General features: G+C 34.9%; 15 protein-coding genes across 23 annotated transcripts; 5 read left to right on the top strand and 10 right to left on the bottom strand.

Moving 5' to 3' along the window:
• The first annotated feature begins 10,683 nt into the window (after positions 1-10,683).
• On the top strand, positions 10,684-12,915 carry LOC110600767 (acetolactate synthase 2, chloroplastic). The gene has a single exon (XM_021737632.2). The coding sequence runs from the start codon at positions 10,760-10,762 to the stop codon at positions 12,782-12,784; it is 2,025 nt and encodes a 674-aa protein (XP_021593324.1). The 5' UTR covers positions 10,684-10,759; the 3' UTR covers positions 12,785-12,915.
• A 2,487-nt stretch (positions 12,916-15,402) lies between these two features.
• On the top strand, positions 15,403-16,749 carry LOC110602528 (probable methyltransferase At1g27930). Its single transcript, XM_021740064.2, has one exon. It carries the CDS (start codon positions 15,618-15,620, stop codon positions 16,518-16,520), a length of 903 nt encoding a protein of 300 aa, XP_021595756.1. The 5' UTR covers positions 15,403-15,617; the 3' UTR covers positions 16,521-16,749.
• Positions 16,750-17,743: 994 nt separating this feature from the next.
• On the bottom strand, positions 17,744-21,512 carry LOC110602336. Of its 2 annotated transcripts, none has more exons than XM_021739827.2 (7): positions 21,293-21,512; positions 21,161-21,201; positions 20,863-20,920; positions 20,040-20,133; positions 18,285-18,375; positions 18,138-18,203; positions 17,744-17,991 (listed from the first exon to the last, which is right to left on the bottom strand). In XM_021739827.2, exons 1-7 carry the CDS (start codon positions 21,387-21,389, stop codon positions 17,899-17,901), a joined length of 540 nt encoding a protein of 179 aa, XP_021595519.1. In that variant the 5' UTR covers positions 21,390-21,512; the 3' UTR covers positions 17,744-17,898. The 2 variants fall into 2 exon arrangements, with proteins under 2 accessions (XP_021595519.1, XP_021595520.1); XM_021739828.2 differs by having other exon boundaries at positions 18,285-18,369; positions 21,293-21,510.
• A 470-nt stretch (positions 21,513-21,982) lies between these two features.
• LOC110602604 (agamous-like MADS-box protein AGL82) lies at positions 21,983-23,855 on the bottom strand. Its single transcript, XM_021740164.2, has 2 exons — positions 23,609-23,855; positions 21,983-23,234 (listed from the first exon to the last, which is right to left on the bottom strand). The coding sequence occupies exon 2, from the start codon at positions 23,228-23,230 to the stop codon at positions 22,091-22,093; it is 1,140 nt and encodes a 379-aa protein (XP_021595856.1). The 5' UTR covers positions 23,231-23,234; positions 23,609-23,855; the 3' UTR covers positions 21,983-22,090.
• A 2,181-nt stretch (positions 23,856-26,036) lies between these two features.
• LOC110601859 (uncharacterized protein YciO) lies at positions 26,037-32,065 on the bottom strand. 2 transcript variants are annotated; one of them, XM_021739221.2, is made up of 9 exons: positions 31,784-32,065; positions 30,703-30,818; positions 29,934-29,987; positions 29,801-29,825; positions 29,505-29,627; positions 28,840-29,006; positions 28,593-28,662; positions 26,750-26,848; positions 26,037-26,645 (listed from the first exon to the last, which is right to left on the bottom strand). In XM_021739221.2, exons 1-9 carry the CDS (start codon positions 31,985-31,987, stop codon positions 26,562-26,564), a joined length of 942 nt encoding a protein of 313 aa, XP_021594913.1. In that variant the 5' UTR covers positions 31,988-32,065; the 3' UTR covers positions 26,037-26,561. The 2 variants fall into 2 exon arrangements, with proteins under 2 accessions (XP_021594913.1, XP_021594914.1); XM_021739222.2 differs by lacking the exon at positions 26,037-26,645 and having other exon boundaries at positions 26,800-27,079; positions 31,784-32,048.
• Positions 32,066-38,849: 6,784 nt separating this feature from the next.
• On the bottom strand, positions 38,850-43,916 carry LOC110600829 (mitochondrial import receptor subunit TOM20). Its single transcript, XM_021737720.2, has 6 exons — positions 43,618-43,916; positions 43,287-43,365; positions 42,501-42,670; positions 42,343-42,390; positions 39,643-39,741; positions 38,850-39,230 (listed from the first exon to the last, which is right to left on the bottom strand). Exons 1-6 carry the CDS (start codon positions 43,711-43,713, stop codon positions 39,093-39,095), a joined length of 630 nt encoding a protein of 209 aa, XP_021593412.1. The 5' UTR covers positions 43,714-43,916; the 3' UTR covers positions 38,850-39,092.
• Positions 43,917-49,633: 5,717 nt separating this feature from the next.
• Positions 49,634-53,625, top strand: LOC110601878 (B2 protein). 2 transcript variants are annotated; one of them, XM_021739258.2, is made up of 6 exons: positions 49,634-49,704; positions 51,119-51,696; positions 52,364-52,464; positions 52,763-52,846; positions 52,943-53,053; positions 53,163-53,625. In XM_021739258.2, the coding sequence occupies exons 2-6, from the start codon at positions 51,129-51,131 to the stop codon at positions 53,208-53,210; spliced, it is 912 nt and encodes a 303-aa protein (XP_021594950.1). In that variant the 5' UTR covers positions 49,634-49,704; positions 51,119-51,128; the 3' UTR covers positions 53,211-53,625. The 2 variants fall into 2 exon arrangements, with proteins under 2 accessions (XP_021594950.1, XP_021594951.1); XM_021739259.2 differs by having other exon boundaries at positions 49,671-49,771.
• Positions 53,626-56,643: 3,018 nt separating this feature from the next.
• On the bottom strand, positions 56,644-59,440 carry LOC110601540 (transcription and mRNA export factor ENY2). Its single transcript, XM_021738709.2, has 5 exons — positions 59,310-59,440; positions 59,116-59,203; positions 58,900-58,994; positions 57,453-57,529; positions 56,644-57,121 (listed from the first exon to the last, which is right to left on the bottom strand). Coding segments are annotated over exons 1-5 (336 nt in total). The 5' UTR covers positions 59,312-59,440; the 3' UTR covers positions 56,644-57,047.
• Positions 59,441-59,546: 106 nt separating this feature from the next.
• Positions 59,547-62,718, top strand: LOC110601539 (protease HtpX homolog). Its single transcript, XM_021738708.2, has 8 exons — positions 59,547-59,901; positions 60,277-60,334; positions 60,551-60,618; positions 60,709-60,888; positions 61,140-61,236; positions 61,834-61,943; positions 62,042-62,175; positions 62,256-62,718. The coding sequence occupies exons 1-8, from the start codon at positions 59,680-59,682 to the stop codon at positions 62,389-62,391; spliced, it is 1,005 nt and encodes a 334-aa protein (XP_021594400.1). The 5' UTR covers positions 59,547-59,679; the 3' UTR covers positions 62,392-62,718.
• A 213-nt stretch (positions 62,719-62,931) lies between these two features.
• Positions 62,932-64,490, bottom strand: LOC110601538. The gene is made up of 3 exons (XM_021738707.2): positions 64,329-64,490; positions 63,701-64,219; positions 62,932-63,540 (listed from the first exon to the last, which is right to left on the bottom strand). Exons 1-3 carry the CDS (start codon positions 64,465-64,467, stop codon positions 62,969-62,971), a joined length of 1,230 nt encoding a protein of 409 aa, XP_021594399.1. The 5' UTR covers positions 64,468-64,490; the 3' UTR covers positions 62,932-62,968.
• Positions 64,491-65,503: 1,013 nt separating this feature from the next.
• Positions 65,504-67,813, bottom strand: LOC110601428 (pentatricopeptide repeat-containing protein At5g06540). Of its 2 annotated transcripts, none has more exons than XM_021738553.1 (2): positions 66,036-67,813; positions 65,504-65,935 (listed from the first exon to the last, which is right to left on the bottom strand). In XM_021738553.1, the coding sequence occupies exon 1, from the start codon at positions 67,689-67,691 to the stop codon at positions 66,255-66,257; it is 1,437 nt and encodes a 478-aa protein (XP_021594245.1). In that variant the 5' UTR covers positions 67,692-67,813; the 3' UTR covers positions 65,504-65,935; positions 66,036-66,254. The 2 variants fall into 2 exon arrangements, with proteins under 2 accessions (XP_021594245.1, XP_021594246.1); XM_021738554.1 differs by having other exon boundaries at positions 66,106-67,813.
• A 9,367-nt stretch (positions 67,814-77,180) lies between these two features.
• On the top strand, positions 77,181-85,759 carry LOC110602129 (sulfite oxidase). 2 transcript variants are annotated; one of them, XM_021739559.2, is made up of 12 exons: positions 77,181-77,495; positions 77,911-78,026; positions 78,119-78,181; positions 78,281-78,317; positions 78,461-78,542; positions 79,645-79,763; positions 79,886-80,002; positions 80,456-80,566; positions 80,792-80,893; positions 82,344-82,391; positions 83,393-83,611; positions 85,377-85,759. In XM_021739559.2, the coding sequence occupies exons 1-12, from the start codon at positions 77,421-77,423 to the stop codon at positions 85,491-85,493; spliced, it is 1,206 nt and encodes a 401-aa protein (XP_021595251.1). In that variant the 5' UTR covers positions 77,181-77,420; the 3' UTR covers positions 85,494-85,759. The 2 variants fall into 2 exon arrangements, with proteins under 2 accessions (XP_021595251.1, XP_021595252.1); XM_021739560.2 differs by having other exon boundaries at positions 77,183-77,495; positions 79,886-79,981.
• A 375-nt stretch (positions 85,760-86,134) lies between these two features.
• Positions 86,135-93,231, bottom strand: LOC110601275 (ATPase family AAA domain-containing protein FIGL1). 4 transcript variants are annotated; one of them, XM_021738349.2, is made up of 13 exons: positions 92,888-93,231; positions 91,993-92,131; positions 91,340-91,729; positions 90,343-90,575; positions 89,727-89,854; positions 89,503-89,621; positions 89,331-89,423; positions 88,365-88,466; positions 87,699-87,801; positions 86,972-87,055; positions 86,794-86,889; positions 86,552-86,679; positions 86,135-86,454 (listed from the first exon to the last, which is right to left on the bottom strand). In XM_021738349.2, the coding sequence occupies exons 1-13, from the start codon at positions 93,205-93,207 to the stop codon at positions 86,353-86,355; spliced, it is 2,037 nt and encodes a 678-aa protein (XP_021594041.1). In that variant the 5' UTR covers positions 93,208-93,231; the 3' UTR covers positions 86,135-86,352. The 4 variants fall into 4 exon arrangements, with proteins under 4 accessions (XP_021594041.1, XP_021594042.1, XP_021594043.1 ...); XM_021738350.2 differs by having other exon boundaries at positions 89,331-89,416; positions 89,526-89,621; XM_021738351.2 differs by lacking the exon at positions 88,365-88,466.
• A 763-nt stretch (positions 93,232-93,994) lies between these two features.
• On the bottom strand, positions 93,995-96,599 carry LOC110601429 (F-box/kelch-repeat protein At3g27150). Its single transcript, XM_021738555.2, has 2 exons — positions 96,316-96,599; positions 93,995-95,715 (listed from the first exon to the last, which is right to left on the bottom strand). The coding sequence occupies exon 2, from the start codon at positions 95,684-95,686 to the stop codon at positions 94,406-94,408; it is 1,281 nt and encodes a 426-aa protein (XP_021594247.1). The 5' UTR covers positions 95,687-95,715; positions 96,316-96,599; the 3' UTR covers positions 93,995-94,405.
• Positions 96,600-98,716: 2,117 nt separating this feature from the next.
• LOC122721996 lies at positions 98,717-101,864 on the bottom strand. Its single transcript, XM_043951509.1, has 4 exons — positions 101,535-101,864; positions 101,169-101,324; positions 100,762-100,911; positions 98,717-99,414 (listed from the first exon to the last, which is right to left on the bottom strand). The coding sequence occupies exons 1-4, from the start codon at positions 101,535-101,537 to the stop codon at positions 99,001-99,003; spliced, it is 723 nt and encodes a 240-aa protein (XP_043807444.1). The 5' UTR covers positions 101,538-101,864; the 3' UTR covers positions 98,717-99,000.
• Between the last annotated feature and the right edge of the window lie 1,394 nt (positions 101,865-103,258).

The raw sequence follows: 103,258 nt of genomic DNA, 5'->3' as shown, positions 1-103,258 counted from the left end.
GCTGAGCTAGGTCTAGGAGGTTGAGTAACTAGGGCTGCTGGTTCTGTAGTTGGTGGAGGTGGAGGTGCAGCATTCCCCGAGGTGGGGTTTGCCGGGTTTGGATAGAAAAGTGAGGGTGGATAAGCTGGATACTGTGTGTAAGGTGGATAGAAAGGTGGATAAGGCATGTAGGTAGGGTAGGGGTTAAAGCTGGAATAGTCCGATGTGCCTCCCATCGCTTCATCAGCCGGTTTATCGCCGGGGTGCCCGCAGATAGAAAGACAAGCTACCTGGAGATGATTAGGCAGAGGAGAGACTAATCGCTCAGGGAGTATGTCGCCCATTTCAATACGGAGGCCCTACAGATTCCCGATGTAACGACCCGAAAATCGAACCGCTACCGGCGCTAGGATCCAGATCGGCTTAAGGCCGCCGGGACCCGTAGAAAGCCTGACATCTAACCTGTAAACCTATATAATCCCATACATGATCAACATAATACGTAAGAATTAAAACTTTTCTTTCCATATACATCAACCCTACTCAACCTGTGCATGCACTGTATATAACATAAAACACATTAAAACATTTCATAAAAACATGGTTTTACCCTACTAGAGGCTTCCGACATCCGAGATTCCACCGGACGGTAGGAATTACGATACCGGAGTCTAGCCGGGTATTACATTCTCCCCCCCTTAAGAACATTCGTCCCCGAATGTTCCCCAACTAGCACATGCCAGGCATACAACATATTATACACATAAAACACATGAAACATATAAGAAACCAACCTTAGAAAAGATAGGGGTACTGCTGGAGCATGGACTCCCGTGTCTCCCAGGTGCATTCTTCCATATTGTGGTGGTTCCAAAGGACTTTCACCATCGGGATTTTCTTGTTTCTCAACTTCCTGATTTGAGTGTCCAGAATCCGTACCGGCTGCTCAACATAGGTGAGATCCTCTTGGATCTCCACATCAGGCTCACTAAGAACCTTGCCCGGATCTGACACGAACTTTCTCAACATAGAAACATGGAAAACCGGATGGATTCTCTCCATTGAAGCAGGTAAATCCAGCTTCAAAGGGTCCGATGTACCGCGGAGCCAGCTTACCTTTCTTCCCGAACCGAACCACTCCTTTCATTGGAGACACCTTGAGCAATACCAGATCCCCCTCCTGAAACTCTACTTGCCTTCTGCGGATGTCTGCATAACTCTTCTGTCTGCTTGCAGCAGTCTTGATTCTTTCTCTGATTAAGGGTACCACCCTGCTGGTGATCTCTACTAGCTCAGGCCCTGCCAAGGCCTTTTCTCCAACTTCCTCCCAGCAAACAGGTGACCTGCACTTCCTCCCATATAAAACTTCATATGGAGCCATCCCGATGCTAGCATGATGGCTGTTATTGTAGGCAAACTCCACCAAAGGTAGATGCTGCCTCCAAGAACCGCCAAAGTCCAGCACACACATTCTTAGCATATCTTCTATGGTCTGGATGGTCCTCTCTGACTGTCCATCTGTCTGTGGATGGAAGGCAGTACTGAAATCCAACCTGGTACCCATGGCATCCTGCAGACTCCGCCAAAACCTGGAGGTGAACTGGGGTTCCTCAACGCATGCATGTTCGGCGACCGAACTTGAGGTTCGGCGGCCGAACCTGAGTTTTCCTCCAATGCTATTTTCATGCAAAAACTCATTTTCTTTCATGCTTAAAACATAAAACACATTAAAACATTTCATAAAAACATGGTTTTACCCTACTAGAGGCTTCCGACATCCGAGATTCCACCGGACGGTAGGAATTCCGATACCGGAGTCTAGCCGGGTATTACACCCGAGCTCGATGAGGGAAGGGCGGTGGAAGCCATGCAGAAGGGGACGACCTTTGCCGAGTTCTTTGGCTCATTGAGCAGGAAGCCTCCGACCTCACTGGCCGAGCTGATGAAGCGGGCTGAAAAATACATAAGGCGGGATGATGCCTTGGTGACAAGCAGGTTCGCCAGGGGAGCGACAGATAAGGGGAAAGCACCGGAAGAAGGAAGGCCGGAGAGGCACGAGAAAAAGCATGGCAAGAGGCCTGAGCCTTACAGACAACCCTGGGAGCGAAGGGACCAAAGATCTCTCCCTCCTCGGGTCTCAAAATAGAGGCCACTCCCTACGTGGGTTCCAGAGAAGCCGACCCCACTCAATGCCTCTAGAGCCGAAGTGCTCATGGCCGTCCAGGACAAGGAGTTCCTCCAATGGCCCAGGCCCATGAAAACGGAAGCAAACCAGCGAGATCCTGACAAATATTGTCAGTACCATCGCACGCACGGCCACGACACCAATAACTGCTTCCAGTTGATTATTGAGATCGAGAGGCTGATAAAGAGGGGAGACCTCAAGAACTTTATAAAAAAATCGGAAGGACAAAGGCCTCAGCCGAACCCAGCAGCGCAGACACTCAGGAGAATGGGAGCAGGGCCAGTGAATGATGGGTCCAGTGGAACCATCAACATGATCGTTGAAGGAACAAAAGGTTGAATGAGCTGGTGAAGCAGAAGAGGTACTTTCCTTAGAATATTTGTGAAAAGAAATTCTTGTACTATGAAAACATGAGTAAATGGAATAACACCATCTTATAACAATACAATGATTATCTCTATTATTGTGAATATTAACTCTTTCAGAAAAAGAAAAGAATAGATATCAGAAGACCTCCTTGAGACATAGAGACCTCCTGGAGGTAGAAGACCGGGATCCCCAAGATCTCTCGGATTCAAGACCAGGATCCCGTAAGATCTCCTGGAGCAAAAACGGCCGGCGGGATCACCAAGATCTCCCTGGAGCAAAAACAGCCAGGATCCCGTAAGATCTCCTGGAGCAAAAACGGCCGGCGGGATCACCAAGATCTTCCCAGAGCAAAAACGGCCAGGATCCCGTAAGATCTCCTGGAGCAAAAATGGCCGGCGGGATCACCAAGATCTCCCCAGAGCAAAAACGGCCAGGATCCCGTAAGATCTCCTGGAGCAAAAACGGCCGGTGGGATCTCCAAGATCTCCCCGGAGCAAAAACGGCCAGGATCCCATAAGATCTCCTGGAGCAAAAATGGCCAGGATCCCGTAAGATCTCCTGGAGCAAAAACGGCCAGTGGGATCTCCAAGATCTCCCCGGAGCAAAAACGGCCAGGATCCCTGAAACACAGCCCGTATAAGGCTCGTCAAGAAAGCAAGAAATTAAGTATTGACTTCACAGTGAGGAAGAAGAAATTCCGAACTACAGAGCCCGTCACACTGGTAGCGCAAAAGCGTATGCAAAGAACAAAAATCCGAGCTTCTTAATCCGCTGAATGGACGGACTCATGACAAAAGTAAGAGACCCTGCCCACAGCTCGGATTAACTCACAGTAAACAAACACTTAGCAAAAATGACCCTGGGAGAGGAAAACGACAAAAAAGCTGAACTCTCCATCCCAGTGGAGCATACAGCCCAGACCGCACCTACTGACAAAGGGTCACTTCCAGAGGGACCAGATATCCGAGCTCATAACCAGAAAGAGAGGTAAAATGGTCTAAAATGGAGCCACGCAGTTACAAATAAAGTGTAATACCCGGCTAGACCCCGGTATCGGAATTCCTACGTTCCGGCGGTTTTTCCGTTGGAAGTCGGGATTCGAGGATGTCGGAGCTTGCCCTAAGGGTATAAGAAAGGGTTTTAAGATGTTTTTAAGTGTTTTTATCATGTTTGCATGTTTTGAGTTAAGAACATTGAGTTTTGAAATGAAAAGGCCAAGGGGACAAAAGCCAGGTTCGGCCGCCGAAGGTGAAGTTCGGCCGCCGAAAGTTGCATGGTTTCGCATGCACGTTAGGCCGCCGAAGGAAGAGTCGGTTGGCCACTACAAAAGCCCTTTTTCCCGAGACTTGAGTGTGAAACACTCTGTTTTTGGGTCAAAGGTAGGTTCAAGCTCTCCTTGGTGTGATTTCTCATGTTTTTCTCAAATCTTGCATGTTTTAACTTGATTTGAGCTATGTTTTAGAGTTTTGAGCAAAAGGAAGCAAAGTTGAGTCATGCAACCTCACAACTTCCTCAAGATACACCTGCGCTAGCTTGTCCACAGAGTAGCCACTCCTGACAGGAATGAAGTGAGCAGATTTAGTCAGTCTATCCACAATCACCCATATGGAGTCTAGTCTGTTGGACGTCGCCGGTAACCCCACTACAAAATCCATCGCTATGTTCTCCCATTTCCATTCTGGAATCGGCAGTGGGTTAAGCATTCCAGCCGGCTTCTGGTGCTCTAGCTTCACCCTTTGACATATCTCGCAGGCTGACACAAACTGTGCCACTTCTCTCTTCATTGCTGGCCACCAATAAACTTTCTTCAGATCTTGATACATCTTGGTGGCTCCAGGGTGAATGCTATATCTCGCATTATGAGCTTCTCTCATAATGTCTCCTTTCAACTAATGTTGTTATGATGCGCTAGGCTTGGTGCATGGTAGTCTTTCTATCTCTGTAGTTACTGTATGGTACCATAGCAGGTATCACTCTTCGAGTGCATACAGACAGAGCATGCATAGTCCAGGCTTAGTTGATGAGAAAAGTTTCAAGAAAAGAAAGGATAGTCAAGCAAAGAAAGAAAGAAAACAAAAAAAAAAAAGAGAGAGAAGAGTAAGTAACAGTTTTAAGTTTAAGTGTGATCATGTATGGGATTTATCAGGTACACAGAGTTGACAGTAGGCTTACTACGGGTCCCGGCGGCCTTAAGCCGATCTGGATCCTAGTGCCGGTGATGGTCCGGTAAGCGGGCTGTTACATAAAGTCTAGGGATTTACCTCCTCACCACTCATGTAATAAATGCTGAGGAGGTAAAGGGGCAACCCGAGGAGAAATCCAATAGGTGTAAGCAGATGAGACCCCAGCTTCAGTTCTTGTCCGAATGGAACTAAAAACAAGGAGGCCAATCCTGCTCACCATTTTAAATGGTACGTGATACATTTCGCTTTGGTTATAAAAGGCTACACGCCCAAGCTCGTACATGTGAAATAATAGAAAGAAAAGTTGAAGACATTAAGTCAGCTGTTAAAAACCGAGCTCATAGTGAAGACCTAATGAGGTCAAGATCTATAAAAGTACAGCTTGATGATCTTGGCCTTAAGGCAAATCTAGCTCGAAGAAAATTTATAGATAAGAACGCCCTTGTGAAATTAGAAAAGATTATAAGTCAGAGACTAAGTCTCTTGCTAAGATTTCAGCCCTGATTGACTGAGGGGCAAGAAATGAAAGACGATCTAGTCGATTCCTTACCAAGTTTATTAGGCACAGTTTAAGTGTCTCATTCTCAAATCTTTAAAATTAAACAAGTCAGACTGTCTAAACATAGTAAGTAGCCCGATAAGGAGGGAAGAACAAGCAGAGGTAGGAACAGTTCAAGTACGAATAAAGCCAGAGAAATAAACAACCATCAAAATAACTCAAAATACCAACATAATTTGAAAATTAAATTAAAAAGAAAAAGTAATTACAAACTACATTACAACCTATTCTGGTTATCCGCACGGGCTGGAGGAAAAACAGTCCTTAAAGGACTAATACTCCTAGGTACGTTATCATCTACACTATCTTTATCTACACTGGCACTATTTACATTATCATCTGGGAGAGGTCTGGCACCCTCCTGCACAGACCCCTCAGCCCCTGTGAAGGGCACAATCTCTTGCCCTGGAGGCCCAGCGTCTTCAACCCCTGACTCGGAGCCCGCCTCAGAAGGTCCGGTGGCAGTACGAGGAGCCCCTTTGGGCAAAGGCCTATCGTCCTCCCCGTAAAGCACCTCCTCGCCATCAGAGTCTTCCTCGCCATCAAAGTCTTCCTCTGTAGCTCGGAGTTCAGCCAACGGGGTAGAGGGAGCGTATCTGGCTATCCTTAGGCCCCGGTTGTATCCAGAGACGAACATGCGAAAGCCCTAGTTCCATACGGCCGTCTTCATCTCATCAGAAGCTTTAAACTCCGCAAGTCGCCTCTCGCAGGCCTCAGCAACTTCGGCTTTATAATCAGAATAACTCTCGAAATTCTAGAGGCGAGCTTCACAGGCCTGCTCGATCTCTTTCTTCAACTCAGGAGACTCTTTATACTCCATCAGACGCCTCTCACACTCCAGCTGGACCCTATCTTCAGCGAGTCTGGCATCCTCGAGCAGGGCTGAGCATTTATGCTCCAAAGTCCTGACCTCATGGCAGAGCTTTTGATTATGAAGTTTAGACTCCTCTGCCGCTGAAGCCAGGTCTCTGATACGATCTGAACTCTTACTTAACTCCTGCTCGAGAACCTCAACCCAAGCTAGTGCCTCCTCCTTCTGGACCTCCACCTTGTTAAGATGAGCCCGGACTCCCTCGAAATCAGCCTTCAAGGCCTCATACTGACGCTGGGCCTCGTCCCTCTGGTTTATAGCCTCGTCTTTTTCACGAAGGGCATCTACCGTGGAGGACAACTGCTTCAGGACTTCTTCACAGCGGACTTCAGCAGCCGCTGCCCTCTCGTCAGACTCTTTAAGAACCCTCCGAGTGTGAGACAACTCCGCCGCTAGGGACCTAGAATGCTCTCGAGCTGCCGCAAGGTTGCTCCTGGCATCACTGGTCGCAGACAAGTTCTCCTCCAGATGCGCCTCCTCGATCCAGCGATCAACAGATTCTCGGAGAGAGAGGTCACGAGCGTCCACCTCCATGAAGAGGCCCATCACCTAGTACAAAAAGAGAAAACTGTCAGAACAAAGAAACAAAGAAAATTGGAATACGAGAAGAAATTGGAACGAACAACTTACCATCAGGAGCATCTCCCTAATCCTATCTCCGAGCTCCCCTCGAGGTAGAGACCGGAAGGCTGCCTGCTCCCGTGTGAAGCCAGCCAAATGGCCGGTCAAAGCAAGCAGACGAGAGTCAGAAGCCTCCGTGATTCCCCCAAACATCCGCTCCCGCAAGATCTCCGCTACAACGCTCGCCGGAGTTTGATGAGTGATGTCCTCAGCGTTCAAAATGTCATTGTCAGGAGCAGACAATAGAGATATCACAGGAACATCCTTCTTCTTTTCAAAAGGGGGGAGAGCTGGAGCTAATCCGTTGGAAGCTTTCTTTTTCTTTCCAATAGGAGGGAGAGCTGGAGCTGATCCCTTGAAAGCCCTGGATTTCTTCCGAGCAGGAGCTGGGGCAGACATTTCGGGGGAGGTAGGACGCTTATCCCCAGCCTTCTCCGTGACTCCTCCGTCATTAGCAGGGCTGGATCCAACATCTCCGGTAGGGGCCTCCTGGACACCTTCGTCTATAAGAATAACCTCCCTACTTTTCCCGGGAACTTCCTCTTCAGTAATGGGGGCCTCGAGCCCCACCTTGGGAACCTCCTTCTCAGCAACAGCGGGGACTTCAAGCCCCACGTCAGAAGCGTCCACAGGAGGAAGGGCGGGATTCGTCCTCGCCAGCCCAGCGTCCTCAGCCACTTCAGAAATAATTCTTAGAGTCTCTTCCGCCCTCTCAGTAGAAGAGCGTTAAGGCCGAGGGGCTTGAGAGGACTGGTGAGCCGAACTCGATCTGCTGAGACTAGAAGGCCGAGACGACTTACTACGTCGGGAGCCTGGCCTAAGAGCTTGTGAGGAGACCAAAGAAGGAGGAGGTCGGGTAACCGATCTGGAAGAAATAACCTCGGCCACCCTTTGTGTAGCCTCCCTTACGGATTGTCCAGCCAGGAAGGCATCCAGAGCAATGTCCATGCTCTCCCGGGACAGTATGAGATTCTTGGGAGGCTTAATCTGATCCATCTTCACCTTGAAGGCTACAAAATTAAAAATCAAAGCAAATCAGAACAGTTCTCAACAAAGATTGCGTAAGCAAAAACTAACACAGGCAGATAGAATAAGATACCCGCGTCCTTAATATTCCTAAGGTTGGACACGTGCAAGCACTTTTCGATGTCATACTTTCTATCTACAGAAGTCAGTCGAAGAAATCTGACCTGCTCGGTAAGGCCCAACTGGGGCAGGTCATTGCAACCCAGAGAGACATCCTTCCAGGCAAGATCGAGCTCCCAAGCCAACCCCATATTCTTCTTCAACTCCACCACTAGAAACCCCTCTACCCAGCCCTTGATGGAGTCTTTATAACCCGTGAAAATGGACAACCCTCCGCGAGGGGCAAAGTAATAAAATTTCTGGCTCGCTTTGACTAGCCTGAAGAAGCTGACGAATAGGTGAACCGTGGGTGTAAACCCCCAGCTCAGACACACAGATTCAAAGCAAGACATGAAAAGAACGGAGTTAGGGGTTAGCATTCGAGGGGTGATCTCGAAATACTGGAAGACCTCTTTGAAGAAAGGAGAAAAGGGGAAGGACAGACCGTACTCCCTCTGTTTGATGAAGAAGACTAAACTAACGTCCCTTTGAGGGTCGATTAGGCCAGGGGGAGAAGGATCAGAAAGAACGATCCTCTCATTCCGGTAAGGAGTCCGGATGTGGTAAAGAGGGGTATCCAGGTATTCCCTAGAGATGACACTCCTAATGTTAGACGGGGTGATGCTAGACTCCTGGTTGACGACATCGGGGAGACTAGAACTATCCATGGTAAAAGAAGAGGCGTACCTGAAAAGTGATTAGGGCAAATGAGCAGAGGAAAGCAAAGAGAGCAGTAGAACAGAGAAGAGCCAACGTTCTGGGGAGATTGACGGGGAGTGAAATTTGAAACAATAAAGAGCCGAAAAGATGTTCTGAACAGTTTTGTCCTTGGGCGGCGCGGTCATGATGACTCTCGGTATTTACCCCCTCATCAGTTGGGCAATAACTGACGAGAAGGTAAAGGGGCAATTGATGACCGCTGGATTTCTTCACCCCGGATTAAGGCCAGGCCCATTAGGACAACCCATAATCTGAAGGCTTCTAAGTCTCCTCCAAGAGCCAGGTCCAGCCCGCTCAGCTTAAAGATCGGGCTCCAGTTAGGTTCTTCAATCAGGCCGGCCTAGCTCTTTCGCCCGATGAACAGATCCCCTCTGGACCTAATCTTAACCTTATCTTTCGGCCCAACTCGAAACCAGGAAGGAGTTCAGCCCCTTCGCCTTGTGGGACCATCCGCATGCGTGCCCGGGGAGAATCAGGGGCCGTTACGCATGGGTCAGAGATCTGATTTCCTCGTACGTCAGTATCAACATGGCAGGGACAGGTGGACCAATGACATATATTCTGTTACACGTCACTAGCGGACAAAGGAAAACAGATAAAAGGAGAATACTCTCCTCTAAGTTTTCTCTAAGCTTTTTCAGTTTTACAAAACCCATTGTAAAATCCTATTTTCTGGATCTCAGATCATCAAGTGGTAAATTATTTGAAGTTTGATTAAATAAATATTTAATTTGTGTTATAACCAGAAATCTCATTTATTTTATAAGTATATAAATATATTTATTTAATTAAAATTATTTTATTTAAATATATATAATTATAAATTAATTAAACGCGAAATTTAATTGAATACAAATATAGTTTATTTTGATTTATTTATATTATGAATTACATTTAAATTTATTAATATTTAATTTAAATTCATAAAAATTTTAATATATCAAATTTTAAGTTGGACTTGATTCATCTATACTCCAATTTCTTTGCAGTCTCATATAAATATAAATATAAAAAAATAGAAATAATTTTCGGCAGTTTTTATTTACACTTATTATATACATTCGAAAAATTAATGTTATTTTAACTAAAATAATAGATTTTATATGTAAATTCAAAGTAATAATTATTAATAAGAATTTAAGGTAATTTTTGAATTTTAACTCACATGTAATTAAATTTAGACACGTGGAGAGACGGGGCCAAAAGAAGCAGATGGCATCTGCTTCGTCAACTGCCAAATTTCATCAACTCGAATATTTTTCACGTTTTCTAATAAATTATTCAAACGGGTTTGTCGTCTTCCCATCTACCTTCACCAGGCCTCGATTTTCTTCAGCTTTTAGAGATTTAATGGAAGAAATGCTTCCCATGAAATAGGGAAATTTTTTTTCTTCCTCTATTTTCTATTTTTTATTAAATCAATCACTTCAATATATAATCCACCAAATAACAATTCAGTATATAACGAATGATCGACTTGAACCTTACACCGTGTTTGGATAAGAAAAACTGGCCTAAATCAGAAAAAAGAAATAAAATTTTTCTAGTATCATGTAAAATATATAAATATTTAATATTTAATAAAAATTGCTGTATGATTTAATATTTTAAAGGAAATTATATATGTATATTAATTAATACTACACAATCGTAAAATAAATAACCAAACGTGGAAACTGCTTTGGAAAAAAAAAACGTGGCCAAACAGTGTGTCCGTCCTACTCCATTCAGACGTACACGTTTCTCCGTTTTAGAATTTGACGATGTGATCCTTTCAAGAAGATAAATTACAATCCGTCCAATTTTAACCGGTATTTAAAATTTTTATATGGTAATAGAGGATGAGGAAAAAATAATTTAAAAATATTATTTGATAAAATTAATTTAATAAAAAGTTCAGTTATTTTAAAGATTCTATAATTACAGTAATTTAAATTAATTTTAATATGTTTTAGTCGATATATATTTTTTTTGAGCATGTGGCCGTGGGCTCGCCATACATAGTTGTAAGCTGACGGGACCCGCCTTACATCATCCCCACGCCACTTGGACCACTCTTGATCAGTCCTTTACATATATAGCACACTCACTCACCATGTCTCTGCGTCAAGATTCAGAACTTCAAGCATCTGATTTTCAGCTTGACAATGGCGTCCACTGCTTCCTCTCCTAATTTCTCCATCCCCAAAACCTTCATCACCACGCTGCAAGCTCCCACTTTCAGGACTTACTTTCCCACCTTCACCAATAACCAAACGTCGAGCAGTCGCCCCTCTCTCTGCATCACTACTGCCTCTCTTTCTGACCATAAACCCAAGGCTAACACCACTGCAACCGCCGCTGCCGCTACCGCTACCGCAACCACCACTCCTATAACAACACCACCACCACCAAAAACAGCAACCCGCCTAGAAACCATCATTCCCACTATTGCCCCTCAGTTGCCCAGAAAGGGCTCTGATGTCCTTGTTGAAGCCTTGGAACGTGAGGGAGTCACTCACGTATTTGGATACCCAGGAGGGGCTTCCATGGAGATTCATCAAGCCCTCACCCGATCCAGTGTAATCCGTAATATTCTTCCAAGGCATGAACAAGGTGGAATCTTTGCTGCTGAGGGCTACGCCAAAGCTTCTGGTCGCGTTGGCGTTTGCATTGCCACCTCTGGCCCTGGTGCCACCAACTTCGTTAGTGGACTTGCCGATGCACTGCTGGATAGTGTACCCATTGTTGCCATCACCGGACAAGTTCCTCGTCGCATGATAGGCACTGATGCATTTCAAGAAACACCGATAATTGAAGTAACAAGATCCATAACTAAGCACAATTTTATGGTTCTTGATGCTGAGGACATTGCTCGTACTGTTAAAGAAGCCTTTTATCTTGCTTCTTCCGGCAGGCCGGGACCGGTTCTTATAGATATACCAAAGGATATCCAGCAACAACTTATCATTCCAAACTGGGACGTGCCCATGAGGCTACCTGGGTACGTATCAAGGCTGCCAAAAAGCCCTGAAATTGGAAAATTGGAGCAGATTGTGAGGCTGATCTTTCAATCCAAGAAACCAGTACTGTATGTTGGTGGTGGGTCTCTGAACTGTAGTGAGGAGCTAAGGCGATTTGTTGAGCTTACCAAGATACCAGTGGCGAGTACTCTAATGGGCCTTGGAAGTTTCCCTTTAGGCGACGAGCTGTCACTTCACATGCTGGGAATGCATGGGACAATGTATGCAAATTATGCAATAGATCAATCAGATTTGCTGCTGGCTTTTGGAGTTAGATTTGATGATCGTGTGACGGGTAAAGTCGAGGCTTTTGCCAACAGAGCAAGTATAGTTCACATTGACATTGATCCAGCTGAACTGGGGAAGAACAAGCAGCCACACGTTGCACTCTGTGCTGATCTGAAGATTGCTCTGAAAGGTTTGAACAGGTTGCTGGAGAAGAAGGGAGCTAAGTCCCTGCTCGATTTCTCTGCTTGGAGAGACGAAATCAATGAACAGAAAGCAAAATATCCATTAAGTTATAAAAATTTAGGAGAAGCAATTCCTCCACAATATGCAATTCAAGTTCTGGACGAATTAACTGATGGTAATGCTGTTATAAGTACAGGTGTTGGGCAACACCAAATGTGGTCTGCACAATTTTACAAGTACAAAAAGCCTCGTCAGTGGCTAACATCTGGTGGTCTAGGAGCTATGGGTTTTGGCTTGCCTGCTGCTATGGGGGCTGCAATTGCAAGACCAAATGCTCTAGTGGTAGACATCGACGGCGATGGAAGCTTCATCATGAATGTCCAAGAATTGGCGACGGTAAGAACAGAGAACCTGCCTGTGAAGATCTTGTTACTGAACAATCAACATCTGGGTATGGTTGTTCAATGGGAGGACAGATTCTATCATTCCAACAGAGCACATACATATTTAGGGAACCCATCAAAAGAAGAAGAGATTTTCCCAGACATGTTGAAGTTTGCTGAGGCATGCGATATTCCAGCTGCGAGAGTGACAAAGAGAAGTGAGCTTAGAGAGGCTATGAAGAAAATGTTGGAGACTCCAGGACCTTATTTGCTTGATGTGATTGTCCCACATCAGGAACATGTCCTGCCAATGATCCCAAGTGGTCTTTCTTTTAAGGATGCTATTACCGAAGGTGATGGGAGAGCCAAGAATTGATGAATTTTGTGCTTGTAAAATTATGGAGTTAAAAGAATGTATAGGTTGAATAATTTGCTCTGTTACAAAATAAGTAAACCATATTAAGATGAAATGGGTTTCTGATATTCATCTATTCATCTCTTTCTCTCTTTCTTTCCATATTTCTCTAGAAAAATGAGATATAGATAAAATTAATAGATGAATTATAAAAATTGGCAAAATTAAAGGATGAAACTATAAATAATTATAATATTTGAAGACTGTATAATAAACCTAAGTTTTCAAGAATTTGTTTTAAGTTTATTCTTCATAATAATATAATACTATTATAAATAATTTAATTTACAATTAAAATGAAATTTATGTTAATGAATACCTACACTTTATATAACTTAATCATATAAATTTTAAATAGTAATTATTAATATATTATTTTGTGATACAATTAAAATAAAAATAATAAAATTATGATAAAATAATTATAAATTTATAAACGAAGTTTATTTAAGGAGCTAATTTACGAGCTGTAATATGTTGAATTATTGAATTTGAGCATAATTTATTTATTAAATAAATCTAAAAATGTGGATTGAGTTTAATTTATTTATTGAACGAGTTAAATAGAATATAATTTTTATCAAGCTGAATTTTAAAAATCTTGGTTTGATTACCTTTATAATTAGCTAAATATTTTATATTAATTATAATATGATATATATAATAACGTTTAAGGGGCTAATAATTAAAATAAAATATATTTTTTTTATTCTCTAGCTTCATAAAAACGTGAACATGGCCAGTTCTGGTTCAGAATCGGTGGTTTGATATATTTTTTGAATCGATATGATTTAAAACACTTTTTGGATAATTTTAATTTTTTAACAGTTTCAATTTAATTTCAATTCAATTTTAAACGGTTACGGTTTTGATTTTAATTTTGAATTAAGTTGAAATTATAAATGAAAATTTTGATTTCAATTTAAAAAATTTAAAAATAAAAAAATATAAAATCTAAAAAAATAAATAAAAGTCTTAAATATTATTAAATAAGTAAAATATTTAAAATATATCTATTTACATGATAAAAATAAAATAATTATATATATAATTTAAAAAATAAAAAAAAATATTACATTTAAATGTAAAAGTTATTTTTTATAAATTAAAAATAAATTTTAATTCAATTATTTAATAATTTAATTTGCTTGTATATTAATTTTAAATGATATAATTTTATAAAATAATTTATTTAAAAAAAATTGAAATCGAATCAGATGATTGATTTGAACGGATTGATTTCAATTTTAATTTATAAAAAAAAACCGTAATCAATCCCATCAATATAAAATTTTAGTCTAATTTAAAAATTAAAATTAATTAATCGATCCGATTCTAAATTTAACCGATTCGGTTTCAATCGGACCGTATGCTTATTAAATTTGGTAACATAAAAATAGTGAATAATTTGGGCCATATACCTAGCAGCTAAGCTATCGTAGGTTCCTTGTGTTTTGTGATGGACTCTTAAAGAAGAAGAAGGGGCCCATTACATCAGAAACTACTGTCACCTTAGTCCTCCCGTGTTAGTATTCAAATTAGTTAGAGAAATTAATCTAAATCCAATCAATTTGATTGGCTCAATTTAATTAGTTTAATTTTTTAATAAAATATTTTAATTTTATTTAAAATTTAATATTTTATATTATTAAAATAATATAATATTATTTTTAAAAAATTAAAATCAAATTAACGAAAATGAATATAAAATTAAACTGGACTTCTGAATTAGTTTGGCGGATGCTGCTGACCCCTAGATTCCTCCACACCCTGGTAATATACAAAGTATGAGGAGAGGACGCTGCATAACATCAGTAATTTGAAGAATCTCTCTCACTAAGTAGCTCTTCCTTCACTTCCAAGTTGGCAAGTTTACATTACAAATTGGTGGAGGGTTGGATTCTTGTATGTTTATTATATATTCTTGGCAAATTACATAATTTACTTCTTTACTTTTTTTTACTTTATCAATTTTAATTTTATTTTGTTTACTCTTTTAATTTTCAAATAATAAAATAACTTAATTTTTACAGCAATGAAAATATCAATTGATGTAATGAAATTGAATTTATGGTTAATATGATTTTTTTTATTAAAAAATACAAATAGATGTCAGATTAATTTTGAAGTTGTAGAAAAAATTCACTATAAAAAATACAGGATTTTTCCTCCAAGAAATTAGGATGTTAGTTAAAGACCGAATTCATTCATTATATGATAAGATTTTATTTACAATTCTATTAAAAATAGTGAAATCTTGTTACATATAAAACAAAATTAGTAGCTTTTATTATTATTTTGCCATTTTCGTGTTTTAATTAGTATTTAGAAGACGAAGGGTTAATTATAAATTTTTATTATTTTTTTAATTATTAGCTAACCAATGCATGGGAGATTTCAATATTTTAAAAAATAATAATAATTAGATACGATTTATTTATTTATTTATTTTTAAGTTTAATGATTGCAAACTTCATAGTTAATTAGTTGGCAAATCATCCTCCAAAATAAGTGGGAAAAATAAGTTATATCCTAAAAAAATGCATGTCGCCATTTTTTAAAGTAAGTATTACTTTGTGATTGACTCCACTTTCCTCTCCATCATTCACACCTCTAATTTCTTTACAATTCTTCTCCATCACTCCTCCATTTCTTCTCCATATAAGGCAGATGAGCTCTTTGCAAACTTAGAAACACAAAATTTTTTTTTAAAAAAAAAAAACATTGCCCACTTTTTTTTATTCTTCTTCTTCTTCACATCTCCAAGCAAAAATCCCTCCAAGAAAAAAAAACGATGAAGAAGAGACAACAAAACAGCTATTCAGAGATGAAGAACCATCGCCACTTGTTCTCAGAGAAGCCCTGGTTCATTGTTTTTCTCGTCGTTGCCTCTTTCACCGCCGGTCTACTCGTCGCCGGCAGCATTGCAGGATCGTCGACGTCGTCCCAGCCCTTCTTGTGCTCCTTAAGCGGCACAGATAAATCACCGGAGACGGACAAGTGTGCTACCACCCGGACACAGCTTGAAGCCGTTCTTCATTACGCGACGTCACGTGTGGTCCCACAGCAATCACGTGCCGAAATCAGTCTTTCTTTCGATGTCCTAAAAGCTCTGGCTCCCTGCAATTTACTCGTCTTCGGAATGGGCCACGATTCCCTAATGTGGACCGCACTAAATCCACGTGGCACCACTATATTCCTAGAAGAAGATCCAAAGTGGGTCCATAAAGTTCTCCAACGCGCTCCAAATCTACGCGCCTACGTAGTCAAGTACCAAACGCAACTACAAGAAGCAGACAAGCTTCTCACTTTTTACAAGCGAGAGAAGGATTGCATGCCGCCGGACGTTCGCCTGAAGGGCAACACACGGTGCAAGTTAGCACTGAGCATGTTACCGAACGAGGTATTGGATAAAGAATGGGATGTGATTATGCTAGACGCGCCACGAGGGTATTTTGCACAAGCACCAGGGAGGATGGGAGCGATATTCTCAGCGGCAGTGATGGCGCGTGCCAGGACTCGTCCAGGTGTGACTCATGTCTACCTGCATGACGTGGATAGGAGGGTGGAGAAGGTTTATGCAAAGGAGTTTCTGTGCAAGAAGTATTTGGTGAAGGGCGTGGGGAGGCTTTGGCATTTTGAGATACCATCTCTTGCTAATAGGAACAGCAGCGATGATTATTCTAGTTTTTGCTAAATTTAGAGAAATTTTTGTTTATTTTAGTAATCAATTTGCATTTTTTTTTATTAAGGGGAAATTCCTACCAATAGGATATTAGATAGACTTATGATTGTTTAATTTAGTTAAAAAACATACGTTGGCTTCGATGATTAGGGCTGAAATTCGAGGATTCTATAGTATCAAGAGATTGAACTACATTGGTAATATACATATATGTTGTGAAAATTTCACAAGCTAATGATTTTAATTTATTAAAATTATAATTTTCTTCGATTATACAATTTATCCTAGTATTTGTTTTAGTCGATAAATTGAGTTTTTGTTTTTATCATTATGGTAAGGGTGAGTGGCACGCAAAATCAAAGCTAATTTTGAGGGTGAAAAGCAGGTTGCCCATTGATTTAGTTGCATCATTCCAATTGAATGTGGCCGGCATGCAATCATCCCTTTAGCCCCCCAAAATTATCATTCTTCATTTCCCTCGGATGAAAAAATAATAAAATACTTAATGAAACTGTAGTATCTTAGTGGATTTCCTCGTTATTTCTCTTGGTGCTGAAACTTCATCTTCATTTTCATCTAAATCAAGGAGTAAAAGGTTACTTTATATAAAGGCAAGGATTCAGAAAATGTACATGAACAGATTTAGATGAACAATTAAAAATTTGATGAAATATATAAATAATTGAGAGCTTGAGAGAATCATTAAAATTGGAAACCGATTCTACAATGAAGCATGAGCACACATTTCAAGTTCTATCGGCAGAGGATCATATGAGATTACTCAGCATATAAACGACGTGTCTTCGTGCTGATCATCAAGTCATTTGCTTTACTTAAACGACAGTCTAAATTAGAAATTTTGAAACTCTGTTGTTTATTAAATGAATTAGAGCAAATGATTTAATGGTCGGCCTAAGACTGGTCATCTACAGGCTCTTCTGGCTAATGCTCAATCATGTAGACAAGAGTTCATAAAACTACCTAGGAACCCTCTGGTTACAACTAAACTGTGCTACTTGCTTTAGCTTTTCTTGTTCCCTGCAGAGCTATCAAGGTGGCTTTTGGGGTTAAAGATGGTGAGGCTTAAGGTTAAAAAAGTTACGAGAAGTTAATAGTCCAAATGGGAATAGCAAAGCTGAGCACAGAGCAATATGATAACCAAATAGGATGGGTAGAGGCAGAAGCTGATAATTGAATGCGCTTTTGCTTGATGTAGAGAATGCCAGAGGGTAAAATTAGATAAACACAGAGAAAAGAAGTTCTATTGTATATAGAAGCATTTGCTACAACAAAAAACGGCTCGCATAAAGTAAAAACTGAAAGAACTCTGCTAAACTGGAACTAGGCCAACTGATGAATGAATTCTGATCTACCTTGGTATAAATAAAGGTCACACCCTCCTTCGAACAACATCCTGAATTTGTTCTGATGATAAAACTGATGCCGCACCAATAAAATCGGCATCTTGCATCTGCTGGTGCAACTGAATAACAAAAGATCCGAGGGAGAGGTAGGAAGAGGTCTTTTGTAAGGCAAAATTATCCAATAGGTTTCTAAAGCAAACTTTAAATAATATGTGTGAATATATAGCAAGCAAAATCACAAATGTTATCACATACAGGCATATACCTTTTCAAGGATTGCAGATTGGTCTTCCAGGTGAAATTTGCGCATGTACTTTAGCATCTCCAGTTGCTGAAATAAAAATAAGAACAGCATGCACCTTTTAGCAGCATCCTTCATCAAAACTCACACCAAAATGTAGCTAGACAGTACCTGTTCGTGTAATTTTTGTTGATTGAGCATTTTTTCAGTAAACTCTTCTGGTCCAAGCTCAGCCTCATCACATGCCATCTCTTCACTGTCACTTGGCAGAAAATCAACAATGCACCACACAGAATTACATAACCCAATTTGTAAATACGGCATTTTCCATTATAAATGTGTGGACAATTACAAATTAGATGACACTTTTGCTGCCTTAAGTAAAGTAGCAAACTACCCCAGAGACAATGAAACACGTTGGGAAATTAAACCCAAGGACCATAATCCATATGCATGCAAAAACCCATTGCCTCAAGACATGTATCACTAGCCTAACATATAATCACATTGATATAACAGACCACATGCATTAATAATTGCTTATATGTACCAGGCATTGCGGAAATGATTTATTTGTAGTCCAAGGATGCAAAACGTGAGAGAGAGAGAGAGAGAGAGAGAGAGGAAGACCTTGTTTAGATAATGTACACCCAAGAGCAGACACAACATACCCTTGCTGCAGAAAATACTCAATTTTTCTGCCTGGGGAAACTATGTTAACTGCTGCTTAAAATCGTGGCTCAATTTCTATGACTCTATTGCCAAAGAATCCTCACCATGCAAGTTGTAGCTCTTAGCCAGACTATGCCAAAAATGGATACTCCACTCAAAATTATTTTGAATTGTCTAAAACCATTTTGAGGCTCACTATGCAGCATAACTTCCCTAAGGAAGTTATCTGCAACCCACATGCATGTGAAATGGCCTTTGTGCCATTGCTTAATGTCAGGGCAAAATTTCCATTTTGTTAAACCATTAGGAAGTTGTTCCACCGCTTTTCTGCAAGTGCACATGCATGGGAAGATTCTCTCTCTCTCTAAATTTCATCATAACAAAAAAAGGAGTCGTCTGGTTTGAACCACCGTGGGTGGCCCAAAACTGAACCCATTTAACTTCAAATAAAAGCAACTGAATGCATGTCAATGAGATGGTGACAAGCTACATGGGAAAATGGACAAGCACACACTGAAGTTGATACACCAAGTTAAACCAGGAACAAAAAGGAAGTGGGGAGGGTGGGGGGTTGGGAGCAGGATAATTATCCATCAAAAGATTTCCAAGCATGTATTTCACTTCAATAAAAAGGGACATGCACTTCAACAAATTAGCATCAGTAATGCCAATAATATAATTTTGTCAGTTTGTAAAGAGATAGACGCAAGCTTTAGGTGCCCACAGAAGTTACAAGTTGTTTGTCTTCAGTAGGTTTGTGATTATTATAAGTATCAATATGGTGTCACTGCTCTTGGCAGCAACTCAAGTCGTAAACTGATTGTTAGTGATAGGATAGATCTCTTAGCTTAAAATCCCCATCCCAGCACTACTTTACCTCAATCCATGCTAGCAAAAGCCCAAAGCAGAAGAGCAAACAAAGGGGAAAAAAAAAAGAATTGAATTTGGTACTTGCAGCACTTGCACTCTCAAGTGTATCTTTCACAACCTTTAACGATATTCTACTTGTATACCTACTGCATAGAAGGACCACAATGCAAGAAAGGCTTCAGTGACACTGTAAATTAAAGGTCACAAAAAGAGATAAGGGGTTTCTCTGCTTTGAAGACAACACAAAAATGATATTATATTCCCCAAAAGGTCAAACAAGCTACCGCACACAAATGAAATTCTTACATGATGACTAACTTGAATGCCATGTCAAGATTACTGCCCTCAGAATAACCATATCAAGAGAATAGAGGAAAGGCTCACCTTGCAACAAATTTATAGAAGCGAATCATCAAATCCTGATCATTCTCATAAACCATATTCACTTTCCCCAGGCATGAAATACCAAAACTTGGATCTGCAATATGAGAAAGTAGTTTTAGACGCCATGCAAGAACTACAAATAACCGCCATAAAGCTGCTCTTTCATTGTCAAGAATTACATCTTGAAAACTAAAAGTTCATCTCATCATGACTACAAACTCTCAGTTAATGCTGACTTCTAAACATTGTGATGCCATGATTGAGATAGAAGTGATGAAAGAGTAAAAAAAATAAAATAATGATAAAGCCAGAACAAGAGTGTGTACGCTCTCCATCAACCTACAAACTTCATGCGTTATTTTAAACTTCCTAGCATATTCACCATATGATTACTGGTTCAGCAATCAGTATAAATTCCCAAAGCTCTAAGAGTAGAGTCAGTACAACCACAGAGGGCTATGAGATTAACATAAACATAAACAAACTTACATAATCGAACTAAAAACAAAATTAATGAATAAAACCTATCACGCTATTAATTGTTTTCAACTTGTCACCCTAGGTTATTATAAGATGCCAAACCTTGCAGAAATTTGAAGTTTGCTTTAATACAATACAAGATGAAACAATATTTTGCCAACTAGCTTCAATAGCTTGGGAATTCAACCACAGATAAAAATAAGAGGAGTTTGTTCCTCAAGTTTTCATAGGAATGATAAGGAAGAAGTACTCTCTCAGGTAGCCAAAACATCAATAATTGCATATACAGAATTTTTCCCTAGTTGACCAGTGGTCCAATACATTAGCAAACAGAAAGACTCACCAACCCCCATCTCCAAAAATATGGCTTCCTGGATTGCAGTGGTAACAGCAACAGCTTCCTGCACAACATCAAAACAATTTTCAAGAAACAAAAAGAAGAAATGCTTAATTATCCCGACTACCAAAACCATCACTTAATCAAGAGGCAAAATTGTCCCCCAACAGCTATCAACTAAAAAACAACGCATATTTCTAACCCTCAATTCTCACTTTTCAGGCCCAAAGATAATGAGGAAATAAAACTGGAGGTAAAGCAAAATACAGCAACAAAAAGAGCAATAATCAAAAGGGTACATGACCTGTTTATCATCCACGGCATCTTTAATTCTTCTCTTCACATCTGATTCAGCACATACAGAAAAAAGAAAATGATTAACCAGAAAGGAAAATAAAGGAAATTAGAGATTAAGGGGAAAGGCATGAGAGTTTACCAGGCTGAGAAGTGAGTTGAGAGAAGCGATCAAAGAGAAAAAGCAACTGTTCTCTTGATAGCATTCCATTGCTTTGTAGCTCTGAACTATGAGCCATTGTCGAATTTTACAGATGGGAAAAGCTCCGCAACCTCTTGTTTTGAAGGAGAAGAAATAGTGGTTAACGGGAGGACACAACTCCCTGAAATAAGTGTCGCTTTCTGCAAGATTTGAGATAAACTCCCTTTCTTACTCGCAATTAAGAAATTTGCATATTAGAATTTAACCCATAAGGTTTTATCATATTGCATTTTAGCCCGAATAGTAGATAAATTCAGAGTAAATTACTATTAAATCTGAATTTTATGAAATTAATTAATCCGTCTTTTTTAAATTATCGAATTAAAATATCATATATTCTATAAGAACCAACTATTTAGTTCTTTTTTTAAAAATCATTAATTTTTAAAAAATCCAATTAAACCAACTATAAGAAATAATTTTTTTAAAAAATCATTAATTAATTAATCCATCATATTAATTAATTCTTCTCACATTATAAGAATTAAGTTATATGTTAGTTTTTATCAATTAATTATTTTTTTAATTATGTAAAGCAATTACATATAATTATGTTAAATTAAAGTGAATGATAATTAGGATCTCTATTTATAATTAAATAAGAAAAATCTAATAATGAAATGCCTGAATTCTGCCAGTGTAATAAACTGCTGTTAAATATGATTATTCCAAATCCAAAACCACTAGCTGTCTAGCTTCAAGCTATCTCTGAATCAAAACATCTTCAAAATCCCACATCTATTTCCAGATTCGTTCTATCTTTCCAGATCCAATGTTAGAACTAAAATTGTCTTCCTGACAATGACTCATCTGATCAGAAAAACTCGACATGGGAAGTTGCATTCTCGGCAGGATTGTCTGCAAGGAGGATCCAATATTGCCAGAAGAAGCGTCAGCATTGTTGAATGTCACATTGTCCCACATCAAAGGCGAAGGGTTAAGATAAGACAGACTTGGAAAGCTTGGAACATTACTATTTGTCCTGACACCATATTGATTGCCGGTGTACTGATCCTTGGCCATCGTCGTCAGATCTTCCAGAAAATTTGGACTTGTTGCAGTCCCTGGAGAACTCTGGATTTGCTGGGAATGCATTTGTAGTTGAACACCCAATGGCTTCGGATCAGAGAACGGTTGCAGCTGCAAGTTAGCCAAGTTGCTGCTGTAACTGTTCCTGTCCATTAATTTTATACTCATACTCGTTTGGTAATCAGAGAAAATCTGCAAGTTTGAATTTGATGGAATCATGTACGAGCTCTGCCCTGGCAGGAAACAGTTAACGGGCAATGGCATCACATCAGAGAAAAGGTGATGAAAGTTGCTAAAATTCCTGACACTGTTGCTTCTGTTCATGTAATTCTCCATGATTTGAGAACTGTAAAGCATTCTCGTTGCAAATTCATCCATCAGAATCTGATTTTCCTGAAACCTGTCAAGTTTTCTATCTGCAACTTCTATTTTCTTGTCTAACTGAGCGATCAAAACCTGCAATTGATCCTCCAAGAAACCATCGAGACGAACATCCCACAGTGGAACTTCGTAAATTTGCTTGTGCAACTTAGAAATCTCCATATCAACTTTCTTCTTTTTGTCTGCAAAGTAGTCAGAAACCTGGTAACATCTTCTTGCCTGATCAGTTTTCTTGTACTTGTTTATAATTCTCTTAATCTCATCAGGATTTGATGGCCAGGTGGCTTCCAGCTTGATGACTTGTTCATCTTTCTGTTTGGGTCCGAAAATGATCAGGCAAGCTTCAACGCCGCAAAGAATTGAAAACTCTGAAATCTTCTTTAGCAAACTTTTCTTCCTCTTTTGAAAGGTGTTCATCCGAGTGCTCTCCTTCCTTATTAATTCCATTTTAATTCTACTGTGACCCATTTATCTGACACAAATTAAACAAGCTTAAATATCATCAGCAGAAACCCAAATTCAAGAAAGTTGAAAGCGAGAGGATACGAAAAGCACATACTCATATGAACACTAACTTTTCAGCCATCGATTACGTATAAAATTAGTGAAATTAAGGTATTTAAAGAAAAATATTTTCACCCATGCATAATTAATGAACAGAAAACTAGCATTCATAGGAGCATGTGCTTCTCTTAACTTCACCCAAATTAAAATTTAATCGTCTTTTAACTCACTTCTATTGAAATTGTTTTTAAAGTTTCAGCCATACCCATTTGAATAAAAAGTGGAAAAGTAGTTTTTGTTGGCTTAGTACGAAATTACAGAAGGGGAAAGCAGAGAAAGTACCTTTTAGCTTGCGAATACCTATCAAAGCCAACAACAATGGAGTTCTTCTTCTATGGCCTTAAGTAGCAATAGCAGTTGATGTTCATGGCCTTCTCTCTCTCTATATAGGAAATTACGAGATGGGATTTTCATGATTTGAAGAGAAATTTTCTCTTTCTTATTATGGAAGCAAATTAAAGTAATGATTATGATTTTTTTATATGGTGAAAATAAGAAGAGAAGATTGCGAATCTGCCATTTAGATGATATATGAGAGGGAAAGTTGATTTTGCTGTCTTATTAGGATCGCTAATTAATGCATATAAAGCTGCGTTGATTCTATGGAAAGATTACTTTTTTTTCTGTCTATTAAGAAAACGATGTCGGATCCATATATTTGTAGGAACTAAAAAAGAATATTTGGGCGTGCTTTTCGTGTGGTCTATTGTTCTAATTTTTAGTTAGAAAGTTATATCTCGTTAGTCTGTGTTTTACATTGTATTATTTTAGAATTTTTTTTAAGGGAAAATTATTATTAGGTCCTTAAATTTTTAATAAATTCATTAGTTAATTTTTATAATTTTTAAATTCTATTAAAATACTTTTATTATTTATAAATACTATTATATAGTCTTTATTGATAAAACTGAATCAAATAGTTTTCTGATAGGCATATAAATTTGAAAATTTTCTTTAAAAAATGGTAATTTTCAATTTAATTTTTTTATTTAATACCTTTAGAATTAATAAAAAATATATCATTTTTAAATTTTTATAATTATACTTTATATTAATTTAATTACTAATTAAATTCTAAATTTTATATATTATCTCAAATATATCCCACTGTTATTTTCACTGTCAAGAGTATAATTTTAAAATTTTTTTTGCCATTATATTTAAAATTAAAGTTCATAATATTAAAAATTTATATTATTATTATAATATATTCTTTTAGTTTTATTCATAATTTAAATATACTATTTTATATTAATTCAATTTTGAATTAATCTAAATCCAAAATTATTTTTTCATAAATCTACTCTAAATATTATTATAATTTAAAAAAAATACCTGATTAATAATATAGTTGAAAATAATTAAAAAAATTTAAAAAGTATAATTAACAATACAGTTATAATTGCACTATACTAATTTAATGTCCAATTAAATTTCATCTTCACAATATGTTTTTTTAAATAGCTTTTTTTTATAAAATATTTTCGACCATATTTTTCATTATGTATTTTTTAATTAAAATAATAATTAGTGTGAATTTAAAAAAAATAATTTAGAAAATGAGTTAATTTAAATTTGAATTAATATAAATTGATATGTCTAAATTATTGATAAGATTAAAACAAACAATAATAATAATATCAAATATTTTAATTATTATAAATTTTAATTTTAAATAAAATAAAAAAATATAAAGTTAAAAAAAAAATTATAATTACACTTTAATATTTTAAATTTTTATTAATTATATTTTAAAATTTACTCACTTCGCAACATGATGCGGCAATTCCGTCAAATACGGTGAAGTATAAATGTGCACAACATATAAAATTCAGAGTTTAATTGTTAATTAAATTAGTATAATAAATTATAAAAATTTTAAAAAATAAAATTTTTTGTGATTAATTTAAAAAGTTAATACTAAAATATTTTAATTAAATCATATAATACTAATAATAATGCCTAAAATTAAAAATCCATTAAATAGCCTAACCATCCAACTGAACAAAGATGGTTTGGACCATTCAATTTTCTGCTAGTTCAATTCCGCTTCCACAAATCAACAAAATTCAGTTTTCAACTCATTGAATGCTTCCCAAATCCAACCTAAATAAATTTAACATATATTCAATTTTGTTAAATTCACAATGATTTAATTCTTATTAAGCCTAATTTAATAGATTAAATTATTATCCAATCAGGATAAACTGACTGAAATTTTTAAATTTGAAATTCTATAATACTTATTGTGAGATATTCACCAGAAAAAGAAAAATGCTAACTCCCATTTTGTATAGTCCATCATTATACTCTGCATCTCTTTCATATAAACAAATAATTATTGAGCAATTTTTTAAAAGAAATATTAAGATTGTTTTAAAATTCCAGAAATATTTTTTTATATTTTTTAAAACTAAAAAATTGATTAATGAATTTTTTTTTCAAAATTAAATATAATGCAAGTTCATAAATATATGATTGGTGTGGATGATATCATTAAAAACTAATTAGACTAATTAAAAAAAAAACTTAATTAGACTATCACAATTTGTTTTTCAACGATTTCAATTATTTAGATCACTTGTAAAACTAGGATAAAACGAGTTCATAAATGCATATCTTCACCCAGTGGGAACATCCTTTGCAATTTTTTTGGGATAATACTATTTCTCAAAAAAAAAAAAAAAACACTATTGAAAACCAGGCCTACTGAACCCAGAAATTCTTGGATTTCTTGCAATATGAGATTGAATGCCCTTTATCAAGCTACAAGTCACAACACATTAGTATACAATCCTAACAACTTCCATAAATTTGTCAAGTATGAAAGTTGATAGTTAACTTTCCACATCCAGACAACAAACAACTGAATATCGGTAGCTTCGGGAGTTGGATTAAGGCAATCGGACAACCTCATTATATTCAAACATAAAGCAATCTATAGACATTTGATGCAACAAACAATTTGACGTAAAATCACCCCAGTTGGGCTTCCAGAAACATATTGCTTTTCACAAGAACCATAAGCTCACTCATTATAAGTCTTCAATACTGTAGCTTTTATACATGTATGCTCGCCATTTCTTCAATAAAATTTGCAAAATGTCTGTATGTCTTACCAAGTTGCTGGGAAGGCGCCAAGTCTCCAATCAAAAACTAGCACTTCACCATGAGAAGCTAAGCTGTCAGAATTCTGAAATCACTTGAAACATGGTTCTGTACAAGGTTATGGTCCCTAAGTAGCAGACGGGATGAGATCTTCTGCATGAAATCCAGATTCAATATCATCTTCTGCTACCATCCAGTCTAATTTAGGTCCCTGAACAGTATAAACCATGAAATCAAAATAGCTGCATTAAGCAATAAAAGCAAAATGTAAACCTAGCATGCCCTGAATACATAGAGATAATTTACAATAATTACCTTCCCTTGTCGTATTACTCTCGGAGGAACACCAGTCATGTCAACCACAGTGGAAGGATCCGCCACTCGTACACCACCATCAACAACAAAATCAAGACCCTTCATACATATGTCTCAACCATTTTAGAAGGAACAAAATTGACCCAAACCATCGATAATATTATCTAACCCCGGCAACTATGCCCTCCAAAACCAACTAATACAATGAAGGTGCCAAACGGTTAAAACCCCCATAATGTTTGAGTTAATAGTTAATTTCACCCATAATGTTCAAGTTGAGCCAACTGAGCCTTCAAAATCTTAATTTCGGTTCAATTCAACACGCAACTCCTGTGACAAACATGGAAGTTAAATATGTCGTTTTGTAGGTCTCATAAAATCCATCATCGAAATATCAATTAAAGCCAAAGGTTAACAAAGCTCTTCAATTTCAGGAAAATAGTCAATTTGAACTCTAATGTTCAGTTTGAATCAATATGAACCTTAAAAATAAAAAATTCTGCTTGGACTAAAATGACCCTTTTGCACCCACCATTCTTGTATTAATGAATGACGTGAGTTTGTACCATTTATGGAACCCTTTAGCCTTTATTATTTATATGCAAGGGAAAAACAAAGGTATAGCTACTATAAAAATGTCTGTATGCGCAGTAGAAGTTGTTCACTCTCAGATCAAATTTTGAATAAAGATGGATGCTACGCATGGTGATGCCAACGCAATTGCCCCTTGTTTATGCCGATCAAATTCCACCTTCCAACAAAGTAACAACAGTTCTAATTTAATTTCATCATGGTTTCCTTGGCTTTACTTTTTTTTTTTTTTTTATCTCTTTTCCCTTCTTTTGGCTTATTTTTTTTAATTCCTCTTTCCTCTTGATAATTGTATGAGTGATGATAGTTTTTTTTAATTCAAAATTACCTTTCAATTTCATCATGTATGAGCTAATAATCAATTTTATAATTTTTTATTGGTATTTTCATCAATTTTTCACTTCTACAATTTTTAATGAATTTTATAAATAAATTACTGATTTTTATTTTTTATTGATTGTTATTACTATTGAATTTTCTTAATTTATTTTAAAATCAAATTGCTGCTTTTTTTTTTTAATTAACCTTTATCTTTTTCAATAGTCCGTTGTTATTTTTATTGTTTTTCTATCAACGTATCCAAAATAAAAATCTATATAGGTGTAAGTGTAACTGATCCAAATTGACCTTAATGGGGCCAAATTGACTATTCACCTAAACTTGAAGTGCTTTTTTGACCTTTTGGCTTTAATATATGCTGGATTATGGATCTTGTGGGTCTCAAAAATTGCACATTTAATTTTCCTCTCATGTAACATACATTTTAGAATAAATTGGACCAAAATTAATACTTAATGTGGCCGACTGACCCAACTTGAACAATAAGTGCTGAATTAACTATTGGACCAAACGTTAAGGTTTTTATTTTTACCTTTTTGGTTAAAATAAAAAAGAAGAAAGGTTAAGAATGTAACATAAATAATAGTTTAAGAGTCTGAAACCTAAAAAATCTGAAAGCAAGAATATAAAAAAGATTAAACATTTTCATAGGTAAAAGAAATTGTAGCAGAACACCATATCAAAAGGCACCAGTGACACACTAGAAAAGGAGCCAAACAAGTTCCCAGCCAGCAAGAATCTTATAGATTGACAAGTCATCAAAAATGCATATGCAAATAAATACTGACATCTCTTAGCATTTTCAAGCAAATGCTAATTAACACTCAGTTTATGGCAAAAAGTTAATAATAATAATTTAATACAGTTATTAAACAGCAACATGCAAACGGTGCGTATATAAATAGAATCATACCTCTGGTCCATATATATCAGCTATCACAACAGGATCTATCATCCACTCATTATCCTTGGGCCACTTGACACTGATACAAGAAACTCACGATCAGTCTAAACTGAAAGCAAAGGAAGTCATTTCTTTAGTGCTATGATATCCACATCAGCAATGAAAATGCTGTAAAACACATAGTACATGCATTCCCTTGGTTTTCAGCTAATAAACTGTTAAAAAAGAACAAAAACTGATACGAAAACAAACCAACCTTGTGGATATAAGAGGTGCATCCATCTTCTCCAGTATTCCTTGACATATGGCATCATCAGGGATGCGAACACCCACATTTTTCCTAGTAGCATATTTGGCAGTCGTGGTCCCATACCTCACACAATGTTTAGGTAATTCTTTGCTTGCATTTAAGATGAAAGTATACTGCCAAAGAGATGCAAAGTTACGATCCAAAAGCATTTAGCATGAGGCATCTCTAGGACCCACAAAAATTCCAATACAATATCATGACAGAAAAAAAATGTAGAGCATAAAACGTGCAGGTCCATTAGAAACTGAATTATGAAAAAATCTCAATATGACCATTAAATACTTGAGTTGGAACCTTTTCAAGGATAATGACCATTAAGTTCATCCATTGAGTTGGAGACTATTCAAGGATAATAACCATTAACTTCATCCATTGAGTTGGAACCTTTTCAAGAAAATCAGGCATATTGTCTGTTCAGAAGGGAACGTATGATATAGTTACATGCAGAATAAAAATCTGATATGGTTCAACATGTGCAATGTGAAAATCCACTGGTTGGCAAGTCCTGCCCGAAAGTCTGGTCATAGGCTTGGTGTGCTATACAATGCTTCCAACGGGTACAATAGATTCCTCATGCTAGCAGTAAATAATGCTTAAATAAACATACTTACAGGCCCAGGTAAGCAATGTTTGACAGCTCGAAATATATTTGCATGTCCGTGGCCATCACCACAAGGGAACCCAGTTGTATATATGTCTATATCTCTCAAAGAGTGACATAAAATGCTAAGGGGCTGCAAAAATGATATTATCAAATAAAAAAGCATGAAGATTAAAATGCAATGTGAAGAGTAATACAACAGAGCAAGGCAATCAAATGCAGCACATGACAAACAGTGGCTCATTCAGCATCACACCAAAATTTCTGCAGGTTACAATGATGCTGAATAGAAGTAACATTTCTTGCCTTCGAAGGTTCTATATTTTTTATTCTGCAATGGTGAAAACAAGATAGATGTCACCTTAAATTTTAATATTGATAAATAAATTTTTAAGTAATTAAATTTTAAAAGTTTGCTCTAAAGTAGAACATCATCTACCTACGAAGACGTTCAATGGCTGAGTGACTTTTCAGGTGACATACTATTGCATACCTACCACAAAAGAATAAAAATCAAGCACAATAAAGATGGGGGATCTTTCAACACAATTAGTCTAGCATACAGTACTTTAGTACACCTAAATGCCAATATTTGGCCACCACAACATAAGCCAGGAGGAAGAGTTGGATTAAACTTTAACCTCAGTCTGGCTGTAAAAAGGATGTAGGTAAAGGAAGAAGAAAATTTATCATTCTAAGAGTTCCAGCACTTCAAACTTTTACATATATTTTACTGGAAAAAATCTCAGGCCTAGCCACCTAGGATCTGCCAACTACCTCTACCTTACCCAACCCTTGTAAACCAAGAATACCTGGAGCAACCATCAACCTCTGACATTTATGGCTTCTTCCTGTTCTTCACTGTTCTGTCTGTCTTAACTTCTTAATAGTTGACCAAATTAATGTTTCTTCAAGAAAAAAAATCAAAGGCAATAAATTCCGAAATGCATATATGTATCCAAAAAAACAGTTAAAAGGGACGAACAAATCCCATAACTCACATTAATAGCATTGAATATCAGCCACCCAAGACACATAATCCAATCCAGAAACATATAATCCAATGTACAAGCACAAAAGCATAGCTCCCGGACCATCAATAAACCATATTTAAAGACAATACAACTCTGACAACTGATGCAACCCAAAATAAATTAAAAAGATATATTATAGAAGCGTGTGTTGCAAGGTTGAAAAAGCAAACATACAGAGTATCCGTAGGAATGACACCCACAGCTCCCTCCTTCAAAAGTTGAACGACTGGATCTAACTTCCAACTGTCTCCTCCTGATGGATCGGCTTCTACATAAAGTAAGCCATCTTCCTGATATTTGCATACCCAACATAAATAAAATATACAAACACCAAGCCAAACACCCAAAAAAAAAACATATGGAAAGATGCCTGCCAGTTTTTTTCTATCTCTCTCTCTCTCTCTCTCTTTCTTTTGGGCCAAAGGCAGTTTACTTCTCAAATCTTTCTAACATTTCAGTGGGACATTATCAATTTCCATCTGTTTACATATCCAAATTTTAAAAAGGGAGCACAAAACAAGAAAACAACCCTAAAGAGGAAATATAGTAGTGATATCATAGAAACTGCCTGGTATTTGGAAAATGCTTCTGCAATCATCTCATTCTTAAACTACATCATACACTGAAATGTTCAAAAGAGTTTAAGTATGACACTAGCATTATCCCAAAGGCATTCTAATGACAGCTACATAAACTCAAGAATTTCACAGCAGTTCAACACAGCAAACTCACCAGGTCTTTCATTTTTAATACTCTCATGACAGGGAATACAAAAGTGACTACACTCCAACATACCCAAAAAAAAAAAAGGAATTAAAAAAGTTATTGCCTTCTCAATGGTTAGTAAGCATTAAGAAAATGATTTTGTCTAATTCTATCTCTCTCTTACACACACAAAAAAACCAGACACGTTCGATGCTCTGTATGCAGCGGTTGAGACGTAATAAAGATCATAGCTTAAAAATTTATAACTATTTGGACCTCATAAAAACACAACTTCTACTCTTCGGTATGCCTAATTTAACCATTAGTGTTACTAGTATTTAGTTCTATACCACTCGATCTCTCAAGCAACAGATATCGCAATAATCAATTCAACAGTTTATCATCTCATTACTCCACTTTTCCCAGCAACCAACAACCTTTGCAATGAAATGCTGAAATTTCGAGCAATCCACGGCCGAACCAAAAAAATGACAGAGAAACATTGTTTTGATCTACAAACTAGTAGTTCTATTGAAGAAGAAGAAAGGACCTTGGTAAAGCGAGGAGCGGAGTACTTGAGACGCTTGGGGCTTCTCTTAAAGGCCATAGATAAGACACGGCTGCGAGGGGGCTTCAGCGAGTCAAAGGAAACGCCATTAGCAAAGGGAAAGACACGGTGTGGTGGCTTTGCTGCGGCGGCCGTAAAGTGGAGTGACAGAGTGTTACTGCAACTGCACATTTTCGTCTCCGCCATATTTCCGATGGGCGAGAGCCTGGTGCTCTCTGGAACACGGAGAGAAGAGAAGACACATCATACATTCATATATTCAATAAATAGCTATTTAGTCCGTAAAATATTATAATATTAAAAAAAATTATTATTTAATTCTTAAATTTTATTACTAATAATAATTAATTCCTGTATTTATAAATTAAATTATTTAATTATTTAATTTTACTTTAATTACATACCGTCGTACCATTTTTATGTTAATTTTGAAATTAAATTATTATTTAATTCTTATAATATTATAATTTTATAATTATATCCCTTAATTTTAAATTAATTACAATTTCATCCTCATGTTTATCTCTTATCTCTCCTATTTTCTATGTCTCTGTTCCTCTTTATATTTCTCATTCTGTGATAGGAGATTAAAAAAATAATAATATATGAAATTATAAATATTATAAAATTAAGTGATTAAAATTGTTGATAATTATAATATATAGATATTATATAAGAAATTAATAGTAAAATTAATTTAAAAATAAATGAAAGTATTTAAAAATATACGGTGGAAGTATAAATTATAAATTTTAATAGTCTAATTTTTAAAATAAAGTATCTAAATATTAATTAGTGTTGCTTTTCAAATCAATTTAAGCTATATTAATTAAGCTGGATTAATTTAGTGATTAAAAATATATTATTTATTTATGAAATTCAATTCTTACTTTTTAAAGCTGAGATTCTCATTAAAAATTTTAGGATAATATTAATTTCTAAATTAAAAACTTTATAATAATGTGATATTTAAAATTTAATTTTTGATAAAATTCTCAAAATTCTAAACTAATTAATATTTTTTAAAATTTAAAATTTTTATGAATTTTTCAATAATACTCAAAATAAATTTTTTAATTTTTAAATGAAATTAAAATATATTATGCTCATTGCAAGATAATGCCCTTTAAACTTCAAATGCTATGTAGGTGATAAATGCATCTCATATTTCTCATTCTTAAATTTTACTCTCCCAATCTTCAACCTTATTTTAAAATAAAAAAACTTCAAATGTTGTATCATTTCAAAAAAAAAACTATGCTAACATATTAAACTTATTAATTAATTTTTTTTATTTTAAAAAATATATTAATATATTTTTAAAATAAAAAAATTAATTAATGAGTTTTATCATATTATAAAAATTAAATTATTAATTTTTGAAAAAACAAATATAGCCTATATTTTATTTTAATGTACAAATGAGGCTACCATATCTCATAACGCAATTATTTGCATTGCAAGAGCGATGAAAGTGAGCAGCTCTTTATTTTTTTGACATGAAAGGAGGAAATTTTTGAAATTATGAAACTTGAAGAATAATTTCTTAATACAAACGGGAATAAAAGATCAGAATTGAAAGCCATCATATTAACGAGTCTCCTGTGCTAGAACACGAGCGGATTCATTCGCTTACCCTTGAACCCATGAAATTGAAACATCCACAAGTTTGGAAAGTAAGGAATAAACATCATATGCAAAAATACTCCAATTCAACCTATCTGATAAATCTACGAACCAAATAGTATCATTAACTAACTTAAAATTTGTCTCCAAAAAAAATATTATGCCATCTTCGTTCATGAAGCCAACGAACAACTTCCTGTATTGCTAGCGTCTCAGCCATTGCAGGAGTAAAAAGTCCATCCAAATAACCTGAAATTGCTGCAATAAAACCACCACCAGCATCTCTAAAGACAGCAGCAAAAATCATGAAATCTGGACCAACACTAGTATAAACATTGCCTTTCAAAAAGTTCGTAGGAGGAGGTTGCCAATCATGGCCAATGTTAACAAGAACAACAACCTCAAAATTTGCAGCAGTCACTCCATCAGAAACTGCAGCAACCTCACGCCTAGAACTTGTAGAAGTTTCAACAACCGTACGCTCAGAAATTCCAGCAGCATCATATCCAGTTCAACTCCAGAAACACTAGAAACGGACCGTCAATCTTTTTATTTTATAATAGAAGTAAAATAGTAGTGTATAGTGAAAATAAATAAATAAATGGTCTAATGAATAAAAAAAAGATATATTTGTGAAAAAAAAAATCATATTTATATTATATTTTTTAAACAATAAAATCAAAACTTTATACTCTCGGTTTGAACACATTAACTAAGACCTCTGAAAATAAGGCCTCTCAAATCCTCAAATCAAAGTGCATGCATAATAAATCAGTTTTAAAATTTTGAATTTTTATTTTTATTTTTTAAAAATTCAAGATACATGTACCTTATTATACTCGATGTCATATTACATCAGCGAAATAACGGATTAAAAATTTTTTAATTTTATATATTTTCTTAGTTCGATCTATATGTAATCATTTAATTCGCTTGATCACATTAAGAATTGGAGAACATTTAATAATATATAAAATTATTTAAATTAAATAATAAATTTAAGTATATACCAAAAATAATTTTATATCTCAGGTATATGGACATTTATTTTTCTTTTCCGGCAGATCTTCATTCTGTAATTTTTTCTTCTTTTTTCTTTGTTCTCTTATTCTTTGCTCCTCTTTGTAAATTTATTTTTCTTCATCCTCTTCTTCTTTTCGAAGGATAGTTTTGGATGAGAGAAAGAAGATCTGTGTATTTCATCTATAGCTCATTAACTTATATATATAAGTGGAGTCTAGCTGACATCAACTTTAACTAATTAGCTAACTGGATAAGTTACATAGCAACTACTAATTCAACTAATCAACAAAACTAAGTTCCTTCACTAACTTGATTATCTTAATACTCCCCTCAAGTTGAACATATATATTACTAATATATATATATTACTAATATTCAACTTGCTCAGGAGATATTTGAACCGTCTTAGATGCAAAGCTTTAGTAAACAGGTCTGCTGCCTGCTGTTTACATATTCTGGTTGGATTATTCCAAGCAACCCCTTTTCTCATATACTTGGTTCTTTCATGCAATATTGGATTTCTTGAAATTTGTATTGCTGACATGCTATCACACAACAACTTGACAGGCTGGGGAATCTCTACATTCAAATCCTTTAGTAACGATATTAACTAAACAACTTCTGAAACAACAGCTGCCATGGATCTGTACTCAGCTTCTGTTGAACTTCTGGAAACTGTGGACTGCTTCTTTGATTTTCAAATAACTAGAGATTGACCCAGAAAGATACAATAACCTGTTAAAACCTTCTAGTTTCAGTACAACTAGCCCAATCACTGTCTGAGTACGCTACTAATTTTAATTCAGAGTTTGCTGCTAGAAATAGACCCTGACCAGGTGCTCCTTTCAGATACTTGAGTACTTTGTAAGCAACATTTAGATGTCCTTGGGAAGGCTTGTCCATGAATTGTGACTACACATGCACACTGAAACTAATATCTGGTCTTGTCAATGTAATATACATTAACTTGTCTCTGTCTGTATATTGTTGGTTCAGGAAGCTCAGTTTTTGTCTTATGCTTTAATTTTATATTTACCTTCATTGGGATTGAGCTTGCTTTGGCACCTAACATTCCATATTCTTCAAGCATTTCTAAGATAAACTTCCTCAAGGAGATTACAACTCCTTTGGCTGACCTAGCAACTTCAAGCCTAGGAAATATTGAAGTGATTCCAGATCTTTCAATTTAAAGTGTGAGCTCAGAGAGGTTTTGAAATGCTCAACTAACTGCTTGTTACTACTCCCAATTATATCTACGTATACCAATACAACAATGAAACCGACTTCAGTGTGCTTAGTGAAGAGTGAATAGTCACTTTTGGATTGGATAAATCCTTCTTGTATCAGCCTATTAGTAAATTTAATGTTCCATTGTCTTGAGGCTTGCTTCAAGCCATATAAGGACTTTTATAGCTTGCATATTAACCTTGACTTGCCTCCATGCTCTCTTTGCACTTGATAGCCCTATGGGATCTCCATGTAAACCTCCTCATTCAGATCTCCATTTAAAAAAGCATTGTTGACATCTAAATTAGATAAATGCCATCCATGAACTATTGCCAGTGCAAGAAAAGTCCTAATAGTAGTATGCTTGGCTACAGGACTGAATGTCTCTTGAAAATCAAAACCATGCCTCTAAGTGTAACCCTTGGCCACTAACCTGGCTTTGTATCTTTCAACTGTGCCTCTAAATAAAACTTGACTTTATAGACCCACTTGCAATCTAGAGCCTTGACCCCAGTAGGTAAGGAGGTGATAACCTAAGTCTTATTGTCCTCTAAGGCATCAAGTTCTTGTTACATGGCTAGCTTCTAGTGATCAAATTGAACAGCCTACGAATAAGTATGAGGTTTAAAAGTAGAGGACACATTAAAAACAAAGGTTCTGTAGGAAGGAGATAATCTATCATAAGAAAGAACTTGCTGAAGTGGGTGTGCAGTGTCCTGCAGTGTTGATTTGTGAATCTGAAATAGGTGCAGGATTTTGATTTACATGTTGATCACTTGAGTAAGTTCATCAACCTCTATACTTGTTCCGTAGAGAGTTGCAAATGAGAAGCAATGTTAGAAGATGAAGTTATACCAGGAGCCTATTTTAGAGATGAAGATGAAACAACATTAGAAATTTGTTGCACAGATGCTGCCTTTGAGAAATTTCCAGAATTACCAACACCTCCCTTTGATCTAGTAAATTTGAAATCCGGTGGAAATCCTATGAGTCTGTAGCACTGAGCCTTCATGTGACCTTGTTTTCCACAGTGAAAGCATACAATGTCATTTTTTTACTTTCTTCACAGCCATAGCAGCAGAATCAGTAAAGGACTGAGTCTGTAACAATAGAGATCTCTGAGTCTCTTCCCTTAGTACCATGTTATACACTTCATCTAGGGATGGGAAAGGCTTCATTGCAATACCTTGTGACCTGAGTCCTTGATACGTCTCATTCATACCCATTTAGGAACTTGAAGACGTGATACTTTTGCAAAATCTCAATAAATTTCAAGAAACATTCAAAATTACATTTTCCACATGAACAACTAGGAAAAGGCCTATAAACTCGCAATTTTTCTCAAATTCCATTCAGTTCAGTAAAATAGGTGTCAACGGACTTGGTACCTTGAGTAATTGTGCAGAGAAAATTCTGTAGATGGCAAATGCGTGATTCGTTGAGCTATGAGAACCTCTGGTTTAATTTGTCCCAAATCTGCTTTGCATCTTCAAGATAAAACACAGTACATGCAATTGAAGGAGAAATCGATCGCAATAACCAAGCAACGATAAGATTATTGCATTTAACCCTCGGCAAATACAAAGGATCTACTGGAGAAGGTTTCGGGATAGTGCCATCAAGAAATCCAAGCTTGTTTCTGATGCAGACTGCAAGCTAAAATGATCTCCTCCAAGAAGGAAAATTACTTGATATCAGTTTCGGAGTGACGATAATAGAACTATGATTCTCGGAGTGGTGAAGGTAGAATGGTGAAGAAGTATCCTCGAGAGGATTGACAGAACGATTGATGGGATTTTCTACAGTAGTAGCTGCAGATGATGTAGCCATTGCTTAGAGTTTGAGGAAAAAAAAAAACTGTCACAGAAATTGGTTAGGATTTCAGAAAAGGGGCTTTGATACCACGTTAGTTTTGGATGAGATAAAGAAGATCCGTGTATTTCATCTGTAGCTCGTTAACTTATTTATACAAGTGGAGTCTAGCTGATGTCAGCCTCAACTAACTAGCTAACTGAATAAGTTACATAGCAACTACTACTTCAACTAATCAACAAAATTAAATATCTTTACTAACTTGAATATCTTGATACAATTCTCATTCTAAAACTTCCAGATCAGTTGAGCATAATTTTTTTTTTTTTTTCTTTTCTCCTCTTTGCAACTTTACTTATGAAGTATAGATTAATTGAGCATAATTTTTTTTTTCTCCTTTCTTTTCTCCACTTTCCATCTTAAAATTTCATAATCAATTAAGTTTCAGAGTTTCAACAACACTGAATCAATCTTGATAAACACTTAAACACTCTTTTATTTTTAAAATCAACTTTCATCTTAAAATTTCTCGGTCAGAATTTCGACAACACTCAATTAATTTTAATAAACACTTAACATTCTTTACTTTTAAAATCAACTTTAATCTTAAATCAACTTTAATTTAACACTGAATTAATCTTAATAAACACTTAACACTGAATTAATCTTAATAAACACTTAACACTCTTTACTTTTGAAATCAACTTACTCTTTACTTTTGATAGATTAAAATTTCTTGATCAGTTAAGCGTCGGAGTTTCGACAACACTGAATCAATCTTTATAAACACTTAACACTAAATCAATCTCGATAGACCTAAACTCCAATTTCAAAATCACATATTGTGGAACATCTTTGATGAAGTAAAAGATGAATATAATCCTCTTAGACCTCTAACTCTCTCTCTCTATTTGGCAGACTCCAATTTTAAAATCACATATCATAGGACACCTATGATATCCTTTGATGAAGTAAAAGAAATATTCTTCCATTGAAACAAAAAGAAATTTTAAATTTATTTGATCTTTGACCAAAAAAAAAAATTAAACTCATTCAAATTATTACCATCTCTTCCTTTCTTATCTTTTCCATTCACTAATATGGAGCAAAATCCATTTAATTAATTATTCATATGAATAGTTTGAATAATGAATATCAAACCATAAACACCATAAACTAACTTAAGACAGTCACATCACACATGTATTATTTTTCAACTCAAATCCGACCAATTTCGATTATACAAACCCTGGAGTACATTGCCACCCCGAACCACCGAGTTCGCGTGGCTGCCAATTATGGTGATGTTCAAATGCCATGAAGTACCCAATCAACTTCACATATAATTGAGAATGACAAATTGAAGCCAACGGCTTATGCACTGACATGCAGCACATTCAAAAAACCAGCTCCTTAAAACCTGTCGCCAGGCAAAAGTTGATATTTCATATTGAAGGTAACCCCTAAGCTTTAGCTATCAGTTTACACTGAAAAACACAAGGTCAAAATCAACTAACAATGAAACACCCTATGTTTCTCACATGTTCACAGACCATCCAAAAGCTCCGTCGGACAGTTCCGAGAAATGAACCACTTTGCTTGCTTATCTTGGAGGTGGCGGAGGCGGTGGAAGCATTTGAGATTTTGCAAATCCAATCCAAGCAACAATGCCAACAGCTAGAATTATCCACCCACCTATGTCATACTTGAGATCACTGCTTTTGTTCTTCTTCTTTGAACCCTGGGAACGGACAAAGTAACACTGATATTAAAACACCAAGTTATAGATGTATCAATGCGAAAGGGTAGCCAAGGATTACAAGAATAGCACGAGGTCATCAAACATGACCAATAATAAGCACATTGAATATGTACTCCGCCAAGCATGCCTGCTCATATCCATATGCATGTTCGAACACAGAAAGGCAGTAAATAAATTCATGGTACTTCAACCATAATAGAAGAGGCATATGCACTGAACCACTAGAGTGAAACATGCAACACCCAACATTTTAAACCATGTTTCAGCCAAAAAGATATTACTATGGACCCCGCCAGATAACAGTGTAACTAAAAAATTGAATAACGATAAAAGGCTCCAGAGATGACAAATTAGTCTCAAAGATGAAAAGAAAATAAAATAAAAAGGTTACCTTAGCACTTGATGAAGTTGAAGGTCCAGAAGCAGGTGCAGCCCCCATAGCCTGTTGAGCTAAACCGTGCTTATGAATCTCCATGTGTAATTCTGGAGCCTAAAGATATGAACAAATTCAATATAATGATCAACTGCACAAAACGTAGTCTGAAACCTAAAAGGTATAGAAAAACAAAGTCTAGATACAGATAATCCATATGAATAAAATTCTCAATCAGTGTACAATTCTCAAAATAATCCACATGCAAAGGCAGATCTGCCTCTACTCTCAATCTCAGATGAGCTAGGAGCGAGATTGACGAGAAAGAAAGGGGCGATAAGCAACAAGGACCAACGCCAATGAGGAATCAAGGTGCAACGCGCAGTGATGACTCCAGGCATTGACGAGCAATGAGGACGGATAGCTCAGATCTAAGCCACAACTCAGGAAATAAAAACAACATTCCTAGAGCCAACATCAAGAAATTAATGAGAAGAGGAAGAAAGAAAGGACTAAGATCATGAAAGGCGAAGAGAAATAATTTCAAGAAGAAGAAAGAAGATCTGAAAGCAAAAGTGCAAGATTGCAGAAGCCTTTGGGAGAATGACTAAACCGAACCCAAAAACCGAAAATTTGAATTAAAAAAAAAACTAAAAAAAACCTAACCAAAAAATGAACTAAATTTTCCAAAAAACTGAAAGACCAACATTTTAAATTGCAGCTGCAAACTTGCAATAAGGCCATTCCAGGGCGTCATAGCCTAAGGGCTAGTTTGGCATAGCTCTTGAGCTACTGCTAAAAGAAAAGCACTGTAAAAATATTAATTAACCACAGGCCATTAAAGTTTGTTTTTTAAGTTGAACTTCAAATGTTTTAGTCACAAATACTCCAAACATGCTAAATAACAATTTCAAACTGCTTTTGCTGGCAACATCTAGAAAGGTGTTTCTCTGAGTAGCAGCTTCTGCTGCTCCAAAATGCAATACCAAATTAACCCAACGAGTTAATAGTTCAGACTGGCACTATCTTCTTCTTCTGTTGGAAAGTAGCAAAATGACTCAAATTCCTATTCTAAATAAATGTTCAACTAAATATACAACAAATCAATCATGTCAACATCTAATAAAGCTATTTTGTGTGGTGGGGGCGGGGAGAGATTATGACATGCTACATTATTAGAAACATGAATCTATTTTCGTTGATATAATTGTAATAAAAATATTCTAAACTAGCTATTAAGTTAAAATATAGATTTTAGTTTCAATAAATGTTTAAAATATGCAATATATCATTCTTAAATATGCATACATACACATACACATATATATAATCTCAATGTCTAAAAAGCCATTAGTAATTTAGTTGGGGAAAAATAATTTTGACATGCTACATTAGCATACACATGAATATATTTTCTCGAATAATATTGTAATGGAATGTTTTTAAATTGGCTATCAAGCTTATTATATTAGTACAACTTTTAACATCTTTTATATGTTACAAATATAATAGACAGAAACAAGTAACCCATCTACCAGCTTGAATGAAAGCCTACTAGGCAAAGGGTTTTGCAAGAATCAAAAGCCCATAGACATAAGAGTTTTTAAAAAATAAAAACAATAATAACAAATAAATAAAACAACAGAATTCCCGCCCCCCCTTCTCTCTTCAAAATAATAACCGTAATAAACGCCCCCTATGGATCTGAAAAGAGGAAGAAAGAAACAAAGGTTATATCTTCCCTCTAGATACTTGCCTAATCCTTCCCCTTTGCTGCCCAAAACATCAATAATGGCCATGCTGGAGTCCATCAGTTATGACAGGCTGATACAACAGAGATTTTGAAAAGTGGAACCAACACAGGCCATACTGTGCTGGTATCTCTGCTTTCAATTATGAGCTGGCTGAAATGTAAAACCCAGCTAAGAACTAACAACATTTCCACAAATTCTAAGGACCTCACTAAGAAATAAATATAATATACAGCCCGTGGAAATAATTCCACTGTTCAATACATCTGTATACAAGTATAGTTACATACATCTGCTGCTGTACAGGCCTCTATTCCTATATCAAGCCCATTAGCATGGGGCAAAATGCAGATGAAGTTGCAGCTATGTCTTATGTGTTACAACATGTTCCCAATATACAATGAGAGTTGGTAATTTGACATTTTAGTGCATCAAGATTAACAATAAAATAGAATCAATGATATGAACTGCATTTTGTAACAGTGAACAAAGTAGAACCAACAGTCAGGTATATGTAAAGCGTACGAGTGTAACCAATTAACCATAGCATCTCCAGATGACCATGGAAACAATACTGATCTTTTCTCGTTGCAACATAAACCTCAGAATGACAAACAAAAGAAGCCGCTATTGCAATAAAATGGAATCAATGATACAAACTGCATTTTGTAATGGTGAACAATGTATACCCAACAGTCAGGTATATGTACAACGCATGAGTATAACCAATTAACCATAGCATCCCCAGATGACCATGGAAACAATATTGATCTTTTCTCATTGCAACATAACCTCAGAATGACAAACAAAAGAAGCTGCTTACTCTAAATTTTCAAGTCAAGAGAATTTTCAACCTAGATTTCCTTGAAGTGTTCATATTTAATTGTACAATCTGTAAATCAACTAACTAAAAAGATTTAATCAAAAAATTAGATTCTCTTTTTCTAACAAACAAACAATGAAGTACCTTAGCAGTCACTTCTAAGGACTTGCGATATATTTCATTCTCTGGATCCTACAAGAAAGCAAAACTGTTTTCATCATGCACCAAATTGTTTAAAAAATATAAATAAACACACAACCTATAAACACCATAGACTCATTGAGCTTTCACGAGAAGAATACCTCATCAACAGCTTGCTGAAAGAAGACAGATGCTTTTTCAAAAGACTCCTTAGCCTCATCCTGATCAGGGGTTAAAAATGCAAAAGAAGTATGAGCATTTCCTAGGCACCAAAGAGTTTCATGTTTCTTTGGCTGAACCACCAATGCTTCCTCCAGCTTTGATATGCCATCTGTATAATTAACCAATCAATCAATCAACCCAAAAATGAAAAATTTACCACTCCACAACCATTTGACAGACAAACAATTATGCTTCAAAGCTATTAGCAAAGAAACTAGCTTAAATTCAACACCTACTTTGAAATAATCCCTTTTTTTTAATTTGTGGGCAATTTCCTACCATGAATCTACTTCAGACTTCATATTAGTGAGTGCAAAATTGTGGGAACTCCATTTGTTTCATAGAAAATAACTTACATATGAAATATATTTTCAAGGAAATTATCTTCAAGAAAATAGCATATTTTCCATTGTTTCATTGCAATTTTAGGAAATCAAGAGTGTTAATAACTTCGTATACAGGAAGTGTTGCAGTTCTAATAAAATTCACATATAAAAATGACTACTTTTTTAGATAAACTCGTTTCCTTAAAAATGACATAATTTTCCCTCTGACCAAAAACATATTTTCTATTAACGCATTTCTTGAGTGCCCCAAACAACACAAAATGCAAAACATGTTCTCCACAGAAACAAAAAGAGCCTCTGCTAGCTGCCACTCTGATTTAAATTATTTCATTCCATTTTCAATCATGAACAACAAAACTAATTCCTTAAGCACCGAACCTAGTATCATTTTTTTGGAATCTGGAACATTCTGAAATTGAGACAACTCCAGCAGAGCACCTCCCCACCTCGTTAGATTCTGTCGAAAAATCATTATTAAAAGAAAATAAATACATAAATTTCATGTCGCACTAAAAACCAACAATTACAAAACCAAACAATAATTGCAAGAGAATAATTCCATTAAACTCAAATTATTCGATGTCACAAAATAACCATTCGCCGAACCTTTGTTTCTCCATTTGTCACTAATAAACAAATTAACATCGAAGATAAAAAAAAAATACATTCAATAATAGCAAGCTATCACAACAATGAAGAAGAAATGAACCTCCGCATCGAGAGGGTCCTTAACGTAGGTAGCCTCGGCGGTCTTGCGAGCGTGCTCGAAGAAGAGTATCCTATCGAATTCACTCTGCATGTCCATGATCTCTGTGATTTCTAGGGTGTTTTTATTGGAAGAGAGAATGATCACCAAGCTCTTTTCACTGTATATCTAGGGACCGGGGCTGCTCTATAAGCTTCCTGCGGGAGACCCGGTGAGCTCAAGGCGGTTTTACTAGCTTCCCGTTCTTGATAGCAGAAGAGTGATGGGTCTTCTACGCGCGTTCATTTCTCGTGGGGTACACCGCCTGACATTATTACGTGGTGGCTTTAGGGTTCGTGACCTTTTTGCAACGTGTCGTTGTCCACGCCTTTGTATTTTTTTCCCTCATTTTTCCACACGACGATGCTTGAGGCGTTTTAGGCCGGAAATCCACGGGCCTGGACCGGGATTGGTCTTAACTCTGACCCCGAAATGCACCTTTAAAAAGCCTACGTTGGTCCGAAGCGTTGCAGTAATCAGTTTTGGGAACACAGGCAGTATTTGGATTAAAGAGGTTTGGGGTAGGCCGATACAGATTTCATAATCAACCATTAATTTAAATTCATTTGATAAAATTATTGAAGAATTGTTGTGTGGAGCTTTATTTTTTGTGCCTTTCATGCCTCGGCTGTTTGAGGCCTTGCTACGAAGAGATAGAGGATGCCAGATCAGGCAAATGGTGACCTTGCTGCTAATGGATCACTTTTAGTTTGTTCAGGAAATGGACGACACTGGAGATGGCATTTTAGATCCAGCTTCTAGGTCTCTTCCGGGTTATTTCCGGGTCTGAGATTAGGATTTTTGTTGTGGGGCTTTTTAGGCAATTTGGGCTTTAGGCTTGATAATTGCAATACCATACCTTGTTTTGAGTTTGTTTTTAGACCTAATAATGCTCTAGACTCTGGCCTCCTATCTAATAATGAACTCTCCTTTGGCAAAAATAATAATAATAATAATACTAAGTGTCATTGGAGTTTGTGTGATGAATATATATGTAAACAGGTAATTTGAATTTTCATTTGAAAATAATAAATAATTATTGAAAGATTATGTTAAAAAATTAAATAAAATTATATTAATAAATTTATTTTTTAACTATAACATAAAAAATAGATAATTTTTTAAAACATATGAATATAGAAAGATACAACAAAAATTATTAAACGAAAAGAGCAATATATGTTAAATTATTATATTCAATTAGAATTATTGTATTCGTAAATATTTTATATGATATAAAATAAAATAAAGATATTTATATAAAATTAATTATTTTTTATAAAATAAAATTTGTAGTTAGTTATATTTTTTCACATTTCACTCATTTATTTTTAAATTATATTTATCTATTCATTTAATTTTTATTAATTTATTATATTATGTAGAATTATCGGTATTACATAATATTTTCACAAGTGGTTCCATAAAATGAAAAAAAAAATTCTGACCATTTTCTTGTGAATTAACAAGTTATTGCGACCCTCTATTTTTAGTAATTTTCATCTGTAGTCTATTAATTTTAATTGTATTCGTAATTTAATCACTTAACTTTAATTCATTTTTTAAAAATTATTCAACTTTCATTTGATTGCTATGAAAGTATCTTTTACCTGTTGTTGTAGCAGCTAATCACATATTTTTGTTTGATAAACTCAGATTTAAATACCCATTTTTTATTTAAAAAATTTCAATAAAAAAATTTAAATATTTATAATGAAGAAAACTCTAAAGTTGAGTAGAATGAAAAAGTAAAAGTTTATCAAAACCAGCACCATCACCGAAAATAAATTTAGCAAGTAAAATAATAAATTTAACTTCTATTTATTTTACAAAAAATATTTTTATATTTTTTAATATTTGATGTATTAAAAATTTAAGTAGAATGAAAAAAAGTAAAAATTTATCAAAATCAGCACATCACTGAGAATAATTTTGGCAGGCTGTAACCTTCTTGGAACTTGTCCGAGTGCCACATAGACGCAATGCTTAAATGCGTCTGTGACATAATTGTCACATTCATAATTCTTGGAGATGTGCAACATCTCGCTGAAGAAGATGTTACCGTAAAAATTGTATAAGGAGTTGCTCGAAAGGCATAAAATGATAGATTTAAACTCAGTTTATTTACAAAAAATATTTTTTACTGTTTTTTAATATTTAATGTATTAAAATTTTAATTAATAAAAAATATTTTTCTGATTAAAAAATTAAATAATCTTAAAAAATAACTTTTTTTAAATAAAAAATAATTTTACATATATTAAAAATTTTATATATAAATTTATTAATATATTTTATTTTTAAAATTAAAAATAAGTAAAAAATAAATTATTTTATTAAAAATATTTTTCATAAAAAATACCTTTTAAATATAAATTATTTTCGGCGAACCAACAAAACTCTAAAACTTTAAAGCTAAAATTGAGACTTTAATGGGTAAACTCAAATAGACAATTGACTAATTTTATAAGAAAGGTTAAATGATTTTATTATTAAAATTTTTAAATGTAATTTACTCAATAAATTAGGTGAGAATTTATTCGGAGAGCCAAATCAAAATTAAACTTCATTTACACACAGCTGAACCGATGGTGGGAGAGAATAACCCTTAGTTAGGTGAGAATTTGAAGTGGCCATGCATCTACATTAATGCCCATGATTTCATCAGCTTGCTCAATTGCTATTTATAATTTTGCATATAATATTATTTATTATCTTATATAATTTAATAACTGTTTAATTCAATAATTGAACACCAACTTTTGATATTTTAATTCACAACTGTTGATGTATTTATTTTTTTTTTTCGACATCCAACTATATCTGATTTGCTGTTTATAAAAAAATAATTTTTCAAAATTTATGATTATCCCTGGGAGAGCATAAATCGGTCTGAATTGAAAAATTGAACCGAATCGATTAATTTCGGTTTAATGGTTTGGTTAATCGAAAAGTTCGGTTCGGTTCGATTAGTATTTTTCAATTTATTCGGTTTTCAGTTCGGTTCGGTTTAAATGTGTTAAATAACTGAAAAATTGAAAAATCGATTTTATACATAGAAATACGGATTTTATATATATTTTTAAATTTTATATAGATTTTTATGAATTTTTTAAGTATTATTATTATTATTATGTATTCAAACAATATTTATTAAATTATTTTATTGAAATTAAAAGCAGAAAATTAAAAAAAATTACAGATTTCGGTTTGAATAGAATCGAACTGAACCGATTTTTATCGATTCAGTTCGGTTATATTATTATAATCGATTTTTTCGGTTCGGTTCAGTTCGAAACAGCCCTAATTATCGCCCCCTAACAGTATAATTATATTTCTAAAAATAGTCTTTTAATTGTTTATGTTGTTTTCTCTATTGTATGTGCATGATAATTCAAGATCCAAGATTGAAGTTTGGTTTTTTCTACTTTATTTATCTATTTCTCCACTTTCGCCGTTATCATCTACTATCTATGATTGATACTTAGACTGTTTAAATGCACAGAGCTTTTATATTTGTTAAACGATTTTTTTTATTTATTTATTTAAAAAAATACAATCTCTATTTTTTTAATTTTTTACCTTTAAATTAATTATGCAATATTAGCTAAATTCGGTTAATATTATCGACTCGATTTAGTTATTTTTTATATTTATAATTTAAATTAAAAGTAAATTCATAAGCTCAAATATATATTCTGAATAGGTTATTTTTTAAAAATATTATCTCTAAGTTCATACTTTATTTTCGATTCAGAGACAGATCCAAATAAACTGTTACAAACTTAACAATAATTTTTTAAATTGTACTCTCAATAATGTTGTATTATGAATTGAAGTTAAATTTTATAATTAAAAATACAATATGAGGTTGGTGTTGATTTAATTTTTTAATAATAATATTTACACAAAATATAAGATTTGATTATCGCTGGATTTTTAATATTCGAATCGCAGTTAAATTCAAGGTGGAAACTCATACCGTAATTTCATTAAAATCTAAGTCATCTTTTGCTCAAATTAGCTTTAATGCAAATGATGTTGCAGTTAAAAGAAAAAAAAACTTAGATCTTCATGTTATAAAATGAAAGAAATTAAAAGTTAGAAAAACGATCACGTTTCATTCTCCTAAAAGAAGAGGGTCACATTTTCATGAAAGGTGCATAAGAAATAGAACAAAAGGGTGTGATGATGTTGATCTCACACCATTTCTATTACATTCCAACCAATCTTCTCACCAACTCCAACTTTGTATTGAAAATTCATAAAAAGATACGCTTTCATGTGAAGATGATTACAAATTTAACTCAAAGAAAAAGATTGAAGTCAATGTCCTTGGCCTGTGAGACATAACATTAAAAATAACAGCCACCTTAATCTTTTATGTTTTTGTTTTGTTAAGGAAAGATTTTGATTTGCTAAGGAAAGATTTTGATTTGCTAAAACCATGGGCTACTTTTAAATGGTACAATGGACATGGACACCGCAGCTTTACTTGTAAGAAAATGATTTGCCAGCTAAATTTTACAAGTAACTACTTGTAGCAGTTGAAATGGTCAAGCATCTCTCTTACACACATAGAGCATTTGGTTGTTTTAGTCCTAACTAAATAATATAAAATAAATATATCATATATAATTTTTTTTATAATTCAAAATCATATAATAAAAGATATATTTATATTCCATTAACATTATTATTAAGTTAATAATTCAAAATCATATAATAAAAGACTGCCAGAAAATGAAAAAAATTATCGGTGCTTCATATTAATAAAACTCTAGGAATATTCGAATTTCCTCATTTGAAAACTTTTATGTATTTTTTATTGCATTATTTTCTATGATATTCTTATTATTTTGTGGATAATAAATTTATGGTTTCAAAATTTTATAATGGTTAATCAACTGTGGGAAGGTAAACTGTTTATACAAAAATCAATTTATTATGGACTATTTTGAGAATAATAAATTTATGGTTTCAAAATTTTATAATAGTTAATTAATTTTTAGAAGGTAAACTGTTCATACAAAAATCAATTTATTATGAACTGTTAACTATTTAATATTTAACAAGTTGAGACTTACTAAATAATTATCTATTAGTAATTTCTAATATCAACAGTCAATTATATATTATATCATATATACAATAAATGATTCTTTATTGTTCTAGAGATTCGATTTTAGTCCAAACCATTTCCAAATTCTCAACGAAGTTGAATATATATTATAATCCTAGAGATAAAAGATTACTAAACCTAGTTGTAAATTCTTAACACAAAACAATCCCTGCTTTGTACCCCATTAATATTATTATTAAGTTAATAATCCAAAATTATAAAGATAATTGCAAGAAAAGATAAAAGAGAATCACGTAAGATTATCAATATTTCATATTAATAAAATATTCGAGAATGTTTAAATTTTTTTATCGTGTTGAATACTTTTATGTAATTTTTTATTGTATGGTTTTTTATTATATTCTAATTATTTTGAGAATAATAGATTTATGATTTTAAAATTTTATAATTATTAATCAGTCGTTAGAAAGTACATCATTTATTTTTAAAGCGATTAATAATATAAAATAATTAAAAAAATATAAAGATATTAATTAACATAATATATACTTTTCGATTAAAAAACTTCAATAATTATTTAATAAAACAACTCTCAATAGAATTTTTCTAAACTAATTATAATTTTTTTTAAATTAAAATTTTTTTTATTTATTTTATAAAATAATAATTCAAAAAATAATAAAAAATATAAATTCAAAATTTGAATCTACCATACTAAAGAGTCTCTAACTAATAAATAGACGCTCTATTTTCTGAACGCTGTAGTGTTAACTTGTGAAGAAATAATATATTTTCTCTAACATCAAGCAAGCCAGAACGTAAAAGTCAAAGCAAGGTGGCACCATGGAAATTATTCAAACAAAGCAAGGGCATTTTAGGGATACCAATCTATAAATACAAATAAAGATCTCCTTTCGTTTTCTCTCTCTCGTGTCCTACGGGTTTCACAGTTGAGCAGATAAAAAAGGGTACGCTCTCTTTCTCTCTCTCTCTCTTCCTCATTTGGATCCCCAAATCTAGGGTTCTATAAATCAGGTAAAATTTTGCATGCAAATCCTTTAAATCGGATCATTATTTTCCTTATTTAAGCCTCGAAATTCATTCTTTTCACTTAGCTTGGTATTTTTACAGCCTATTAAACGGTTTTATTTCCTCCCTTTTTAGTTTTCTTTTCTTTTTTGGGGAAATGTGTGTTTTGATTTAGCTTTCTAGTGTAGTGATTGAGGTTATTTATCTTTGGTGTTTGTTTACTTGATTAGTTAATACTAGTAGATTTGAGTGATGCTTGTCAGTTTTGAGCTAAATTCTGTTATTGAACACAATATTACTTGTTTGTCCTTGATTTTAGCTTTTCGTTTTTGGGTTTTACGGCGTATGGGATTCCGGGAAATTGTTGTTAAAGAGAGTATAAATTTTTAATCTTCAATTTTGTTTGCACGTTAATATTAATGCGAAGGTAATTGTGTTTTGCTTTCTGTGCGTTTTTCTGTTATAAATTAATGCTTAATCTGTGCTGAAAATTGGTGACAGTTCCATGAAATTATTTGCGTGCAATGCTACTGGTTCTAATACTGTTAAATAAAAAGGGTTTGTCTGCTCTCCAAATGCGTACTGCTGTGTGCATTTTCACCTGTCTGAGTGGGTGCTCCATCTTTTGTTGGCCCAACCGCCCAAACTGTGTTTTCAAGTTGATTGGGTAGAAATTCAAATAATGGGGATTTTTTTGCCCGGGGGGGGGGGGGTGTTATTGGATCTGATATTATCATTTTTGCCTTCTTCCAAAGGACACAAAAAAGCACTGGTTATTTGGGTATTACTTGCGTGCAATGCTACTGGTTCTATTCATTTCTTACTGAACTGACTTTTTTGCTGGGAATTCTGAATATTTTCAATTTTATATCTCCAAACACCTTCATCTTTTCCAGTTTGAAGGTTTCCTGCTTTCATGTTAGCTTTTTGTCTTCTAGTTATGACATCTTCTTTTCATGTTTTTCTAAATATACCCACAGTTGTCTCAATATGGCTTGTCTTTTCTTCTGTTCTTAGCAATTCCAATATTTATATCAATGTTGAATTTATTGAAGATATTGAATGAAGTAATTATATTAAAGATTGGATTTGTTTAACAAATGGGATTAATAAAATCTATCAGGCATATCATGCTTAATATACAGGCTGAACATTTCATTTGATGAAATTGCTTACTGATGCTCCCCAGTTGAACCACTGCTGGATTGATTTATTTTGTTTAAGTTTTATCTTGTTATGCACTTGAATTAGACTTCAGCCAACTACTACTTTTCTGAACTTATTTTACTTGATTTTCTTTCTCTTTGTAGATTTTATTTTTATGAAGCTTTGTCTTCTGTAACTTCTTATTAGGATTTGCAAGATGGAGAGCATCCAAAGCTTTTGGCAATTGGGTGATGAGCTCCGAGGACAATCAAAAGTCTCAGAGGATCATAAGTGGTTAATGGCTGCCTCGAAATTGGCTGAGCAGACAAGGTCAAAGGGGGAACGCATGAATAATCTTGATCTTTCAAAAGGTCTGTCAGAATTAAGGCCAAGGGAGAAGATTGGGTTTCAGGAAGATAATAAATTTGAAAGCCTTAACTTTAATATGTTGAACTTGGAATCTAAGATGGCTGAAAATGTGGGCAAAGGTTCTTTCAGAAGTGGAGTTTACAATATGAATGCAGTGTACCAGAAAACCAACTTAAATGGTATTGGAAATCTTACTGGTAGCAAGTATAGCGGTAACAATCAGAATACCAAAGACCCCAACAACAACAGCAATAACAACATTAACAACATTGAGAACAGTGCAAATAATGCTGTTGACAAAAGGTTCAAGACTCTGCCTGCAACAGAGACGCTTCCACGGAATGAGGTTCTTGGAGGATACATCTTTGTCTGTAACAATGACACTATGCAGGAAGATTTGAAGCGCCAGCTATTTGGTAATGTGTTCCTCACTTCTTTTTCTTTTTCTTGTTAGTTTTCCCTTAGTCAGGACATCACTTCTGGCCTGATATGTGTTGACCACTGTATGATGGGAAGCCTATTGATATGTGAGTGATATGATGTGAGTTCTGACATGAGAGTGTCACATATGGTTCTTGTAACCTTGAATCTCTGGAGTTGGATGATATCATGATGGTCTTCATGGTATACACCAAGTGTTGTGACACAACTTTGGCATATATAGATGATATTTAGGAATTTATTTCCTTCACTAACCATAATTATTAAACGGTCGCCTCAGAGGCTCAGACTCTCACTAGGCTTTAGCCTCAATGCCTTAAGTAGGTAGGTGTGCTCCTTATTTCAGACGCAAGCTCAACTTTATTGCCACCTTCAGCAAGTACTTCCATTGACCCCCCCTCCCACAATTAATCTCTCTCATATGTTGTTTTCAATATTCTCTTATTAACCTTTTTTGGTTTTTTGATTATCTAAAATTGCTTTCTTGATAATTTAATTTTTCACGCCTCATTTCATTCTGGCATGTGCCTGTTTCTTGTGTCTGGGCGCCAAATCTCCTTTTCTCCTTGAGCCTATAATAACTATGCTACTAAGTTTGGATAAATAATACCTGATGTAGTGATTGTGACACTCATTCAATAGGTTTACCTCCAAGATATAGAGATTCTGTTCGGGCAATAACACCTGGCTTACCTCTCTTTCTTTACAACTACACAACTCACCAGTTGCATGGTATATTTGAGGTTTGTTCTCAAACTCTATTGATATAATTGTTAGTGTATAAATGTGATTAGGAGCTTTCTGCTTTGATCTGTGTTGTCTGTCTGCCAACTTATTTTATTTGATAACTTTAGTTAAGTAATCTGTAGTTCATTCTTATCTTGATTTGTTGTGTGAAAATAGAATTTTGAGTTGATAGTATGTGGTTATCATTTGGACATTCCCTTTTCCAAAAAGTTTATTGTGATATGCAACATATCTTTGTCATGTCCCGAGCTTTTCTATCAGTTGAAATCTCCTGCTTTTCAAATTCTTGTACAGGCAGCTAGTTTTGGGGGTTCTAACATTGATCCTACTGCTTGGGAAGACAAAAAATGTAAAGGCGAGTCGAGGTTTCCTGCTCAGGTAAAAGTTGGGTTGATGATTTTGAGGACTCGGCTTGATATACATCTGAAATGATTTACTCATTATATCATTTGTCTTCTTATGCTCAATAAATAGGTGAGGATCCGTGTTAGAAAGCTCTGCAAGGCATTGGAAGAGGATGCTTTTAGGCCAGTGTTGCACCATTATGATGGCCCAAAGTTCCGTCTTGAGCTCTCAGTTCCTGAGGTCTGATCAATATTTACATTTTGGCTTGGTTCTTTTTCATCTTCCATTTGAATGTGAATTTTGGTATGAATCAAAGTTGAATTCTGAAAGTCTTACTGTTGTTGTGCAGACCCTGGATCTATTGGACCTTTGTGAACAAGCAGGCTCTCCAGCTTAAGCAAATTGCTATCTGGATAATGACAATGTTAGCTGCCTGCTTTTTCTGCAGATTTTCCGTAGAGCGTAAGCTTGGGGTTTATGTGTGTTGGGTGAAATGTTATTGAGAAAAGTAGGGATGGATGGCATGTAAGCCAGCTGAATAAAATGCATTTGTGTCTTGTGAAGGTACACTTTAAAAAGCCTTGGTGACAGCATGTTCTATAGTACCTGTTATGTTATAGACAGACGTCCAAGATGTAAAAGAGAACGATATAGCCTAGCCTTGTGTAATGATCAAGTCTTCAAAAGAGGAAGGCCTTTGATGTGTCTTTATTTTTATGCTTGTAAAGTGCGTGTGTGACACTTGTGTGTGTTATGTTGAGGATCCACGTGGAGTTAAATTTCAAGTGTTATTAAATTCTTAAATTTTACGAGTTGTCGGAATCATCCTTGGCTTGCTATATTATTGCCTCTTAGAAAAGCACAGAAACAGACAGGATAGATCAAGCTGCGTGCATGCAAGTGGGAATCACTTTGGTAGGCATTTCTGCTAGTCGATGCTTTATTTTTGGAAGCAAGGCGGTGTTGATAATGCTGTCCCCTGTTTGCATAATTTTTGTGGATGACATGCAGCCCAATGTTTCAAAATGGGATCCTATGTGGTAGTCTTGATGGGAAGCGTTTCAGAATTTGCCCACGTGGGCTGCGATAATCCTATTGCGTGGATTTTCTTTTTTCAAAATGATTAATGAAATAAATAATAAAAATATAATATATAAAATTTAAAGTATGCAAATTTAAATTTAAAATATATTCATTGTAAAAACTCTTGTCCTTCATCTTTGAGTATCTTTGTTTGGGTTAATATCATAAAAATAGATCTCATTGTGATTTTAGAAATGCATATATATATATATATGTACGCATTTACTTTCTCCAATAATAATTTTGCTTGATATTTATTGAAGTTCTTGTACTTATGATTGCGGTTTTTATTATGTTTATTGGTTATTTTTTAATTTGTCATTAATACCTTTATCTACCTATAATAACTCACTTGTTTGGGGTTTTTACTTAATAATTTTGCTTTATATATATTTATAAATTTATATTGATGTTATTTTAAGGGAATTAGGAAATTAAATAATCATATTAGTAAATGATTACGGATAAAAATTTGATCATAAACGCTCACAGACTTAACTTGTTGGTAGTACATCTGAGTAAATCTGATAGATTTCTACTCCTTCAATTTTCAATTTCCAATCCCATTTAAAAAAAAGACTAGAAAATTAATAAGACAAATAAATTTTTATTTACTATATACATATTACTTATTAATAATAAGATTAATCAATTTCATTTTATATATGCATATTAATTGTAATAAATAACAGACATAACATTATTATTCTATCATAGAAGTTAAAAAGTTGCATTCTTTAGAGAAAAACAAAAAACAATGGACTATTAGGATAGGAAAATTTACTATGAAAAAATTTACTTTGATTTCTTTTGAAAAATACATAAAACATTTTTGAAGTGAGGAAAAGTTAACTAACAATGGACTATATTTTATTATTTAGTCTTTTGAGAAAAATTATTTCATTTTATAAGAATAATTGTTAATTAATCCTTTCGCATCCACAATATATTATATAAAATTTTTTTGCAATACTTAATATCTACAAGTAATAGTCCAATTAATTAATAATTAATTAATAGATTTTTTCAAATTTTAAAAATATTTTAATATAAAAAGATTAAATAACAATTTTTTCTTAATAATATTAAGGTGGAGACAAAATGACATAGGGAAAAAAAAGGAAATTTAACAGACTGCAGCTTATTATTCTGCATCAACTTTTTTTTTTTTTTTTTTAATCTTTTTAATAACGCATACAATTTTGCCAAGATCAATGGGCAAAAGAATATAACAGAGCTATAAAAACAATATATAAAACTTGACAAAATAAAGGCGTAATCTTAGACCACAACAAACCAAATCGCGGGAAACAAATCAAACCAAACTTTTCCAATCAACCGTCAATCGGCAGCACCACATCCAGAAGCCATCAAAAAACTATATCGCCAAACGAGAGTATTATTGCCAAACGAGAGTATTCCAAGAAGCGCACCAACTACCACACTGATAGACTGGATTGAACCATGGATAGAACCAAAGCTGGAAAGTTTAAAAGCCCAAGCACTCACATCCTAAATTCAGACTATCAGAAAAAGCATCAGAAAGCACAAAACCGGAAGGTGACAGAAAAAGAACTCACAGCAACACTGGTTGAAGGGAGTTAGATCATCGGATATAACGGAGACTTCTTGAAAAGCCCTTCTAACAATACCAAGTAAGTTCTCAAACCCCAACCAACTTCATCACCCAATCGAAACAAAAACTGCCCTTACCCATACATAACTATCGATTAGGAAACAAAACAAAAAGAAAACAAACCTAACAGATACCCACAAAGTAAAATCGGCGCTAGTGCCAAAATCATGGTAAACTAAAAACTAACTCTTTGGGCAGAGAGGCCAAAAAAAAAACGACGAAGAAGAAAGGTTGAAGACACGTTCACCAACAACAGAAACACCCAAACCAATGGTCCGGTCAGATGATGGCTGCGACCGCTTGTTGCCGCTTTTGCTTTCCCTCTCTCTCTTTTTGAATTTTAATCCACATAAATCTAAAGGTTGTTCCTTAGATGAACTTGTTTGATAGACTAAATATATTATATATTTTCATATGGATTAGTGGAAGCTAATAGGATTCTGTTTCTGCTATTTGCATAGTAGAATGGGATGTCTGACATCAAAATGCCAATCAATCTTTTACCAAAGCATTATTATTATTACATCCTGTAAAGAGAAGTGTGAGCGTTTCTTACTTAGTACCATGTCGAGAGCTTGACGGATATCAGCTACGATATCTCTAAGAAATCTCTAAGCAAGTGAAAATGGATACAAATAAACATCGCCAGCTTGCTTCACTTCTTTAAGCAGAAGAATTCCCATAAATTATGTTATCTTGTAGAACTACACATAACTTCAAAAGTCTATTAAACTATGAGCATATCTAAAATAGGAACTCCATCTAGTATCTACTGGCACTCTGAAATTGCCTATTTGTTTACTTTTTTTTTTTTTTTTTTCCCTTTCCCAGATTCAAGCTCACTAGTGGAAATTATTTCTGCATTTTGAGTAGCTCGAACTTAAACTAAAACTTGTGTGAGTGAACATTCTCTAAAACAATTGCACTTGTTAACTGCAACACCAATTTCTACCAACTTCACTCAATCCTGAACTCAAAGGAAATTATTCCTATGCATGTGCTTGTTCGCTCACAAAGAAATGATTGTCACTTTACTATTTTAATCCGCACACTTTTAGTGCACATATAATTTCATATGCAATGCTATATCATAATCAAATCAGAATAAGAGTTCAAGAAAAGATAATCAACAGAAATGATTAAATCAGCATAATGCTATTTGATCTTGTCAGACAAATTAAAGGAACTATCTCCCAGTGGCAGTTGAATTGGGTACCAAACCAGAACAAAGCAGTTACAGGAATGGAAGTAGTTGTGTTGAGAAACATTACACAATATATATGCCAAACTGAATTTTTCGGACATTGTAAGTAAAAGGAATAAACTAATGAAACTTCTTTCCTGCTTTAGTCGTACGATTTTTCACTCCTTGGTTTTGCAACGTGCAATATGACTAACTTAAATCACAGTTACCTCCACTCCCACAAGGTAACTTGTGGCGATGATGCTAGACTATGCTTCCACACTATTAATGGTCCTGAGCAGAACTACTCCACAACACTCATAGCTTGTGTATCAAACAGCAGCTTGAACAAGAAAAGTCCGAATTCTTTGCAACAGCTCAGCCTTTATGGAATCAGGAATAGAGGCTGCATGAGCAAAGGCATGAAAAATTTCACATTCATATAATGTAATAAAAAAAAATATCAGAAGGAAAATATGGAATAACTAGATATTCTAGCATCCAAATTGAATTTGACAAACAAGTGTGACTATCAATCATCAGCACCAAAATCCTGGTCAACTGAACCGCACAAACATGAATAAATGTAAATCAAATCAAGTGCAGGCATCTCCATGAGCAATTTTAAATTATAGGATGTCTGAATTCCAATCATCATAAGAGTGTCCAGTGACTAGAGTTTAAACAACAAAGTAGCATGTCTAGACCATAGAACAAAAACTGAAGAAACTTCCTACCTCTGCCCTTAGGGGTAATTACATGTACAAGGTCATCCACAGTAACATTGGTCCTTCCTTTCTTCTTTATAAATGCCCTACATAAGATAAGTTTAAGAATGATTAAAATGTCCAAAACACATTAAACAATTCCAAATGAAAAATTAAAAAATTAGACAAAATGGGAATAGGTTCCATTAATCTAATACCGCAGTTCAAGCTTTAGGAAAATCCAAACAATAACAACTAAGACATAGCCCTTCAGGAAAATCCAAACAAGTTAGAAAAAAAAAATAGAAACAATGAGCATCACCGTGAAATTCTTGTGAAAAAATTCAAAATATAAAAATTCTAACGTGAACCTTACAACGACAGAAAGAATCTAACTTTTATAGTCTATTAGTTCTTCTTTTTTACACTCCTCCAAAATGGTGCAAATTCTTTTATACATTCTTCATTCGATTAAGTGTTGGCCATACACGTTTTCCTGCTAGACTTCACCTTATTTCCATGGTTTTAGCTATATACCAGACATTTTGTTTTGACCAAGTTGAAATCACTTATTAAGCCACTATATTGCTGGTCCATAATGCTAGGCATCATATTTGGTTGGTGTCATTCATGGATGTAGTGACATGAATGAAAAACTGATTTTATGTGGTTCCATCAGTAGATCTATGTCCAAAGTAGAGAGTGAAAATATTCACAACAGAAATTGGAGAATCAAGTTGTTCCCTAATGATAATTACTTTCTATCACGCTAGAACACACATCGCACAACAATAAAAACTCTAGGCCAATTGTTCAATTTGTACTACTAGGGTTCAAAGCACCACAAGAGCTCACTCTGCTCAACCAACTAGTTGCAATGCAGCACCCAATTAGACCATCATTAAGTTGTTTCCTTCTCTATTCCTCTGATTCACTCATGTAACATGCCCATTTTACAATTGGCAAGTGTAACTAAAAATTTTCGGTAAAAACAGCATCCAAATTTAGCAATTAAGATCTGCTTAGTACCAACTGGCAATCAAATGCAACAAGTGCATGGGGAGAAAGCATGCAGGGATGAAGAATATAACTGAGACAAGGATATAATACACAGCTCATTTATTTAACATTAAGGAAAAAAAACTAGTTTCAACTTCAAACTCAAGAAGCTCTGTTGCCCTTCTCCAAAACGAAAGAAAACTGCAACCAATAATGATGGAGTTTAAATTTCTCAAGATGCTTAACAACTAAGACCAATGCTTTGCCTACTACTTATATCATATAGTCTAGCTCAATTTTTATGCTTCACTACATCCCCTTTACTAAATGGAAAAAAACAATACAACTGTTTGATTTTTATATTACCTACTAACCCACAAACAATCAGTCGAAACTCAACAAAACTAATTCAACTGGATTGATAATTTCGAATTTTCATATAAATAAATAAACAATAAATAAAATAACTATAGAAGACCTGCAAAGAGCTTTCATTTCATCTTTCCATCCACATTCTATAAGCCTTTCCCTCAAAAGTTCCATCAATCGCTCCTTTTCTCCACTCTCAATTAACTGAAGCAGCCCAAAAAAAAAAAAAAAGAAAAGAAAAACTTTTAACCAATAAACTAAAACAATTAATAATATAAACAGAAACAATAAAATAAAGGAACTAAAATTATAAAGAAAAACAAACCTTAATGTTGATAATTTCTTGAAGCGTAGGCTCTTTCCCTGGATCCTCCGCTGCATCTGGCGTTGGAGGTCGATTCACCGAATTTCTCCTTTTAAAAGATCAAAAATAGAAAAAGGGTAAATACAAATTTCAGTTGAAGATTATCAAGTTTCCATTTTGATTAAGGAAATAATTAGGGTCGAATCAATACTAACATTGTCAACAACCACTACGAAAATCGAGCAATCGGAGGCAGAACCTCACGTATCAAGTTGAGCCTTTTTATAGCAGTTGTTTACTTGTTTACGAGTTACGACGTCTCTTAAACGACATCGTTTTCTTTTGCTATGTCATATTGACCTACAATAGATCTTGCCGTAGTGGAACACAACCCACTGGCTAGTCAACGGAAAACGAAATGGCGCCAATCGGACACCATAAGGACGGCTGTGGACGCGAAGTAACATACGCCTTAAACCAAACGAAAAAATATCTCTTAATCACGCGAATTTCATTTTACTTTTGATTTAACCGGAGCGGTAATCGGAGCTTACTTCCGGCCTTTGCAATTGCGTCTCGGCTTCAATGGCTTCGGTTCCACTTTCCTCTCTGTGCTTGCCTCAAGGGAAATTGTCTTCTCTCGGTTTCAGCTATCGAATTTCTGATCATTTGAGGTTTGCTTCGGCTTCTATTGGATTTAGCTCCATCAAGAAGAATCGAGGATTTAGGGTTTCTGTTTGTAGAGCAGCTGCTGTTGTGTTTCGTGATCTTGATGCTGATGATTTTAGGCATCCTCTTGATAAACAGGTGTGATTAGATTATTTCGGATTGTCTGTTTCTCGATTTTGGTGCAAGTTGTTATCTTTTATGGTTTCTCATGCTTCTACTCTGAGAAAAGTTGTCCATGCGGAGTAGATGTGGTTTTTGTCTCTTTGGTTTAGTCGGGAAGTTTCCAACTTTAATTTGAGATTATGATTTTGTTTTGTGTATCTGATATCTTGACTCTATTAAAAAAATATGGGGAAACATTTATTTCTTTTTCCATATCAATTCTATATAGTTTTCGGTTTCTTGGCTGCTATTCTTACCTCTTCCCGTACCCCCTTGCATATGAGCAATTCTGGGTGCTTTTTGGATCACTAGTTTAGTCAATTTGATCAGGTTTACTTTCTTTTTTGCTAGAACACGCTGCTCTTGAGGGCAATTCCAGGATTAAATGAAATAGGGAAGGCTCTTTTAGGTATTTTCTTAACTTGATATTTATCCTAATGAGTGCAGTTCTCTGCCCTTGATTCTTTTTTCCACTTATTTTAATGTTTTGGCCTTTGATATTGCAAAAGATTAACAAATTTTCTTCCTTCAGACCGAATAATGCTTTCTTTCAGTAGGATATCTATTAACTTTTGTTTTGGTGGAGTTACTTGTTTAAAGTGTTTCTTTCAATACATTATTGCAGGAGCTATGACAGAGCAAATCATGCTCCTTGAGAATATTGGGACGTCAGTCCTTGTGTCTAAAAATCAGGTTTGCTCTTAATAACATGATGTGTATCTTGTGTAATTAGGTTTGTATCAGTTTTCCAGTTCATAAAATATTATTATGTTCTTCTTTCAGCTTAGTGAACTTCACCAGCTGATGACTGAGGCTGCAGAAATACTGAACCTTGAGGCTCCTGATCTATATGTACGTCAGAGTCCTGTACCAAATGCATATACTTTAGCAATTAGTGGGAAGAAGCCCTTTGTTGTTATCCATACCAGTATAGTGGAGCTTTTGACAAGAAAGGAGTTGCAGGTCTGCATTTGTTTCTGTCACTAACATGTTTGCAATTTTGATTACTCTTAAATAGCACAATTAAAATTTATAAATTCTGCACTACTGATCTTGTCCATAGTTGAATAGTATAGACTTGCTTTTGCTTGAAGTTTTTCCTAGTAACCTGTTTATTTGTATTCACAATAATGCCTGTAGTATATGTTTACTTTATAGTATTCCTATCTTCTGTATGATAAAATTATTAACTTTGGCCATTCAACTTAAACTAGGCTGTTTTGGCCCATGAGCTGGGTCATTTGAAATGTGATCATGGAGTATGGCTGACATTTGCTAATATTCTTACCCTTGGAGCCTATAACGTACCTGGTAGGTATTCTAGTTCTATTATTTTGTATTGAGGTAACTCGCCCACATTGTTGCCAATGTTTTGTTTCATCAGAACATTTTATATATGTTCAAAAAGAGTTGATGGAATATAACTTGTAGCTTTTAAGGTTAACAGTTTCTAAGACGACCTTATTTATAGAATTATAGAATTCATTTTCTATTTATAAAGATAACAAGTTGAGTTTGTATTAATAGAATTTGGTCTTTTTGGGGCTTCATCCATCCTTGGTTACATGATAAATGCAGAAAGTTGGTTTAGACTTGAACATATTATGGCTTCACTTACTAAACTAATAGATCTGTGTTATAATGCGGGTGTTGTTCTGCAACTTATTGAAAATTGCAAGTTCTGAACCACTACAAAATACAAATGATGGTAATGCTTCATATGCTATATGTATTTGCCTTGTGTCTTTTTACTGTCTGACAATAGCAACTTCAGCAAGGAACCTCAAATTTGGGTACAATGCTGTATTTGGCAAGATATATTAGGCTCCCTTTTACAAATTAGTCCTTATATTGCATATTTGCTTAATACGGTTTATGCGGTCCTTTAACCAGCTATTTTGTTCTCAGGACTTGGCAGGTTGATAGCTCAGAGCTTGGAAGAACAATTATTTGGTTGGCTCCGAGCAGCAGAGCTGACTTGTGATCGTGCAGCTCTTCTTGTTGCCCAGGACCCTAAGGTGTGCAAAAGAAAAGCTTAAAGAGCATTTGTTAATTTTTTTTTTTTTTTTTAGTTCTTGCAATTGATAATCGGATTATTCTAATGCTCCTACAAGAGGTGGTCATCTCTGTTTTGATGAAGTTGGCTGGGGGAAGCCCATCAGTTGCTGATCAACTAAATGTGGATGCATTCTTGGAACAAGCTCGTTCCTATGACAGAGCTTCTTCAAGTCCAGTGGGGTGGTACATAAGGTCAGGAACAACATGAGCATAATACAAGAAAATAGGTTTATCTTTTTCATTTGATTATCTAATTAATTGGTGCTCTTCAGAAATGCTCAAACGAGGCAACTTTCACATCCTCTGCCTGTTCTACGTGCTCGTGAAATTGATGAATGGTCAAGAAGTCAAGAATATAAAAGTCTTCTAAAACGTGCAATGAAGATGAATGCTGTACAGAATTTTTAGCGTAGCCATGGAGATAGTTCAAGTCGAAACATTTGGATCACCTACTCAAATGCTTTACTGAACAGAATGAGGATCCATTAAAATATCTGGATCTGCCAAAACATATTGATTCATCTAAGTGCTATAAAAAGATAATGACGGAGTCATATGTTGGATTATTGTAAATCAATCTTGCCCACGTATAAAAGAAAGATCAGAAAGATCGTCATAGTTTATTTTCTTGTACAATGAGATTGAAGTGTTTGATTCTTGTTCAGCACATAGCATAATGTATAATAATTATATTGATATAGTTGGAGAAGAAAAAAAAAAGAAGTTGTTGCTCTAGTAATGTAGCAGAAAGTGTTCATGTTGACTGTTACTCATGGCATATCATGCTTTATCTTGGAATGCGTCTTTCTTCAAGAAAATAGAACTATTCATTACCATTTTTAGTTGAAAATTACAATACTATCTCAATGATTATCTAGCTTATCTAGCATGTCATCATTCAGAATTAGAAGGGGTACATGAAAATGATGCCAACTAGAAGCCGCAAACTTGAAAATCACACAACTACTTGAATTGATAATCGAAGTCACAGAATGCCTACTAGAAATAGCAGAAAAATAAAAGCTTCCCACTTAATTTTTGATTTCATCCCCTGAGAAGCACGCAAAACAACATTGTCAACAATAGGACCGCAGAAAACACCATCCTTTGTCTGGGTAGTGGTATAGCTCACAAAACCTATGAGAGCTGTAGTTAAATCTGCCTTGAATGCTAGAGAGAAATTCTTGGCTGAACCAGTCCCATTACTCTGCAGTGTAAAATTCTGAGCTGTGGATCCTGCCTGAGCCCCAACTAGAAAATTCCCCCGACATGAGTCATTAGCATCTCCTAGAGTGAAGTCCAAACTATACTTTGAACCAGCTTCGACTGTAGTTGCTGCCTGTATGCCGGTTGAAACTCCTGAGACAAACTCAACTGCAGCATTGCCTTCAGGTACAAAGTAGTGTTTGGAGTCTATGTATTTGACTGTTCCTGAAATAGACCATTGTCTTAGTGGGGACAGAACAGGAGTAGGTGCTGAATCAAGTAGAACCCCTTCAGTAGAGTTGCTAAGGAATTCTGGGCCAAATTCAAATCCTCCATTCAACAAAAGGTTATCTGTGTACCCATCCAAATTAAATAAAGTCACTTCGCAAGAAGAAAAATAGCAATTGGTTATGATGTGAAATGCAAAATTGAGATCCTCAAGGAATTGAATGTTGTTAACTGATTTAGGAGAAAAATGCCCATAAATGTAGAGAAAGAGAAAAATGCTTACCATCGCCTGGGACAAGTGTTTCAATGGATTTGAGAAGAAGCTTGTCAATCAATGGCCAACATGTGGACTTAGCATCTGATTCTGTTGATTGGCTTTCAAGGATAAGGTTAACAGGCTCTTGCTGTTCCCAACTACCCAAATAGAGACCATAGGTCTGCCATTTTTCCTTCCCAAAATTCTGCTTAAAAGACAAGATGGAGTTGCTATCTGGGGCCGAGACACTAACATTGGCGTTAGTTGAACAATTCTGTCCGCCTGGAGCAAGCGTGAAGGTGAGCAGATAATGGACGTAATCAGCAACAGGATTGATTGTTTGGTTAATCTTGCCATCTTCTCCCAGTTGTATGGCATGCCCATTTCCTGGCAAAGCTACTGTCTGATTAGCTGTGACATACACGATTGTCCCTTCAAATGACCAACCTGGAATAGTGCTGTTTCCACTCAATTGCTGAAATGGGGTGGTGGAATTTTCCGGCAAGTTTGATGGGGGACTTTCAAAATCTGAGTTCTGCAGAAGATCTGTGAAGGTAGGTAACCATGTTAAATATTAGCTACCAATAATGAAAGAATGGAAGAACAAAGTTACTGCTCCAATTCGCAGTGAAGAGGAATGTATTGTTGGTTATACCTGCAAATGCTGGTCCGATGAAAAGGAGCAATACTAGAAAGATTTGCCGATGCATTTTCTTGCTTGAGGAAGACGAAGAAGAAGCGCCCTGGGTCGTTGCATATATGAGTTGAATGAGTTGACTTTGAATTGCCGACATCGAGAGTAGTACATGGGTAAATTATTATTAAATTAACACTTTCTTTCCTTGATTTAGAAAATAAATTAAAATATTCCTATATATAAAAGCGAAAAGTGGAGGAAATATTGGGACTTTTTAAATGTTCTATTAATTATAAATTTATTATTATTTAAATTTTTTTAATTTAATTATTTAATTATATTAATATTTTATTTAAATTTAAATTGATTGAAGAAATCTCTTTAACATCTAAATTATAGTTGATTAAAATTTATTAAGGAAGAATCATCTTAATATTTAAATTATTTGTATTTAAATTTTATTATAAGTTAAATTATAATTTTTTAAAAAATAATTATATTTTGTTATTATTTAAAAAATTTTAATTTAATTATTTAATTATATTATTCTAAAACCCAAAAATATAAGGCTTAAAAGGTTTTTGAGACCGACAAAAACAAAAAAAGGCAAATAGGTCCAAGACCTTATAACTAAACCCTATATTTAAGAGAGGAAGAACTCATCAATTTTTTTAAATCTTTTTATGAAAATACAAAGAAGCCATAAACGAACACACATAAGGAGAAAACAAACTGGAAGAGGAGAAAAAAAAATATTTCTACCTTCCTTTTGAAACTATTTCAAACTTTAAAAGAAAAAAAAAATAAGTATTTGGCTTTCAACATAAAAAAAAACCCTTGAACTTTTAAAAGATTGAAGGTTCACATTTAACAGTACTATTACTCTCTCTACATTTTGAACCTTCAATTTTTTTTTTTTTTTTTTTTTTTTTTATGAAAAATAAACAACATAACGTTTGAAAAAAAAATGCATTGCCAAAAGTTGAACCTAGAACATCTTGATAAAGAACACTTCTACTGCTAATATGATTTTTAGTCAAATTTAAATCTTAAAATTCATAAATATTATAAAAAAATATTAATTATTGGTTATAATATGTTATCAAATATGTAATTATGAATATATTATTCTTAAGAAATAAAAATTTAAATTAAGACTTTTTAATTAAAAAATAAAATGTAAATAAAAAAAATTTAAAAAAATTGAGCCGTGCATTGTCATTAATGCATTGACTTGCAAAATGTAATTAAAGAAGTGGATCCAATATTGCTAGTCTACCTCATGTCACTCATGGCATCGTAATAACTTGTTCTGGATCTTTGTTGCAGAGTTTCCTTCATCCTTCAAGAGATTTTTTTTTTTTTTTTTGGTTGTAATGCTTCAGTATATATGTACAAACTGAAATTATTCTGTAGATCATCTTAACTCCCAAAACTAACTGTAATCCTCAGAGTTCCTTTGACCATATTCCCCTTTAATGCCCTAATTCTCTAATTAGTTATTTGTGAGCTCTTGTGAGGAGAAGATGCAGACCCTTTTTGTGCTCCTTTTCCTTTTTATCCTTGTCCATAGGCCACAGTCTGATATTGACAGGAAGCAGAGCCCAATCATTCTGGAGCCAAATCTGATGAATGAAAGGCAACTAGTGTTATTCAGAATGAAATGAATTTCCATTATGTGATGAAATGGATGAATGACAAGGAAGTTTCCAATCTAAACCATACCATTGTAGACTAATTTTCCAAAATTGAAAGGATTAATGTTCCAGTTAATCTATAGCATCCAGTGTCCTACCAGGTTTTCCAGAATTGGCTAGCTGAAAAGGACCAACAACAATGCATGTCTTTGATCATGCCCACATTTCAATTCTGATAGCTAATGAAGCTTTTCATCGTGGAGCAACAATGTATGCTATCTCGTACATATACACAAGAAACGAAGACTTACGTATCTCCATCCACAAGGCTCCACCCAGGTGTTTTCTTCAAATTCCCCACTTTCATAACCTTTCTAAGCCTCCATACATCCTGCCACCGTCCAGCCTCTGCATACATATTGGACAAAACAACATAGACCATATGATTATGAGGTTCCAAGGCTAGAATATCTTTCACCACTCTTTCAGCAATCTCAGTGTTTCCCTGATTTTTACAAGCAGCTAATAAGGCTCCCAAAATCACAACATCGGCCTTCATGGCCATCCTTTTTATCAATTCCTCAGCCTCAACTAGTTTCCCACCTCGCCCCAGAAGATCCACCATGCATCCATAATGTTCAATCTTGGGTTCAATGCCATATACCTCCTTCATAGAATTAAAGATCTTCTGACCAACATCAATTAAGCCTGCACGGCAGCAGGCAGACAAAACCCCAACAAAAGTTACATCATTCGGCAATAATTTTTCTTTCTCTAGCTTCCTAAAAAGCGCAAGTACTTCTTCAGCGTTCCCATTACTGGCCAATCCGCACAACATGGCGTTCCAAGTAGCAAGGTTTCTTTCAGGCATGGAATCGAACAATTTTTTAGCCGTAGAGATAGCTCCATTCTTCGCATACATATGCACCAATGCAGTCCCTAACACCAACCCCGTTTCAATCCCTCTCTCTAGCATAAAAGCATGAATTCTTTCTCCCAATTCTAGGCAACCTGAACGAGCACATGCAGACAACACAGAAGCAATAGTCGGACCCTTCGGTTCAAAACCATCAGCAAGCATTCGATCAAACAACACTAAAGCTTCAATAGCGCAAAAATTCTGAGCATACCCAGTAATCATCGTGGTCCAAATACTTAAATTCCTTTCAGAAAATTCGTCGAATAACCTGCGAGCACTACTCAAATGACTCGAAACAGAGTAAGCTCTCACTAGCCCATTAACAACATGCAAATCAAGCTCCAAGCCAAATTTCAAAACATGGGTATGAACCTGCTTGCAAGATTCAAGAGAGCAAGAGTTACAACAGCCCTTGAGCAGAAAAGGGAAGGTGTGGTTATTTGGACAAACACCTTGTCTTCTCATCTTTGTATAAAGAAACACAGCTCTATTAGGATTTGGGCTACTCGCTAGCGCTCTAATGAGAGTATTCCACATAAAAATATTTGGATCTTTAGTGATTTCAAATAGTTTTATAGCATAATTGATATCTCCGGAATCAGAGAGAGCGCAAAAGGAAAGTAGACGGCTTGCGGCGAAATGATCAGAAATGCGAGAGGTGACGACCATTTGAGCATGGATTTGCTTGAGTTGGGTCATTGAGGTACATTTGTCTGCAAGGAGCGAGAGCTGTGGCAATGCTGGTTTTGGTGGGTAAGAGAGGGAAGCGCAGCCCGTGCAAAGGTACCGTTTTGAAGAGAAGGTTAGTCTTTTTGGCAGAAACATTTGATCGAGGCTGTTAACTAATATTCCAGGCAATGAAAACACCAGACCGCAATGAAGTCCATGACAATATTGGGTCTGCCGCAGGTACCGAGAGATGACAGATCCCTTACGCTATGTTTGGATAGTTTTTTTTTTAAAAATGAAAGAAATATTATTAATTCAAAGCGATTAAGGAAACTATATGAGGAGGGACATGAACCCAAACTCCTTGACCTGATTCAGAATGAGTCGATGTTGCTAGAATATGAGCGACATCATTCGCAGACCTGTGAATAAAAGCATATCTTGCTTCCTCATAACTGGATAGAAGCAATTTACAATCTTGAACCAAAAGACCAAAAGGTGATAAATCATCTAATGAAGCATTGTTAATGGACACAATAAGAACCTGAGCATCCGATTCGAAAAGAACTCGATCCCATCCGCACTCTTTAATCCAGCTCAATGCCTCTCGAAAAGCCACTGCCTCAGCACACTTAACCTCCATCTGACTGCAAAAATAGCCTGCTTTAGCCGCTATAAATCTACCATTAGCATCTCGGACTACACAGCCAAAGCCTAGCGAACTTCGTTGCGAGTTTAAAGAGGCATCAATATTAACCTTAATCCAACCCTGCGGTGGAGGAGACCAAACAGTCAAAGCCGATACAACATTGGTGCAGCTGGTAGAATCAGAACAGGCCCCCCTCCATTGCTGCAAAAAATTCAGTGCCATGAAGAACACACCACTCGCAGTTCGACCCTGAGCTTTCCAAACAACATTATTTATGTTATGCCACAAAGCCCAACATATCATTAGAATAAGGGAAGCATTCTCCGCAGAAGCAGTAAGGAAGGCTAAAGAGAACCACTCCCTAAGAGAGGCAGCGGAGAATGCAGGCCAACCCAAAGGCAAACTCAACCAGCAACTGCGGGCAAAAGGACACTGAACAAGAATATGTAGGATAGTCTCAGGAGCCTCATGACACAACGGACACATCGAATCAACCGGAACTCTCCTAGACTGAAGCAAAGAGAGGCAAGGAACTACATTAACTAAAGCACGCCAGCAGAAATTAAGCACTTTAGGAGGCACCTTCGTCTTCCAAAAACGACTCCATATCTCACTACCTTCCCTATGTCGAAACCCAGCAACCAGAAATCTGTAAGCACTCTTAACAGAATAGTGACCCTTGGACGCAAACTTCCAGCACCACGCATCTGGATGCGAAGAAAGACTTAGAGGGATGTTCAAAATACAACTCCTGTCTCTATCATTGAACAACTGAGCTATTAAATTCTCATTCCATCTATAGCCGATCATAAGATCTGCAACAACAGAAAGAGTACAGTTCGGAGGAGGGGGTGTAGAAACCAATAAGTCGGGCGCCTCTTTCAACCAAGGGTGAGTCCAAATAGAAACTGACCTGCCATTCCCAATTCTCCAATAAGCACCAGCTTTAACCAAACTCTGAGTCGCCAATATACTACGCCATAAAAAGCTAGGATTGTGGCCCAAAGATGCTTCCAAAAAAGATGTTGTTGGAAAATAACGAGCCTTAAGAACGCGGGTCACTAAAGAATGAGGCCTGTTAATAATGTTCCAACCCTGCTTACCAAGCATGGCTAAGTTAAAATCATGGAGCGATTAAAACCTAACCTGCCGTCAAGTCTGTGCTTCGCCATTCTATGCCAACCCAGCCAGTGAATACCGCGATTTTGATCAGCACCCTTACTCCACCAATACCGAGTCATCATACGCTGCAAATCAGCACATAAAGTCCGAGGCAGTAAAAACAAACTCATAACATAGTTTGGCATAGCTTGGAGGACTGTTTTCAAGAGGACCTCCTTACCTGCTTGGGACAGCGCACGATGCTTCCATGAATTCAGCCGCTTCCACAAACGATCCTTAACAAAACTGAACACTTCCCTCTTGTTACTACCAACATGAGAAGGGAGTCCCAAATAATTACCCAAATTCGGCTTCTCCTCAATCTGGAGCACTGAACAGATAGAAACCCGAAGAGCCACAGAAGTATACTTGCTGAAAGAAAGAGATGATTTTTGAAAGTTAACCAATTGTCCAGATGCGTTCTCATAGATACGAAGAATACGCTTGAGCTCCAACGCCTCTTGAACATTTGCTCTGAAGAAAATCAAGCTGTCATCCGCGAAAAAAAGGTGGGAGATCTGCGGGCCACCCCGTGATATCCTGAACCCATGAAGACTGCCACGGTTTATACTGTCTTGTAAAAGGCGGGATAGCCCCTCAGCACAAAGAATGAATAAATAAGGCGACAAGGGATCTCCTTGCCTCAGTCCCCTCGTTGGTAAGATAGGGCCGATTTCCCTGCCATCATGCAGAATCCAATAACGAACAGTAGAGATACAAGAAAACACCAAAGTAACCCATCGTTGCGCAAACCCCATGCGGATGAGCATGTCACGAATGAAATCTCACTCTAGTCTATCATAGGCTTTGCTGATGTCCATTTTAAGGGCCCCAGATAACTCTTTCTTTCGATGAAACATATTAAATCCATGCATAGCCTCAAAAGCTAAGATTATATTGTCCTGAATGCTACGCCCAGAAATAAAAGCGCTCTGGCTTTCGGAGACAATAGACGGCAAGATGGACTTAAGCCGGTTAACTATCATCTTAGTCATGATCTTATAAACCACGTTACAGAGGGCAATAGGACGCAAATCACTCATTCGCTCAGGGACACACTTCTTAGGTATCAAAACTAAAGCAGTCTCATTCAACTTCGGCGGGAGAGACCCTGAATGCAAGCAATCAATACAAAAACGAGACACATCCTCACCAATAATATCCCAATAATGCTGGAAAAAACCAGGATTGAAACCATCTAACCCAGGAGATTTATCAATTTTCATAGAAAAAGCTGCAGATTTTACCTCGTCACAACTGTAAGGAGCTAAAAGAGATGCATTCTGATCATGTGACACTAATAATGGAACACACTGCAAAACTGGTTCAGAATTACAATCATGAGAAGTAAAGAGAGACATAAAATATCCAGACATCACCTCCTCCAGACCCGAATTCTTATCATGCCATACGTTCGAATCATCCAGCAATTTAACAATTGTATTTTTCCTTTTCCGAGCAGAAGCAGCATTGTGGAAAAACCGAGTATTAGCATCACCCTCTTTAAGCCAAAATTGCTTGGCACGTTGCTTCCAGAAGATCTCACGGAGATTTAAAAGATGAAAGAAACGGGATTTGGCTCGTAAAAACTCATCCATATGCACCTGTAGCCGAGAGCCGCGTAAACGGGCCATAATAGCAAGACTCTCGTCCATCTCAGCTTTATGCAGAAGTCTAAGATTCATGCCCCACGATTTCAAAGCAGTACGACAGGCCACAAGCTTACCCTCAACGTCCATATCTGGAGAAAGTTGCCAAATATCCGAAATTAAGGTCCGACACCCTGCCTCACGGAGCCACGTATTCTCAAACCGGAAACGATGAGTATGGCGTTGATCCACAAAGCATCTGACAGCAAGAAGAATAGGCAGATGGTCCGAAGTAGAGAAACCCAACACTTCAGCAGTAGAATTAGAAAACCTAGTACGCCACTGAGCATTAGTAAAAACACGGTCCAACCTAGATTCCACCCAGCCATCACTATTTCTTCCATGCTCCCATGTAAAAGGATATCCCGTCATGGGGAATTCAATAAGACCAGAATCACAAAGCGCATCCCGAAAGCCATTAATCAAACGTGAAGGTTGAGGACGACCACCTCGCTTCTCAGAAGGTGATAGAATATCATTGAAATCGCCTAAACACACCCAGGGTGCTTCATGATGAGATGCTAGCATACGCAACCGTTGCCAAGATAAATGACGAAAGTTCCGATCAGCCTCGCCATAATAGCCTGTCAAGCGCCAATTACCAACCCCTTCAATAAAAACTTCAGTGTCAATATGGTGTTGCGATGAGCTAAGAAGAGTAATAGAAGAAACCGATCTCCACAGTAAAGCCAGACCCCCACTACGACCCAAGCAATCCACACTGAAGAAACCATCATAAGCCAACAAATCTTTTATTTCATTCACCCGAGTAGAACAACATAAAGTTTCGATTAAGAAAAGAAAATTTGGCCTCTGAACTCTAACCATCTCTTTCAGGACCTGAACTGCTTGTGGGTTGCCAAGCCCACGACAGTTCCAACTAATACAACTCATTGATCTTCCTGGCCGATTACACCATCATCAACCCCGAAAACTAGGCCGTCAGCATCATCCGCCTCGCCGTCAACAGATAAACCCGCCATCTCCACTGAGACCGCATTCTCGTCAGTTGCCATGAAGAAATTCTAAAGAAAACAACAAATTCTAAAGAAAACAACAAATCATAGGAAAACTTATCATAGAAGACAAGACAAAAACTCCCAAACAGGGAAGACTTTTCAACTCCCAAACAGGGAAGACATTAGGAAGTAAAATAACAAAGGGAAAATATTTTTTATTTTCTCTCTTTTCTAATTATGTTTGGATTGGTGGAAAATAAAAAAGTGAGAGAAAAGTAAATTTTTTTCCTTATTTTTTAAAGTGAAAAATAAGAGGGGTTTAACTCATATTATACTCTTCTCGGCCAAAGCGCACCCATAACATCAACGTCCAGAAACTAACGAACCATAGCAGAAAGTTCATGTATCCAATGTATTCCAGAGACTCCATAGCAGCCTCATTTGCCAAACAATCTGCAACAAACTTTCCTTCTTTATACATGTTCTTCACCACCACTTTCCATTCTCGTCCAAGCAATTAATTACAATTCGGGATCAAATTCTTGAGCCTAAACGATTTAATCTGCGCATTTCTCACCGCTTCAATGGCAACCTTAGAATCAGATTGTACCACTACCTTAGAATCAAATTGTACCACAAACTTCCTCCAACCACCATTCCATGCCTTAAGCAAACCATTATAATTATTCCATAACTCTGCCTCCAATGCATCCATGACACCCAGGAACATTTTAAAGCCTCCTAACTATTGACCATGACAATCCCAAAACACACTTGCACATGAAGCTTGGCCGGGACACCCCTTCGCCGCCTCGTCAATATTCACTGCAATCCATCCAACTGGTGGTTTTTCCCACTCAACAAAAATACATTTGCTCCGATGATGACCATCCTCCACCTGATCACTGCTAGCCCACGCCGTCTGGATCTTCATTGCTCTCTTAATAAACTAATCTTTTATTATGGAAGCATTTAAATCTTCATTTTTGAAAACCTTATTGTTCCTGCATTTCCACAACCACCAAATAGTAGTAGCAAATAGAACCTCCTATACAACACCATGCACATAGTTACCTTGGATTGTAAATTCTGAAACATCCACCTCTTAATGCAAAATTGGTTCAGAAAAGTAGTCGTAAATGCTGGCCCTCCTAACTCAGTCCAATCCCGTTTAGCTTGTTCACAATCTCGAAGCAAATGGAGTATTGTTTCAGGTGCAACTTGACAAACTGCACAACTATTGATCACCGTTGTGAATCCTCTACATTTTCTTTCAGTATTGCATAAGATCTTTCCATGAACAACTTCCCATAGAAACATCCTCATATGTTCCGTAACCTTTAGCATCCAAACTCTTTTCCATCGGATATCCTCCGTTCATCTATATTATTAAGAGATTCATAACATGATGCCTTACTTCATATGCTTCCATAACCAAGCATCGAAATCTCCAACAGCTTCAGACAAACATAACCAAGCATCGAAATCTCCAACAGCTTCAGACAAACAAAAGGGTTGTAGAACTTCCAATACATGAGCCGACAATAGTGCATCCGACCGATCCCAATCCTATCCAGTGAAACTTCTAACCGAAGCATTTAAATCAAGTAACTCATGATGAACCAGGCTATGATTCAGTAAAACTCTACACGGCAACCATTCCTCAGTCTAAAACTTTGTGTTCTTCCTATCCCTAATATCCTTTGTAAGACCAGTCAAAACCACCTCCGCACCAAGTCTAAAAGTTTTTCATATCGATGAAGAGCTCTGTCTATTTCAAACCAGCCAAGAAAAACGTCCAGACTGGTATTTATTAATGAGACATTTGGCCCAAAATTGATTAGGATCCAAAAAAGCTCTCCAAGACATTTTTCCAAACAAAGCTCTATTCATCTGTGACAACTTCCTTATCCCCAAACCACCATTTTATTTCTTTTTTTTTTTTAAACTGTTTTTCAATTAATTAAATGGACACGCTTTTGATTTTCACATCCATGCCAAATAAAATCTCTGCACACCTTTTCCATCTCATTACACAAAGCTTATGGTGAGATAACACATTGCATAGGATAGATTGGAAGCGCACCCAAAATAGATTGCACCATAACAACTTCATCTTGTCCAGGATGTATCCATATGTAGAAGCTTCCACTCTATTGTGAATAAATGGCACTCCAAGATGCCGACCAAGATCTGAAGAGATTGACATTTCGCCATAGTAATGATCTCTCTAACTACATCCTCCTCCGCATTGTGCGAGAAGAAAATGCATGACTTTGCCTTATTCCTCCGCTGCCCAAATTCAAAAATTTCAAAATCTATCATAAGCTTTCTCCAAATCAATTTTGATTGCGCTATATTCTTTAGCTTCCTTAACCAGTTTCATAGAATGGAGAGTCTCTTGATACACTATCTCGTTATCTATTATTTGTCTTTCTGAAATAAAATTACTCTGTTCCCTTATTTGAAAAGATAAAGAAGTGGAATGAAAATAATATTATTTTCTTAAAATTATTATTTTATTCTTTATGTTAAAAAATTAAAGAGTATATATGTAATTTTAATTTGAAATGATGGTTCGTTTTATTTTCTCTAGAAGGAAAATAAACAAGGCAAACTAGATTTTATTTTCCATTCCTTATTTACTTTCCCACACTTCTCAAACAAAGAAAAATATCACTATTTTCCTCAACTTATTTTTCTTCCCTCCAACTTTACCCATATCCAAACATACTCTTACATTGAAAGCTCTCGTTTGCAGATAGAGTTTTAATGGCCAAGAATGACAGACCCATTCAAGTTCATTGAGGGTGATTCATCTTCAGCCATCCAAGGAATCAAAGGCATTTCATCCTTTCTGCTCATTAGGGAAATAGTTTTTAATATTTCACTTCTAGCTCGTGAGTAGAATCATATCCATAAATAATAAGATCAAAGACAGAGTTTATAATCCATCTTAAATAAAAAAATTAAATTTTTGTGAGTGAATGAATATATATAAGTTGGCTTGTCGGAAGTCTCTCTAAATTAGATAATTCTTTGAATTGCATGGAATTTGTTTAGAGTTTCATCCCTAATTTTCTACCAACCTCTTTGATGCTCCCTTTGGTAGGGGAGGTCCTTCTCTTCGTGTCAGTTGTGAGTTGCTCTCCCTTTTACTGGATGGCTATAAATTTTCTTTTTGGGTTTAGTTAGGTTTTTTAGGCAAATTCGTACTGAGATTTTGAGAGTTGTCTTTGCGATATGTTGTTTTCTTTTTCCTTTTGGGTTAACTTTGATTTTTTCAAGTGATTTTTTCCTTGCATGCATATCTTCTTTTTTTACTAGAGCGGGACATCTTTAAGATGTTGTCTTGATTCAAAGTATTTTGAATCCCAGTTCTTTCCCAATACTTAGCTGATTTTTTTTTTTCTGGAGATGTTGGTTGCTAGGTTACCAATGATGAAGTATTAGATTGAACTTCTGCTGGCAACAGCATCTACATAAATCTTTGTTGGGTTGTGAAGGTACGTTTCCGGATGACCTACCTGGTTTAGATTGAGTTGGTTTTGGGCTTTGAGTCCTTTCATGTATGAGCTGGATTTTCTTTTATATGGGTATTGAATTTTGCGGATCTATTTATATTTCAAGCCTTTTAAAGTTTTTGATGATATTTATTATTTTTGACAATATATCTACTCGGGGTGAGCATTCGGTCGGTTCGATTTAAAATCGAACCGAATCGAATAAACCGAAAATTGAAATTTTAATATTTATAAAAACTGAACCGAATCGATTTTGGTCAGAAATCGAATCGAGTCGAACCGGTTCGATTCGATTCGGTTTGATCAGTTTTGATTTTTAATAATTTTTTAATTTTTTTACACTTTATTTTTAATATTTTAAATTTTAATTAAAATATTTTAATTTTAATATAATTTAATTTCTCTATATTATTGAAAAAATATATTATTATCACTAATCGGTTCGGTTAGATTTTTTCAGTTTTTTCTGATCAAAATCAAACCAAACTAAAATAACCAAAATTTCTGAAATTAAAAACCGAACCGAACCAAAATATATAAAAAACCGAATTAAATTTTCAAATCGATTCAGTTCGATCGGTTTTTTCGATTTGAACTGAATACTACTCACCCCTAACAAAAACCATTATAAACTTTTTTCCCCTAGGCCTCCTTCAAAAAAGTAAGGTATTTTTTTTTTATTTAAACAACGTTGAGATTTGTAGTTTGTGGATTCGCTTCAAATCGAATTGGATTGAATAAATCAAAAATTAAAATTTTAATATTTATAAAAATTGAATCTAATTAATTTTAAATAGAAATCAAACTGATTTGAATCGATTGATTTATTTTGATTATATTCAGTTTGATCACTTTATCTTTTTAATAACTTTTTTTATTTTTTATACCTTTATTTTTAGTATTCTAAGATTTAATTAAAATATTACAATCTTAATTGTAGTTTAATCTCTCTTTGTTATTAAAAATAATATATTATTCTCACTAATCGGTTTGATTTGATTTTTTTGATTTTTTATTAAAATCGAATTGAACTGAAATAATTAAAATTTTTAAAATAAAAAATTGAACCAAAATAAATAAAAAATCGAACTAAAATTTTAAATTAATTCGATTTAATTAATTTTTTTAATTTAAATCGAATACTACTTATCATAGATCTAGTTGTTTATTAAGATTTTTTCAAATACACATTATAATTTTTAATAGTATTTTTAGTAATATGAATTATAACATGGTACATTAAAATAAGAAAAAAAAAATTATTTAACTATATTAACTATATATATATAGAAGTATTTTTATGGAATAAGATGAGTACATGGAGAATTGAGTGGCAGTAGGCATATTGGAGCTTTGGAGCGAAGGCGAGCAAAATCATACACTTTGGAGCGAAGGCGAGCAAAATCATAAGATTTTTTTATTTTTTTAAAAAATAAAAAATGTCAATAAAATTTATACAGTGACTGTTAATAAGATTTTTAAAAGGTAATTAATAATTTTTTAAAATAATTGATTTTCATTTTAATTAGAAGAAATAATTTTTTATTTTTTAATATTTCGTACGTTAAAAAATATATAAAAGATATTTTTTGTTAAATATATGGAGGCTAAAATAAATTGTAACTTTTCTAAGATAACACTGAACCTTTGGCCATTCTATAATTTTGCTCCCAAGAGGGTGGGTGGCATTGTCAAGCCCATCGCGTCGCGCCACACAAAAGAACATTTGTCGTCATTGCCAACTTAGGTCTCGTTGCCACATAGTGACTCGTGATTCCAAATGCACAACACATGAATTGTGATCGAGAATTGCCAGGGAAACCTCGCCATATATAAAGCTTTTCACCTACTGCTCCACACTATTTCGCCATTCTCATCAAGAATCTTTCCCTCTCTGTGAATGATCGCTTCCTATTCTGCAATTTGAAGATCAGCTTTTGAGAATGCCTGGAATTAGAGGACCCTCGGATTATTCGCTGGAACCTCCTCGTCACCCTTCTCTCAAAATCAATTCCAAGGCCGGCTTCTATTCTCTGCTTCTTCATTTACCTGTTTTCATCTGTTGTCAGTAGATTAATCTAGAAATTATGATTCTATTTGTATTTGTGTGGCTTTTGGCGTAATAGCTTTACACACACACAGACATGCATTTCGAAAGAGATTATGGGTTATCATGGGGGAACTGATTAAGGGTGTTAATCTCGTTGATGGGTCGGAATATTTGGCCTGAACTTTTTCGTGGCAATGTTTTATTGAATTTGATTGCTTAGGATTTTTGACATCTTGGATAGTAAAAAAAATTGCTGTTCTGTAACTGAAAATTGTGGAACTTAGCTTACATTTGGTTTGCAGTCTCGTGAACAAGCGTTTCTCAGTTGTTGAGCTTCGTGTTCCATTGATTGATGTGTCCTTTTTTGTTTGACTCCTGTGCAGCAACCTTTTAATGCTGAGCCACCTCGTTCGGCCTTGGCTAGCTCGTATGTGACTCCAGTGGATTTCTTCTACAAGAGAAATCATGGACCTATACCAGTGGTTGATGATATAGAGAGGTTATCTGCCCATTTAATATCATTTATGCTTCCATAACTTCTTTATTTTTTCAGTTATTTTAACTGATTCTGCCAGCTGTTTATCTAAGCAGATATTCTGTTTCTATTACTGGTCTGATAGATAACCCCATAGAGCTGCTTATGAAAGATATATGGTGAGTTTATGGGTGCATTCTGATTTATGACCTAGCTATATATTAGCATGCTTTACTTGCTTCTAGGATGTGAATTTATGTTATTTTTATAATTAACAGGAAGCTTCCAAAATATGTTGTCACTGCCACTCTACAGGTGTGTCCTAACTTACACATTAAGTTGGTCTATTTTTCATGGGAATTAGATGATATTCTTCCCTTGCTGTATACAATCACCATCATGTCTACTGTTAGTTCTATAGAAGTAACTCATCCCTTTTGCTTCTATGAGGAATACAGTGTGCTGGTAACAGAAGAACTGCCATGAGCAATGTCAGAAAAGTAAGAGGAGTTGGCTGGGATGTATCTGCTATAGGAAATGGTTTGTCTTACTCCATCTTGGATCTGTACTTGAATTTTTTTAATACAGTTGGGGCATTCAAGGCTTAAATTTGTTTGGTTCTCTAGCACTATTTTGAAACAGGAAAGGAAGATGCAGGAAGGAAATGTAGGAAAAAAATGAAAGAAGGGAAATTATTTTCTCCCCCTCTGTTTGCATGGTGAAATAAACTTTTTTCCTTTGTTTAGCCTATGTTATTTGGACTAGGGTACGGGTGTTAGAAATGGGTGCATATCCCTATGTTTGACTTGTCAATTTTATAAATAGAAAATATGGGGATATGGATCTAAATTTAGACACGGGTACTTTAACATTTTATGTTATATAAAATAAACTAGAATAAAAAAAGATATAAAGTTATATAGTAATAATTATAGTCTAAATAGATAATCAAATACAATCAAATATATCATCCAAAATACAATCAAATAACTATTTTTATTTAAATACATGCTCTTCATCTTGAGAGAAAAAAAAAGCTCTATTAGCTATGCATGAATATGTCACTCAAGGATGTGTCGCACACATATTCCATGTCGCCATGTTTACGGCATGGCAAAATGAGTCGGAGTATTGCAATGTTTGGCGAAGTCAACGAAATGTAAGGAAAAAGCATGCTTACTGTTCCATCCTTCACAATTTTACTGTCTTTTATGTTGATTGAGTTTTATTCTCAAGGGAAATTGAGTAACTTCGTCTCTGGTGGTGCATTTTCCTCTCCCTTTCTTTCCAAATTGGGGGGATCAAGAAATTAAATGTTGGGGCCAAGAGGAAAATTTACGTTTATTTTCTATCCTCACACTTATTCTCCTTATTCCCAATCTCTCCATATTGAAAGAGACATTGGTGGCATGGTTAACTCTGTTTTAAATGGTGAATTGTCCTCACCCTTCCTCCCAGAATAAGTAGTATTGTTTCAATTTTGAGTATATGCAGTAAAAGAAAACTAATCCCATAACATTGTGTTTCATATTACTATACATTTTCCATATTTTGTGATATTTCCATATACACGTCCTTGAAGGACCATAAATTTTATCCAAATTAGTTTACAGTATCCCTGATATAAAGTGTTTTCTTTCAGCTGTCTGGGGTGGTGCCAAATTGGCAGACGTTCTTGAACTTGTCGGTATCTCCAAGTTGACGAGGACCACAAAATCAGGTGGGAAACATGTTGAATTTGTAAGCATTGACAAGTGCAAGGTATTTATCTTGTCTTTTTTGAACTTTGTGAACCTTTCTATTGTTTAGTGTATCTTTGTGGTTTGATTGAGGTTTCTTGATGATGTAATTTTTGATATGTGCTTCTACAATGAAAAATGTAGGAGGAGAATGGAGGCCCATACAAGGCATCAATTCCTCTCAGTCAGTCCACAAATCCTGAGGCTGATGTTTTACTTGCCTATGAGATGAATGGGGAGGTTACTAAACCAGCCTTCATTGTATTAGTGTATTCTTTTCTATTTTTTTTAGCACTTCTAAAAGTAGTATTCTTCTTATGGTAATATTGTTGTTTCTATTGTTTAAACAATTCTGTGAGAAAATGAATAGTGAGAGGGGGAAGTAATGCTTGTTCTGTCATATGAATAGTAATTTCAGACCATCAATATGAGATATTTTGGTTGTTTTCATAGTAACTGATAGAGTGTAAGTGCTTATCTGCAAGTTATTTGTTTTTTCCCGCTGCCTTTGGGATGCTGCTGCTTCTTGAAAAATGCTATTATAATAGTGGAGTTATTTCTATGTGAAAATTACTGCCTAAGGTTCATAGATAATGAAATTGTGGCATTTGCGGGGTTTAGATTTTGGGAGTGTTCTTTCATCCTTATTCCAGTGAAATATTTTCACTACAAATTATACTGATATTAGTTTATCATCTTGCTTTCATTCAAAAGCCTCTAAACAGGGATCATGGGTATCCATTGCGAGTTGTTGTCCCAGGTGTAATAGGTGCACGTTCTGTCAAATGGTTGGAGTCCATAAACATAATTGCAGAAGAATGTCAGGTAGGAAAGTGCTATCTTTGTTTTAGATTGTGGCTCATTTCCACAGCTTGGTGGTTGCATGATGGCATGGAGTTTTTAATTTAAATGGTCTTGGTCCGAGGGCTTGGATAAAGTGATATGTGGAAATAACTGCACTATATCTAAAATTTAACAAAAATTCATTTTCCCTCGCTCCCCATTCTCTTTCTAACCATCATATGGTTGCATTTGCTCTGTTATCTTCAGGGATTCTTTATGCAAAAGGACTACAAAATGTTTCCTCCATCAGTAGATTGGGATAACATCGATTGGTCCACAAGGAGGCCACAAATGGATTTCCCTGTTCAGGTATCACTTGCTTATGCTGCAAAGAACCTTTTTTTTTCCTTTCCTTCTGATAAAATTGTATTTCATTAAAGATGGAAGGGAAAAGATGCAACTTAGAGGATAAGGCATCCCCCTCTCTGTGACTAAAAGATATTTGGAAATAAATGAAATAATAAAGTGATGCCCTCTAATTATACTCGCATGGAAGGTTAGGCACTCAGATCCACACTGAAGCAAAAATGGTACTTTGTCTATCAGACAATAACTCCAAAAGCAAGCTTTGATTTTTAAAGAATTGAGCATCTCTCCATCCAAATGACCAAACAGTTACAGGACAGGATACTGTTGCTGTAAGCGTCTTTCCAACTGCTAAAAGCGTAAAATTTATATACAGACAATGGCTTGCTTGAAATTTGTCAAATAGCTGATTTCAATTGGAAAAAAAGGTCCAAATCAACCCTCAAACCTTTCATCAAAGTCCAAATAAGCCCTCAAACTTTTCGTCAAAGTCCAAATAAGCCCAATTCAATTTTTTAGCCAAATAAAACCTAGAACTTTACCTTTAAGCTCAAATAAGTCTTCACCTTTTTTATGTAATTTTAAATATTAAAGTTATTTACTATTTTTATTGATGTGTTATTGTATTTTTAATCTTTATATTTAAGTATAAATAAGTCTTGACCCTTTTTTTTTGGAATTTTAAATATTAAAACTATTTACTTGTTTTTTATTCATGTATTTTATTGTATTTTTAAACTTTATATTTAAGTCTAAATAAGTCTTGACCTAATTTTTTTTGTAATTTTAAATATTAAAATTATTTACTATTTTTATTCATGTACTATTGTATTTTTAATTTCTGTTTAATTAAAAATAGTAAATAATTTTTAATATTTAAGATTGCAAAAAAAAAAAAAAAAAAAAGATCATGACTTATTTGAGCTTAAAAGGTAAAGTTCTGGGTTTTATTTGGTCAAAAAGATTGAATCGGGCTTACTTAAACTTTGGTGAAAAGTTTTGTGGTCGATTTAAACCTTTTGCTGTTTTCAAATATATGCAGGAGCATCACAATAAGAAAAAGATGGTAATAAATTAACAATTTCTCTCCTTTATAGCACATAGCAATACGTCAAAAGTTGGTGTATTTTACTTTTCACATCTCCAACACGTAACAATACTAATTCTTTTGTTCCCCGGAATATTTAGTACTTAAGTTTTTGCATTTGTAATATAGAAAAGTATTTTCGGGCCAAAAGTGCAATTCGAATAGCTGTTATTGTTTTATTTTATCAGTTGAATCTGAATGCAACAATACTCATCAAAAAAAGAAAAGGGGGAAATAGGTGGGTTGATTCATGTGTGCATCTATTTTTTTTATTGTTATTTTATAGCACAAGAAGTAATTGACTGACAGATATTTTCTTTTAGACAGTAATTTATTGTCTCACACTCATGGTATACTGATTGGCAGTGTGCAGTTTGTTCTTTAGAGGATGTGACTGCAATAAAGCCTGGAAAGGTTAGTTCCATTGCTTTTAAGGATCTTAGTGGTGGTTTTTCTTTATACATTATGACTTGCGGTAACATCTAGTTTGAAACAATCTTTTCTCCTTTCTAATCACATGGACAATAAAACAGGTCGTTTGAGTGATTACATGGCTTAGTACTTGTTTGCTTTGAAATTTTCACAGATTTTTTATGATTCTAGGCTATGCTTCTTACAATTGACTACAGGTATCTGATAAGGGGTTAGACTCCCATATTTTCCAGAGTTCATGTGTTTATTGCCAAAGTGTTATCCTCAGTTCCAAGTAACTTATCTGACATAATCACTTCAAGGCATAGCGAAGAGTTGAAACAAATATGAATTTTAATTGGTTTTTGTATTAATATTCTCACAAAGTTCCCCGATGTTTTTGTTGATGCCTTATGCCTTCCTCTCCTTTCCTGTAGTCCTTTTATCATCAATAGTCTGGTTCACATCTTGAATCTTTAATTTCCATTACATGTTCTATTCAACTCTCAGATTATTTCTGTTAACTAAGCTCAAATTCTAGTTTCTTTTTGTATGGTTGCATTTTAAGATGTGCATTCACTGATGCGAGAGCACCCAACAGGCATTTTAGGGAGTAAAAGAAAAGGGAAATCTAGAAAAATGTAGTTCTGTTATTTTGCTTATCTAGATTAGTTATGGTACTTTTGGTGTTTGACTTTCTTATTAGGGCTATGGTTTAATTTGTGGTGCCTGTATTAAGTGGTTTTGTAGATCTTTTAATGATAAGCTATTTTTGGATGATTGAAAATTCATGCCGTGTCTGGGAAAGGGGAGGGAATGGCCAATTTGTGACCCACAAACTTGTTTCTTAACCACAGCCCCATTTTTACTCCCCTCCCCATTCCTCTCTCTCCCTAGCACGGCGTAAGAATATTTCCCTTTTTATGAAGGTGCTATATTTGCCTAGACTCCTCAACATGATATTATTTAGATGACAAACTCTTCTTGTATCCATAACTTTGCAGGTGAAAGTCAGTGGATATGCAGCATCAGGAGGTGGCCGTGGAATTGAAAGAATAGATGTGTCTGTTGATGGTGGCAAAACCTGGATGGAAGCATCCCGACACCAGAAGACTGGTGTCCCTTATATAGCAGCAGATGACATGAGCAGTGACAAATGGGCATGGGTGCTCTTTGAAGTCACAGTTGATGTTCGGCATCCTACAGAGATTGTTGCAAAAGCAGTATGTATTCCTCTATGAGAACATCTTCATTATAATTCCATTTTTCACTTTTCTCTTACCTGAAATAATCAATAATCGTGGCAATTTGCATGTTTATGCATGAACTGTGTTAATGCTAAAGTACATAAAATTGTAGGCAATAAATTTTTAGATAATTTAAATTAGCTTTGGAATTATGATTTCTTTGCTATAGTTGGTACAAACACAGTTTTGTAAAGTCCTACCATTTGAATGCAGACTAAAGCTTGAGAGCTTCTGGGTATGGCTAACCTATTAAAAGAGGGAAATTTACCATTTAATCTCTATAATTTAATGGAACTGACTATGTAGTGTTTCCATTTTTAAAAACATATTAGTTCATGTTTTTTGAACCATTCACTATTGAGTCCTGGACTTTTCAATCTGTTAACTATTTTTAATCCCTCTTTTTTTTCTTTAAGCAGTTGGTAATGTTTAGATGACTAAAATGCCCTTATCTTTAATTAGTTCTTGCAATTTTAGAACACAAATGTTTAGTCCATGCAATTTCAAAGCCACAATTAATTGGTCCTTGCAATTTCAACTTCATAAATATTTGTTCCTTATAATTTCAAAATTATAATTATTTAGTTCCTATAATTTTAAAATCACAACTATCTTCCTCTGCAGTTCACAAGAGGAACTAAATAGTTAACGGCTTGAAAATATAGAAACTAATATATTTTAAGAAAATTTATTATTTAGTCCTTATGATAGGAAAACTTATTAGTTGGTCGTTCGGTTTTAAAAATATATTCTAAGTCTAAAATGGTCTATTAATTATTTCTACCGTGAATTTTAACTGTTGAATATTATAAAAAAGTTTAAAATAAGAAACTAACTAATATTTTTTATAAAATTGGAGGATCAATTAATAAGGTTTTTTAAAATACTAAAATACAGAAATTAAATAGTAAAATACTTATAATTTATTAAATTTAGAATAATAGAGAAGAAATTTAGAATAATAGAAAAGAAGAAAATAACATAAAAAGATTTACAATAATAAAAAAAAGGAAATAACATAAGAAGATTTACGTTGTTCGGCTACAAGGCTACAAGATTTACGGGGTTGGACTATAAATCTTATATTCATTTACGGGGTTGGACTATAAATCTTATATTTATGAATATAAATATAAAATCTCAAAGAAGTATATTTTTATTGAATTAGATTATATCACTACATACAAAAACTTTTCTATTTATAATAAAAGATTCAAGACATATATAGTATAATATAATAAATAAAGGGATGTTCCAACTATAATAAAAATATATCAAATCTCTAATTTAGGAATATAGAGATACAATTATTTTAAATAGATTCAACTTTCTATAACATTCTCTTTTAATTATAGCATAGAATCTCAATAGTTTTAACACAATAAAAATTAGAGACTAATTAATAGACTTTTTAAAATATCATAGATATTTTAATATATTTTTTAAAATTGAGAAATTAATTAATAAAATAGAGAAATCATTAGGATTTCAGGAGTTAAATAGTAATTTTTTTTTATATTTTATAAAATAGAGGAATCATTAGGGTTTTACTAAATCAGAGGTGGAATAATAATTTTCCCTAAAGAAATTTCCTTGTTCCTTGAAATTTCAGATGCATTGGCCCATGTTTTGAATAAAACTATTAAGTAAAGCAGGCATTCTATTTGAATGGTATTTCTGGTATTCGTTATTTTACTTATAATTTTGCAATACATGATATTCCCTCTTCCTTGTTGGACAGGTGGATTCAGGAGCAAATGTCCAACCTGAAAATGTACGGGATATTTGGAATTTGAGAGGGATACTTAACACATCGTGGCATCGAGTTCAAGTCCGAGTTGGTCACTCAAACATATAGACGATGATCGGGTTTTGTTTTCCTTACCAGTACTAGGACAACATTTCTAATGCTTTGGAAGTGCTAAGTTGCTTTAGCTTTTTGTTTTGTATCAGTATAGTCATGTTACCCTTAGCTTGTCATAGTCTATGTTGGTCAAAATGACTTGTGCTTTTGTTAAGGGGGTTTTGTTAGAGAATAAATGGATTATAGACCATTAATCGTTAGGGTCTATAGAATGCTGGATCTCTGCAATGGATTAAATATGGATTAGTGTTTGACGACCATAAAACTCTTCAGAGGCAATCACTCTACCCCTTGTACACTAAAAGAAAATGATCTTCGGGTTGAAATTAAAATTTTCACAAAAATTTAATTTAATAATTTTTTAATAAAAAATTTAATTTCTTTTAAAAAATTGAAATTTTATATAATTTAATTTAAATTCATTTTTTAAACAATGAAAATTATTCGCGAACTAGGCCTTGAAATTTTCATCGTCCAGTGATTGGGTGGGGTCTGTTTTGGGTGGACAGCTGCTCGCCTGAAATTATTCGCGCACGGTTGCACCCAACACATGCAAAGCAAAGTAGAATAATTAATGAGCTGTTATAATAGAATTGCAATTATAGTCCTCGTCAAACACTATCGGTTGGCGGAAGATAATTAATGAGCTGTTATAATAGAATTGCAATTATAGTCCTCGTCAAGCACTATCGGTTGGCGGAAGATCTGTATGCTATGACCAACCAATTCTATTTTTATTTGTAAACTGAACAACTATTAAGGCACTTTGAAATAAGTGTACGCGCACACCACTCAGATTGCAGCTAGTTTTGTACGTCCGGCTTTTTACCTAGAGTCATCGGACTATCCCATCCTAGAGTGATAAGCTTCCAAATTGTTTGTTCCATTCATCATATGTGCCGAGTTCACTCATCGAAACAGATGGCCTCACTTCTTGCAAAGCCTTTTCGAAGTCCTGTATGAAAAGCACGGGGCAATTTCAAATTAAAAGTGCTAAATGTGTGCGTACGATTATCTGTGATTGTAACTTGCAGAAGGTCCAGTATTCTTACCTCGAGGGTAACTGGCCGCATATCCTCCTTTCTCAGTTTAGTAATTTCTATGCCCTGTTTAAGAGCTTCTCTCAGTGGACCCATGGATGCATCCTTCACTAGGTTCTTCATGTCTGATCCTGAATAGCCTACACAAATTGAAACCATAGTTCACGTTGACATTTAAATTTTTTTAGACAAAAAAGAATTCAGTTGAAAATATTAGTTATTGGATTCGGCTATGAAATGCATGAACTAGATACCTTCTGTCAGATTGCATATGGTATCAATTTCCTCCTTAGACAGCTTGAATAAACCATCCTTCTCTAGAAGATTACGTACAATCCAGGCTCTCGCCTCTTCATTTCCAGTAAGGCAGTTAGTGTCACATTAATTTATTAAGTAAAGAAATTACCAAAAGGATACATATTGTGGATTCACCTGATGAAGGCAAGGGGATATAAAGTCTTTTGGTGAGTCGCCTCCGTGCAGCTTCATCAAGTTCCTGGGGTCGATTTGTTGCTCCTGTATCACATCCATTTATTAAATAAAATTGCAATTGCTGCAGAAATTTGCATCATGAAACTAAAAGTAATTTTGAATTCAAAAAGCAGGAGTGGCACAATCAGGTTAACTGTAACCACATTACTCTCGTAAAGTGGACAAGATTTGCTTGATCAAAAGTTAATTATGATAAAATAAGTCCACGGAAGTGGTACATTTCCATCCAATAATTCTCTCACTGCTGGAAACAAATTTCTTTTCTGACCTCACTGAACTTCATATCTTATTATTCTGTTGATATATCCATAATATACTGTTAATACACAAAATATACAATAGGAGAAGCACAAGGAGATATTGGCACTGTTCAATGATGTAATATCTTCATCAATCAAACTAATACTCACAAGAACATGAACAGTATTGATGGTAGTTATAAAGTAACAACCACGTTTTAGTCTTATTTTTTATAGTTGCCCCGGAATATTTAAGTTGATACAGAGAAACTCCAAGTAGCTTAATATTATCCAATCAAAAGAGGCAAAAGAATACATGCACATGCTTGCTAAACAAAACTAGTGCATGCATATGCACGAGAAGGAAAAGGGGAAGTGTGTGCGTGTTTTTTATTTTTTTGGGTTGGGGGGGGGGGGAGGATTATTACCTATAAGTAAAATCTGCTCATTACCACTATCGAACCCTTCCATTTCAATTAGAAACTGTGTTTTGAGTCGTCTACTTGATTCATGCTCACCTTCTGACTTGCGCTGCAACCACATAAAATTAAGTGCTACTCTTACTAATAACTGATGATTCATGTAAAAACCAATCTAAAGAATTGTTGGCATAATTTGCATATGGTAAAATGGAAAGCACCTTCCAAGGATAAAGAAAATACATCACTAGAAAAAGAGAAAAAAGTTGGTGTCTTTTTTTTCTATTTGATAGTCATGCAGACTGGTAGATGACAAAGAAAATGAAAAAGAGAGACCATGAAAAATCAAATCAAACAAACTTCAATTCAAACCTCATTCATACTGCAGATTTCCTTTAAACAATTACATGCAGACAGGTAATGCCCAATATACAAGGGAAAAAATTTAAAAGTTCCTATCATGAAAATGGAAATTCCCACTGAACATCCAACCACAATCCTAACATTAAAAACCATTTTAACCAACATCAAAATCTTCTAATAATAGACTTCCCAAAACTAGAAAATCTCAAATAATCAAATAATTCTTAGATTGACCATTCATCAGGTAGTAGTAGGATGCCCCATAAATAGTGCTAGCAACCAGCATAACAGCTACAGGTGGATACGCTTTACCTGAGAAAGAAGCGAATCTATTTCATCAACAAAAATTACAGCAGGCTGGCGACAGCTGGCAACACCAAACAGGGCCCTTACCAATTTTTCACCTTCACCAATCTACACTCGCAATTTGATATGTTAAAAAGTCGACAAGCATTTCATACATTGTATGATGTAGCAACAACCGAATTGCACAAAACTATAATTATCTATATCATTTTCTTTCTCCTATTTCCTCAGTACAATTTTGTTAGTTGCTAGTCACAAAGTAAAATGTGGACTAGTGGAATGGAGTCATTTGCAGTTGGAGTCTGGTAAACTTGGAAATTCTATAAGATGACATGTGATTTGTGAACACCTTTGGCTCACAAAAGTTTGAAAAAGGCCATTAAATTTTCACTCTGACCTATGTGTACTCTCACAAGTTGAAATCTAAGCCTACAATTGACAGTGGGATTGAATCACCTGGTACCATTAAAGTGGATTATCAGTATAACTTCTCCCACTTTTTACTTCACTTGTACAGTTTTAATACAAAAAGCTGCAAGTTCCATAAGCTACGATATTCAAGCATCTGCAATGCCTTTGGCATACAAAGAAGAATTTAATATATGATTCAAGTAAACCTGCCTTTTGTTTTCTTCTCTATCTTGAGGCAGAGGGAGCAGCGAAAAAGTCTAAAATAGTTTTGTTAAATCTCTCTTGGATCCATGGAAGCTGACGTCATTTCCTATTTAAAATAATTAATTCTATCTTACAGCATCCAAAAAGAAAGAAAGTCAATTTTTCATGAATTATGGCACTATGCAGACAAAAAATGCATGGATTTCAGGAATATCAAAGAATCCAATTGAACTTTCTGTACTCCATCTCCAGTGTTTAATTTGACCAATTATTTGACAATGCTTTTCATAATATAAATAAAATTCAGTCAGTGAACCATCAAAACAGGATGAATAAAATCAGTAAATATAGACATACCCACTTGCTTGTTAAAGAGCTGGCAGATATGTAGAAAAAGGTTGCTTTTGCCTCTCCAGCAATAGCTTTACCAATCATCGTTTTACCTGTTCCCTAAAACATAGGAGGTACTGAAATGAAATAATAATAATGAGCAGTTAGTTCCATATATTATTTATAATGCAGTACATACTGGTGGACCAAAAAGAAGAAGACCTCTCCCTGGGGAACGACAGCCTTTAAATATGTCAGGGCGTAATAAAGGCCATATGACCATCTCGGTCACACATTTTTTAGCATGCTCCAAGCCAGCTACAACATTTTTAGGGAAGCAGTTAAACTTGGAACATCAAAAAAAAATAAATTGCAATAATAATAATTGGAATGCAATTAAAAGTTTTAAGTATTTGGTGATACCAATGTCATCCCACCGGACATTAGGATCCCGATCCATAATCTCATTACTGACATGCTCAATAAGACGAGGTTCCAAATTCCTTAATTTTTCAGGCAGCTCACCATCAGGTCCACATAGCATCTCCAAACTAAGAAGAAAAAGAAAATTGGTTAAAAGACTATTCTTTTTCATGTTATTCATCAGCATCATCATGACATTCCAAAGTCCAGAACTACAGGAAGGAGGAGGGGGGAGTGAGCAAGAGAGAGAGAGAGAGTTACAGGTATTACAAGCATACTCTACAGTATTAGACATCAGTTTAGTCCAAATGTGGCAAGAAAAGTAACACTACTTTGTGCTTACAGTTTTACAAATAAGCATATTGCATATAATTGGACCAAGCACTGTAAGACCCGAGCATACAGCTTCTATTATGGAGCCCAATAAGAATACTATTACAATTTAGAACACCAGTTTACTTTATTTTTTACAAAGGACAAACTGAAACGGATGAACCATCTTCCATTGAGGCAAAGACTAATTGATTTACTAGGTATAGAATAGAGCTTCCTTCATGAAGTGATAATAAAATTTAAACCTTAATTCTGAAATATTGAGGAGCACAATGCAACTTACCATCTCCTTGTTGAGTCATCTACTGCATCATCACTCTTTCCTGCAACTCGGGTTGTCATATTTCCATTGTTGCCTCCATTGGATCTTATAGGAGGAACAAAGTTACCACGAACGCCACGTCGTGGAAAACCATATGATCTTACACCATAGCCCCTGCTTGGGTTATCACTTTGTGGGGAGGCAGATGCACTGGGTGATGCTGTCAATCCTTTTCTTTGCCTCGCATCCATTTCCTGTATCACAACAAAAAATAGGTTTGATTTGGATGATAACAGTAGGAAGAGAGTAGGTAAAAGCAAGCAGGTAAATCTTCAAATCATGAGTCATGTGATGATATTTCTAGCACAAGAGACAAACTTTTTACAACTACTCCTAAATCAAACATAACATTTGATTTTCTCCACTCTGACAAACCTCAAATTGATATAAAGTGTAGATGGATATCCATATGCTTTTACTTTTAGCTAGTAAGGTGACAATTAAATGTTATTTCTCCCTCCTCAACAACAATGTACCCTGAGGACTCAAAAAACACATCATAGCATCAAAAATTTTGCATTTTCCCTTGATTTTCCTGATTCTTTATGCTATATAACAATTTGAGTCCACATGAACTACTTGAGAGTTTGAGAAAACACATTATTGGAGTTGGTATTGCACATCCAATTTCTTTTTTCCTACAACAATAGGAGATTCTATTCTGCTTATTTGGTTGCTTAAAGACCATTCACAATATGCCAAACAATTCTTTAATACAGAAACAAAGATAATTCTGGCAAGGGTTTATAGTTCAAAGCATTAGCCTTGTCCAGATAAGATGAATGTTCACTGTATCATGCCAGCAAATCTGATTGGATATTTTCTGGCGGTGTGTCCATGTAGAATTAACCGTTTGCATATTGCACATCAAAAAATAAGAAATAGAAAAGTGAATCCTATATTACTGCTTTAGTCTTAGTTTCTTGCCAACTTTTGTTTTGGAGGATTTGATAGATACCAGTTTTGCTCTTGCAGTTACAAATCCATTGCCAGAAACATCTGTGTTAGCTTCTTCGTTGCTTGATGGTGACTTTGCATTGTCATTTTTGGGGCTACTGATTTCCTCATGTGAACGTTTTGATCCCAAAGCATTTCCATGACCTCTTTCTTCCTCTTCAATTTTTATGTAAGTAGAGATACCGTGACCTTTAGAATGGTTGTGATATGATTGAGCCCTTTCTATAACCATGCACTCATCACCATTGTTAGTTTTGGAGTTGATAGAACTTCTATGTGAACTAGTATTTGCCTTTGTGATGTTGTTCCCATACAAGGATGTCAACTTTGCCTGTGTTATGATCTTTGATGTCTTACAGTTTAACCTGTCCTTCCCATCTGGTTGCTCTCCCTGAGAAGAAGGAATTCGTGTTAAATTCTTAATGTACCGATCACATGGCATACCATATGCTGCATTTTTTAGCAGAAAATAAAGAACATTGATCAGATTCAAACTATAGACTTCTATCCTAAATATTATACGTTGAAAAAAAAAACTAACAAGATAATTAAAATGAATTGACAGGAGAGACCAAATGAAGTCCTTCTCTTGTAATTGCAGTATGCAAAGAAGAAAACCGTTAGTCATGAAAGCCAATGTGTTTCATTACCTACCATTCCATTTGTTGGCCTTAGATTATATTGCTGAAGCAAAGCATGGAAATACTTTGACTGCTTAACCTTCTCAATGTCAATATCAGCTTTCCTGCTAAAAACATGGCCAGGAGCTCTGCCAGCCTGTTCAAATGCTCGTCTAGACATAAATGGAAGACTCATTATCAACAACATGAAGTCAGAGAAAATGCAATGAGGAAGGGAAAAAAAGCCAGGGATATAAATGGGCATGCCTTGCAAAGATGCTCATATTTAATTGTAGAGTAGATGTCAATTTTCTTGCATAAAAAAATTACAAATATCCTGTATGCTGTTACTCATTTGAACCACTGTCACCATATTATAACTAATTTAAAATAAATATTCTTCCTCAAATATTTTGCAAAATTGAGCAACATTCTTTCTAGGAAGGTTCTACGATTACTTTACTTAAACAAAGTAAATTTCACTCCGTAGGTAACCACCATTAAATGAATTAATAAAGATGCACCTAATGGTGAAAGCAACTAAGTGCAAACAAAGTGAATACTGAATGAAAAAAACAAAGTAATCATAGAAAGCAGTGCACACTCTTATCTTATATCGGCATCACTGAAATATCACTATTCTTATGCCTGACACTACAGATTTGAAGTCTCAACTAATGCACATACTTGCACTGAAAATCTAGTTACTCCCTATGGAATACTCCTTTAAGACCAGAATAGCACTTCATATATTTTCAACTAAAATTCAAAAATTCGCACAACTCTAAGTCAAGCTTTTATTCAAAAGAAAAACCCAAGCGAATTCACATTCCATGGCCTCAATACCGTGTCTAAAACCGTTAAATCCCTAACAATCTCTTGAAGCAAGAAAGATAATAATCACTTCAACATGTTTATATACTAAATACCGATCAGATTCAGGAATGAGAGATTGACGAGCTGTGTCAAGCTTGGAGACGGCTTCTCGGCGGATCGGTCGAGTGAGGGCCTCATCAACGTCGGTGAGGGAATGCGAGTCGAGGAAGCCGAGGAGGCGAAGTCCAATGACATGAGCCGCAGAGAAGTCGCGCCTCTCAAGAGCCAAGTCGACACCGAATTGAAGCGAGTGGAGGCGCTTCAGGTTATCGTCCACCTGCTTTCGCCAACACACCGGAGAATCTCTGGAATCCTGCATTTTCAGTGGACAAGACGAAGCAGAAGAAGATGAAGGCTCTTCTTTTCCCGCCATTTCTTCGGGCTTGGTTTGCAGATCCAAAATACCTACTCTCGCTCTTTTCGGCTATTTATATTTAAAAGGGAAAACAATATTTTATATATTATTACAAAACAAATAATCTTTCTTATATTTTTAAAAATATAATAAGCAGTACTGTAATTTTAAAAATTCAACTAAAAATTTTCTTTTTAAAGTTTAGCACTATTATTCTTATTTCTATCAAAATAAAATCAAATAGAGTGATTTTTTAGATAAATTTTTAAAATTATAGAAATTATTTAATATATTTTAAAATATAAAAATTAATTAATTAATTTTTTAAAAAAATTATAAAAAATACCTCATAATTTCGTGTAATTTTATTTTATGATTTAAATTTTAATTTATAACAAAATTTGCAAAATATTCATTTCAATTTATGATTTGAATTTGAATTTATAATTTATAAAAAAATTATGAATATTCATAACAAAATTTGCAAAATTAATTGTTTTTTTAATTTGTAATATGTATAAATTAATATTTATAAACGTTAAAGAAGTAGTTACTTATTTATTTATTTTTATTTTATGTATTACTTATGAATATTTAAATAAAAAAAACATTTCATTTGCAATATTTACAATTTGAGAACTTTTAATAAATCTATATGAAATTGAGAATATCATTAACATACATGTAAAAGTAACCTAATATGTTTTAAAAACTTGATTTTGAGGATAGAAGTTTATATTTATTTACGTATTTAATTAATATATATGTAATTAATTTTTTTTAAATCAATAACCTCACCCATCTTCTAACTGGATAAATTACTGTGTTCCAGAGATACAATATTATTATCAATTGAATGCTCAATGGACATTTTGATAAAGCTGAAATCATTGTTTTGCTGTATCCTGTCATTTCAAGCAAACCTACAAGAGGAATTTCAAGCAAAACCTTCAAATACATCCACAACATACTGTTCAACAGGACCAGGATTAAAAGCCACCGCAATTTGACAGGATCCTGGACAGAGAATAAAAAGAAACAGTAGATAATTCACCTTGGTTCTTTCCCTCCATCACACATCTTGGAGGAACACCTCACACCTGAGAGATATTAATATAGATATAGTGCCTAAACTGTCAAATCATAGTTTCCAAATATAAATATTATTGGACTTGTATAAGGAAACTCAGCAGTTGCTGCTTGGTGCGTTAAAAATTTAAGCAACCATAACAGAACAGTTCAGTATAAAGTTGCTGAGTCTGTTTCTGCCACACTCAAGAGGTCTCCATTGCAGTTGCTCAGCTTCAGCATCTGGGCAGCAGGTATATATAGCCATTCCATCTCCTGAATAAGAGGCCATGGATGTTGATGAGCCTATTAAAAGTAGCTCGTTGCCTAGAGACTTGAAGGCTACACCCCATCCTCTTGAAGAATCAGCTCTTACTGGGACAGGTCCCAATTTTCTCCATGTTTTGGTCCTTTTTGAGTACACTTTCAGCTCGTTTGATGAAGTCTCCAGCGAGTAAAGCTCGTCGTTCACCACGGCGACAAGCGGTGGAGATTGAAAAGTAGCAACAGGAGTATCCTCCAACATGTCCGGGATGAGTTCCCATGTCTTTTTATCATCGTCGTAGGCTTCTCCACAAGTAAGGCGTCTTCCGTCTTCATTTCGGCCGCCGATCACGTAAAACTTGTTATCCATGTAACAACCTGAGCAGAGCCTTCGTTTCTTTTGCATCCTCGGAAGAGATTCCCATGTCTTAGTATCAGAATTGTATTTCTCAGCAGACTTTAGAACTGCACCAGCCTCTGTTACCCCACCTGCTACAAAAGCAAAGGGACCACAGGAAGCCGAAGCAAACAGGCACCTGGGTTTGATCATTGAAGGACCCTTGCTCCAGCTATTTGTTTCCAATTCATATCTCCAAACCACAACACCATCTATCTCCCTGCCTGAAATGATCAGATGAGTCCCTGCACAAACTGATTCTTTGTCTCCTGAAGAAAAACAAGAATCTGCTGGCAAGTCTGGAAGCTTTCTACGAGAACTAAACTGTCGATCAAATCCCCACCAGCCGCTGTCTCCAGTTGTAAAAATAAAAACAGATGATTCTTTAACCCCAAGTTCCCTCCTAATCTTAAATAGCTCACCACTCTTTGTAAGAGAAAATATTCGCTTATTCACCAATGGAAATTTCCAATACTCTGATCTTGGAACTCTTGCCAAAATCTGATTCTCTACCTCATCATTGAGCTGGGGGACTTCGGAGTAATCTGCATCCTGAGGTTCTAAACTGTTGCTTCCAATCACATAGCCTCTTTGATCTTCCTTCCTATTAGCACAAGTATCCAACCTGTTTGATGTTGGCCTATTAGAAGTAATCCAAAAATTATTGCCAGGATCCCCACCAAGCATTCCTTTCTTCTGAGGATTACAATCATGTCTGCAGACCTCACTCTCTTCATCTTCACCCCTTGGCTCTTTCCCCTTGGACATGGATCAGAACCTTTCAAAATCTCAAGTCTCTGTCAATATAAGAAACATGGTGGGAAAAAAACTCGTTACCAGCAATATTTGGATGAATACAGATACAAATCCTGAAAGGAAAAAAGAGAAACACAGCAAATTCTTTTTCATGGATGATGAGGATTACTTGAAACTAGATTCATGTGCATCCCAAAAACATGTCCAAAGTTGATTAACACAGACCAAAGGCATGAATGATAGAAAAAATAGCAAGTCAAAGAACCATAGTGGATTTCCAAAATTTGGCTAATATGAATACTGCCACTAGGGTGCATTTTCCCAAAAGAAAATTTCAGATGTCACTACCACATTTATGAATTCATTAAACAAAAGAACAAACATGAAAAAAAAATCCAAATTTAACCACATGGAAGAAACTTTTCATGCCATACATATATCAAAAACCATTATGAACAAGAAGAAAAATGCAGAAAACAGAGCAGAAACAGCACAACTGTTGATAAGTATTCAAAGAAAATCAATAAAAACGTATATTGTTGGAAACCCAACAAAGCAAAGCTTGAATGGAAGCTGGAAATGGTGAAGAAACAAATCATTTACACGTACATACAGACAGAATCGCAGAGAAAGGAGCATACCGGGCCAGTCGAAGTCGTCAAGTCAAGGAAGTGAAAGAAGAAGACGGCTATTGTAAGAAGAGAACTGAAATCATTATCAAACCACAAAGTCTCAAGGGGCTCATAAACAGAGAGCAACCCAGGAAGTTGGAGTTAAAGAAGAGAGAGAAAATATTATAAATACAGAAATGCGAATGCAGACAATATTGAGGAGAGAAGCCATTAAGAGGCAGAGGAAGACGGTGAAAGAGTTCAATTTCAAAGCAACCCATTTGCTGGGGAGAGGTTTTAGGATTAATTTAATGGTGGGATTACAATATGGTTCAATTGATTGATTTATATTAGTATTAAATTGGTAATGTTGCTTTTTACTATTATCATCACCTCCTCCAATAACAAAACCCACATCAAAACCACTTTTGTTTTTCAAGAAAAGGCAATTCCTTTGGAAGGAGAGAGAGAGAGTCTGTTTTCTGTTTTCTGTCTCCTTTCTTTTTCTCTGTGTAAAGAAAGAGAAAACATTTTTAAATTTGTTGAGGTGAGCCAAAGTCGGTTGCTTTACTCTCTCTGGCTTCTCCTTTTTCATTTTTTCATTTATTAATTGTAAATAAAGTTCGGCTATCCTGCTTCCGCTGCGGAATTCATTCCACGTTGGAAGATTAGAGAAAATTGAAATCGAAATTATATATATAGTAAATGGTATAAAATTATTAAATAATTTAAATTAATTATTTTAAATTATATAAAAAATAAATTTAAAAATTATTTAAATCAGTTTAAACCGATGTTTTGATTAATATCAAAGTTATTCTGAGTTAAACAAATTGTATTGAACTAGTGGATTTCGAGAAAATGATTATTTGTATGAGACAAGATAAAACCGCTCGACATACTAGTAAACTACAATATCGAGAGTCCGATCCTATAAGACGAGGTGAAGCCGCCCAAGATATTACTAAACTACAATATCGAGGGTGTTAACAATTATATTTAATTCGGTTGTAATGAGAACGTCGCAAATTTAGTGGGATCAAGTGTAACGGTCAGCTGTCTACTTCCGTTGTGGAAGTCGTTCCATATCGAGAGATTATATTCGATTCAGTTACGATGAATACGTCACAAATTTAGTAGAACTAAATATAACGGTCAGCTGTTTGCTTTCGTTGTATCGGGAGATTGTATAAAATCAGAATTGTATATAATAGTTAACACGAAATTACTAAATAACATGAATTAACCATTTTGGACTAAGTGAAAAGTAGATTCAAAAAGTTATTTGGATCAGTTTGACTCGAACTGTTTCAATCGACGACTTTCATAACAGAAACAGACAGCGGAACGTTACAGTCAAATGTATTATAATATAATTATCATTAAAATTATAATTGAAAATTTTTTAAACAATATATTAATTAGAAAATATTAAAATAATTAGAAAATAAGTTTAATATATTCTAGTTATGAAAATATTAAAATATTTTTTTTAAAATTATTTTTAACATTTTTTGCAATTATTTTTTTTCTAAAAAAAATGCCTTTTTTCTCTTCCATGATAATTTTTTTAACCAGTGTTAAAGATATTGTAATTAAATCAAATTATTAAAATTAACTACACTTAAGCAATTAAATTTATATTAATGTTAACTTTTAATTGACTGTTATTAATAAAACTGACACATTTTACTGAAAATTAAATTTTATAAAAATTTAAAGAGAATATATTCCATTTTTTTATATGATTTATTAAGCCTCAATTCAAAAGAAATAGATATATTTTACAATATAAATAGTAATGATATATTATCTTCTTATTAATTTTTCTAATATATTTCACTACAAAAAAATAGACTATCAGTGACAGATTTTTCCGTCGCTGAAAGTCAAAAATCCGTCGCTGAAACTTTCAGCGACGGATTTGCGACGGACTCAAGTCCGTCGCTTAAAGTCATGTCGCTAACTTTTTCTGACGGATTACAAGTCCGTCGGAAATATTAGCGACGGATTTCCGACGGATCTAAACTCCGTCGGAAAATTTTACGACGGCTTTTCCTACGGAAAATTCAGTCGGAAAAATTTAGCGACGAAAAACGTTTGTCGCTAAATCCGTCGGAAATATCAATTTATCCGATAAACATTCCGTCGCTAATCTGTCGGAAATAATTAGCGACGGAAATTTTCCGTCGGAAATATTAACACATTTTAAAAATTTTTTCCACAAATCCACCGCTAATCTGTTAAAATTCAATCACAAAAAATAATTCTTTGTTTTTATTTAGATATTCCCTGTATAATCAAATAATTTATAATTAAGAATCATATTGAATATAAATCAAATATCATTCATAATAATTATAAGTAATGTTCATAATACTCAACAATATTCAGAATATTTAAAATAAATCCATAATATTTAACAATGTTCATAAAATTTAAAATAAATTCATAATACTTAACAATCGTCATAAAATTTAAAATAAATCAATTATACTTAACAGTGTTCATAAAACTAAAAACTGATCTATGAATTTGTTGAAGCATCTGATAGAGAAGTACAATCAGCAGTTGGATTATGCGGTGAAGATCTTTTTTCGTCCTCTGGCTCCTCAGGCTTGATTACTACTGTCCCTGATTCAGAGACTTCCTCCTTTGAGTTCGACTGCTGGTTCTTATGTTCCCCAGCAACCGCCACAATAGGCTGATCACCCATTATTTTCTCATCCGATCCACAGCCACTAATCTCATCCCAAATATTATCAAAGGACATGGCACCATGCAAAAAGTCAAATCTTCCCTAGTCCATGCCTTCGGGATGGAAAAATCCGATAAAGGACTTGCCAGGAACAACAGAAAGTGATTGAATTGGGACTTGATAGGCATAATACCATGATTGTTATGAAACCAATCAGCAATGACAGCGACAAGTGTTGTACATGCACTCTCACCTGCTGCTCGCTCATTTCGCTGATCAATTGAAGCAAAAAAGACCTCTGTTTGAAGTTTCATGTGCCCATCACGACTTATTATTTCTTTGTGCTCCCAACTACCTATAGCAAAATTGTCATCTCCAAAATCAGAAACTGATGATCGATTTGCGTTTGAATCCTCATCTGCTTTATGAGACTGCAAAAAAGTTGCCATCATTCAGAACTATAACTCATTCTAGTTGGTGTAAGGAATTAATAATAAAAAAAGAGCAAGGAACAAATAACCACAAGAATGCCTTGAATAAATATGCAAAGGTGATCGATGAGGTTATTTTTTAAATACCATCAACTAGAATAAAAACCATAATATAGATTCTTTAAAAAAAAATTAAAAAGAAAAAAGCATAACACGTAAAACATAAGCTGATCATACCCCATAAACGCCAGCATGTGATTATCGAGTATGGAGCTTTGGGCTGACTAGATTTTCAAATTTCTATGGAAAAAAAATTTCGCTGTCTAGGAGACTGAGCAGTGCAATTATCAAGGAGGACAGCATATTGTTAAACTCATCAAAAGGTAATAAAGGCATATTACTACCATTCTCAAAAGTGAAATACTATCATCATTGCAATTATTTCTGGATTGAATAAAATCTCTTGTATCATTAAAAATTGGAAGTCTCATACCAATAAATAAATAAAACTTCGGTCAAATTCACAACTGTGACTATTTTTTAATTGTCAATTATATCCTCAATGTTGAAAGTTTAGATTCAATTGTGGCCATCCCAAGGATATGCATGAATATGAAATTTCACTTAGGATTGCAAAATAGAAATCTTATATAAACCAATCTCGATCCGTAGAGTTAACAGATTTGGGTTAGGAATTGTGTATGAATTGAGATAAATTACTGATTTCATGTTCTAACATTCAGAAAAGCAATTAAAAGCATGCAATTGCTGGACATGTATACCCCAATTAAAGGAATTTTAAACTATTGCACCATTCTTAGTGTCAGTTTTTACTAGGTAGATGCTATCGATTCTGTTTTCATTTCTTTTTAATCACAATTTATTGCTTTACAATATTAAACTAGATATGCATGAAATCCTAAGGGTTGTTACAATTCAAATGATATGCAGAAGTTGGGGATATAATTGATAGTAAAAGAACACATATTGACCAAAATGGCAAAGTTCACCGCCACAATTAGCCCAGAACTAAAATCAGAACAAAAAGCTTCTAAGAATTGCTCCCCAAAACATGCACTCGTCTACTTTATAATCTTCTCTTCATTTTCTCTCCATAGTTACCTAGATTAAAAAGAGATAAGGAGAAAAAGAGAAAAGGATAGAAAATAAAAACATACCATGAGTTCACTATCAGGCTCATGAGTTCGCTATCAGGCTCATGGAGAAAAAGATAAAAGGATAGAAAATAAAAGCTTCTAAGATTTTTTATTTTAAAAAAAAAATTAAAAAGACAAGGCAAGCCTTCTTTGCTCTCCTGGTGGAAACATAATCTTTTAAAATCTTTACCTTTCTCAGACCAGCTTTAATTGCAGAAAGCTCATCCTTTTCAGTTGAAACAGTTTCTCCTGATTGAGGGGGTGATGAAACAGGAACTATCTCTCTCTGCAATGGCTTTGTGGCTTCTGGAAACCTCAATTCCAACAAGATAAGTGATATCTGTGTGGTTAATACAAAGTTTGAATAAGTGAATTTTGGAAAAGGGAGAAGTTATTGACACTCAAAAAAAAAAGAGGGGGGGGGGGAGGGGGGAATTTATCAGCACTTCATCTAATAGTGGAAAAATTCACTAGCATCACCTTCACATAAATATGAAAAACACAAAATCCATGTTTATGTAATCCAAAACAATCAAGAGAGTCATAAATGTACTTGCAGAATCAAGATGGAAATCAGAAAAATTCTAATGCACATACACAGAGCATTGGCTTAGGCTCAGCTGCACCAGCAGGAAGCGAGAGAGGAAGGCTTAATTCCAACTCTTTCTGTTCAGCAGTAGAAGCATATTCAGCAAGGTTCAGCGATGCAGTACCAACAGCAGGAACCTTGTTCTTTGGACTTCCTATCGTGCTCTGAATCAAAAAGCAAACAGCTTAATTCTCCCCAAAGAGGTTTGTTATTTTGTCAACACCCAACAGCAAAAGGGTACTAAGAACATAAAAACTTGAGGAACTTGTAATCAAATTATGCAAATAGAAATAAATACCAGAAATAAGAAGAATTGCAATCAAATGATGATAATAACAAAATAGCTGAAACCAAAAGCAGCAAAATCAACTAACCATGTTTCAAAAAAGATCAAAAAAGAATTGCAATCAAAGGCTTTCAATTCATGTTTCCAACAAGTTTTAATGAGGCGACAGCCACGGGAACAGCGGCGGCGGCGGCGGTGAGTGGCAACGGCAGTGGCAGCTCCAGCAATGGCGACACAGCCGCGACAGCAGGAAAACCAGCAACAATAGCGATGGATAGCGATGGCAAGGCGCGCGACAGCAACTTGTGGCAACCACGGGAACAGCAGCGGCGGCGGCGGCGGCGAGAGTGGAAGGAAGAACGATTCGGCGCTGAGGGGAAGAGAGGAGGGGAAAAGGGTGGCTGAAATTAAAAGAGATGAGGAAAGAGAATATTAGGGTTTTGTTTTTATATTGTTTGCATTTTCTGATGGATTAGTGACGGAATAAATTTCGTCGCTAATATTTTAAAAATCCGTCGCTAATCCGTCGCTAATCCGTCAGAAATTTAAACATAAAATATCCGTCGCTGATCCGTCGCTAAAATTTTTTTTTCCGACGGAAGTAATTTCCGTCACTAAATCCGTCACTGATAGTCTGTTTTTTTGTAGTGTTTTATCTTCTTATTTATTTATACCACTCTATTATCTTATCATTTTATTTTATTTTTAATTTATTATAATTTTTTATAGTATAGAATGTCAATAACACATTCCCAATAGGCAATAGCCAAAAAAGAAAGGCCAATCTAAAAAAATTATTTTTTCACTAATTTATAATTGTATTTAATAATTTCAATGTAAAATCAATAAAATAAACAGTTTAATTTTAAAGTAATTTTAATTGAAATAAAAAATTATTGATATTGCAGAGATTAAATTGATGACGTGGCCGAAATGAAGTTATATTATAATTAGTTAAACCTATAAGGAAGAGAAGGTGGGGTGGTGGTAGGTGTCCACGGCAGTCACTCCGACGCTCAAGTCAATATACTGAAAAATAGAGAGAATACAATGAATTGCTTAGAATTAAGTAGTGTTTAAGAATAGTGTATCTTTACTTCTGGGATTTTTCTCATTTTCTATTGTAAGAAAAAGGTGAGCACAAATATAGCATTTTCCAATTATCCAGCAGCAATGTATCCAGCTATTTGAAAAGGAATATCGTCAGCTAACAGATTGGTAATCCTGCGATTACAAGTGTAATGGGGATACGTTGGATTGTGCCTGGCAACGGTAACTTCGTGCCTGTCAATGGTAACTTCATGTCAAGACTCATACTATTGATGGAAGCGCAAGTCTTGATTATGAACTGGGCGTTTAGGTGTCTGGATCTTCCTTTTCTAGGGCTAGCCACGTTTCCCACTTATCATATCCTTACCATATGATCCTATCTTGTGGTAACAACTCATTGCTTAATTTGAATGATCATTATGTAGTATCAGAGGTCCCTCCCGCTAGTATTCAATTCTTCAAATTCGAAGGAGATAGTTGTTCTCGAAGTTTAGGACACGTGGCCTCCTGAGATTAGGTATTTGTTGCCCGTGCCGTTTCACCTATCTAGCCCCTCAATGATGACCACACTGCTTATCGTACCGCATTGAAAGCTTACCGTCAAAACCGTCTTATAAAAGCCCTTTTTCTTTCCCCAATACTATTTTTGCTATCTCCTGTGATCCTTTGCTTTCGGAAAAACTCATTCATTATTTCTTTTCTGTTTATATTCCTTACGGTAATTTTTATTTCCTTTTTTCCTTCGGCATGAACAAGATTACT

This window comes from Manihot esculenta, chromosome 15 (genome assembly GCF_001659605.2).
Source record: "Manihot esculenta cultivar AM560-2 chromosome 15, M.esculenta_v8, whole genome shotgun sequence".
Taxonomy (NCBI): Eukaryota; Viridiplantae; Streptophyta; class Magnoliopsida; order Malpighiales; family Euphorbiaceae; genus Manihot; species Manihot esculenta.
The sequence above is the reverse complement of the archived record's forward strand: the minus strand, read 5'-3'. Positions and strand labels throughout refer to the sequence as shown.

What these genes read in the sequence shown, in the direction of transcription:
- LOC110600767 (XM_021737632.2), top strand. Translation starts at nt 10,760, where the DNA reads ATGGCGTCCACTGCTTCCTCTCCTAATTTCTCCATCCCCAAAACCTTC.
- LOC110601428 (XM_021738553.1), bottom strand. Translation starts at nt 67,691, where the DNA reads ATGTTTCTGCCAAAAAGACTAACCTTCTCTTCAAAACGGTACCTTTGC.
- LOC110602129 (XM_021739559.2), top strand. Translation starts at nt 77,421, where the DNA reads ATGCCTGGAATTAGAGGACCCTCGGATTATTCGCTGGAACCTCCTCGT. An exon ending in TTGTCACTGCCACTCTACAG is followed by an intron (nt 78,318 to 78,460) that starts GTGTGTCCTAAC and finishes TGAGGAATACAG; the next exon opens with TGTGCTGGTAACAGAAGAAC. An exon ending in AAATGGATTTCCCTGTTCAG is followed by an intron (nt 80,894 to 82,343) that starts GTATCACTTGCT and finishes ACTGATTGGCAG; the next exon opens with TGTGCAGTTTGTTCTTTAGA.
- LOC110602336 (XM_021739827.2), bottom strand. Translation starts at nt 21,389, where the DNA reads ATGGCTCATAGTTCAGAGCTACAAAGCAATGGAATGCTATCAAGAGAA. An exon ending in ATGCCGTGGATGATAAACAG is followed by an intron (nt 20,921 to 21,160) that starts GTCATGTACCCT and finishes GATGTTGTGCAG; the next exon opens with GAAGCTGTTGCTGTTACCAC. An exon ending in ATTTTTGGAGATGGGGGTTG is followed by an intron (nt 20,134 to 20,862) that starts GTGAGTCTTTCT and finishes CTCATATTGCAG; the next exon opens with ATCCAAGTTTTGGTATTTCA.
- LOC110601540 (XM_021738709.2), bottom strand. An exon ending in AAGAAATTATCAACATTAAG is followed by an intron (nt 58,995 to 59,115) that starts GTTTGTTTTTCT and finishes GGGCTGCTTCAG; the next exon opens with TTAATTGAGAGTGGAGAAAA. An exon ending in AATTACCCCTAAGGGCAGAG is followed by an intron (nt 57,122 to 57,452) that starts GTAGGAAGTTTC and finishes TTGCTCATGCAG; the next exon opens with CCTCTATTCCTGATTCCATA.
- LOC110602528 (XM_021740064.2), top strand. Translation starts at nt 15,618, where the DNA reads ATGAAGAAGAGACAACAAAACAGCTATTCAGAGATGAAGAACCATCGC.
- LOC110600829 (XM_021737720.2), bottom strand. Translation starts at nt 43,713, where the DNA reads ATGGACATGCAGAGTGAATTCGATAGGATACTCTTCTTCGAGCACGCT. An exon ending in CCTTAGAAGTGACTGCTAAG is followed by an intron (nt 39,742 to 42,342) that starts GTACTTCATTGT and finishes TCATATCTTTAG; the next exon opens with GCTCCAGAATTACACATGGA. An exon ending in CAACTTCATCAAGTGCTAAG is followed by an intron (nt 39,231 to 39,642) that starts GTAACCTTTTTA and finishes GTCCGTTCCCAG; the next exon opens with GGTTCAAAGAAGAAGAACAA.
- LOC122721996 (XM_043951509.1), bottom strand. An exon ending in AGCCTAAGCCAATGCTCTGT is followed by an intron (nt 100,912 to 101,168) that starts GTATGTGCATTA and finishes TTAACCACACAG; the next exon opens with ATATCACTTATCTTGTTGGA. An exon ending in TTAAAGCTGGTCTGAGAAAG is followed by an intron (nt 99,415 to 100,761) that starts GTAAAGATTTTA and finishes ACTTTTTTGCAG; the next exon opens with TCTCATAAAGCAGATGAGGA.
- LOC110601878 (XM_021739258.2), top strand. Translation starts at nt 51,129, where the DNA reads ATGGAGAGCATCCAAAGCTTTTGGCAATTGGGTGATGAGCTCCGAGGA. An exon ending in TTTGAAGCGCCAGCTATTTG is followed by an intron (nt 51,697 to 52,363) that starts GTAATGTGTTCC and finishes CTCATTCAATAG; the next exon opens with GTTTACCTCCAAGATATAGA. An exon ending in AGTCGAGGTTTCCTGCTCAG is followed by an intron (nt 52,847 to 52,942) that starts GTAAAAGTTGGG and finishes CTCAATAAATAG; the next exon opens with GTGAGGATCCGTGTTAGAAA.
- LOC110601538 (XM_021738707.2), bottom strand. Translation starts at nt 64,467, where the DNA reads ATGTCGGCAATTCAAAGTCAACTCATTCAACTCATATATGCAACGACC. An exon ending in CATCGGACCAGCATTTGCAG is followed by an intron (nt 64,220 to 64,328) that starts GTATAACCAACA and finishes CTACCTTCACAG; the next exon opens with ATCTTCTGCAGAACTCAGAT. An exon ending in AACACTTGTCCCAGGCGATG is followed by an intron (nt 63,541 to 63,700) that starts GTAAGCATTTTT and finishes ATGGGTACACAG; the next exon opens with ATAACCTTTTGTTGAATGGA.
- LOC110601275 (XM_021738349.2), bottom strand. Translation starts at nt 93,207, where the DNA reads ATGGCGGGAAAAGAAGAGCCTTCATCTTCTTCTGCTTCGTCTTGTCCA. An exon ending in TAACTGCAAGAGCAAAACTG is followed by an intron (nt 90,576 to 91,339) that starts GTATCTATCAAA and finishes GTTGTGATACAG; the next exon opens with GAAATGGATGCGAGGCAAAG. An exon ending in TGCGGCCAGTTACCCTCGAG is followed by an intron (nt 86,455 to 86,551) that starts GTAAGAATACTG and finishes CTTTTCATACAG; the next exon opens with GACTTCGAAAAGGCTTTGCA.
- LOC110601859 (XM_021739221.2), bottom strand. Translation starts at nt 31,987, where the DNA reads ATGGCGGAGACGAAAATGTGCAGTTGCAGTAACACTCTGTCACTCCAC. An exon ending in GTCATTCCTACGGATACTCT is followed by an intron (nt 29,988 to 30,702) that starts GTATGTTTGCTT and finishes CTTTTGTGGTAG; the next exon opens with GTATGCAATAGTATGTCACC. An exon ending in GAGTAATACGACAAGGGAAG is followed by an intron (nt 26,646 to 26,749) that starts GTAATTATTGTA and finishes TATACTGTTCAG; the next exon opens with GGACCTAAATTAGACTGGAT.
- LOC110602604 (XM_021740164.2), bottom strand. Translation starts at nt 23,230, where the DNA reads ATGGGTCACAGTAGAATTAAAATGGAATTAATAAGGAAGGAGAGCACT.
- LOC110601539 (XM_021738708.2), top strand. Translation starts at nt 59,680, where the DNA reads ATGGCTTCGGTTCCACTTTCCTCTCTGTGCTTGCCTCAAGGGAAATTG. An exon ending in TCCTTGTGTCTAAAAATCAG is followed by an intron (nt 60,619 to 60,708) that starts GTTTGCTCTTAA and finishes TTCTTCTTTCAG; the next exon opens with CTTAGTGAACTTCACCAGCT. An exon ending in TGACAAGAAAGGAGTTGCAG is followed by an intron (nt 60,889 to 61,139) that starts GTCTGCATTTGT and finishes AACTTAAACTAG; the next exon opens with GCTGTTTTGGCCCATGAGCT.
- LOC110601429 (XM_021738555.2), bottom strand. Translation starts at nt 95,686, where the DNA reads ATGTCCAAGGGGAAAGAGCCAAGGGGTGAAGATGAAGAGAGTGAGGTC.